A 133,218-nucleotide genomic window follows, 5' to 3' on the forward strand; every position below is an offset into this window, starting at 1 on the left:
CCCAATTCTATTTTAACTGGACTGGAAGAGGATCCCCTTGCTCGGATTTTTAGAACTCCCTCAGGTGATTCTATGTGCTGCCGGCATTGCTACCACAGTCTAGGGGGTTTACATCAGCTCTGGAACCAGGGGTACCTAGGTATGAATCCCAGCCCTGCCCCTGGCTAGCCGTGTAGCCTTGAGCCAGTCACCTGACCCTCCGAGTTTGCTGGCTCCAGCCCAAGAGGCTGGGCTGCAGAACCAGGGGAAGATTAGATTAAGCAACAGTGTGAGGAGGGTGCCTGAGCCACTCTAAGGCCCAGATCTGCTCCTCACCAACGCAGTCCTTAGCTCATTTAGTACCTGTGGGCCTCAGGTCCCCACTGTGACACAGGAAACGTGGGTCCCACACTAGCATCCTGGGGCTCTGGGACTCTCATCTCCCACAAATGAAGCGAGACTCAGCATCACAGTCGGCCTCACCTCTCACGGGCCACAGGAATGCAGGTGAGCAGGGGTCACAGATCGGTCCACCTCCAGCTGCCGTTGCTAAATACTTTTTAGAAGCTAGAACACGGTACAAAATGTTCTCTATAAATTTTTCTCATCCACTCCTCCTGATGATTCCATAACGTAAGTACCATAGGTCAGGGTTTTGGGGTACAGAACCCGTAGCTCCAAGAGGTTAAACTGCTTGCTCGGGAGCACACAGCCAGCAAGCGCTGGGGCGAAAATCCGGACCTGGGCCTACCTGGTTCCAACATCCACGTGCTTAAAAGCTAGTTACACTGCAGCACCGCCTCTGAACACAGCAGATGGCTGGCCTTCTAATCAAGGGCTGAGATGTTAAAACACGCAGCCTTGCTCCACTCGGCAGTTGTGGGAAAGACAGGGGACAACGTAAGGGGAGGTGGGAGCAGCTGGGGAGCAGGGAACCACCTTGGGATTAAATATTTGCGGTTGATCTCTCACTACAGGTGACTCCAGGTGTGCCGTGGCACTAGGGTCAGTGTAGCGTTTCCAACCTTCCCGGTTTGCCTGAGACTAGGACTTCCCTGGGACCCAGGACTTTCCGTGGGAAAGCCAGGACAGTTAGTCACCCTAGTGGTAAGTGATGGGGATCCTGAAATGACAGTGGCTCTCAACCAGAAAAGGAGTCCTCTCTTAGGTCAAAGTCCAGATAGGAGCCTAAGGGCTGCAGTGGCAGACAGTGGTGATCAGAGACCTGGCTCTTTCTGTTTTGTCCCTCTGCCACCTCGGTGTATGGCTGTCACCTCCTGGTCCAAGATGGCTGCTCCAGCTCCACATATCACGTCCACGTTGCAGCCAGGAGGGAGAAAAGGACCGGTACACACCGCCTCAATTTACATCCCACTGGCCAGAACCTGGCCACACGGCCTCGTCTAGCTGTGGGGGAGCTGGATTCACAGTCCTTATTCAGGCCAGCCACATGCCAGGGGACAGGAGGCATTCTCCTACTGTTGTTTTCAATCTGCACTTTCCCTGTGGGAGGAGGGCGGGAATGCTGACACCAGGGGCACCACCTCCCAGGGCTCTCCCGAGCCACGTCACTCTCCACCTCCCAGGGACAGGGGAGGTCTCAGAGCATTTGGAGGTGATCCAACCACAGGGCCTCAGGACTCCAGCTCAGCAGTTCCCAAAGCCAGCACTCCAAACTCTGGACAGTGCTTAACGACATCAAGTGAAACCCATTTCTTTACTGGAGGAAGTTTTTATCATGCCAATGCATGTTGCTTTGACCCCAGAATGCCTTGGGTTTTTTTCTGGAAATATCTTGTGTGCAACATACTTTGCTGTCCTGACTGGGCCTGAGGGTCCCCCATCCCGTGCTGTTGGATCTCCCTCTCCCCTCCAACCTCTAAAGCCCCTACGCTGATGATCAAGAGAGACCACGGCAGTCCCTCCTCCCTATCCCCTGTTCCTGCTGCCCCTAACCACCTTCCTGCAGGTTCTCAAATCCCGCGTGGACCTGAGGTCCTACTCTCCCTGCCCCCCTCCTAGATCCAGGGTCAGAGCCACATGGTCAAAGAGAAGACAGAGACCATCCCCCAGGGCACCATCTCGGCCTACAGGGAGCTTCAGCTAGTAATCAAAGAGAACTGCTGGGGTAAGTGGAGGCTGGAGGTCAGGAGCAGAGACACGAGTCTCCCTCTGGAAGAGCAGGCAGAGGGGCAGGAGGGAGAGGGAGACCATTTCCCAGGAGCCTGAGCACTCAGCCAGCCAGGTCCACATTCTGGCAGCTGCTGCAAGGATGCGACGTGCAGAGAGAGGCAGCCCTGAGGTCAGCTGTCAAGGAGGGCTTACTACCCAGTCCGTGTCCCACTCGGCCCCGGGGTTTGGGGACAAGGGGGGAGCTGCACTTGATGGGAGGAAGGTTTGTGTCATCTAATTAGCACAAAGAATCTTGCAGACTGGTGGTCCTGCCCATCCCTGGCCCAGGGGTGACTGGTGGGAGGAGGGAGTTTTGTTCTCCCATCAGTGCTGCAGCCCAGAGAGGGGCTGGGGACTGAGCCCAGGGCAGGACAGCTCGGGTGCTCAGATCTGGCCTGCTGAATCTGAGGGTTGGCTTTAGCTGGGGGAGGAAGATTTGCCCACCCGCACCCTCTTGAAAAAAGCATGAGCTTAAGAGTCCAGTGCACTGAGGTTTGAACGATGGCTTTGCTGTCTGCCATCTGCATGGCCCTGGAGACGTTACGAAACATCTCCAGCTTCAGCATCCTCGTCTACAAAGGGGCTCAGGCTGCTACCCACAGAGTACTGTGAGGCCACAGGAGGAAAGCTGTGCGGTCCCTGGCTCTATGGCCAGTACACCGTAGGACCCCATAACTGCTGTCTGTCTTCCTCTCGGGCACCTTCTCTTTTGCCCTACCTGTGCTCCCACACAGCTCTTCTGTACCTGCCTGAAGGAAAGCTCGGTCGGAGCTTTCCTGTGTGTGGAGGTGAGTAGCCCTGCCCGGGGCCTGGAACCCAAGCAGAAGTCATCCCTTCCCACAGACAATGTCCTGACACCGCTCTTGGGAGTCCCTTCCCCACCACCATGTACTCACCCCATGTCACTCGGGGCAGGGAGGGCCATCTTCTAGGGCCCATGAAGCATGGGCCCTGAGCAGGGGTGAGTGGGAGGGGAGTGAGGGGAAGAAGAGTGAGGTAGGGGAAATAGGGAAATAAGGACAGGACCCATGACTGCCACCCCATAGGTGGTGGGTACTCAGTAAATGCTGGAGGGGAGGGAAGAGGGGAGGAGAGGAAGAAATGAGAAGGAGGCAGATGAAAGAATGCTGTGCTCTGCATGAGGCAGAAGCTTCATCAGGACGGGACTGTGACACCAGGACCTCCTGGTTAGGCTGAAGGATCTAGTCCGGCTGGCCCTGGGCAGGGAGCCTGGGCACAGGAGCCAGTGCGGGCCTATAGTCTCTCTCCACAGGCCCTGGGTGAGGAGCCCAATTTCCAGGGCCCGCGAAGGCAGGTGGGTGCCCAGCTGCAGGACCCGGCCACGCTGCCTCCAGAGCTGCGGCACCTGCTGTGAGGTGCCCTCCAAGAGCTGTTCACAGCACCCCCAGGCCCTGCAGGAGCTCAAGGACATGGTAAGGGGCCCATAGGCCAGACCAGGGCCTGGGGACTGGGATCCAGGAAAGAGGGGAGGCACAGGGGAACGAGAGGCAGGAGTGGGACACGGTCTGGGTCTCAGCAGCACCTAACTATGGATGGCATGGTGAGGCTGGCCCTGTGGTGACCAGGCACAGCCCTGTGCCCGCTATTGTGTCAGACACTCCCTGAACATTTGCTCACTAAAACCCAAAGGAGGGACCTGGTTGAGCACTGCTGGCATCAGAACCCAGGCTCATTCCATCCTCACTGGCGTCAGAGGGGACACAGTGCCAGCAGAGGGGGAACAGGAGCCTGGGTGGTGGGAATGCGGGGTCAGGAGGCAGAGAGGGAGACGTGCAGCCTGTCTCTCCCTGCTCCCCCTTGCCCCTGCCCTACAGCTGGAACAGGCGCTGGACACTGGGGTGCTGGGACAGCTCGGTGGCCCTGGGGGCTTCATCCTAAGTACTCTCTGGAACCCCTCAGGCAGACTGTTGGCCTTGAAAGGCAGGGCCATCCTCTGCATTCTTGGAGCTCTCCTGGCTAAGAGGGATATACAAGGGGCTGGGGTGGGAGAAGAGTCCAGAGGGAAGGCCTCCCAAGGCCCCTGCCCAGCAGCCCTTGTGTTCCCTGTCCACACTCTCCAAGCGGGCCTTCTGCTGCTCACCCTTGCTCTAGACGGTCCCAGGCCATTCCCACTTGCGTCTGATTCTGTGTCCAAGCCCTGCCAAAAGTCAGCATGGAAAAGCACAGCCCCCATTTCCTGATTTTGCTTGTGCATTAAGTGAGGGTAAGTGGCACTCACCTCGCAGGACACTCCAGCCCTTCCTTCAGCGATGATTTACTGAGCACCCAGTGTGTGTCAACAAGGCACTAGGAAATCTCCACTCTCCTCTTTCAGTCTGTAACAGAGACAGACATCACACCAATACAGACAGGGAATTACCAACGGCATGAGAGTGTCTAGCAGAGGCCCTGCTCCAACCCAGAACGGAGGCAAGGCTCACGGGAGGAGCCAGGAACAGGATCCCCACGCTGGTGGCCAGTGGTGTTGGCAGAAGTACTGGGGCAGGCAGGACAAGGGGATTGAAGACTGGAACGGGCTATTCAATTGTCACCTTGGCAAGTTGGGATCTTCGCTTCCCAGAATTCCCTTCCCTGTATAGCTGTGGGTGAGAATCCTCCAAAAGAGGAACCAGCATGAGATTTGGGGGATGGTAGTGCAGCGGCAGCCATTCATCTCTGAAGGCTGCAAGATGGACAGGTGCCGAAGTGCCCAGCAGATTCCCAGTGCTTCCTCCCAACTGCCAGTGCTGCTGACCAGCAAGGCCTTGGCCCTGTCACCACACACAGAGAGGCCTCAGACCCCACAGGCCTCCATCAGCTCTCCCATGATAGTCCCCTTACCACTGGCCTTCACAGCTCTCCACCTTGCTTCCTCCACTCCAACCACAGAACTCTCTGTGCTGGTGTTACTTGAACAATTCAGACCAGCTTCTGCCTCAGGACCTTTGCACTGCACATTCCCTCTGCCTGGTATACTCCTCCCCCAAGATATTCATGAGGCTAATTGAGTTTATTGTTTATCATTGGTCTCCCCCTGCCAGAAATGTAAGTGCCACAAAAGCAAGAGTTATTGCCTGTATTGCCCATAGGCTTGGATTTACCCAACACATGTCTACACATCATAGGTGCCCAACATCCATTAGTTCCCCCCCCCCTGCATGGATGCCCCATGGGCCTAGAAGGATGCTGTTTCCCAAGATTAGGCTTCATGTTTGGAAAAGGCCAACCTGGGTTCTCGTCCTAGTTCCTTCCAGGACAGGATGAGGAACCACCATTATCCTGGCTAGTAACCACCTCACAAAGCCCTGTGTAAGGTGAAGCCCGCTGTATACCCTTCACGGATCGTGTTTTAGGGAAACTGAGGGGGTGGAAGGGGTGGCAACTTACTCAAGACCACTCAGCACTTCCAGGGAAGGCTCAGTTCCCACCTTCTTGAACCTTCTAGGGAAGGATGGCCCCGGAGCTACCTAGTGGGACTTCTCTCCACTTTAGGGTTCCAGCATCCCAGCCTTTCCTGGGCTTCCAGGGCCCACGAGGAGAGACACAGCATGACTCTGACGCTCGGTGGCCCTCAACTATCTCTCAACAGTGCTGAGTGACACCCAACATTGCCTGCTGGCCCAGTCCCTGGGCAGAGGGATGGCACCCCAGCAAATGAAGCTGGTGAGAGCCTCCAGGATGCTTTATCAGCCCTCACTCACAGAAGGAGCACTCCCTGGCTCTTACTTCTCAGCACCCAGGCCTGTGCAGCCTCTGCTGGGTGGGCCGCATTCAGTCATGCACGGGTTTATTCATGGATTATGCTGAGCCCACCCCTGTGCCACCAGGCCCAATGCTGGGGCTGAGAATACAAAGGTGAGAGGTTCGACCCCTTGCAGTTGGGTTAAGGGACTGTGCAAACCAGCAACAAGAGACAGTGCCTGCTTCCGCTCAAACAGGTGGCTATGGCAAAACCAACCACAGGGCTCGGGGGCATTTCTCAGGCAGTTCATGACTGCATGGATGAAAAGCCAGGGGAGCAGTATCCAGGCAGAACAGCACCAGCAGTGGCTGGGAGCCACCGGGCAGTGTTGGAAACTGATGACTCCAGCCAGGGCAGGAAAGGCGGTGTCGGGGGTACACTACCTGGGTCCCCAATTTTGCCAAACCTCAGCTACGGTGGGGGATGCGGGAGCACTGGCCCCAGGCTCCCACCCTCAGGGTGGGTTCCGCTGATGCGGGACCCGGGAGACCTGTCTGTCCGTTCCGGATGCTTCCTTGCAGGTGGTGTGCATCTTAGAGCCCAACTTTAATCCGATGGAGGAAACAACCTCCTCCCTCCCACCGGAAGTCCTCTCATCCGTGCAGAATGCAGCCCTCTCCCTGAGCCTGGTGGAGAGCTGTGGACTGGAGATGCAGGGGCCCAGCCACTAACTCATGTGGGAGCCTGACCTGGTGCCACACCGGTCTCTACGGCTCCCTCGCAGGGCTGCAGATGCCGGCCGACCCCGCCGTGTAGGCCAATGCCTGAGAAGGGTGCCACGGCCTCCCCCAGGACCCCTTTCACCCCTTTCAGGACTGGTCTACGGACATTAGTCACCCAGACCCGGGGGCGCAGGGACGCCGGTTAGTTTAGGGTCTCACCTTGGGCTGGGCCTGGGCCCTATCCACGAGCCCACCCTGAGAGGCAGTAGAAGCTGGATCCAGAACAGCCCGTCTCCATCCACGCCCCCACCTCGGACAGCTGTGTAGCTCTGGGCAAGTTACTCCCCTCCTTGTGCCTCCTCCTCCAACATCAGCCCCTCCGAAACGTGGAGAAGAATCCCCAGCTCTGGACCGTAGTGAAGACTTAAAAGTTGTACATAAGAGTGCTCACAACGGGGCTTGGCTGTCGGCTATTACTGTGTGAGGCGGCTATTGGTAACAATCGTCTCGCTGTTCTGGAGGAAGCTGCCGGACCCTTCCCCAGCTGAACGAAGGGCTCGGCAATCTCTCCCGAACGCGCGCGGCCCGCCGCTGTCCTCCCGCCTGCTTTCCCCTCCTGCAGGAGGGAGATGGGAGCACGTCCCACTCCGGGCCTGCGCGCTGCGGCGGAAGTCGGCCGTGGAACCGGACGCTGGGCCCCTTCCCGTAACCTTGCGTCTGGCTGTGGAAAGCTGCGGGGCCACTGCCAGCATCGCCGCAGAGCAGCAACCCGACCCGTTTCACAGCAGGAAGTATCTCTGGTAAAACTCTCATTAGCCAACATGGCGGAGGCGTGTGTGCGCTGTGAAGGAGGGCGCATGCGTGTGCGTGCACGTGTGTGGGTCCGTGCGTGTGCGTGCAGGGCGCGCGCAGGACGTGGGAAAGGCGCCGGGCAAGAACCTGAGCACGTGTGTCAGCTGCAGGTCTTCGAGCCCCGGCTCCGTTTTCTTTACCTTAGCGGAGCTTCCCAAGCCAGAAACAAACCCCGTGCCGGGTGCCCTGGTTTTGCCCAGTCCGGGCAGTCACTGTATATGTTCATTTCCACTGATAAAACTTACCTAACAATCAAAACAATGGCCCTTGTAAAAATAAAAGAAACAAAATCTCAGAAACGTAATGAAGAACCTTTCGACCTCCAGAACTCCACTCCCCAGAGATAAGCAGTATTGACCTTTTGGTATTTATCCCTTCAGTATTTTCCCCATGCATTCATACAAATTATCTTGCAGGCCAATGTGATAAATTATTTTTGTAAAGTTGCTTTTCAAAAAAAATGCCATTACAGGGGCTCCTGGGGGTCTCAGTCGGTTAAGGATCGGACTTTGGCACAGGTGATGATCTCGCTTGGTGGGTCCGAGTCCGGAGTCGGGCTCTCTACTGTCAGCGCAGAGCCCACTTCTGATCCCCGGTCTCCCTCTCTGCCTCTTCCCCACTTGATCGCTCTCTCTCTCAAAAATATATAAAGTGTTAAAAAATGCATTACATTGTGTGCATGTCATTAGACATTCTCTGTACAATAAGAAGGGAGGTTTTCAGCAAGGGGATCTTTGCAGACCTTGCACCAACCCCTGGAGTTCCGGAAGCAACCTTCTGCCAGTTTGTGTACCTTCTATCTTCTCAGACCTGAGAGCTGGTGTGGCTCCTCCTGTGGAGAGAGCAAGGAGGCCAGCACTGCCCCATTCTCTGCTGCCTGAGTCCACTGGTCCATCAAAACAGCCACGCCTCTCTTTTTGCATACTGCTTTTAGGGGCAGAGCCCCCCCAGTTTTAATCAAGGAGTTAAACAGTGGCAAGTACTTTAAAAGGGATTCATCGTCTGCTCACATGTCTTAAGGGACGTTAAATGAATCCATACACATGGTCTACATTATCTGCTCCCTTTCCCATGTCCTCACCTCCTGCAGCTGCCCCAGCACCTCTAACCACCCCTGCACTGACTTCTCCTTACTCCGGCCATCTGCCTTCCATCTCCCTCTTCCTCCTCATGCATCCTCCTCCTCTCGGAGCCTCATTATACAGATTGGCCTGTTTTCTCTCCTAGCAAGAATCCCTCCTTTTGCAGAGGAGGGAATGGACATCCAGTGGCAATTAACAGATTCTCTTTTGTGGGCTGGCCGACATAATATAAATGTTGTTCCATATGCATATTTTTAAAAATTTATTTTATTTTTTAAAATTTACATCCAAATTAGTTAGCATATATGCAATAGGAGTAGATTCCTTAGTGTCCCCTACCCATTTATCCCATTCCCCCCTCCCACAACCCCTCCTGTAACCCTCAGTTTGTTCTCCATATTTATGAGTCTCTTCTCTTTTGTCCCCCTCCCTGTGTTTATATTATTTTTGTTTCCCTTCCTTCATGTTCATCTGTTTTGTCTCTTAAAGTCCTCATATGAGTGAAGTCATATGATTTTTGTCTTTCTCTAATTTCACAGCATAATATCCTCCAGTTCCATCCACGTAGTTGCAAATGGCAAGATTTCATTCTTTTTGATTGCCGAGTAATACTCCATTGTATATATATACCACATCTTGTTTATCCATTCATCCATCGATGAACATTTGGACTCTTTCCATACTTTGGCTATTGTTGATAGTGCTGCTATAAACATGGGGGTGCATGTGCCCCTTTGAAACAGCACACCCATATCCCGTGGATAAATGCCTAGTAGTGCAATTGCTGGGTCATAGGGTAGTTCTATTTTTAGTTTTTTGAGGAAACTCCATACTGTTTTCCAGAGTGGCTGCACCAGCTTGCATTTCATAACGCATATATTTTTAAACACAATTTTCTTGAAAAGTAAATTTTGCCTGAATTTAGAAGTGATTGTAATTTGAATCAACAATGTACCAATTAAAATCAAACTAGTTCTAGAAAGTGAGGTTCTATCATCATCATCTAGATGGAGAAAAATAATGTAACACACAGCAAGGGCTCTGAAACCAATAGATTTGGACTGACGTTGGGTCTATCAGGAGCATGACCTTAGGCAAGTTTCTTACCCTCTCTGAACTTGTTTCCTCTCCTGTAAAGCAGGGGTAAAAATATCTCCATGTTGGAGAACATCATCAAAAAGATGTGACCAGGGGCGCCTGGGTGGCTCAGTTGGTTAGGCGGCCGACTTCGGCTCAGGTCATGATCTCACGGTTTGTGAGTTCAAGCCCCGTGTCGGGCTCTGTGCTGACAGCTCAGAGCCTGGAGCCTGTTTTGGATTCTGTGTCTCCCTCTCTCTGACCCTCCCCCGTTCATGCTCTGTCTCTCTCTGTCTCAAAAATAAACGTTAAAAAATTAAAAAAAAAAAAAAAAAAAAAAAGATGTGACCACCAATTGATCTGTGAGCAGTACCCAGGCACTCCAAGACTCCTCACCCCAAGCCCTGTCCTTGGAATGTGGGTTCTGCTTGACTTTCCTGCTCCCAGAGACTGCTCCAAGGACACACAGACTTCAGATGGCGATGTGATGTTGAAAACACCTACGTGCTGTGTATGTGAACGAGCACAGTTAGGGCCTCTTTATAAACTTTCAAGATTTGGAGGGCAGGTACAGGAATCCGTTTGACTTGCTGTTGCCAAAGACACACCTCGTATGTAAATTCCCTTGGCTGGTATTAAAACTTGTCACCTACTTGGGGTGCCCAGGTGGCTCGGTCGGTTAAGGATTCCACTCTTGGTTTCAGGTCAGGTCATGATCTCATGGTTCGTGGGATCCAGCCCTGCATCGGGCTGTGCACTGACAATGAGGAGCCTGCTTGGGATTCTCTGTCTCCCTCTCTCTCTGCCCCTCCCCCCACCTGTGCGCACATGCGTGCTCTCTCTCTCTCTCTCTCTCAAAATAAATAAACATTACAAAATAAAAATGAAAAAAAATAAAACTGCCACCTACCAGCCTGGAGTGGTCTGCCTCTTTCTCAGGTCTCTCCCTGCCCTCTGATTACAGGGGCCAGCTTCACATCACACCCAGGAAGCTCAAGCTCCCAGGAGGGTTGTGAACCATTACTCCATGTGCTTGAACCCCTTTAACAGCATGCCCACATACAGTGGCTCCAGATCATTTTCCTCCCTTTGTAGGACCCTCTAGAGATCCCATCCTAACAGTGCTCACAGGAGGGCCCTTGTCTGAAATCCTCTTTCAAGCAGCTAAATCAGGGTCTCTGGAGCTGTTAGCTTGTGGCCAGCAGAGGAGGTAGGAGGGGTGAGCTGCCTTGTAGCCATGGGGACTGAAAGAAAGGACTCTCTGGCAGGGTGCCTCATCTGCCTTTGGCCATCCCTGTGCAGCTCTCCCCTTTCTTGGGACTTCCCCAAAGCACATAGGACACAGTCTGGAAGCCAGTGTTGCCTTCGTAGCTTTTCTAGGTATGAGGTGGAACCTTAGAAATAGGGAAAATGGGTCATAAAGCCATTGACAGGCAGAAGAGGGACCAGAACCCATACATGGGTGTCTTTCCCCTACCCAAACCATTTTGATGTCCACCCCCCATGCTCCTCCCACCTCCCAGCCTCTCACTGACAAATGCTTCTGGAGAAATACTCCCCCACTGGGCCAATGGGGGCTGGAATCTCAGGGTAGAAGCCCTCAACTAGTGAAAGATACTAGTGTGCACTGAGCTAATCTCCCTGCTCCTGTAAAATATGTTCCACTCACTTCCTTCCCATTTCCTTCTCACACCATCCCTCCTTTCCAGGGGTTCAGGCCCCAAATGAGGATCATTCTTGACTCCAATCTGCTGGGGATGCCTGTAGCTCTCCCTCAAATTACCAAATCTGGTTCCTTCTCACCACATGGCTTTCCCTCCTGGCCTGTTTCACTCTGCCCAGCCCCTGGTTCTGGTCTCGCTGGGACCACCTCCCAAAATTAACTACTGATAGCACACAGCCCCTGCTCATGCTCTGCTTCCCATGGAAACCCCAGGCTACAACACCATGTTCAATGGTAAGTGCAGTGGAGACAAAAGTAGAGTAAGGGTAGCGAGGAGGGTCTGGGAGTTTGTCGTTTTGAACAGCAGGGGTCAAGGTAGGCCTCACTGGAGGGTTACATCTACACAGAGGGCATGGCCTACCCATAATCCCGATCGGGGGACCTGCCACCTCAAAGGACTTGGGACAGTGGAGTGACCCCTACTGTGTTCAAGGAACAGTAAGATTAGCATGGCCAGGGCTGATGCAGAGTGAAGGAGACACAATACTTGCACACGTGCATGATGTGTGTACAAGGCTTATCCTCACATCGTTGTTTACAACAGTTTGAAGACAGAGTCCATCAGACAAGGGCATGGTTAAGTAAATTATGGTCCATCACTACAATGGAATACTACCCAGCATTCAAAAAGAAGACACTTTTTATTTAATAATATGCAAATAAAGCCAAGTGTGGAATAGCGTATGTAAGAAGTGGGCATTTGGGGGCACCTGGGTGGCTCAGTCGGTTAAGTATCCAACTTCGGCTTGGGTCATGATCTCGTGATCGTAGGGCTCATGAGTTCATGAGCGTAGGGCTCTGTGCTGACAGCTCAGAGCCTGGAGCCTGCTTCGGACTATGTGTCTCCCTCTCTCTCTGCCCTTCCCCTGCTCACCCTCTCTCTCAAAATAAACAAACATTAAAAAAATTGAGAAAAAAAAAAGTTACATTTGAGTAAAGAGATGGCAGAATAAATATGAATGATATAAAATCTGAACCCAAGTCTATCTCACATACAAAAGCCATGCTATTTCTCCTACAACCACACATTGTTTAGGAATTTCTTCAAAAACATTCTTGAAAGCTTCCGGTGTTTTGTGTCAACACACTATTCAGACCACATAGTGGGGAATATACACCAACATTTGCTTTTGCTGTGGCTTCTTTTGGCTGAATGCCCTCTCTAAACACCTAGAACGTGCTGCCCTCCTCCACCAAAGACCCACCAGCATCCATTATTACAGGGCTAGGACACAGTCCAAGTGGGCTCGGGGGAGGTGGGGGGGGCGGGGTTCTTAGTATTTCCGGACATAAAGATGAGCTTGTGAACACACCGACTGGAACAATCTATCAGCACGCTACACCTCGATGTTTAAAATAATTGTGTTGCTAATTTTCATTTCACATAGGCAGTTCATTGCGTGTCCGTTTAGAAAACCAGCACCACCACTGGTAGTGTTCATTAGTTATAGGATCTTTAAAGCGTTCATTAAAATTGTGCAGCTTTGCGCAGCACCCTCATCCACTGAGGAAGGTACAGTTGGTACCATTGACTACTCTAGAATCAATGGGCAACAGGACACCCGGAATAGGCTGTGTTGCTGTTTCTAACACAGTTGAATGTCATGATAGTCATAATAAAATGGACAGTGAGCACTTCGGATATCTATAGGACACTGCAGGCATTATCTAATATAATCATCAGGGGTCACTGGAAAGGGTAGGTATCTCGCATATTACCCGTTTTGTAAATGGGGACATGGACTCACCCAAAGTCACACTGATTTAAACTCAAGTCTGCCAACTCCGAAGTCTGTGCTGTGACGGTTCACATTCCTATCGCCTTCTGCAGGCGGTATATACAGACACGTATATACGACGTGGCATCACACGTTAGAGATTTTGCCTCAATTCTCTCATTTTACTGAGGAGGCAGAGTTCCAAAGCGACGTGGCTCGGCTTTCCTCTTAATGCCCAGATCTTTCTAGTCCATCTTTTGTGATCACACTGTACTCTACGGACCTTAAAATATGCTCCGTAAGGGATTATAAGGATTTATGGAATGGAAGGTAGCGCACTCTCAAATGGAACCAGAATGGCAATTTAACTCAAAAGACCTAGATTTGAGCACAAATGCTAATTATCTTTATGACAAGTCTAAAATATTTGAAGCAACCATACAATAGTCCAGAGTGCTTTTTAACCCAAATCTGTAAGGAGGAAAATAGCCGACTGAAATATTCTGCTCATCCACATTGAGGGCTGCAGAAATGGGGCAGTGGATGTACCAGATACTTTACATCATGAAGGAAGAGGTACAGATACTGTTTTAGAGGTAACGGGGGGTGGGGGCGGTGGGCAGGTCAAAGGAAGCTGGCTTCGAGAGAGATTTAAGACTTACCTACTCAGAGCAGGGTCACTCCCCGCCTCCGGCACGCAGGGCAGACCCTAATTCATCCCGGCCGTCTTTCTCGAGGAGCGCATGGCCAGTCCCATAATCCTCCATTGTAGAACAGACATCACAAATTAAGAGATCAGACTTGGTAGGTGGGAAGTTGCCGGTTTGTTCCCTTTGACCATCTGAATGGCAAATATCAGACCTGGAATTAAATCCACGGCAGCAGAGATGCCTCCTTTCATCACACTGTAGCCCTCCACTTCTCTGACACCAGGTTCTCCAACAAACCTGCTCTTGTAACTAGTGCAGGGGTTGGCAAACTCCTTCTGTAAGGGGCCAGGTAGTAAATATTTCCGCCTCTGAGGGCCATATGGCTCTGTCACAAGAATTCCATTCTACTGTTGTGGTGCAAAAGGAGCCAAAAACAATACGTAAACAAATGAGTCAGGCTGTGTTCCAACACGATTTTATCTATGGACACTGGGGTTTGAATTTCATATATTTCACACGTGCTATGAAATATCCTTTTGGTTTTTCTCAACCTTTTAAAAATGTAAAAACTACTTTCAGTTCATAGGCTGTACAAAAATCGGTGGTGGGTGAATGGGCCCACAGACCAGTTTGCTGGTCTCTGTCTAGAGTTAGGGGTTTTCTACTTACTCTCCGGTACGCAGAGCGTGAAGAAGTGTGGGGGCTGGAAGAGCCACAGCAGTGTCACTTTGTCCACTCCAGGTGCGTCACGACTTATTTGTATGCATTCACTCCATTCGGGCGTTCACTGGGCCTCTACTCAAATCTGGGGCCTGTGCGAGATCCTGGGGACACTGAGGGAAAAATCAGACGTGGCTCTCCTCGTGGGTTCTCTGAGAGTCAGAAAAGGTACCCACAAGCGGTCAAGTATCGGAGGTGCTTGACGAGATGCCCGTGGTAGATTCCCAGGGCTGCCACAGCGAAGTGCTACCAACCAGGTGCTTTGAAACAACAGAAGTGTGTTCGTTCTCTCACAGTCCCGGAGACCGGGAGTCTGAAATGAGGGCTGGTTCCCTCTGGAGACGCCCGTCTTCTGGAGGGAGGATTGGTCCCAGGACTCCCAGCTTCTGGCAAATGCCAGCAATTCTTGGTTCCCTGGCTTGCAGATGTGCTGCTCCAATCTGCCTCCATTTTCACATGGCCTTATGCTGTGTCTGCTTCCCCTTCTTTTCTCTAACAAGGATTTGTCATTCGATTCAGGGCCTACTCGAATTCAGGATGGTCTCCTCTCCAGGTCCTTAAATTAATTCTATCTGCAAACACCCTTTTACCAAATAAGGTTGTATTTTCAGGTTCTGGGTTGACGTTATCTTTTAGGTGAGCCACTATTTAACCCATTTCAATAGTCGTAGAAGACTGAGATTAAGGTTATCCTGAAGGCTTCATGAAGAAGGTCCCACAAGCTGCTGCTCATCAAATGGAGGTGAGGGGAGGGAGGGAGCGGCAGGGTCGGGGACCAGCCAGAGTTAGGGAGGTGTGACACCACATACAACTTCTCTAAACTGCAAGCGGCTGAGCCTGGCCAAAGAGCCTGGCCGGGAGAGGGTGAGACGAAGGCCAGGAAGGTCAGCAGGGATGCCACCATGGCGCCGTGGGCATCATGATCTGGCACCATTAAGCCAGAAGGATTTGACGGAAGCCTCTGGCATTCTCTTCCACACTTAACCACTTCAGGTGCACCAGAGCTGGACTAGACAACCTTTAAACTGCTTCTCCCAATCAGCACATTTAGATTCCATGATTATGGTTTTATGATCTTAAAATAACAAAAGCCCTTGTTTTCTACCACCAGTGAGTCAAGTTCCTCTTACCACTCACTCCCTGTCCTCCCAGTGTTGAGGGCCGTTCTTCCTTCCGCCCTCTTTGCTTCCCGTGGCTTCCCTCTCACTGCTGGGAACTGTGAATCGAGCAAATGTAGTTTTCCTTCTATTACTACCACCCATACAAGAGTAAATCAAGAATAAAAGGCAAGCTAATGACCAGATCACTGATCTTCCTGCACTTAGCAAAATTTTAGAAGCAATGAAAACTACACACGTAGACAATAATGAAGAAGAAGACTATTAAAAACACCCAGCTCTCCCCTAAAAGAAGGGGAAATCACGTGTGTATGCATTCCATTAAAATACGCACGGGGAAGGCTTCGGAAGCCTAAAAACAAAATACCAGTAAACCAAGCCACACTTAGAAAAATGAAAGCTGATTTTTATTTTATCATCAACAGCCATTCTTTAAACATGAACATGCATACGTAATATTCTACGCACACATCACAGTTTTTAACGTTAGTTAATAAAGGTTAAACACACAACATACATCCTTACAAAAAAAGTCAAAATGCAAACTTAAAACTTTAAACAAAAGTCTTACTAATTTAAAAAAAGTTTGTGTTGGGTACCATTTGTACAACACAGTTAATTTAAACATTTTCATTTTGGCTGCACATGAAAAAAGCGGCAGTAGAAAATAAAGTCGTTGACGGTTTTTAAATAGCAGAATAGGCAGTTTTGCCATGCAGGAGAAGCAATATTAAATATTAGTTTTCAAAAAAAATCCACATTTAAAAATATTTAGTTCAAGTCACAGAATTTTTCTCAGTAGAGACCCCAATGCAATGCGGAATTAGCTGCCTTAGATGGCCCATTCGAAAGGACAGTGTCCCTTCAGAGTAGAACTTTACTGGTTTTGGCACAGAAAAGAAGTCTTGAGAACGAGAACATGATTAAAAAAGAGGGAAGAGGAACAGAGGAAAGAAATAAAAAGCAGGAGTACATGAGATAGTAATTGCAATCACTAAAAACTGTGCATTCTCAGCCACTGCAGAATACTGTCTTCTGTCCACAGCAGGCGCCCGCCCAGGGCTGCTATTGCAGCATGGATCTGATTTGCTTGGAGGTAGTCTCATCGTTCAAATGTTTTGTCGTGTACCTGGAAGTATAAGAACAGCTATTTTAGGGAATTTTGAAAACCATGATCTACCGCGGGTTCCATCATTATCACAAGCTGGGCAAGTAGGCGAAACTCTCCTCACAGCATCGCGCCTTTTCTCTCCAGCTCCGGCTGCGTTCAGGCTCTGCCCTGCTTACCCTAACCACCTACTGCACAACATATCCAATAGCTCCTTACTTAAGGTAGAACTACCTCACTGAAGCGATCCAGTTAACTTCTAAGGTAAACAATGAGCTGCGCCCTCTCACAGGGAAACAGCTGTCACTCCATCTCAGGGACTGGCAAGTACAACCTGCAGCCCAACCTAGCCCACCGCCTGTTTCTGTACGGCTTGTGAGCTAAGTACATTTTTACACTTTCATTTATTTTGTAAATGTTTGTTTATTTTTGAGATAGAGAGAGACAGAGCACAAGTGGGGATGGGGCAGACAGAGAGGGAGACACAGAATCCAAAGCAGGCTCCAGGCCCTGAGCTGCGAGCACAGAGCCCGATGCGGGGCTGGAACACACAAACTGTGAGATCATGACCTGAGCAAAAGTCAGAAGCTTACCCAACTGAGTCACCCAGGTGCCCCTGTTTTTACACTACAAATGAACGGGGAAAGAAATCAAAAGAATAATATTTCATGTTAACGTGGAAATTCTATGAAATTCAAATTTCAGTGTGTTTATAAAAAGTTTTAATGGAACACAGCCATATACAGATTCACTGAGGTATTCTCTATGGTCACCTTCTTGCCACAATGGCAGAGTTGAGTAGCTGCGACAAGAAACCACGTAACCCCAAATCCTAAAACATCTGTGTTTATTCTCTAGCCTTTTACAGAGAAAGGCCGGCCCCCACTCTAGTCTGTATCTAAGCTCAACTAACTACCACAGTTCCAACTGTCACATCCCATCCCAAAATGTCTCCATTCTTGACGTGCCTTATTTCCAGGTAGATGTGTTTTGCTATAAGCATGTAAACCACAAGGAAAGAATCATGAAGAGTGATTACTATTTTACGAGAAGAGTCCCCATAGGAGTCCTTTAATAGCCGAAATTCAGTAAGTGAGCCTACTATGTACCTGGCACTGTTCCAGGATCTCACAACCTGGCAGAGAAGACAGACCGTGACACACTCACACAAGGGGCAAAGGAGGAAAGTACTAGATGGAGCCTCAGATGCCGGGAAAGCCCAGCTCATGAGGACACTGCAGGCCACAGTGAGGAGTTGGCAAGTCACTATAAGTGCAGTGAAAGCCAGTGGAGGACATCAAACAGGGTAGAGATGTGGGCCTTTATTTATGTTCTGGAAGGACTGCTCTGGCCATTGAGCAGAGGAACCAACAGAGGGACAGCAGAGGGACCGACCAAGGGCTTGCTCCAGGGGACTCAGTGAGAGATGAGCAAGGCCTGGACCACATGAGCAGCAATGGAAACAGGTGCTCAAGGCTTGAATATGGGACATATTTTGGAGACAATTCGGACAGAACTTAATGCTGGACCAGTTAATCTGGCCGGTGAAAATTTCACATATCGTCTTTCAGGAATACATAACTTTAAGCAAAGTACACACAGATGGCCTTTGTGTGTTCAAGAAACTTAAACCCAATTCTTGCTGGTTCTCAAGTCAATTGAAAAACTAAAGAAAGCATATGAACTCAAATCCTTGCAGAGGTAAAGACACAAATACTTATTAAGTACCTGATACATCCTCTACAATTTTACCTTCCAAAAAGAAGGCACTTCCAAATTGTTCACATATTACTGAAGAGACACCCGAGCACCTGGCATGGGACAGGTGCTCAACTAGTATTTGTGGAAGGCAGGCGAGAAAGCAAGCAGCCAGGCTGGGGGAAAAAATCCATGAAGGATTACTTACATTAAGTGGCAAGTGATGCAGCCAAGACTAAAGCTTTCTGTTTTCATTTCCAAGTGCAGGTAAAGCGTATGTAGCTACACATATCCTCCTGATGTCAGGAAGTAAAAACGTTCATCACCCCTGTCTTCGTTTCCGTTTTTCCCTTTCCTTCACAGGGCAGAGGGCCCCCAACTGGCACACCACCATCTCTGCTCAGAGCAGCCGTACGTATCGCTACTCAGCAGCGTTGTGACACCGGGAGCGGGAGTGCTCTGGCTCCTTCTGCGGGATGAGACCGTGCACTTGTAACAGGTCTCACGTCCTTTCCGCCAAACGGGGCCAACTGGAGGGAGACCTGGCCCGTCACCACACTCTTACCAAGAAAAGGCCTTTACCACCTAACGTGTGCAAAAGTGTACGGACATATACGGGTTTATGTCACTTTGTGCATAACAACCAAGTTCCTTTCCAAGTGCGTATACTTTTCTACTGACGGGAAGCAACTATTATTGATCTTTACTCTGAAATTGAATAAAGACAGCAGTTATCTAGCATTAAACCTTAACTCCGAGCTCTGGCTCTCTCTCATGATCAAGGCACTTGGTTCCACTTCTCCACCGACTGAATGTAGACAGGACTTGCTGCTTTCTTGCAATCACATCCTGTAAGCTGGAGGCACTGTGTAATTTCTATAGAGAAGCACTCCAAATAAATAGCTTATTATATGGATGGGCAATTAAAACTTAAAAATTTTTGGTTATTAACTGCTGGCTGAGGAAAATGATGGAGTGAGCATTTCTAGTAAAGCAGCTACTCAGAAAGTAATTCCACAAAAGTGTTTTCCTTTTTCTAAAGGTTTAATTAACAATGCACATTTACATAGCACTTTGGGGATTATAAAATGCTTTTTACATAGTATCTCCTTTGCTGTGAGTGAAGCATATTAAGGGCGAGGGTGATTTAGTGTGAGCCACGTTTCTCAAAGCACCAGCATTGTATCAGCTAGGGTGTTTATTTATAGAATGAGGTGCGTGGGCCCCACACCAGACCTTAGAGTCTCTCTGGGTATGGTGGCCTGGGAACGTGCATTTTTGTTTCCCTCCCGGTTACTCCAAAAACACCCCAGGGTTCAATCACACAGGAACCTTAAGGCTCAATGGTACAGCACCAAGCACATGGGATTTGAAGAATGAAATCCTGAATGTGAAGACAGAGTCTGACATTGATTAATCGCCTATATAATCGGTAAGTCTCTCAAGAGCTCAAGGTAGCTGTACAATGGAGACATGCCCCACACCTCACATCCATCCCCTACTTCACAGAGCTGTGGTCAAGATCAAATACAGTCATAAAGACGAAACCACGCCGTAAACTTAAAGGTTACAAAAACGTTACTCACTGTAACCACTACTACTCAGTATCAAGTACACCGATGAACCTTAAGAAACTTCCCAGGTGGAAAAATGAGAACCAGCCACAAAACACATCCACTGGGAACGAAAACAGTTCGAGAGTTATCTCTGCAACAAAACCTTCATCTTCTACTTTCCGTTAGAGACGTGCAAAGAAGACTGAAAAGCCACAGGTGGCTCTTGCCTCAATGGTGCTTTTCTCCCCTCAAACACAGACTGGCGTGTGCAAGACTTTAACCCCACCTCTCACTTAGCCCCACAGCCCAGTGCTGCCCTAATTTGAGAGTGGAGAGACTGAACTACCTTTAACTACTGCAAACAAAAGTAAACTCTGAGTCTTCATGTGTGGACCACTGTCCCTTCCAAGTAAAGAAGTAACACCAGACCCTCCTGGCCTCCAATTCTCTCTTCCTTTTCAGAACAGGTCTCCTGTCACTGGGTGGCTTTGGAGAATCTAACCAATAAGAAAGGAGAGTCTTGGGAGAAAAAGTGAGCTGACTGGGACCCGGGGAGTCTTGAGAAAGAGATCGAGTAGTTATGGTTCACAATAGCACAATTACGGGTGAAACAAATGAGGTGCACACTGTAAAAACCTCCAGAGTAAAACCTCCCAATCATTGTGGTTTCTGACAGACGTATGGCTGAAATAGCTAGACATCATGAGGATTTTCATGGTCATACTATGTTCCGTAATCTTTCTGGTATTTGTTCAGAAGAGACCTCCTTTATTCAGGCACTCACTGCTTACAGAATACTTCTCATAATCTTAAGAAAATCCTTTGATGGTTCCATGCAACTGAAATGACACAGCACAGATTCTGCTTTATCATGTGCCAAGTGTGACTAAGCATTCGAGAGGAATAACCAACCTGTTTGGCTCACAAAACATGGGAGAAACTTAAGACTGAACTGGAAATCATTTTCATGTATCATGTGGACTGCAGTGAGAAACAAAGATGGCCTGTGACCTCAATAAGCTTCTATATAAATATTTCTGTGCTCATGTAATTTTTGTGTTTAAACACAAAATAAGCAATGAGCAAGTTATCTTTTATGTTAGGAAAATAAATTACACTATAAATTAAACCTCTGTAGTCAAGATGTTATAATATGCTGTGATTTGCATTTAAAAATAGTCCAGCATTCAAGAAATGCCTGGCTGCCTCAGTCAGTAGAGCGTGCAACTCCTAAACTTGGGGTCCTGAGTTCAAGTCCCACATTTGGCCTAGAGCTTACTTAAGAAAAATAAAAGAAAAAAGAATCCTGCCTTAAAAAACAATTCCACCATTATTAGGAGCTACAGTAGCTAAATCAAGTAGTGTAAGCAAGAGAAGACATCAAATAATAACAAGTTTATTTTCATTACAAGAAATACACAAAAGTAACAAAAATACTTGTAAAAACAGAAATATTAACACACTATATTAAGGGAAAAGAGGTTGTTTTTATAAAAGAGTTTGTATAGCATTACATTTGTAAAAAGGTAAGTATCAGAGAGCTTTGTCTACAAATATAAAGAACGAACTGTGGAAGACTATATACACCAAAACATTAACAGCAGTTTATTTCAAAATGGTGAGATTATGTGATTTCCTTCTTTTGCTTTCAATTTTCCTGGGTTGGCTGAATTTTATTTACAATTAGCATGGTCTACTTTCATTAAAAAATAAACATGCCAAGAGGAGCAAAAAATGAAAGCCAAAATCTATAGCGAAGAAATGAAGCTATTTTCATCTGTGCATGCACACCACACACACACACACACACACACTCACTCTTTATTGTAAAAATATTGTAACTGAAAATTTACACACAAGGTTACCAATAAGCAAAATGGTATCTGCACTTTTCTAACATGAACATATATATTCACATCCTTTGTATTATTCACGTTTTGAAGCATTTTCTTACATATATTTTTTCTGTACAGACGCACATGTACATATACACACCTGAGAGCATTTAGAAGACCTTCTACGCTATTGGGAGGTTGGTCCTTAAGAACTTTGATACAACCTTTCATCTAAGGAGAAGAAGAAATGGAAAAGGTAAAAAACTGTGTTTTCTCAAAGAACATTCACTATCGAAACAGTAGTACTTAAATTAGCACCACAACTATGGAACTCATGAGAAATTACATTCTGGAAATGTCAAAATTATTACTGTTAGAACAGGGGGAAAAAACTACGCAAATGCTATTTTCAGTTTCTCAAACAGAACTTTTTAAGAACCAAAGCAGAAGCAGCAGGCACACTCATGAGAAAACTACAGGGCGGCGAAGGGAAGACTTCCCGGAGAAGGTGTGGAGCAGTCTCTGAAAGGACGGACGGACGCAGTGCCAAGGAGCAGAGGAGCCTTTCCAGGCAGGCAAACACCTTGACAAAAATAGTAAAGTTTACCACATGTTGAGGACAGAATCTTGGGGAGTCACAGGGGAGTTTACAGAGGGCTTTGCAAGCCAGGACTTGCGAAGGAGGATTCATTTGGAACTTATGGGGCAGGGACTTGTTATGGGCCATTAGAAAGGGAGCAGCTCAGTGTAGACGGTGTGTAAAGATGGGCTGCAGACTGTGAAAATGTAGAACACGCTAGAAGAGCACAGCTTTGGAAACCATGGAGATGTGGATTCAAAATCCCACTCCATCATTCACTAGAAATTACACTATGTCATTTCCCTAAATTTTAGGTTATCTGTTAGTACGGGGGAGATAACATCTACATCCTAGAAGTATTTTCACAGGTAAGTGGGCAACAAGCATAAATTTCCTAGGACACAGTAATCATTCAATAAATGTTAACTCATTTATCTTTACAGAGGATGGACGTGAATAAAGAAAGGTAGGGAGACTGGCTGGCAATCAGTAATCTAGACACGAAATGCTGAGAGCCTGAACTACAAAAGGGAAAATGGAAGACAATTCTCACCAAACACTGGTTACAATTCTGATGGACCAGATGTGACTAGGAGAGAAATTAGAAAACAGAGGAACCAAGGGAGCTACTTTATTCCTAATATAAATTTGTGTAGAGACAAGCAAAGCTGACACCCAGATGAGAGCCACAAATTACTATGCCTGGGAGGGAGGAGAAAAATCTGTATTCTGTTACATAGTCTTTTTCCACTGGAGCACCTCTACTGACTTTGTCTATACATATGGAAATAAATCTTTCGTTTGAAATGGCCTTTGGTCAAAGAATGAAATTTCTGATGTCTGATCATTTATTTACACTGCCAAACAGGCAGAAGGACCGCTGGCGAGTACAAGGTCCAGCTGTCCTCCATTCTACTGCACTCGTATATGGCTGTAAACCATCCAGCACGATATGAGAGGCAACAGAAACCCACCATTATCAGAAACTATAAAACTGAGGTCTGTGACAGAGTGCAACCTGCAGCTCTTTAAACAAAAGCCTACGATCTCCACTTACGGAAATGGTTGAGAATTAAATAAAGCATTGTAACTTACATCAATTTTTGAAGTTTTGGCAAATGCTCCCACTGGATGTACGTGGTCATAGAGTATTATGACACCCACCATTACCCTCAAGCAGAATGACACTGTCTCTTCATTTGTAAATCTGCTTCTGTATTCCCTGGGGGGTAGAAAAGATATGGCTGGATGAGGCACATCACTACTTAAGGAGTTCATTCAACTTTCAGCTGATGCTGAAGGATACACTCTGTTGATATCTAAAAGGAATGCTAACATTATACCCTCCTTTCTCCATGGTGAGATTCCCAGGGAAATGAGGTTGATAGAGCGGTGATCACTTAGGTATTCTGATCTCTACATGCACCCTCTTGGTACATCACCCCTTTTGCTTGGCAGAGATGAGGCAAATTTAGAGAAATGAAAAGCCCCAAAGTAATAGCTTCAGGACAGGTGCTTTGTAAAGGCTGTTACCACCAATATGACGGAAAAAGCCACTTGCTTAATAGAGCAATATGTTTGCTATTTAGAAGATAACTTATTAATCGAAGTATTACATCATTATATTACTGCATTCTAGTTTTACTAAAATTCAATCATATTCCTTTCTCGGGAAAAAGGGAAATAGAATTTTGTCTCTGCAGAAGGCAACATGGCATGGCAGAAAGCGTCCAGAACCAGGATGGGACCATCCAGGCACATGGGTGGGGTTGGCCACCGTGCTTAAGTCCCTTCGCTTCCCAGGAGCTCACTCCCCTAAATGAAGATAATGATGAATGGTTGCCCTCCTACTTCATATGGCTTTCCAGAAAGATGATGTGCGTTAATAATGCTTTGGAAAATGAAAAGCTCCACAAAAACAAAAGTTATCTAATAGAACCATATGTTATTCAGGAATCCAGGAGGGATTCTTTCTGCCTGCTGATAAGAAAATCCAGCCAGAAAACACAGTGGTACATATGATAAATGGCTTGAAAGTGAAGGGAAACCCAGAAGAGAATTCAGATTAGTGTCGGATAAAAACCACAGACTGTGAACTAATACCGAGGGGCAGGGATAAGGAGAAGAGTTGGCAGCTCTTCCTTTTCCAAAGCGCTATTACACACATCATTTTGTTGGAAAGCCTTATGAAGTAGGAGGACAACCATTCATCTAGCAAAAGGGCAAGGTTCCTCACTGAAAAGGAGAGAATGCTTAATGAGAAGCATAACCAAAACACCAACGCTCTTCCCCCACCTCCAATAAGAGCACCACAAAACTCCCCACTCTGAAGAGTCTATGTTCTAAGTTAGCCTGACTGGTCTCAGGCACCTGAAAACCCACTGTACTTCCTACTCAAACCAGAAGTTACATGAAGCTTCCAAATTACTTTAATATTGTTCATATATTAACACTGAATACTTCAGATATACTTAATTCCCACCTTCCAAATAAGACATGTTCATATCTAGACACCAACTTCGGTAGGATTGTTAGAGTGAAAAAGATCAGCTAATACTCACGGTGTTTCGAGCATGACTCTGCATACGCTGGCCATGGTGCTTAGACAATCTGTGGTATTTTCTATTGGTAAATTTTTGTTCTGGAAAAGTATATAGAGAAAAAACAGTGAAAGTGATAGTTATTACTTAAGTATAATTTAAAATCCAGCACAATGTGGAAAACTGACAACTTTAGAATTTGGTTCCTACTCCTAATTTTTAAGAAAGCGTGCTAGATTCTAGGTACTGTTCTAAGCTCTAGGGATACGGCTAAAAGCTAGAGAACTAAGACCCTGTGCTCCTGAGAGTCACTTCCATTCTGGCTGAGTGGGAACAACCACTACATGCAGCCAGGGCCCCACAGGCCATGAGGTATGGGGAATTTATCCAAAGGACACTGGGAAGTCACTGGGAACACTTGAAGCAGAGGAAGAAAGGCATTGGGTTGTTTTTTTTTTTTTTTTTCAAGATTACTGGGGCACCTGGGTGGCTCAGTCGGTTGAGCGTCCGACTTCGGCTCAGGTCATGATCTCGCGGTTCGTGAGTTTGAGCCCCATGTCAGGCTCTGTGCTGACATCTCAGAGCCTAAAGCCTGCTTCAGATTCTGTGTCTCCCTCTCTCTGCCCCTCCCCCAATTGTACTCTTGTCTCTCTCAAAAATAAATAGACATTAAAAAAAAAAAATTAAAAAAAAAAAGATTACTTGGCTGTTCTTTGAAGAAAGGACCATCGTGGGGTCAGAGTGGAAAAAGTAAGGCCAGTAGGAACATGAATGCAGGTGACAGAGTGGTGGGCTGATGTGGAGAGGTAGAGGAGGACAGGGGCAAAGTTTTCAGATTCAGGATGTATTTTGGAGGAAGAGTCAACAAGACTATCTGATGGAAGAGACATAAGAGGTGAGATAAAGAAAGGAATTCAGGATGATAACCCCTAAGTCAGTTGCTTTTACAGTGCTACTATCAAGACAGAAAAGACTGCAGAAAGGGCCGGGTTTGGCCACAGTAACACTGAGGTGTCACCTAGACATCCAGAGGGAAGCTGCCAACAGGCAGGTAGATGTGTATGCGTGTGCCTCGGGAAGGGGCAGGACTCAGTGCACGTGCACAGAAGACGGCAACGTCGTGAGGCCTGGACAGCTCACTCTGGCTGCTGACAGGACGTGTAACAACATAGAGAGTAACTGTCCAGGCAACACTTACCTCTGATACAAATTTTGTCGTGGCGTCACTTAAGGTTTTCAGCATTGGGGTTGCCTCAGCATAAAACAAAGACATTCGATTTGCCAATTCATTATTTACTTCATTTTCTCCTTCTGCCTGTGTGGAAAATAAGCACTTGATATCAGTTCATAAATTATTAAATATGATAACATTTATAAAAGAACCGAGGCAGAGTGACTGTTTCGCTAATGCTTGTTAAATTACTCTAATAAATACTCTTATATTTTAGACCCTCATGTGCATGTATATTTAAAAACAGGTTAAAAATGGTATTAAGCAATTTTTCAAAAAGAGTAACCTCTCTTAAAATATTTTACATGACATCAAGCAACTAAATAAAACCTTGCTGGGCTGTCTCCTGTAACAAGGAATGGCTCTAAATGCTACGGGGGCAGGGAGATGGCGAGGGCACGGCCTGGCCTCCATCTCAGGAGCACACAAGTATCCACAACAATAAGCTGAGAGGCAATGACAAAAAAAGGAGGGGAGAGAAAGACTACGTCTGACCGGAAGAAACAAAAATGGATTCTGAAGAGGCAGCTCTTGCAGGTGAGGGCGGGCAGGTACGCGTGGTATTACAACCAGACAGGGGATGAGAGCATGTTTTCAAATGACGTGGAGTGTAAGCCGGTGCACTCAGGGCAAGAAGGGGAAACGACTAGCGAAGAGTAAGGGTGGAAAGCAGGGCTGGAGCCAGATTGCGGAGGACCTTAGCTGTTGGCCTAAGTTCCTAACTTTCTTCTGCACGTAACAGGGACCACTCAGTGCGCTAGAAGAAAGAACAACAATTAAGTCAATTTTCTAAAGCAAGTTGACAGATGATGGTGGGCAGAGTGTACCAAAAAAGAAAAAGACCACGGGTCAAAAAAAGGAGTTCTCCTGCTGGAGAATGACTGCCGGAGATGCGGAATGAGGCTCTCGACTGGGACAGAAGAACTACGAGATGAAAGGGGGGACGGGGGCGAGGAAGAGACTGGAAAGATATTTCACTCGATAACAACTGGATTTCCCTTTAATTACTGAGGGTGCAAGATGGCACCCTTGTATTTGGCCTCGAGTGGTAGCAGGATGGCTACAGCAGAGGGCTGGCTGGGTGTTACGTGATCTGATTGGATCTGATCTGACTTTACACGGTGGGTATGAAAAAAACAGACGATAAGCTCAGCCTCACAGCAAGAACTGGTCTATGCAAAACCACACTGATGTAAAATAACAGAAGCTTCATGGAAGAGAAATCCTTCTTCCAACCAAGGGCCTTACAGCAGCCACTTCATAAAATTGTGATTCAATGAAAAAAGAGGAAGAAGAAAAAAAAAAAAGAATGATCTCCCTTGTCATTTTCTTTAACCTCTTAAGCCACTTACTGCTCCTTACACACTCACATGATCTTTCCTTACTAAGCTATCTAGTTAAGGCTGTAAGGCTGATCCTAGAAATTTTTCACACCAATTAGCACAATGTAGGTCCCCAAAATACCTAAAGAAAAAGATATTTTCTTTCTATTTAAGGTTTTACTTCTGGTAGTTGACTCCCTGGAGGTAGAAAAGGGTAAAGACAAGGAGAAATCAAGGGAAATCAAGCCTTAATAAACCAGAAGAGATGTTATACTAGCCCAGGACCAGGCACAGAAGCGCTCATGGCCCACAACTCTGCTGACAACAGTACCCCTCCCATTCCAGGCCACCTTCTCTCCTGGATTCTTCCATGCTAAGACCATGGGGTCTCACAACCGCTAATCCACAAAGTTTTTGTGCATTTAAAATGAAAATACACATGGGGGCCTGGCTGGCCGGGTCGGTGGAGCATACGACTCTTGATCTAGGGGTTGAGTTCAAGCCCCACATTGGGTGCAGAGATTACTGAAGAATAAAATCTTTAAATGAACGAGTAAATAAATAAGTAACATGAGAATACACAGAGAAATTTTGTAAGTATTACTATATGGACAAGGAGCAGTTCTATTAAGTAGGCATAGGGATCTGAGGCGCTAGGTGAAGAGCAGGGAAGCACCACGCATGGGCTGCTACATCTTGCACTTTCCTCTCATACCTACAGTCACCCATAGCTGGTTATTGACTATGTCATTAGCTTTAACTTGATCTGAGTGAATGAGCAAATGAACAAGCAAATAAGCGAATGCACTGAACAAATAAATTAACGGCTCCCATTACCACCCCCCTGATTCAAAGCATTGACTTACTGGAACGTTATTAATCCTCATACGACTCAATGTTCTTCTGTAATAGCTGAAATCATTCTGTATGGCGGGATTTGTCATCTAGAGACATTTATGAAAGAAAAATGTATTATGTACGCTAAATGATAGTGTAAAAAATAAGTGAAAAAATCTACTAAATACAGCCTTAACTAGTTAAGTAACATTCCCTAATTTGTAAACAATTTAAGAACTAGAACTGGTATCATCCACGATAGCTTTTTGCACTTAAATTATGTAACACTGTACTTAAGTCCTTACAGAACATATAAACCCTGTAGATGGTTTTACAGTTGTGATCTGAATACTTCCCTTCTTTTCAATAATTTCAGGTAATACACTAAAAGGTTGTTTCCCAAAAACCAGTATTACCAAATAAACAAAAATAAGAAGAAATACTTAGGTACTTGTTTTGAATTATTACAATGAAAGTATGAATATATGGTCAACAGGGCAATCCTCAGACTAAAATCATATATATAAATCCTTTGTGCTCAAAGTATTAATAAAACAAAATCGTTTCCTATTATGCAATCATTAAAGACTGTAGTTCGGAATCCACCTGCTCTATTTATCAGACGAGGTCCCTGAGGTCCTGGAAAGTCAAAGGGCCTGTCTCACATGTGGTCACTGTAACAGAGCCCACAGTGGAACTCGGGTCTCCTGAGACAAAAGCTAGTTCTTGTTTCTCCACACTCCCTCCCTCCAACAACGTGGAGGTCGGGTGCACAGGGAAACAGAAAGATAGACAGACAGACAGATGAGGAAGAGAAATGAAGGAAGGTAGGAAGGTAGGAAGAAAGGATCTTAACATTTTTATGTAAAAGGATGTTGAAGATAAACCGGGAATGAACAGAAAAGAAAAAAAGAGTATTAGGAAAGGTCAACAGTATATGCTTCAGAGATATTTTTAAAAATGAAACTAAATGAAGACTGAGTATTGGATAATTTGCTATTTGCTATGCATACAATGTATCAAAGATCTGCTACAACTTTTAAATCCAGTTCTCCAGGTTTTTCCAGGGGCCAAAGGACATCACGTAAACACTCAAACTAGGTCCCCAGGAGTCTCCTCCTACGCCCACGATTTCCATGCTGGCAAGGCCAGCATGGAGTCCTACCTTGAGTTCATCAAACCGGAGCGTGAAGTGAAGAATCTCCGCAAACTGTTTGGCAAGAGCCTGCTCTCGCTCTAGATGCTGCGTGGGAGAGTACGGGGTACTGGTCAAGGCTCCCAGAAGGCCTCTTAGTGCTGCTTCTAAAGAAAGAAAGATTAAAACGTTAAGCTGTTCGTATCTCTGATTTTTATTTATTAAAAAGCAACTTATAAATGTTATGGCTTTAATTCCCCAAAAAATAAGGTCTCTTCAAAAGTCGTATTATCTAAGCATAATCACTCAAACTGAAGAGTGTTCAGTAGAACAAATTGGTCCCTTAAAGGGACCAATTCAGTTTTAGAATTCTGTAAACCCAAATGCAAAATAATGCAGAATGTGAATCTCAATTAAACATCAGGATCGAACAGCAAATTCTGAACTATCTTCACCATTCTATACAGTGTTGATTTGTATGAACTGGTAACGGTTCTGAGTAACTCCTTCAGTGGCATAGTGTCCACACAGTCAAATCTCTACATGGCTGTGAATGAATGAGCAACTTCTCATACTTTGAATATGCTCCTTATTTATAAACACAGACTGCTTTCTGTCGGATACTGAAGGACATAAAGTATTTGGTTTAATAGTTAGGTCTCAGTGTCTTAAGAGTTAGGCAACTTAGGAACACAATGAAAATATTCTAAATTCATCCCATAAGTAAAACGGTCCCTTCAAAGTAAGTGCTCCTTTTGGAATGCCAGACTAATAAATGTTGTGTTTAAAAATGGTAATACTGGAGTGTCTGGGTGGCTCAGTCAGTTGAGCATCTGACTCTTGCTTTCGTCTCAGGTCGTGATTTCACAGTTTGTGGGTTTGAGTCCCACAGTGGGTTCCGTGCTGACACTGTGGAACCGGCTTGAGATTCTCATTCTCATTCTCTCTCTCAAAATAAATAAATAAACTTAAAAAAAAAAAAAAAAGGCAAAGAAATCAAGCAATTCATTTAAAGATTTCAGAATCAGAAAACAAAGCCAGATTCCAGGGGCATGTGAATGGCTCAGTGGGTTAAGCATCCAACTTCGGCTCAGGTCACGATCTCACAGTCCGTGAGTTTGAGCCCGCGTCGGGCTCTGTGCTGACGGCTCAGAGACTGGAGCCTGCTTCGGATTCTGTGTCTCCTTCTCCCCTCCCCCCACTCATTCTCTCTCTCTCTCTCTCTCTCTCTCTCTCTCAAAAATAAATTAAAAGAACAGTAAAAACAATTCTTTTCAAAGAAAACAATGCCAGATTCTATTCTAAAAACACAGGAACTTATACTAGTAGATGGTGATCTGACATGAACAAATAAATATCAGATTAATAAGCAAATATTTATCAATAATAATAAATGTACATCAGATCATTAACCCTTAACTTAAAAATATACCAGCTGTACTACGTATGAAGACCCTACTAGGAACGAACATCCACACTGTGCACGTGACCCAGTCTCTCACTGACCTGTCACCATCAACTAGGACATGAGCATCACAGATGGGTACACTCAGTTTCAAAGCAGTTAGACCCCCAAGAGTTCGGATAGTTAATGCCAGATGTTTTGGACTCTACAGCCCTATTCTTTTCAGCATAATACATAATAAACGGTCTCTCAAATGAAGCAACATTGTATCTATCCTCTGTAACCTTATAAAATATGAATCTATGGATTACGACACAGGAGATACTTCTTATGTATTATGTGCTGGTACTGAGCTAGCCATTACACAGACATTATCTGTCATCTACACAGTAACTCCAAATGACAGCTCTTATCCTTTTTTTATAGCAGGTCAGAAAACGTATGGACTGTCTACTGTGTGTCAAGCCCTGAGGATACAGAGATGAAGGCAGACGTGTTCCCTACGCCCACATGGAGCGTGACTATACAGAGAAGACACATTATTACGGTTGTGACGTGTGTTATCAAGCACATGATACAAAAGAAAAATATAGAAACGGGACCTCACCTAGTTGAAGGTTCAGGAAAAGACCTCTCTGAGTAAGTGACATTTGGGCTGAGACTTAGGTGTGCACCAAGGATGAATGAGAGTTTGCTAATAGGGCAGTGAGCCAGATGCTAGGCTGAGAAGAGCAAGACATAGTAGAAGAAGTACAAGAGGACCAGTACAGGTAGAAAAGAGCACCGGGAGGAGAGTAACCCCGGACCAAAGTAAGATGCATATGATCTGTGTGCCAGATCAGGCATTCCGGTCTTGTCACCCTAATGTCCTGGAGAGACTACTTAAGCAGAGCAGTGACATCATCAGATTGACATTCATAAAAACGCCACTTCATCTGGGCTGTGTGCAGAACTGAACTGGAGGAGTATGGCTGGCTTACAGAAGTGCATGAGTGCGTGTGAAGGTCAATTAAGGAAAACATAGTTTAGCCATTTTGAAAAATGGGTTACTCATCTCCCAGAATTCATTCCATCTGTCAGTATTAATGTAAGTTAAGTGGAAAGCAAGGTTTGAAAGATATGAGAACAGTAAAAACTTAAAAAAAAAACCACACAAACACCAATACTGTTATAGGCTGTTAAATTGCATTTCCTAGATTTTATCAAGTCTCAGGGTTAATTTAGCATTCAAAGTGCTCTACACTATGGGGGATGGCAGACCTTTCCCCCAAGGAGTGGAGTCCAGTCACTTGGCTGGGTTGGGATGGCCAGGAACCATGCCGGAGGACTTCTGTCCTTAAATGGCTGGAGTCCTCAATGGCAAATCTATGAAACAAAAAGTCATCTCAAGATGATGGCACTGCTTATCTGCCTCTGAGGCACCTAGACCAGCCTCTCATCTTGGAGGGCCTCTGTGGACACAAAAGAGTCGTGCTAGCCCACACTGCTGTGTGTCAATAGAGGAATCAGAGACAGAAGATCCCAAAAGGTGGTTCAGGTTTCTGGCTGAGTTGTAAAGAAAGGGAGGTCAAGGAAGAAAGGATGTAGGGATCAGTCTCCCTGGTGCAGCTCCTAAAACAAAACCACGTGATTATGATCCTCAGAAAAGGTAGGTGACAAGATGAAGTTAATAGACTACTAAGCCCTAAATTCTGGAAGAAATTAACTGGTAGATCAGTGCACAAGTCCAAGCTATATAAGAAGGCTGCAAGCAAGAGATCAACTGGGAGAAATGATAAAGACAGAGTAGTCCACAAGGTAGAACAGTAAGGGGAAATAACTGGATGCCTTGGAGCGGGAGGCCTCTGTGGAAAGTTCCCCTTTAGAAACAAGCATTTATTCCCACTGCTGCCATCCACACCTCTAACAAAGATTTGTCTGAGAACTTAAAATTCTCAGAAGAGAACACCAAAGATGTGGACTGTGGGTGATTTAACATAGCCAAGAAACATGGCCACACTCACGGCGGGCAATCCAGCCCAGTGAAAACGAGCAACATATTGGAAAGAGCTACTCATTATGACCCCAGGAGATGGTCCCCATAACAAGCCCTTGGAACAGGAGGAAGACGAAAGAAAGACAAAGCAGTCTGTTCACTGTCTGATCATCATACAACCTTCCCTGAGGTGGCTGCCTCAACTGGGAAGGCCTTAGACTGAAACAAGCAAGTCCAGGCATTTCCCAGGCCAGAAGGTTAGCCTTGTCAACAAAAGTCAGTTATCTTCCAAATCAGGCAAGTGATCGCTTCCCTGTCTCCCTACAAACATGCCAGCTGGCAAGGGATCAGGGTCCCTCTTCTGGAGTACACACCACAGTGTATCTGTGGTGCTCAGGCCAAGCAACCTTCTCCTTGGGACTGCAAGATTCTGAAGGATCATGTGTATCATGACAGTTATGTGCTGCTTTGTGGGCTATCTGTAACATTTATCCTCAGCTGTGGCTCAAGTAGGAAGAGAAGAGACAAAAGGTTTAGTGAATATAAACCAGAGGGCTCACCAGACTCGAGGTCCAGCCAGGATCCTGAAGCCCAGAGAACTTAAGTCATGTGGTCAAGACCACACAACTGATATGTGGCAAACATCAGATTTCAAACAGGAAGCTATGCCTCCAAAGCCTAAAATCCATTATTATTGCTTCCCCTAAATACTCAACACATACTTGATATATCAGATGTGTCTATTCATTAATTAATCGTTCACTCACTCAACAAACACAGAGTTCCTATCATACGTAAATAAGGATATGCTTCGGTCAGCAAGGAAACTGGAAACATTACCAACCAGGTTACTGGCCAAGAGATGAGGAGTAAACCATCCCCTATTAAATGTGTACTTCGCTCATAACTTCACAGAAGCTGCTAGAGCAATAAAAGCTCCAGGCTCCCACACGACAGTACAAAAAATGACAGCCTCTTACTACTACGTATGTTGCAACATCCCTCTACCGAAATGGAACACACACTACTAGCCTGATTTAATTCCAACAGTTAAAACATAAGAGAACACGTAAGCCTCACTGGTTTGGCCTCTTTTACAATTATTCTTTTTTTAGTGGCAAATGCTGAGACCAAGATGAGCCTGAGTAGGCCTGAGCACCATCTACAGCAGTGAAACTACAAAGGCAGGGACGAACTACCAGCCCAAGAAAAACTCTAAATATGAAGGAGTCAAGATAATCCCGATTAAAAAGACAAGTTCTCAAAAAATAAAAACAAATCAAAGATTTAGGTTCTCTGGGGTTACAAAACTACGGACTGTTTGGTGTTTGGACAAAAGGTCAGGCAGCATGAAAGAACTATTGGTCACGCTTGAGAAAATAAGTTACATTCTTCTTTCCAATAAGAAAGAAAATTTATACCAACACTTCTATCTCAATTATTATTTCTGTGTACGTTAAACAGTCTGTACTTCATCTAAGGAAAAACAGCAATTCTCTTACTTTTTAAAACACTTAGCCATTTTTTAAAAAATTGAGCTTCAACTTTCAAGCAGTTGGCGGACACAGTGGCCGAGTAGCTAACACGAAGGTACAGAGAGCAAGATATAAATTACCAGGAAGTGCTAGGGACCTACTGCAAGCTGGAAAGCACAGCCCTAAACTAGCGAACACAGAGATCGCTCCAGCTGACTGAGATGCAGACTGACCGATTCTTGCCTCAGCTACTGGTTTTTCCTGAGGCAACTGGAGATTTAAAAACAACAACAAAACACAGAACCCAAATAATTACCATTTTTGCTCCTGGCAACTTATGTCTTTCAAATCATTCCAACAGCTAACTAAATCTTCCCTGCTCTGCCTCCTCTTTCTCCAAGAAACCGGGACTCCAATTTTGCTTACTTACTGAATGGAAGGCACAATTCTGACCTCTGAATAATTTTTCCCAAGCAAGGGAGAAAGCGAATGATTTCCAATGCTTTCCCCTAGGTAACTTTGGGCATCTCATCAGCTTCCTATTTCTTATGTTGTACACTTTTAGAAACATGAACTGATCATAAGCAGCAATGATTTTAAGAACACAAAAACCTAAATAACCCAAAGGGCCTGAGGATTAGTTCCCACTTATGGGAAAGGATTTGCTGTAGGGAGAAATTCTACCAAGTGGTTTCTCATACTAGGATGCTTTAGGCTACACAAAATTCAGACATTTTCCTTGTGGAAGTTATAATTTGTGGAGGGAAATGGCCTACATAAATTAAAGAGCTGAGTTGACAGGGATGAGATCATGCTGTAATCTTACAGTCTAACAAGAGTGCTGTACCTACGTAGCAAACAAATTCAGTGACGTGAACATAAAATACTACATAATTCCTTATTAATAAACGTCTTTTTCACTAGGGAAGTCATAATTACAAAACTTTCAACTTACCTAACCTCTGAGAAAATTCATAAAATTTCTTTAATTTGCCTACTAGTGGAACAACTGCGCCCCAAGCCTTCTCCTGCAACTTCTCATCTGCTGGATGCTGGATCGCCTTCAAAATCCAAAGAATAAAAATAGTTAGATCTTTAAAAATCACAACGATCTTATTTTCAAATGAAAATACAGGTTTCAGGAAACAGAGGAAGCCCTGGTACACGCGATAAAATAGGACCAGTCTTTCAAACCATTAGGCAATCTTTCTTGAATACAGAGGGTTACTCTCAAAGAAATGTATTTTCTTGCTTTCATCTTTCTTTTGCTTACAGGTGCTTTTCTTAATCCTCTATGGAACTTAATGCTTTTTTCAACAATCTGGCTTGCTCTCTCCAACGTCTTCAAACAAGCTAAACACACTATCTGAAAGTTGAAACTCATAATCAAGATGGCGGGTATGGCGGGGAGGCCCTTCTTATAAACACTATCAGGAGGTACTGACATGTTTAGATTTCCCCAAGGCACGAGTACTCTGACTCCATCCACACTAAACTGAAAAACAAGAAAGCAAAATAAAATGGAAACCAGAGAGATTTACGGAATGCTCTGAATAAGCTACAAACTAAATAAACAGGCCATGTATTATTTACACAGTGTACTTTATCTGCTTGCCACTATATTCAAATTTTCTTGATTTAAAAAAAAAAAATTTTTTTTAACATTTATTTTTGAAAGACAGAGCATGAGCAGGGGAGGGACAGAGAGAGAAGGAGACACAGAATCCGAAGCCGACTCCAGGCTCTAAGCTGTCAGCACAGAGCCCAATGCTGGGCTTGAACCCACAAACGGTAAGACCATGACCTGAGCCAAAGTCGGATGCTCAACCGACTGAGCGACCCAGGCGTCCCTTGATTTTTTAAATACAAAATGTTTTTAAATGATATTCAAACACGACAGGATTCTGAAGTGAATCCTATTTATGTGACTACCTAGAAATATTTGAAGGAAATCTGACATTACACGTTAACAATACTGATTTCACGTTAATAGGAATATTCCAAAAGGACTGTGATACTAGTCTCACATATATGAGGAAGTTCTATAAGCCTCGAGCCCCATCTTAGCAGTGTTTTGTATCAAGTGGTAGAACTTTATTGTTCAAGAAATAAGCAAACAGATAAAAATTAAAAGTTGTTTTTCTTCTGTTGAGAAGCCTATCTAACTTTTCTTGCAAGGATCTAAAAATTATTTTCAAAATATTAAACTCATTCTCATAATATCAAAACACACAGGCAAACGTCACCCACTTTCACAACTGAGGGAGTTAAATTAAAGACTTCCCCTGACCCTGTCCTGCCTGGATTTAGAAGTGGACACTGGCTGCTCTTTTAGGACAACATGTTATGGTTCTCGTAATTCTGATTCCTTCTCCTTTCACATGGTTTCACTGCTGTTAGGCAACATTTTTGGTACAGCACCCAGTACGGCCCAACACAGAGAAGGACACTTTGTCAATGGCAATGGTGAGACTGTCATGTAGCGGATATTATAACTCTCATTTTCAGAATTGTTAAAACTGGCATAGATATATCAAAACATTAGCGGAGAGCTCTTATTTCCCTCTCTAATAGTGGTTTACCCTGGAGAATGAGCTTTGTGTATTTAACAGAGTCTACATTAAATCAAATTTTATTCTGTTTCAGTCATGTTTAATAAAATACTATTTAAGCAAAGATATATCTAACTCCACATCCTCAGTATAGGTTTTTACATTTCACCTTCCACTTTAATACTCCTGCACCAGATACTCACGTTGCAGAAAATATTATCTGAAAGACTAAGTTATCTGGTGCAAGAGTACAAATAATTTTGATAGATCTTATTTTTACCCACTGCCAAACTGACCTCCAAAAAGGCATTTTATAATAGCACTTGCATTAAGACTCCTGTTCCTTCGTAAACCAACCAGTACTGAGCTTTTAACAACTTAGCATCATATACAATAAAACTGCTTGAGAGCAGTATGCATTATCAGTAAATGTGAACATTTTTCTATAGACTGTGCTCTTTTATAGGTAGAATAGTTGTTTATTTAAGTCTTCATATTGACAGTTACCTAGTTACATCTGTTCTTTGTATATTTGTATATTGGTACAATCAGCTTTTATTTGTACCTTCCTTTCTTAAATTGTTTTTCTATTATTCCGAAATACATTCTGCTTATAGACTTAAACCCAAACATCAATATGCATTCCTCAGTGAAAATTTCTTCAAATGCCTGAATGGTTAAACACTTAGCCTAAATCTACAGATTTAAATGCTGTTTTTAAGAGTTTTCTAGCTTACATATTTTATATCTATTTACTTATTTCTCTGTCCTTACTTCCTTTACCAAGGAATGAAATGAAGGTACCTTTGTACTAAGTCAAAAGGCCTGGTCAGGTGAATTTCTTACCATTACTGGTTATTCTCCCCTTTTCTTTTACTATTCTTCAAGTGTTATTTTTCTATATAAACTTTTTTCTTTTTTTTTTTTTTTAACTTTGCAACATTTATCTACTTTCCCACCTGACCAATCATGGGATGCCACAAGTGCACTGAACGTGGCTTCGGCACTGAACTGAGTGACTATAATGTCTTATGGAGAACCCCAACCTTTGGTCACAGCATTTAGGGCTCCTGGTTTCACATCCCCACAAGTTCTCTTTGAAATGGCTTATATAGAAGCTTTTCTATCATTTTACCCTCTTCCAAAAAATTACAACTGCATTCAGTTAAGTTGACATATACATTACAATAAGTCAATATAAAGACTCTGGGGGAAAAAAAACTTTCATTGTAGTGAGCCTTTCCACACAGAAGCAGAGTAACCCTTCACTTGGCAAGTTTAAAAAAAAAAAAAAAAAATCCTAAGGGTTTTAACCTTAAAAACAGGTAATGGTCTATATTAAATAGGTAATGGTCTGTATCTCTATAGCAAATGAGATGTTTTTTCTTTATTGTTCATAGGTGACAACTATAACCAGCTGATCAGAATTCAATCATAAAACAAACTTTTAAGAAATCTAATGATATAATACTGAACAATTAAAAATAATCTGTAGCACTAATAATCAACAAGGAGAAACATTTTTAGAGCAACTTGTGAACTGTTGTGACCTATAGGGAAGAAATTAATTTCTCATTAGTTAATTTAAGATCGTGTTTAATCATTTGAACATTTCATAAATGTTTGATTTTTCAAAATATGTTCAAATGTTTAGAACTTGAATTTCACAGAAATGGTTACATGCCTTCACTTATTGAAATCTTAAGGTTTCACTTAAGCTAATGATATTGGCGAGATTAGTCTAAGCTTTTGTATTTCTTTCTTCAACAGTTACTAACTGCTTACTAAGCACTGTGTTAGGTGCTGATGACACAAAAATTAGTAATAAACCAGGTTTATCCTCCTCAAGCTGGAGGTGGTAGTGGAGTCATAAACTTTACGTTTCAATGGTCTTTTCAAAAAGAAATGATTACCATGAAAGAAACGTGTGCACAGCACTAGGGCAACAGAGTAAGGGGGAAGTAACTGCTGGGATGTGAAGGAAGGAAAGTGTACATGTGCAAGACATTCAGGCAACAAACAGTCCAGTGCATGAGAGGTAAAAAACAGAATTCACGTTAATCTGTAATTTCCCTCAGCTAATGATATTACCAACAGCTAATCTAAACCAGAAACCCTGGAATCATTTGTAACCCCCCCTTTCTCCCTCATATTAACCATCCAAAAGCCAAAAACCTGTGGCCCCTTAGCCCGAAACATTTCTTGAATTGTTTCCTGGTGCCTGCATTTAATTCTGCCTTCACTAATACTCCAAGTATCATTAGACGAATGGAGTTGGATGTGGACCGTCAACCCAGCGTCAGACTGCTCCTTGACAACCTCTGTGCACTGTTGGTTATACCCAAGAATAACAGAAGCAGAAGGGTGGGAAAAAATGAAGAAACAGAGCTATGTCTTCAAGAAATACAGATAAGGGCCCAGAGGCCAGGGAGTTTCTTTGGGTGGTACAGGGCACCTGATTTTGTGTATACTCTGATGGGAAGAAGTCAAGCAGAAACCAGAAACACAAAAGATCTAATTAAGAGAAGGAATAATTAATAAAGTTCCAAGAGGAGGACGCAGAACAAAGGCAGAGAAATAAATCTTGGTAACAAGTAGAGACACAGCTTCTTCAGAGAAACAGAAGAAGTGGAGTAAGAGATAGATGGATAGACACCTAGATAAGTTCAGAGGCTCACGAGAAGCAAGCTGAGACCACACCAAATATTTGCTTCATGGTGTGAAGTCATCAGACAGAGCTGGGGGAGTCCAGACCACAAGGATGATAGCAGCTTTCTCCTAAGAAGCATGGGAGGAAGGAAAAAAACAGACCGGCAGGACAAAAGGCCACAGAAAGCTACATTCTCTCCTCTTCTCAAAAAGAAAAGTATAAATAGTCCCCATTGGATACTGTAAATTTCAGGTGGAAGAGCAACCAAAAAATAAACAAAATTTTAATATACAGAAATTATGTATTTATACAACATTGTTTTCCTTTTTACCCTTGTATCAATACAACCACTTTTGAAATAATGCAAGTGATCTTCCTTTAAATGTAACACTTAATATGCAATAGAGAATTTGAAAGTATATACAAAACAACAGAGATTAAGAAGAGGGACGTAGTGAATTTTAGTTTATCGGAAAATGTCTCAACATGCTTTACCTCTCGTATTTCATGGCCAGCTCCTCTGTATGACTGCAGATCTTCCAAGATACCTTCTGCATCTTTTAATACTACATTCACCTGATTATAAATTTCCTTCTCAGACTCTGTAGGCTGGGCATCTAAATAGCAGGAAAGCACAAAAAAATTTACAGTCACATGATTTTTTTTTTTTAAGTACATGTATAACTCTAAACAATGAAGAATCTCAATTTCTAAAGATGCCTAACATTTTATTCAATGTTAACTTCACACTTCTTAGAAAAAACTGGTAATTTTTTCATACTTCTACATTTGAATAATTAGCCTCAAGTTTGTAAATATCACAAAGGAGCAAGGAAACATCAAACATTATTATTTAAAGTTACAAATCATGGCTTGGTATATATCGTAATCATTACCGATGACTGTGAATGCATGAATAATGATTGACTTTACTCCAACAGAAATGCAAGGTCTACTAATATATCTTGTTCATCTCCAGCTTAAGACTCCCAGCTATTTTCCTACAAAGTTCATTTTAATGACTAAGTTTTGATATGAAAAATTAAAAACTATTTTAAAAGAATAGTAGTTAGATGCTCTCCTTTTCTACGGACCACTTTAAATTCTGTGCCAATGAACTTCTGTGCTGATGAGCACAAGGTCAAGAGTCCTGTGCAGAGGAGTTCAACTTATGACATTGCTCCAGAACGAGTAGGCTGCTGAAAACCAGACACTTTCAGCTGCAAAGCTGTTATTGAAATTTTGAAATACGAAATCAAAAGCTAACTCCCCCCATTCTTGGGGCTGAGTGAGAGAAAAATGAAGGGAGAATTACAGTCATAAAAAGCATAATCAGGAACACAAACATATGGGCATTTCCACCACCTGTGGTGTCAGCCACAGAACATATGCTAATAGATGACTAAATCTGGATTTCTCTCTGCTAAACTCGAGGTAACAGAAATCCTGTTTTTAATAACTTGGTCATTTGTTTCTCTAAGGAGGAATAAATCTTTTTTATTTAATACTTGGTGTGGTTTTTTTTTTGTTTGTTTTTGGTTTTTTTTGCTTGGAGAAAAATGGGCAATCTGTGAACTGAGTTTCTCATAAATCATTCCAATTAGACCATGTTCAATGCTACAGTTAAGGCATGAAGCACTGAAAATGATAAACACCGTGATTAACATGTTTTAGAGAGGCACTGTGCTGGCTGAATTCCTCCACACAAACATTTTTCTTCCGGGGAAAGGGGAGGCAGACCAAATCGATAGTATGAATGGAGAGCATTTCTGAGAACTCCCTTTTGTCTACCACTTGTGAAACTACTACTTAGACTTCTCTGCACCCACTTCACCTCCCCACAAATATACAATGTCTTTCTTTCTTTCCTTAGAAAAGTTAAAGAAACTTAGTTCACACTTAAAACTAGGGAGTCCACATGCCCAATAACTGTAACGTATTTATTTTGCACATGGGCAAGTCAGAATTCAATTCCACCTCTTAAAACCTGCCAACTAGTCAAAATACACCAGTTTTTTTTTTTTTAAATCAACAGAGTATCAAATTTTAACTTCAACATACTCAAAAAGTACAGCAACAATAATAGAGTATCATTCACGTGCAAAGCTAACTTAAGAATTTGTGTTCTCATATCTTGCCTTATTTTCCAAATCTCCTCTAAAAAATCATCTACTTTTTTAATAAAAATACTGTGACAAAATAGTTACACAAGAGGAGCCAAATTAAAAATACTCTGTGTACAAAGTCATAGAGGGATTACTAGGAGCAAATACTGATATTGCAGCTAAATGGTTTTTTTAAAAATCAGGGTTTGTCATTTAGCTGAAGTAATTTTCACATTTAGCCAGACCATAATCTCCAAAGTAACAGACACACACTAAAAAAAAAAAAAAAAAAGCACACCTCACAACTTTTATACTTACACCAGATGCAATAGGGAAAAATACTTTTCTTACATGCAAAACAGCAGTGTTATACTTTTTCATGGAATTGTGAAACCACAGACATAACATCAATAGTAGACACAGATCATCATTTTACTTCATGAAGTGGGAATTCATGACAAAGGACAATATTTTGACTGTTATATATCAAAAGAGATTTGTCAAGTTTGAAAATACTGAACTGTATTTTTGGTATGGTGACTAGAAGTTAACAGAAAAATGTAACACTGAGACTTACATACAAAAGAAACATTATCAAGTAGATTTAAGTAGACCTTGGAAGTGGTTAATAATTATTAAAAGTTTAGTAAGTACCAAGAAATTTAAAAATAAAGGAGAAGATTCCAGTTCCCCCTAAGGGTGGAAAAAATACCCAGCACCACACTGATTAAACACTGTTTAGACTATCACAGGAAAGTCACATTTATAATTTTGAAAGCTGCTGCAGACTGCTGTAGATATGAAGACAAACAAAATAGCAGACAGGTAATAAGCACCACGTTACTGATAGCAAGTCATGCAAAAAGGTGGGAGAAAGACTATAAAAATAAAGCTTTTTTTCAAAAAATGGTATCATATAATGCAACCAAGACTTGTCACTTTGATTTTTCATGGCAAAGAATGAAACACTGTATTACCTAGAGAAAAATCTACCACTTAACCAGCTAACAAAAGGACAAAATAAAGTATCAACTACTGGGAGTAGGAGTAGTGATCAGTCACCAGGCTAAGTTTTAAAAGGCTGTTCAAGGGAATGGAAAGCATATTTTAGTCGCTCTCATTGTTTGCAGGTAAAATTAAGTATTGCAACAATTTTGTACCACTTTCCTATTAAGGAGTCACTGAAAATAACTGCTGAAACTCGATCTGTTCTGGGACAAAGGGGGCAAAGAGGGCAAAGAGCAGCTATAGAAGAAAAGTAACAAAAAGCAAATCGCGTAAAAATTGCAACTGTGACACGGAGTCGTTCTGCTTTGGTCTTGCCCTCAGTCATGCGGTAATATTTACGATCTGTCTCCAGAAGTCTCATCGAGGCAGGGACCTCAGTGCACGGTGCATACACTGTATACAGCAGGTAAACTCAGCACCCAGCAGATTTTCTGTAACACGTATTTGGTGAAAGAATGAGAAGGTACAGAGATATAAATACACCTCCAGCGTAAGTTAAAGGAAGCTATAATGCATTTTTACCTCTGTACAAATATAATCCTACATCATTTTAGAAAAATAAATCTAAAAAAAATGCCAGAATAAAGATATCCCAAAATACAGGGCAAAAGCAACTGAAAATATGCAAGAGGTAAAATGGGAAAATAAAGTTAGACTACAAGAGCGGATATCAGTAGTTTTACAAGATTGCGGGGGACAAGTCACACAAAAGACACGAGAATTAGAGGAAATGTATGACTAAATGGAAAGGCACTTTAACAAAGAATCAGAGAAAGTAAGACTCTATTCCTCATTTATAAGCCACCACCTGTTTACTCTATTTTGGTCTACCTGGAGATAAGTAAATCGAGTTAAGTAACAAATACTAAACTTCTACCATTTATAAAGCATTATGTGAAGGGTGGAGAGGGACATAAAAATAAATAAAAGACCCTCTTCACCCGAGAACCACAATTTAATGAATATATACAGTGGTTATTCAGGCTAAAGATCTGTCATTAGAAACAGCTCTTAATGTCATGATGAAATAAGAAATTCCAAAAACCAGAAGAGGCTACACAGCCCCCAATTCAATGCTCTTTTATATACTGCCATTAGCATAACTGCTGCCAAAATTCATGAGGCAGTTCTGGGCTTGTATCTTAATTGAACCATTATTCTTAAAATAAAATCATACAGGTATAATTTCAGAAAAAGGCCCTCTTTCTAGTACACCTCAAGGGTAGATAACAATGTCTCACTGAACACAGAAATGTCACCTCATGCCTTAAGACCTTTGTAGATGCTGTTCCTTCTCACTACAGTGTCCTTCCACTACCTTGCCCTGAAACATTCTAACTCACCCTCCCACAACCCAACTCAAAGGTCACCATCAGAAAGTCTTCCATGATGTCCAAACTACTCGCTGCTAGGTACGGTTAATTCCTTGTGATCTACACCTTGAATGTAATTATGTAAATGAAGTTATCAGTTTGCATTTCTAACTTACTAGACTGAGAACTCCCCAAAGGCAGGGGTTGTATCTTAGTTATCTCTGCATCCCAACATCTACTGGCTGGCACACAGGGGGCAAGCCTTAAATGTGGAACTGAAGTGGAAACCCGTACATGTACCTGCATGCATGTAAATTAAAGGAGTAATGACTTACAGACATCTTCATTTTGTAAACTACAGGATTCCATCAGATGCTTTATATGCACAAGAATACTTAATGTGTACACAACTTGATACAAAATATCAGTATATCTATCTGTATGGAATTATTTCTGTAAGTTGCCCAACCATAGAAATGCAGTGAGCCAGATTTACTCACTGTAAATCTAGATTTATTACTCGCTGTAAATAGATTTATTATTATACTATTCCATCATTCTGAGTGATGGAATGATGGAACAGTATAATAATAAAGTCAAATCACTCTCGTAACCTGAACATTATCGTTCAACCTGGAACAATGTAACACCAAATATTCTACTTAATAAAAGAACGTGGCTTTATTCTCAGTAATCGCCAGGAACTGGCAAGTCAATTGTGTTGACAATTCTTAGTCTGGCCTACAACCGTTGAAGAGAGGACCCATGTGATGGGCTAAAAAGTCCCTAAAATAGTCTAATGATAAGATCAATTTTTACAAATGCATATTTCCAAAAAGAAGAAAATACGCAAATAGATGAAAGATAAAATTGACTAAGAGAACTCTAATGTTGGAATCAAAAGAAAACATATTTAAAAATCTAGATAAGAAGTAACAACAGGCAAACTCTGGCCTCAAATACAGAATACCAGTAAGTGTCAAACGAAAAGTTCTACACTGGCTGATAAAGGCAACAAATATCACCTTTTACTTTACATCTGCCTTTAACAAGTTAACACTTTACCCATAGTTCTTCGTTATTGCTTATTTTCCCCCTGGTGGTGTTAGCAATTTTAACGTTCTCCTGCTACTAAATTAGCTATTAAATTTTAAGGATAATGGTCCAAACCCCCAAAGACTAGAAAACCAAGACCAAATAATATTTACAATACTACTCATCTTTAAAATATTTAAAATTCATGCTTCTCACTTGACCAAAACATGATGCTAGGTTTATAAAAAGATCAAGTGCCAAGTCTTGAACAAGATCTTGACCATATCAAAGCCAAGATTCTGCAAATGTAAGGAATTCGAGACAGAATAAAAAGGAGACAGAATAGCAGAAAAATACACAAGACCAGTTTGAAACAGATGCAGATAAACTAAAATACAGCTCTAATGTAAGTCGCCTCGTCTGAAAGAAGAATCTTCAAGTCAGCAATCTGCTTAACATCCCCAAGCTGATTAAAATTCATGCTGAACATGCACTTAAATCGGCATTGTTAAATTGTTGAGAAGGGTCAAGAAAACTAACCTTCATTTAATAACATCTTCCCCTAAAAACCCAACAATTTAATATGGTCCTGATATTGACATTATTCTTTGCTAGCCTGTACGCAGGACCCAAACTGTAACAGAACATCTACAGGAATGTAATAAAAGTAAAAGAACATATCAGAGACCACAAATTATTCCATGAAATGGAGGTAAGCTGCAAACTGATGTGTTCCTACCAACTGTCCTGGTTTAAAGAAAAAATATTTAAATGATTCACAAAGTAGAATGAACTGTGTAGTAGCACATAAACTAAAGTGAAGTTGATGGAGAATGCAATGACTCTCTGGGGATAGATTTTAAGGGATTTGTTTTTAAAACCAGAAAAGGTCTTAAATTTTAAGTATTTAAAAATCTGTTCAAATGTTTTAATTTCAGATGAAAATGCCCGGGATCACACGACTTATAACCTTCTATCTCTTCACCCTTTCCTAACAATTTTCTAATAACGTAAGTTAAAACAGCAACATTCACACTGAAACAACCAATTTGATATCATTGTTCTCAATTAGACAACCAGATAAGCTAAAGCGATACAGACAGCCAAAAAGCAAAAGCTTTCCAACATGCACAGGGGTCAATGACACTTACCTGCCACTCTTAGACCATATTACAATAGGTCATGCAACATAAAACAAACAGAAGGCAAATTACTTAAAGGTCTGTGAACCCATTATTTTTCTTTTTATTTAGAGTTAGAACAAAAATGAATTCCTGAAATAAATACATATAATGAGTTTAACTTTTCAAATTATCTGTAAAGATTAAATAATTAAGGTTCACACTTACCTTTTAATATTATGCCCAAATTACTGAGCTTTGAATGGCCTTCATGAACAGATTTGTATTTAAAATACTTCAATAGATACATAGAATGATTAAAACCTAGTCAATTTTTCTCAGCTGCAACAAATTTTTCCCCAAATATGGCTTCTATTAACAAATCTCCAAGTAGCATTTGTCCTTTCCACCACAATTTTTTCATACAAATGTTTTCATCGGAGTATCTCAAATGTTTTCAGTAGAGATCTCCAATTATAAAATAATGTCCAACCAGGAGATAGGACTCTCTCACAAAACTTCAAGTGAAAACATTTTACTACAATGCAATCTATAAAATATGATTTCCAGTTCTAGAAGGCACCAGAAATTTTACTCAAACAATTCATAGCTCAGTCATGCAAAGCAGTTAAAAAGATGGCAAAGTGGAAACATTCGTTTAGTGCAGGACAGACGCAGTCTACGGCAGGCAAAGAGAAATAGATAGAAAATCATCTTCTCACTTTCAAAATCAAGGAAAAAATTTGGCCCCTGCTCAAGGTCTGTGCATGTCAAAACTTTAAGAAGATTCCCCATGTTAAGGTACCTGTCAAGACAAGAATGAGAAAAGAGAAAATATCCCTTTATAAAAAAGAACATCTGAAATTTATTTAAAAAAAAAAAAAAAAAAAAAAAGTAACAGGGAAAATGTTCATTAGGCCATGAATTCGTCCTTCAGGGTTGCCCAGACTGTGCTCTGGCAAACAGCAAACCGGGTTCTCAAGGTGTTGGTATGTAGGACCTAGAGGTGAAATGTGGTTTTCCTGCACACAATGGCACGACTGTTGCTCTACTTCTTCTCAAAATTCTCCCAAGACAAGTTTCATTAATGGCCTTATAATGAAAAATTCTTTAAGTATTCCAATAGTGCTAGTATTCTGAAAAAGAAATTTCTTATCAAGAATCATTCACACATAATCTTGTTTAATATTGCACTGAAACAACAATTTATTTCAAAGCCAAATATTAAGTGTTTTGGCCACAGCTCACCTTTGCATTTCATCTTAACACAGAATATTCAACTTACTTCCTGCATGCCATTAAATAATGCATATATTTCTAACCAAATTTGGATTATTTATAAATTTGTGGAAGTTGTTTAAAGTATTGATTCTGGATATGCAGCACGATTCTGGTTTTTTATAAAATTATCAGAGGATTCTGAGCAAACGTTGCTGGGCGTAGTCACCAAGGCATACTATTAGAATGTTCATCATAAGGCTGCTTGCTTCATGGACTAATGAAAGGACAGCACTGGCTACAGACTCAACATGATTTTAGCAAATGAAAAACTAAAGAATTATACATATGATGGTGATGTTTGCCTACGACTGAGAAAAAAATCATGCAAACTTTGTTTGATCCCCATATCTTATTAACAAATATTTGGGCCAGCCTTCACTGCGGTGTGAATATAGTTCATCTTTCACCTTTACCATTATGCACCAGCTGTGAAGGGCTAAAGAGACTTACTTTCAAAGTCCAAGAAAAAATGTGCTGCATTGTGGTCTATGTCCCTGGTTAGCACCTTAATGAGATTACCCATGCCAGCAAACCTAAAAATAAAAATGGCAACATCATTTAGTTCCAGTAAAAAAAATTTTAAGCAGAGGCCTGGGATTCGGCAAAGGCTGGCTTGCTCATAATTACCAACAGGTGCAGGTTTATATACTTCTGGCATTGAAAATTTGGAACAACAAAAGCACATTTGGCTCTGAGTTTGTAACTCTTGTCCCCCTTCTCCACATATCAAAAAAGTGACATAAAGCAAGATTGGAAAAAAGATTAGATTTTTTTACATATTACTTGCAATATTTACATTTGATTAATATCTATGCTAGTGTTACTCCTTTAAAATGTTTGAGGCATACATTCTCAATTTAAATTAACATCAAAAATAGATCTCTCAAATAAGTAAAGACTGAGACCATTATTTTTAAATAATAAGGATAGTTTCCTTCTTGCAAAATTAAACCCTAATGAGAATACTAGGAAGATGGCATTCAAACCACATTTAACCATTAAAGACTAAAGGAAGTTATCAATTGATGACCCATTTAAAAATTTTTACCACACATAAACCAGTATTTCTTACATCTTCTATACTCCTAAGGTTAATCAGACTTTTCACTGTTTCACTCACAGGCTGATAATTCAACAGTATCAACTATATACAACCATATGAAGTATGTCACTTGGAAGTTAACACAGCAAACAAGCAAAATGGAGCCAGCAAACATCATCACAACTTAGTAAGTTTGCAGAGGATGAACAGTAAAAATAAGGCATTGGCATAAATCTTGTACCAAAATTTGCCATGACTCAGGGAGGATGAAGGTGGAAGGAGGTGTCAGGAACATCCAGGAAACCAAGTTGAAACCTTGAAGTTGCAGTAACTCTAGGGAAGGCAGACTATGAGATCACAGGCACCCCACATCCTCCCCTCTCCAAGTTTCAATATGTTTTCTCCAAATATTAACTGTTGGCAAGTATGAATGAAATGAAAACATAAAAGTAACAATTAATCAATGAATCAACATTGATTGTAATTAATCAACATTTAATCAATGAAAGAAGACATCTTATTATTCACCCCCATTATAAAAAAATTTGAAAAGAGTTAGGACTTTCAGCCACCTGTGTGGTCCATTCCCCTCTTCCTCCACCTACTACTCCCTGGGCAATGGCAGGGGTACCTAACTTTAAGCTTCCCAAAGAGGAAGCAACAGCATATGCATAACAGTTACTTGCTTTAAAGGTCAAAGTGTGGCACAGGGACACACACACTTCTTAGAAAATGTTAAAATGTATTCACAAGTGTTAAATTCACAAATGTTAAAATGTATTCATAAATATGATAAATACTGAAAAGTCCTCTCTCTTTTAAAACAATATTCCTCCAATGGGAGAGGTCAGAATCTATCTTATTTTTGATATTAAAATCCTTATTACACAGAATTTCATTGGAAAGATTTTGTACAATGTCTTACACAGATGGATAAACTGAGGTTAAAGCTAAGAGGAAACAGTTCATCTTAAATACCTTATACACTGTAAAAAAGTTTAATTCTAAGCTTTTATACACGGAAAGTACAAGCATTTTTCCAAAATCATCACATCTAAATAAGATCTCACACTGGTTACCAAATTTACTCAAGAGTTACTTTTTTCCTTTGAAACCATTTGGAAATAGTATATCTCACAGCTTAAATTTATGGAATATTTGTTTCCAAACATATATAAATTCCCTACCAAGAACTAAGAGCAGATATACAAAGAATTACCTAATGGTATCAAAACTTCAACTACAGATGGGAAATAAGCATAAGAAAGAAGTGTAATGTCTCTAAGAGGAAAAAGGCATCACGCCGTCTGGTGGTTAAGAGTGTACTCTATGGAATGAAACCAGAATTCCAACTCCAGCTGACAAGCTGCCTGACCTTGAGGATGCTAATTAATCTTTCTGGGACTCATTTTCTTCAACAGTAAAATATACAAATCAGAGTAACTATTTTAAAGGGTTATGAGAACTCAGTGAGATTAACCACTGACTTGTTAGCACAGTGTCTGGCACACAAAATGCCCAATAAATGCTGGCTGTTGTTGTCACTGTAACCTGAAAATCACAAACTAACTCTCAAAAAATAAGAGCTCTACTTCTTTAATACAAACCAGAGTCAAGTTATTAATGAATTTCAACGTAATAAATCAGAGTAAATAACAAAGCCCAAGTTTAGTCCATTTTTGCCAAGAAATATCCTATGAGATCATCATCAGGTACAGGGAGGAAGGGAGATTAGGTTTCCTTACCTTTTTACTTGTATGCATAGTCGATCCTCAAGGAAAATAATCAAAATTGGCCAAGTTTGTCTGCTCCGTTTTCCCACATCTCCCTCTGTAAACTTCTTCCACTATTTGGTCCTTCTTTCAAGGCACCCTAGCCTAATGTGACCCTAAACTGCTCAAAGTGCATCGTACTTGGCCCTGACCTATTCATTCTCCACAAGTACTCAAAAATCTAGAATTTCTTACCTTTTCATCCCAAACACAGACACTTAGTTTGAAAATGGCCCAGCGTATCTGGTACAGGTTTCTCAACCCCAGCACTATTAACATTTGGGGATGAATAATTCTTTTGCGGAGAAGGGTCTGTCTCATACTACAGGACGTTTAGCAACATCCTGGGCCTATTTGTACTAGAGGCCACCAGTAACCCAACACACTAGTTGTGACAACCAAAAATGACTCAAGAGATTGCCAAATGTCCCCAAGAAGAATCATCCCTGGTTGAGAACCACTGATGTGGTACAACTGTGGTCCAAGGCAGAAAGTCTCCTTACCATACAACACTCAGGGTAGATCTGGTACCCAAAGCACATTGTATGTGTCTCTTTGAACAAAAACTCATGGAATTTGGGGAGCCGGCCTGGCTCAACTGGAGGAGCATGCGACTCTTGATCCTGGGGTGATGAGTTCAAGCCCTGTGTTGGGTGTACAGAGTACTTAAATAAATAATTTTTAAAAGAAAAAATTTTTAACGTTTATTTAAACGTTAAATAAGGGAGACAGAGCATGAGTAGATGAGGGGCGGAGAGGGAGACAGAGAATCCGAACCAGGCTCCAGTCTCTGCTGAGCTGTCAGCACAGAGCCTGATGCAGGGCTCAAACTCACGAACTGTGAGATCATGACCTGAGCTGAAGTCAGACACTCAACCAGCTGAGCCACCCAAACATCCCAAAATAAATAACTTCTTTTAAAACTCACAGAATTTTTCAAAGATCTGAAAACAGTTCACCATAACACTATCAGTTGTCATATCTTTTTAATAATGATAAACAAATTAAAACCATATCCCTGTCTGGCATAGTTTAACTCTTTAGGCAAAAACACAACAAAAAGTCCCCATCATCCTCTGACTGCAGCAAATATGAGAAGGTAGCTAACTGTCAACCTGTCAGCTCTGGTAGGCACCAGATGGCGTGGGTCCAAACTCCAGCTCTGCCACTGCCTTCCAAGCTTTGCAACTGTAGTCAAGTTTCCTAATTTCTCCATGCCTCATCTGCAAACTGTGCATAGTATGAATGTCCACTGCAGAAGGTTCCTAAAATCATTAAATGGGTTAACAGAAGCAATAACATTCAGTGACTATGCTTGGCAATCTCTCTGCTGCAGAACCCATGGAACGTGTGTGGCAGCCCTATTTCCTGCCACACAGGAAGCCAGTCTGTCACAAAAGGATAAAGCCAGCATGCACTAGAGAAAAGTGTCCCAAGGTCCTCAAGTCATTGATTTCTATCTCTACTTGTCCCTGAATTCTAGCTGCCATTTCCCTCAGTTTAGCTGCTGGATTTTCCTCTGGTTTTACGATATCCTAAATTCTTTCAATCAATTTCCTTTTTTACCTGTTTAGTTGAGGTGGGTTTCCATCATTTACATCTAAAAAAGTTCTAATAACATTTCTAAGTTTCAGATTAACAAATGAATGTGACAAAGAGATACTAAAAGATATAAAAGATTTTTCAGATTATATAAAACTTGGGCCAAAACATTTGATATACTTCAGAAGCACAATTTCAAAGTAAATAATGAATATTATAACTTAAAATAATAAACTGTAAATCTTACAACATCTGAATTTAGAAGGAAAAATCTAAAGATTCTCTCTCAAATTACTTGTATCGTAATCCCTGGATTAAACTAAATATTATAAGCATTTAATAAAAAGCTAACAAGAAATTTAACACACAGACACCAGATCCAGCCAGATCCAGGTTACTTCAAGTGTTCACAGTATTTCTGGTAAAATTCTGCGACTAGGAGCCTTTATGTTACAGGTCTGCTTCAAAGTTCGTGAATTATCTGGAAAGGAACTTGCTCTTCTGGGCCTAAAGTCTGTGTAATGTATTTTTGAGCTCATGAAAGGCACTTAATAAATACATTAGATCATTTTCCCGTAAAACATTTGAAAAGAAGTTTCTTTAATTAGAGAAGCCAACAGAAACACAACTGTATGTTAATACACTATCGCCTCCCTTTCTACAAAATTCCTAAGAGATGTTGTTGCTTCATTTACCCTTTTGAGCTCAGGGGGGCTTTAAAATGCTCTCTTCTGCCTAGAATGCTAGTTGCAAAGATTTTCCCATGGCTGGCTTTTTTTTTTTTTTTTTTTTTTTTTTTTTTTCCATTCTTCAGGCCCCTCAAATTCCCCTCTTCGGACTAGTTTTTGTCTGCCATCTTTTTGCATAGAAGTTTACCACTACATCTCATTACCTTCTATCACATCACCTAACTTCTTCCTTCTGCATACTGAACACAATCTGAATTACTCTATTCGCTTAGTGTCAGTCTCCTTCACGTCCACTTTATAAACTTCGTATACCTGGGTGAGGGATGAGAAAAAAGAAAAGCTCACAAATGTACTGCTTAGCATGCCTATAAATGAGGATTTCTTCAATTTGGCATTGTTAACATTTAAACCACAGAATTCTTTGCCGTGGGGCTGTCCTGGGCACTGTAGGATGTGGAGCAGCATTGAAGGCCTCTACGCACTAGATAACTGGTATCACCCCAGCACCCGGTTGTAATAACCAACAATACCTCCAGATGTTGCCAAATACCTCCTGGGGGCAGAATTGCCCCAGTGAAGAACCTCTACTTTAAACGTATGGCCACTAACATGAAGCACAGCCTCAGTTCCGCCCCATAATCCTACTATGCATCTCCAATCAACCTACTCTCCCACTTGACCAGGTGACCGTTCCACAAGGCTTTATTTTTCATCTCAAACCTCTAACAATCTATCCTCTGTCCTCACATGCAAGACATGACCTCACTACATTGTTTACAGAAAAAAGAAAGAAAATCATCTACTGTTCTTTCTACCACTCTTTCTTCATCAATAACCAGTCTACCCTCCGCACCTGTTCCTGAGACACAACCTGGTTTTACAAGGCTTCATGTCTCCTCTACATCATCTTGCCTGTCCTCCTTTTTTTATTCATTTATTTTTAAGTTTGCTTATTTATTTTTTGAGTGAGAGCAAGCAGGGGAGGGGCTGGGAGACAGGGAGAGAGAGATTCATTCCCACACAGGCTCCGCACCGTCAGTGTAGAGCCCGATGGGGCTTGAACTCATGAACTATGAGATCATGACCTGAGCCGAAATCAAGAGTTGGATGCTTTCCTGACTGAGCCACCCAGGTGCACCCTTGCCTGTCGTTACAGCAAGAACTTGCCATGTAAGCTACCTATAGTTATTGCCTTCTACTTTTTACCTCCCACTCTTTCAGCTCATTCCAATCTGGCTTTTATTCCCACCAATACAAAGAAGCTGGTCCCTGTCAAGGTCACAGAAACCTGCATCCGGCTAAATCCAAAGGGCAATTCTCACACTTCAACTTACTAGATCTCTTAATAGCCTTTGACCCAGTCTGTCACACGTCTTCCTGAAATACTTTCTTCGTCTAACATTTAGAACAACCCATTTTTCCTGAGTTTCTTTCGTACTTTATGGCTTTTCTTTTTCCATCCCTCTCCCTTTGGCATCGGTAGTTACTTCTATCTTAAACAAAACAAAAACTTACCTTGACTGTGCTTCCCTCACCAGTTCCCACCCTACCCCTTGCTTCTTTTTGCAACAGAATTCCTCAAGAGAGTGGCTTGCACTCATCATCTTGTATCTCTCTCCATCTCTGTTAAGCCCCCTCTCTCCAACCTGGCTTCTGCCCAACCATACACCAACAAAACTGTTCTGGCAAGGCCATCAAATGAACCGCATGTTACTCATCCCAATAGTCAATTCTCAAGACCTCACCTTACTTCCTCTGTCAGCACCGCCTAACATAACTGACTCTCCCTCCTCCTCCTCCTCAGTACACTTTTCTCATCAGTTTAAAAGACACCCCATCTTACCTCGTTCGCTGCTATTCTAGCCTTCTTCTTGCCACCATCACCTCTTGTCAGGATTACTTCAAAAGCCTGCTTCTACTTTTGCGTCCTATTACGATCTGTTTTTGTTACAAGAGGCAAAGCAATCTCTTAAAAATATAAATCAACCACATACCTTCTCTGCTCAAAAACATGCAATGGCTTACTGACACACTCAGAATAAAATCCAAACTTCTTACGAGGCCCTACAAAACCCTACATGATCTGTCCGACGTCCTCTGGCCTCACCTCCCATTGTTCTTCACAACAGCCTGTTGCCGTTTCTCTAATGCAAGAAGATTTCTCTCCTTTGGAGGCTCTGTACCTTTTTCCCTAGCTGGAACGTTCTGTCCACGGACCTTCAAGCGACAAACTACCATACTTCACTGAGGTCACTGCTTAATTAGACCACCTCAGAGAGGCCTTCCTTGACTAGCCCATCTGTAATATGGCTTCCTCTTCCCAAACCCGTGTTTATCACCAACCATACGTCTATCACGTATTTCTACCTTTATCTACTTGCTGCCTGCACTGCAAGGTGCACTTTTAAGAAGGCAGGGGATCTGCTGTATACACCACTCTACCCCCAGCACCTGGAACAACGCTCGGGGATGTTGTAGGTAGTACAGACATTTGATGAATGAATGAATGACTGCAAAAACACAGAAAACTAAAAATCTGTGAAGTTTCAGAAGTGTTCCAAGAAGGGGAGAGGAAAAAGCAAAATAAATACAACTGAAAACTGACAAGAAAAGAAAAGGCCTAGGAATTTAGAAAGAGCACATGTTTTCCTAGTCAGATCAATGAAGTCTGTCTCTCACTCTCTCAGTAAAAGCCAGTAGGCTTCTGTGCAACTAATAAGAATTTTTGAAACGTTAAATATCAGAGAAATAAAGTGGTAGGAGTATACAGGAGTATCCAGAAAGTCTACAGTATGCCCAAATAACAAAGCAAAAACATAATATCCTTCCAGAACCATAAATATGGCTCCAAAGTAAAAATGGAGACCAGCCTATATCATAGTTCTCATCTTTGGAAAATTGAGGAGCATTCGTAACATTAAAGGAAAAGGAAAAAAAAAAAAAAGCTTGGAAAATGTGGGTTTAAGTATTTAGTTTCCTTTTTAAACCATTAAGTCTTCCCCCAAAAGTCCTACTTGGGAATTCTTCAAATCTGAGAAAGAATTAAAAACAAGAGTGTCAATCCTGCTCTGTCAAAATTTTACAAGGAGGACAAACTCCAATATCAGCCCAACATCCATTTTCATCGTCAACACAGATAAGTGAATAAAGAACACAAAGAAATATGATAAAGTAGAGAAAAAGGAGATACTGAAAAACATACTTTGTTCTCTCTAAAAAAAACTGCACAACAGATTTTATAAGAATGCTTTAAAAGAATTCCATATCTTCCAATTTACAGTGACTAAAAGTGTGTGAATGGGGAAAAACTTATCAAACAGTAACTATAAACTGCCAACCACTTCTAGTGTTGAAGACGAAGAACTTCTTGTATTTACCCAAGCTCTGAATCCTAGGCAAAAAGGTCTTCGAGAAAATACAGTACTATAAAATGGTGCTGAATTATATTCTGTTGTGCATAAAAACATTATTTAATATTACATATGCTATTTCTCTGTATCATCAAGACATTTAGATCTGTAGAAACAACGGGAAGCCTTTAAAATTGACAAGATAGTGGGTTAATGTGGAATTCAGCCACACTTCGGCTTTGTCTGCCAAGAAATTTCTGGTTCTCATAAAACATGTACCACGAATTTAAAGAAATATTAACAGAATGGAAAATCAGTAATGAAAAATATGGTCAAATTTTCACTGACAATGGCACACATATGATGAATGGAGGCCAAGAGTAGCTAAGGAATCCCAAACTTGAGCTTTGTTCACACTCTTCAGCTGTGTGTTCAGAAACTAATTATAACACCATATAACAAAATATATTTTGCATAAGCAAAAATATAGTAAATCATTTTCATAATTCTCCAAAAACAAACCACCAGATATACAGGAGACTGGGGAGTTGTTTTGTCATACACTCAATCAAGCACCTAAGTTTATGTTAAAAAAAAATCTAACATAAGAAAAAAATTAATATTGCACTCTGAATAACACTGCCAACAGAAACAAAATTACTAATAAGCAATGGTTCTTTCAGATAAAGTAATTCACCTGCTGGAACCCGTTTAAACAATAACTAAATTGTCAGGCTCTTACAGAGTAATTACAAAATAGGAGAGTAATTACTAACTACTAATTACAAAAATATAGGACATATGCTGGAATGATCCTTCTAATCAATCCACTACATAGAAAACGTTACAATTAGGTGAATGCAAAGTTGAAAGGCAGGTAGAAATTCACAGTTTTGCTATCCTGCAAGTCAGTTACCAAACTCCGATGCCAGATTTCTGGATCTAAGGTTTAATGACAAACATTTCTCAAGTGATTGCATAAAGCAGCAAGTACAAGCTAAAATAGCAGACTTCAAAAAATTTCAAATGGTATCAACAATCTCACTTTGCACATCTGCTTCTAAAAATATGCAGGCACCATCCCCTTCAAATACTGCACCAAGTCTTGCTTGCACAACTCCTTCTATGAAACGACATCACCATTTGAAAGCAAATGTTGATTTAATATTGCAAACGAACAGTAGTGACTCCAGGAGTAATCTAGCAGTTGACAACAGTAGAAGAACAAAATATTTTCAGTATGTCAAACTTTAAAACTCTGTTAAAATTAGTTAACATCGTAATAATTAACATTTTGATAAATTTTTGATTAATATATGCCAGATGTGTGTTTTATGATGATTTTTGGCTTTGGCTTTCGCTGAACCTTATTGGCCAAACATGTATTTAGTGCATCTACAATAAAAGCATACAAAGTAAATCTTCAACACAGCACAGAGTAAATATCCAATAAACACCTACTGAATTAATTTAAGAACTGTAAACAGGTGAGATCCAGTGGCATTTCTTTATTTGAAGGATCAGTTAGGTACACAATAATTTAAAGGAGAGTTATAATCACAATTCCTTCTTAGCTTCTAACACGGCTGCAACTCACATTAGGAACACAGCGGTTGATTGTACTGGTGGGAAACCAATGGTTAGCTGAGTGCCATCAAAATGGAGAGAAAAAACAACTCAAACGAACCTAACGATAAAGCATCTATAATAATTATCCTGACATTATACTATCTGCTCTACTGACTGCACTACAAATGCACATCACACCGGAACCGTCTCGGACCTTTGTCTCCCGATTTCTTTCTTTCCCCCCTTCTCTCCAACAAGAGAAGCTGCTAAACAGGTTCGTTCATTGTTCTAGCACAATGATGATGTCTGAGCAACAGATATTTGTTCGATAAATGGCAAAGCCAAGACTTCCCTTTTTCTCTTGTCCCTGTTGTGTTCTGATCTTTACGTGGTAAACATGTTTAAGCAGAACCTAAGCTCCCAGGACTTCAGCCCTCTCCCACTCCTGGTTCTACCACACTTGATAAAATATGTAGACTGAGCAGTCCCTCTGGGACTCTGTATTCACAGGGTTTTTCCCTATCACTTGTATTCCTAAGACCATCTGAGCATGAGCAATCCAAGAACTCAAATTGTGAAAGCATGAAAACGGTGGCCCTGTACTTAAATCAGCAAAGACATATAAATACTGTGTAGTCAAAAAGGTTGACTGTGACAGTTAATTTACTCTCACCCCCAAGCCCATCCTTCTATAATCTGCTTTTAATGTTACGACTAAGAAGCTGAAGACTGTATTTCTTAGACTACTTTGTTACCTGGCTTCTCACTGGGCCCCATCAGCTATAAGGAAATTGGAAGGTGGGAAGAAAGAAGGTCCTTCTTTTGGGGCACCTGGCTAGCTCAATCAGAAGAGCATGCGACTCTTGATCTCAGGGTCCTGTGTTCAAGCCCCACGTTGGGTAGATTACTTAAATAAAACTAAAAAAAGAAGGTTTCTCTTTTGTTTCTCAAGTTCTGTCAGCATTTCCTGTCATCAAAAGCTCCGTATGGCTCTAGGCTCTAGCTTCCTGGGGAATGCCTTACAGTGCCTGGCCCCCTCCAAGAGGTCTGAGCTTCCAGCCTTATGGAGTTCCTCCTTCAAGCTCCAAAATTCTGCCTAACCTACCTTGTCCCTTCTTTTCCCCCAGCTCCAGAACCGACAGTTGCTTCCTGTGGGTACCATTAATATCTTAGTTACCTCATGTAACTTAATACATATTTGGTCTTTACCGCCCCCTCCCCCATGCCTAACCTAGAGCTCCTAAATCCCTTGGAACTTCGGGAGTGACAGAAGCATCTCTTATTTTAATGAGTCCCCCAGACAGCTTTAAGACTAGGGCTGGATGCCAGAAAGACAAGGTATACTCAGGTTTCAGCCTTATCTCCTGACCTCTGGTGAGGGGAGAGGGACTGGAGATTGGATTGATCACCAATGGCCAATGATTTATAATCAGTCATGCCTACATAATGGGACCTCCATTAAAACCCCTAAATCATGGAGTCTGAGGAAGTTCCAAGCTAGTAAACGCATCCACACAGGAAGGAAACATACTCCAACTGCACGGGGACAGAAGCCCCCATGTTCAGGGCACTTCCAGACCTCATCCTATGTACCTCTTCGCCTGGCTGTTCATTTGTTCCCTTTATAAAGTCCTTTATAATAAACTGGTACTAGTATAAGTAAAGTGTTTTTCTGCGTTCTGTGCGCCATTATAGCAAATTCTCAAACTGAGGAAGGAGTCATGGGAACCCCTACCACCTTTCACAGCTGGACGGTCAGAAGTAAAGGAGACTGAAGACTTGTGAATGGCATCTGGAGTGGAACGGAGTCTTGTAGGATGAAGCCCTTACCCTGAGAAGTCTGTACACCAACTCTACATCGAGTCAGAATCAAAATGAACTGTAGGACACCCAGTTGGTGTCTGGGGAGTTGGGAGAATTGGCTGGCATGGGGGGAAAAAGCCCCGCACATTTGGTATCAGAAGTGGTTTTGGAAGACAGTTCAGAATTAATGTCAGCAGTGTTGTGAGTAAAAACACGCACACCTCAGCATCCTCTTTTTGCTCAGGCTTCCAACATTTGTGTAAATAAGTCCTTACGTTAAATCCCTTTTAAAAATACCTAGCACGGGTTCTGCTATCCTGCTTGAAATCTGACTGGTACAGAGGAAGTTGTAGAGAGGAGCTTAGTCCTTACCTTTACCAACAATATCTAATCTATCATCATCAGGTACTAGTGTGTAGCTATTAATAAAGTGATCCTTTGACTCTCCTTCCTTCGTAAAATGTAAAGGAGGAGAAGCAGGATTCAGGTATTACTAGGTGCCCAGCCATAATACCACCAGAGAAGTACTAAAATCTCACCATAAATCCCTAGCACACGTCAAGAGCAATACATTAGTCTAGTAATTACATGGAGAGAAGTTACTTGCCTTAAAGAAACGTAGCATAAATGTACAACTGAACTGAAATTGGGACAACTGATTTCTAGTCTTGACGCTTTCACAAAATACATGACTTCACACAGTACTTGTTAGACTGAAATCTCTCCCATTGCTCTGGCTAGGACTCTACATATGTTACACTGCATCTTTCCTAATGCTGACATCTAGTGGATACACTTAGATTTAGTATTATTTTAAAACGAAAACTCTCATTTACACTATTTTAAATAAAAGACTCACTAGTATGACTGGCTATACGCAATAAACACAATAAATCAGGAGACCAACACTGCTCCCTAAATGGAAGTGAACCATGATAAATTAATATTACACCAGATTGTCACGGCATCTTTGAGCTTGATTCAGAGATTACTAGTAATAGTACTCTTCCATGCTTCCAGCCATTAATAATTAAACCACCAATGCAAATTACTGCCTGAGGTGTAGATTGAAAAGAAATGCTTCCTGCTACAATGTCTTGCCTCAGGTACAGACAGGGTATGAGAGGACTGATACAAAGTTCCAAGTAGTTTAAGAAATTTACAGAATGGTGATGGGAATACGAAAAAACAAAAAACAAAAACACTGAAACTCAAAATTACCAACAAGGATTTATTATGAAGGTTTTTCTTGAAAAAATATGGTCCTCAGACAAAAAACAGTATCGTCAACTCACTTTCTTAAAGTGTACCACTATTTTGAAATCCACGAAACATTATATACACATGTAAGGTAAAATATATATTTAAAATTCGAGAGAATGATAAACATGAAATTTTAAATACTTGTTATCTCTGGGGAGAAACAAGCCCATAGGACCAGGCAACTTCAAAGGTGTGGGTAACATTTCAGTTCTTCAATTACTGGTGGATTCAGGGGAGTCTGTTAGGCTTCCACATTTACAAATAAAGGTATTCTTTTGTATGGATCAATAATTTAAAAAATGTTTTAATGTAAAGTCACTAATGCTCAAAGAACATACATGACTCATTCAAAGGTGCTCCCAGGGGCGCCTGGGTGGCTCAGTCAGTTGAGCGTCCGACTTCGGCTCAGGTCATGATCTCACAGCTCGTGAGTTCGAGCCCTGCGTCGGGCTCTGTGCTGACAGCTCAGAGCCTGGAGCCTGCTTTGGATTCTATGTCTCCCTCTCTCTCTCTGCCCCTAACCCACTCGCATTCTATCTCTGTCTCTCTCAAAAATAAATAAACATTAAAAAAAATTAAAAACAAAACAACAACAAAAAAAACAAAGGTGCTCCCAAAAAACGAATGGATTGGAATTCAGGTGCCTGAAATCTTTCCAATACACATGGAACAATGCATGGATGAGCCATTTTTTTTTTAATGTTTTATTTATTTTTGAGAGGCAAAGAGAGACAGGTCGCATGTCGGGGAGGGGCAGAGAGAGAGAGAGGGAGACACAGAATCCCAAGCAGGCTCCAGACTCCGAGCTGTCAGCACAGAGCCCGACGCGGGGCTCAGACTCACGAACCGTGAGATCACGACCTGAGCTGAAGTCGGACGCTTAACCGACTGAGCCACCCAGGGGCCCCTGGATGAGCCATTAAATAAAAACTGTAGCACCTTGCACATTTCAACAGGTAGTCAGTGTTTACAGCGCCTGCTGGTGGCTGCTGCTGTTTTAAATCAAACAACCTTTCCTTAGCTCCTGTCTGCCAATTACTGGGACAGATACTGAAGATTTGGCACCGAGGAACTCACAGACAAGTGTACGAAACCAGACAAGATGGTCTGACATACTTTCATACAGAAGCAGGCAAACACCACAATGAACACACAGAAAAAGGAACACCTAACCAAAGACTTCCCAGGAGGACTGGTTCTTAAGTCCTTCTTGTTTTCTATTTCTTTAAATTAGAAAATAATTTAAACATAAAAAAATGTATCCACATACTGTACCACCCAGATTGCGTGTGTGTGTGTGTGTGTGTGTGTCGTCTGTATGCTACATTGATGACTGAACAGCTTTTTTTTCTTTTCAAATTGTTATTTAAATTCTAGTTAGCTAACATACAGTGTAATACTGTTTTCAGAGGAATTTAGTGATCCATCACATACAGGTAACGCCCAATGCTCATCACAACAAGTGCTTCTTTAATGCCCATCACCCATGTAGCCCATCCCCACCCGCCTCCCTCTACCACTCAGATTAAAGCAATGACATTTTGCCAGATTTGCTTCAGAGACCTCCCTACATTTTTGGGCACTTAACCTCCCAACCTTCCCCAACCAACTTTCCTCTCCTCCATCTCCTAAAGGTAATCTTAAAAGTATGCTTCCTTTCCAAACGTATTTTAAATTTTTTACTGTAAGGTACATATTCATAAACAAACAGCACTGTTCTGCTTTTCAATGTTCGTAAATGCTATACTGTACATATTCCTTTAAAATCCACCTCTCACACTCAATGGTGTTATCCACGTTCACTTACTGACATGTTATACACTATTCCACAGGTCAATGAAGCCTTTTTGAGGAACAGTGACTTCTCAGTTTTTCTCTAATAACAAAGAATGCTTTACACACATATCCTTTCACACGCTACATACACTTGTATATACCTGGGCCTGTGTACAAGAGTTTCCACTGGACGGCAGTCTGGAAATTAAAATGCAACCGTAACTTGACTAGATTGTGCCAAACTGCTCTCCAAAGTACTTCTATCAATTCACTGCTCCACTAGTAAAGATTTTCTTCTCTCCCATCCTCCAAAACCTCAAGCTTCAAATTTTAAATTGTGAAATATCTCACTGATGTTTTAATTTATATTTTCTTGATTACCAGTAAAAATGTGCCCATATCTCTGTTTACAGGCCATCTGCAAAATGTATATTCACATTCTTTGCAACTTGTAGCATTTATTTTTCCAGTATCTCTCCCACACCTACCTTTCTATACACCGGACTCTGTACTGCTGGGCTTAGCATCTGTAAATAACATCCTTGCCAGCTGTGAGGTTACGTCAGTAAGAGGCACTAGAGGGTGAGAAAGCAGGACCGAGAAAGAAGCTTCCCTGTCTCTGGCTGGGACAGACCAGCAGCTGCTCTAAGAACAGTCAGATGAGGTGGGGCCAGTATGCACTGCCCCGATCAGAGGCAGAAGCAAGTGCAGTCTGTGGGTTCCAGTGGAGCAGTGGTAGCGGCTAATCTCTGGCGGCAGTACCACCACCCATCTTTTCTTTGTCCCCGTCTCCTCTTCCCCTCTGCTCCTCTAGTCTAATACCTTCGTAACCAATCCTCTGTATTAAATTCCCTGTTTAGGGGCGCCTGGCTGGCACCTGGGTGGCTCAGTCAGTTATACAACAGACTCTCGATTTTGGCTGAGGTCATGATCTCACAGTTGTGAGATCGAGCCCCACTCAGCATAGAGCCTGCTTGGGATTCTTTCTCTCCTTTCCCACTTGCATGTTCTCTCTCTCTCTCTCTCTCAAAACAGATAAATAAACTTTAACATTAATTCATTCCCTGTTTGAAATTCCCAGGGTGGTATGTTTTCTGAACTCACACCCTTCCTTCCCCTCCAGGTGGGCTTTAGGAATTCTAGATAGGAACTCTGGATACTAATCTTTTGATGCCTAAACACACCGCAAATATCTTCTTCTAGTCTGCAATGTCGCAGTGTCCCAGTCTTAACTTTGTTTATGATACCATTTTGTCCCATGTAATCCACTTTTCCTTGAGGTCTATGTTGATCATTTAACTAGTGATTCCTGCAAAACTGCCTTAGCTATTCTTGGCCTTTTATTCACCCATGTAACTGTCAAGTTCTACAAAAATCTTAATGGGATTTTGACTTGATTTTGCATTAAATATACACACACCATTCCAAGGCAGAACTTCCATCTTTATAATACTATGTTTTTCATTTAATCTATGAATATGAGATTATAAAACATAAGATGACATGAATGCATTTTTTTAATATTTATTTGAGAGAGAGAGAGAGAGAGAGAGAGAGAGAAAGTAAGTGTGAGCAGAGAGCTAGGGGGACAGAGGATCCAAAGTGGGCTCCACGTTGATAGCTGTGAGTCCGATGCAGGGCTCCAACTCACGAACCGTGAAATCATTACCTGAGCCAAAGTTGCACACTCAACTGACTTAGCCACCCAGGTTCCCCCAAATGAATACATTTTTCCATGCTAAACCATCCTTGCTTTCCTGGGACCAAATCTATACAGTCATTAAAAAATAAATGTATTTTGGGGTGCCTAGGTAGCTCCGTCGGTTAAGCATCTGACTTCAGCTCAGGTCATGTTCTCGCAGTTCATGAGTTTGAGCCCCACGTCAGGCTCTGTGCTGACGGCTCGGAGCCTGGAGCCTGCTTCAGATTCTGTGTCTCCCTCTCTCTCTCTGCCCCTCCCCCACTCGCACAGTCTCTCTCTCTCTCTCTCTCTCTCTCTCTCTCTCTCTTTCTCTCTCTCTCTCTCTCTCGCAATCTCTCTCTCAAAAATAAACATTAAATAGAGTTTTTTTAATTAAAAAAATGTATTTCTAGATTTGGTTTAATATTTCAGTTTGGATTATTTCATAAATAAGACTGACCTATAATTTTTTTCTCTTCTTGTCTGGTTTTGCTATCGAGCCTATTTTATATATCAGCTCTTTCTGTTCTACAGAAAAGTATAAAAGAACATAAATGTTTGTGTCTCCTTAAAATTTGTATGTTGAAATCCTAACGCCCAATGTGATTAAACCCGTTGAGAGGTGATTAGGTCATCAGTGTGAAAGCCTCATGAATGGAATTAATGTCCTCATAAAACAGACCCCCAAAAGCTCCCTTGCTTTCTTTCTACCATGTGAGGACACAGGAAGAAGACAGCTATGTATGAACCGGGAAGCACGCCTCACTAGGACCCAACTATGCTGGAAGTGGGACCTTGGGACTTCCAGCCTCCAGAACTGTGGGAAATAAATTTGTTATTTGTAAGCCATCTAGTTTACTGTATTTTGTTATAGCGGCCCAAACTAAATGCGACAGGTGCTAAAATGGAAACTCAAACTCAAGCACTTACACTTGGTATGAACGTATTCTACAACATCTGTGCCAAGCAGCCAAGCAGCCCCTGCTTCAATATTTCACTCTACGTGACCACACCCAGAGTCACTCATTCGATTTTCAAATGACTCAAGTTTTAGATTTCAATTTTTAGGAACTTTTTTAGAAACTTCGGCTGATGATTAAATAATACACAATTAATCCAACGTGAATCCTACAAAGAATCACACAAAACTTGTCTTAAAGCTGATATTCGCCCATTTGTTAATCTCTCCTCATCAGTCCTGGTTCTCACTGGCCTCTGAGAACTAAACAGTCAGTCCATGTGCCACGTGACAACCCAGTAACTATCTGAAATATCTGAAAACATGTTAAACTGAGGTCAAAAGAAAGTTACCCATTAGACAATATACATACACTCACACAGGCAAAAAGTTACTAACAAGGTATTCTCCTGTCTAGCAATTGTAAGGATTGAGCTTCTGAAAGAGAATAAAGTTTAAATGGAGATATTTAGGAATACTCATCACAAAGGACCTTCTTAAACATTACAGACTGAAGGAACAAAGGGCAACAAAACCATTTTGCCCCACCCGGCACCTTGCTATCAGGACCAAATGACAGTAAAAACCAGCGACAGACCTTTCTGTGTGCCACACACGATGCCAAGTAATACATACACAGTAGTATCTTACAAAATCCTCAACCACTTTTGAGGTTGCCTAGCACTTCGATCCTCATTTTACTTCTGAGCAACCTGAAGGTCAAAGGATTAAATAACTTTCTCAAGGTCAACAAATCAGTAAACAATGAAGCTGGAATTCTTACTCAGGCAAATCTGTCTTCTAGCAGTTCTCTTAACCATTTGGCCATATTGCTTAGTCACAAATGAAAATACACACAATTCATCCAAAAAGAGTGAAGGAAAATATTAAGTGTTCCAGAAAGAAATTAATTCAATACTAGTACTAACATTTCTAAGTCAGGAATAAAATTCTCACAGAAAAAGAAATTTAAGAAAAAACTATGATGACTAGAGAAAGATGACAGATGCTAAGAAATGTCCTTACATATTTCCCTACCATTTGTCAGCTCTTTCTGTTTGAGCCTGGCATGCTAAAGGAATTTAGTACAGTGAAATTACAGGAGGGCACAAATGTTTCCCTTGTTCCTGAACTTCAATTAAAATGATTTGCTTAAATATAACTCCTCCAGGCTCATCATAATCAAACAGAATACAAAAACAAAATACAAATTTTCTTTTTGGTAATCGTATCATCTTAAAGATACGTACTTGAATAATCTTTCTACATTTATATCTCCTACAATACGTATCTCCTATAATACGAAAAAGAATCCAGCAGACCAAAATGCAGAATGTATACATCATAAAAATGTTTTTGAGGAGCACCTGGGTGGCTCAGTCGGTTAAGCGTCCGACTTCGGCTCAGGTCATGATCTCACGGCCCGTGAGTTCGAGCCCCGACTCGGGCTCTGTGCTGACAGCTCAGAGCCTGGAGCCTGCTTCGGATTCTGTGTCCCCCTCTCTCTCTGCCCCTCCCCTGCTCATGCTCTGTCTCTCTCTGTCTCAAAAATAAATAAAACATTAAAAAAAATTTTTAAAAATGTTTTTGAACTAAGTATGTTACCTAATAATTACAGATTTAAGGTTTCGCACAGTTTTTAGTAAGGCAATATTTATTTAAATCAAAGCTCAAATCACTTAACAATTCTGAGTATTTTTACCATATTTCGAACATCGCTGGTAGGGAAAAAGAGGAAGGAAGTGAGCGGTATGAGAAAAGGTAGAAAATCAGCCCCGAATATAGGGCTCGTGACAGGACTTGAAATCATGTAGCTCAGTTCTCTAATTTTATAGAAAGAAACTGAGGACTATAGAAACTTGGTGACTTGGCAAAAGTGGCAAATCAGTTTTTAAAAAGTGGGGCTTAATCCAATGACCTGGACAGCGCAGGCTTTAGGAACGTATTTAAAATACGGCATCAGCAGATCACACTGACAGAACAAATCTACCAAAAAATACCCCACGGTCAGATGCCCCAACATGTCGCCTTCGAGACAAGTAATGGTGCCATTTCTGCTCTCAGCCAAGCTTCAAAAGATCTGCCATTCCCTTCATCTGTAGTCAGCTGCAAGGTGCTGAACAACCATTTGTCAAATTCAGTGACACCATTCTGGGCTCTTCTAGCTCAGGCTGGCACCTGAACACTGTCCAGTTCATACTGCTGAGATAACTGTAAAACACTTGGTGACTTTTCACAAGTCTTGACCTTTTTTTGTGATTCCGCAACACAAGCATCAGACCTCACTATTTGCATCCTTCCTGTGGAATTTAATTATGGACGTTTCTCTCGTTAAACTTTCGACATCTCAAACTCGATTATTTTATTTTCTACATGTTAATTTCATGTTCCTTGAATCAGAATGTGAATTCTCTGAAGGTGGGCACTCTCCAAGGCTTACCACTTATCTTCAACTATCTTTTCCACAGAACATGCTGTTTCTGTGATTATTTACCAGCAAACAGAAGTTTCTTCAAAACTATTTCAGGAACTTCTAGGCTACACCATTAGGATATTTCGCAAGACGGTGTAACTCTACTTCTTAAAGATTATTTAGAGGGGCGCCTGGGTGGCTCAGTCAGTTAAGCGTCCGACTTCGGCTCAGGTCACGATCTCACAGTTCGTGGGTTCGAGCCCCACGTTGGGCTCTGTGCTGACAGTTCAGAGCCTGGAGCCTGCTTCGGATTCTGTGTCTCCCTCTCTCTCTGCCCCTCCCCTGCTCACACTCTGTCTCTGTCTCTCAAAAATAAATGTAAAATAATAATAATAATAATAATAATAAATAAATAAAAGATTATTTAGATAGAACATAAAAAACTACACGTATTCAAATATGATGGACAAAGAAAGGTCTAACCGACTTTTCGTTAACAAGAGCTCTTAATCTGGGATCCAGAGAAAGAATTCAGTGACCTGTGAGTTTGGATGGGAACCTTTTCACTAGCCTCTATATGAAGTTCTGCAAGTCCTTCAATCAAGATTATAGGCAACAAAGTATAGTAGTGTTAGAAATACCTATGAACTTGTCATCAACAGAAATCACAGGTACTTTCATATTATACTATAATTATTGCAAACTCATCACTGTAACTACAGTATTTCACAGAATTATTGCTAAAGCTCACTCTCTAATGTGAGAAGCATATATATCACTCTATCAAAAATTTGCATTTTTAGTACTTGTTAGCTGTACTTCAATATAACTAATTTCTTTTTTCATCATATATATTTTGCTTCATAAAATCATGAATCATTTGTAGAATCATTGTTCTGGGAAGGGATTCACAAGCTTCACCAGATTACCAGAGGTCCATGGCACAAAAAATGGTTGAGAACTCCTGCACTGTAACATACAGAGTAGGTGAGGTAATTACAATTCCAAAAGATCATCACGATAACTGTCTTATCAGTTCTAGTAAAATGACAGGCAAGTTTTGAAATGTAAATATCTCTGTTTATGACTAGGAAGAGCACAGAGATTTTAAGCTGATCATTTTCACTTGATAACACAAAGTATGTCTACAGAAAATGACATTTTCAAATACCTATTAACTTGTAATAATTAAAACAATTACAGGATTAAAAATGTTTAAGTACTCAGAACCCTGCATCAGTAACTTTTTGTTGTTACTGATGTGTTCTTTACTTCAAAGACTTTTTCAAAAGGACCAAAACCAATAATAGGGAGAATTCTTATTTAAGAAAGTGCGTAAAAACTTCTTCTTCCTTTCTAACATATACATAAACCACCAGAATTATGTTAGACCTTTCCTGATTAACAATACTGGTGATAGCTAAAATGGCTTAAAAGGGAATTCAAAGAAAAACACATACCTCTTCTACTGAAAGAAAGCTGTAAAAAAAAAAAAAAAAAAAAAAAAAAAAAAAAAGTTCTAATTACTTTTCCCTACTTCCTGTTCCAAGAAACTAAACAATATAGGGTATTTCCTAAAGATATTTTTAGCAGTTCAATATTATATAGAACATCTTCCTTAAATTATGTTTAGCCAAAGGAATTTTCTATATAGATCATAACCTTTCATTTGTATCTGAATTTATCATTTCCCCCAAAGACATATTTACCTTCAGCCAGTGCTGGTGATTCTGTTCTTGTCCTTCTATCTGTTTAAAGAAAGAAAAAAGAAAGAAAGTCTAAAACATTATTATAGTTTAAAACATGTTTAATTTTAAAAAACTAACTTTAATAAGGTTTATGAATGCCATCACATATCACATGAATATGCTATACACATATGTGTGTGTATGTATATGTATGTACAGGCATCTCCTTGAATTAAATCAACAACTGTTTACAGAGAACCTACTAAGAGTGAGGCATTATGTGAAGCCCTGGGAAACACCAACAGGTTTGGATGAGACACCCTAACTGCCACCCTCAAGACACTCAAGGACTAAAAATCTGTATCAAGAGAAGTACACAGTGCTCATCATAGCTTATGAAGCAGGAGGCAGCAAGGGAAGAAAATTAGTAATTTGTCTTTATTCTTACAACAGGGGCCTAAAATTATCAAAGAGATCTACTTCTACACTATTATCATAATTTAAGTTCACTTCCTTTCAATGTATTAAAAAAATTAGTTTTACCAAAGGTACTAAGATCCTTATAATTCCATGACCATAACCTATTACTTGCCAGAAGCACATCAGGCAAAACTCAAGTGAACCATGAAGTCCTCCGTAGGAATGACTTTACGATTTCAACTCCTAAAACATTTTTAGGTAAAATCAAATCTTCAGAATGATCTTATTCTAACTTTACAACTGAGAGCAACTATAACCACTACAGCAAACTAGCTTAGTTCGTACAGAGTAGGGGGACACATTTGACTAATGTAACTACTCACCTTTATGTAAACACTTATTTCCCCAATTGTTTATTCTATGACCAGAGTTCTGGACTTAACAAACATACAATTTCTATGTGCTTAGTAAAATTTAGAGGGGTTGGGGCACTGCCTTCCAAGATGGTAAATGATCTGACACACTGTCTACTAAAGGCTGAAATGTGGTACTGTATCTGTGACAGATTTAAAAAAAAAAAAAAAAAAAAAAGTCCTGGAACCAGCAGATGGAAGTACAATTGGCAACCTTCAGCTCCATTGGATTAAGAAATTCCGATAGTAGGAGACTTGAAAAGAAGTTTCTGCCAGAAGACACAGGAAGAATTCTCAGGCAACTATCACCTGATTATCTTAGATTCCTTACTGGACCAGCATGCTAAGGAAAGAGTTACCATATTGGGAAGTCCTGTAAAGTGACCCTAACAACATGAGAACTTATGGCTGCTGTCACACAATGGGGACAGGAGGGAATCTATCCAGAACCTAGGGGGTTCGACTGGGGCTGCCGTGCTCAGTAATAACTGTAAATGAGCAGCTGCAACAATTATAGCCCAACAAGGTTAAGGCAACTACAGGCATTGATCCCTTGGAGAAGAAGGTCTGAGTCACTGGACCAGGACGATGCCTCCACCTGTTGAAGTACTGGCTGAAGATAAGGCAAATCTAGATTGAGTGGTAGAGAACTGCAAAAATGAACATTATTCACTAACCCTCCTGTTGTAAGTCTAATGTAGAAGTTGTGGCCAGCTACCATCTTGAAAACTCTGCAGGAGACTGGACTAAATGCCAAGTGCTTAATGGAGGATACATGGCTGTATGGGACACCTCTTGTGTGCTACCTCACATATTCACTCCGAGGCACCACCCCTTAACTGTACTACTGGGCTCACTTTCTGCTCACAGGCTCTGCTATAAGAGAGACTTACAGCAATTTTTCAGCCATCCTGAGACATGCAAACGAAGTGTGAAGATGTTAACACCAACACACTATGGGCAACCCCTGACCACTGGGGAATGGGATCTGGTAGTAAACACCCCCCTCCTTGGCACGCAGAGGCATATTCTTCATGTCTTCTCAAAGGACTTCCTCAGGCTCAAGTCCCAGTGGCTCACAGATGTGACCAGTTAATAATGTGCCCTTGCACGGACCTTCCTTCCCCTCTGTTTCACTTGCCCCCGTTCTCCAACTTGTTTCCTGTTAACAGGTCCCCAAATAGATTATCTGCTTAAAAAGTCCCTGTCTCAGGTTCTGCTTTTAGGATGAAACCAGGACGCTTGTCTTTTGGGACACCATACTCCTTTCCTTTTCATTCTACCTCAATGGATGCTTTCTTAATCTCTGTTGCTGAACTTCTCTCAAACCCCCCAATGCTGACATGCCCAGGACTCAGTTCTGGGTCCTCCACTCCCTTTGTGATTTCATTCCTTCATGGCTTTACGTATCAACTACATATATCAAATTTACTTATCCAGTATAGACATTTCTCTCCAACTCCACACTCTCATAGCCACTGATGCCTACTCAAATCTCACTAGGATGTTTTAACAGATACCTCCAACTTTAACATATCAACACTAAACTACTCAGCTTCCCTCCCCAGACCTCGTACACTTTGTCTCCCTCAACTCAGTTGATGGCTTCTCTATCCTTCCAGTTGCTCAGGCAAAAACCCTGGCTTCCTCTGCAACTTCTTTCTCTCACACGTCCCACATTCCACTAACCCTCTCGTTACTTAAAATCTTCACACCTACTATTCCAGCTCCTATTAACTCAAAGTTGAGGGTTCTGCTGCATGAGCAGCCTTAAGTCTACTTGCTATTACTTCTTAAACCAAGAGCCTCCAGAACAAGGGCTGCAAAGTTAAATGAGTTTGGAGTTGGCTACAGGAACATCAGAAGCAAACAAATGTCCATACTTAATCTCAGGGGTGCCATGGCTATTAACATGCCATGCTAAAAATGCAGGTGATCTGGTGCTGGATATTCACATAAAACAAGTCTTAGATGTTATCAGCTAATTAAGCTTTAGAAATCATCAGTAGGCCTGAAGAAACAGTCTGAGGGCTCCATCTGGTTGATGAACCATCAGTTTGCAACTTGTGCTCTAGGACTTGTCTGTAATTTATACATTATTAATCCTAATCTTTTATTTTTTCCTATCAGTTAAGAGATGAATGGGAGCTATTTATGTTCAAAGCCGAACCATTCTGGTTTTCCTCAAAAGCTCCTCTTGGATCAATGTTACTACAAATGGAATGAATAAACACATTTTTGCTTTTTCTGCCAAAAACAAACTTACTTCTCTAAGGCAGACCGAAGCCACCCAGAAATAAACAAAACAAGTGGCTTGGCTGGCCATTTCATAAACCAGAGCAGAAAAACCAGTGCCACTTGCATAAAACCACTAGGAAAAAATCTATTCATCCTGTCTCTTAATAAATCAAGAAATAAGAAAACACTTGTAATTGTTTTTACCCTTAGAAATCAAATGTCACCTCATAAATAATGAATATTAGATGCTATGTAAATGAGATAATCCAGGCATCTAAAATCCGCAAACCTAGACGTTCTTCAACTAAGTGTTAAAATTCCTTTGCCTCCAGCAAAACATAAAAGCTATGACTTCAGAGCATTCTGTCAACCACATTTACAGCTTTGCAGCATTTCAAATGATGATACCTAAGTCTAACTGGTTATGCAACCTGCACTGTTCCTCCTTCATTTGGGTATATGATAAAACTGAATTCAATTTAATTTGTTTAAGCTCCCCTTGACATAACGCAAAGCGATCTTAAAGCCATCTTAGAAAAAAAAAAAAAAATAGAAACTGATTTAAAGGGCCTATCGACCACATTTCCAGATCAGACAATATTATGAAAATGCATTAGTAGAGAATTCCGGCAAATACCTAAGTTTTAAGAAACTGAAAAGGTTATCCCAAATCCATTTAAGAAAAAAAGAAACATGCAAGCTTATAAATTTTTTTTTTAAAAAAACAAGAAAAAAACCAGTCTTACATATTAATAATTAAAATTGTGTGGAACTCACACAGATATATAGTCAGAGGAAGAGAACAGAGAAATCACAACGGTCCAATTGTATATAAATGTAAAAAACCACTCCAAATATTTACTGGAAAATCTATTTGTATATAGTCCCAAAATAAATACCCAAGGAAATGCTATGATGAAAAAGATGTACTGCACTCTCTAGAAGTGTCTGTCCACTCTTACTGTAGCAATTAAAACTTTCCAGGTAAAAATGAGGTTTCATGAAAAATATCTACATACAGAGCTGTGGCAACTAAAAAGATATTTCAGCTAAGGGTAAAGCATGGCAATCAGGTATTAGGAAAGGTTTTATGAAGCCCTAGTAGCTAAGACAGATTTTTAAAAATGAACAGGATTTGGACAAGCAGGAAAAGAAGGTAGAAGGTTCAAAGAGAATATTCCATATGAGGAATGTATAAAGTAACCATCATAGGGCAATGAAAAAAACTTTATTTAATAAATGGTACTGAAACAATCCCATGAAAAACTGAGATACAACCTTCTAAGTCTATTCATTCTAGATGGGTTAGAGTTTAATTTCTCAAAACTAAATCTCAAAAAAAAAATCCTCAAAAATAATGCCTTGCTTATCTTTGGATGAGAATTTGGAAAGACAGAGTCAAATCATATAAAAATTATAAATTAAGGAAATCCAAAATATTTTAATGTTTAATGTTCATATAAATGTATTAAAAATCACATCAAAAGAGGAAATGATTAACATGATAATTCATAAGAGCGAGAAAACAGTAAACACGTATATAAAAAACTTTATATTCCCCAATAATAAAAAGGAAATATAACAAAATGGTTTAGAGCACTGGTTCCAAAATAAGATAAACCTGGGTTGAGTTTTCACTTAATTATTAGGTTCTCTGAGCATCTGTTTTGTTATTTGTAGATTCAGATTTCCATTTATTTCCATTAAGTCATCTAAGCGTCAGTTTCCCTTATTTGCAAAAAGGAAAAGTAATGTCAAAGACCGTGCAAAGATGAACAGAAATGCCAGTTTTACTGAACATGGTCACTACTTCTCTTATTCAACATCAAATTACAAGAACATACAGCCATCCATTTTGACGTTCTATCTCAAGGGCAGTACACTTGAGAGCATCCCTGTCTGAGACACGCCAGAGCTCAAATACCTGAATACAAATCTCAGTCTTCTATGTCTTCTTACGCCATGATTACTACTGTATGTTTAGCACTTAAAACATGCCGTTGTAATTATCATCATCATCATCATACAAACCATACCCATATGCTATTTTTTTTTTAATTTTTTTTTTTTTTTTTAACGTTTATTTATTTTTGAGACAGAGAGAGACAGAGCATGAACGGGGGAGGGTCAGAGAGAGGGAGACACAGAATCTGAAACAGGCTCCGGGCTCTGTGCTGACAGCTGACAGCACAGAGCCCGACGCGGGGCTCGAACTCACGGACTGCGAGATCATGACCTGAGCTGAAGTCGGCCGCTCAACCCACCGAGCCACCCAGGCGCCCCTATTTTTAAAAATATCTACTCTCTAGGGACGCCTGGGTGGCTCAGTCGGTTGGGCGTCAGACTTTGGCTCAGGTCACGGCCTCGCAGTCCATGAGTTCGAGTCCCGCATCCGGCTCTGTGCTGACAGCCGAGAGCCTGGAGCCTGTTTCAGATTCTGTGTCTCCCCTTCTCTCTGACCCTCCCCCGTTCATGCTCTCTGTCTCAAAAATAAACGTTAAGAAAAAATTTTTTTTAAATATCTACTCTCTTTAAAATGTAATGGAAAATGAAGATCCTATAAATACAGAATGCTTTATAGTTTTATCCTTTTCTCCCATCTTTTACATCATTATTAGTGACCAACCACATCATTTCTTACAAATACCAGAGACTGTTCACTGAACATCTATTACTCAGATCATGCACAGACTGCAACACTTGTAGCGGTGTTGCCTCCTTGTCTCCCGCTGACAAATCCACGTCGCATTTTACAAAATGAATAATCAAATGAGGGAATTTGCCAACAAAGATAAAAGGGCAGCAAAAACACAGAAGTGGTAACACTGAAGTCCAACTCTAAGGGAACATAAATGAAGCTGCCAAAGAGCGAGCTGGTTGCAAGAAAGCGGACAGTGCTGCCATCAGAGAAACTAGACATGCCAGTAAGAGGAACTCTGTGAAGGTGAACTTACCAACATGAATGAAGAAAGTGGTTATGATGAAAAGGAAGCAGATGCCCCAGAAGAAGTAACATCAGAGAAGAAAATTATATTAAAGGAATTTGGGGGGGGGGGGGGGGGGAGCACCTGGCTGGCTCAGTCAGAAGAGCATGCAACTCTTGATCTTGGGGTTGTGATTTCGAGCCCCATGTTGGGCGTAGAGATTACTTTAAAAAAAAAAAAAAAAAAAAAAAACAGGAATTCTTGGATACATTTCAAGACATGGAGAATACAATGGATAAATGTTGGAAGCAAATCCAAACTCAGAAGTATGACAATGTGGTCAAGACATAAAACGAATGTTCGCTCCCTATTATCCAGCTATACAACAAAAAAGAAGTAGCCAATTGCTCCCTTTTAATTACATGCAACATAAAATACACACACACACACACACACACACACACACACACACACGGGAGCAAAGCATACAATGTGCATCCAGTCATGTGCTTTTCTACAGTCATGGCACTTCGCAGAATACCTCTGAACTACAAACCTGATAGCAACAGAAACACAGACAAGTTCAAAGTTGGGAGATCCAAAGTCCCAAAGCTAAGTTCATACCTTAAATTGTCATTTTTTCCTACTGGGGAAATATGTAACATAAGCTAGTGTGTAACGGCAATAACTTAAAGTGCCAAAACAGAGATAACGCTCTCGCAGCATGTTGTAAGTGCAACATGTCCTCATGCTGCATCTAAACTGCATACCACACGTTTCAAAATACAGATACTGTAGTTGTATTTTGAATCACCTATGTAATACTTGTAAAAAGCCTATTCCAACCAACATATACACAAGAAAACTAGAAACCACTAATAAAATCAAATACTCCCATCCCACTCTTAAAATTTCTTAATTATTAATACATCATTAAACATTACAGAAGTAATTTGCAAAATCTAGCTGGTTTAAAGACAATTTTTGTTGTGCACAACTAATATAAGCCAGGGCACTTTGTAGTTCAGGCTACTGCAGCATGACATCAAGCAGGCCAGCATTACAGACCTGATCCACATCTGGCCTCTAAGCTTCAGGGAGAAAAACTCTGTGCCTGGCTGTCATACACTGCTCTCCTAATTCCAGAGAGTTGGATAACCAAAACAAATATTTAAGCATCTTCCAAGTAAAAATATGCATCCATATATAATGTACTTTGACAGAAAGAGTCCATAAGGAACAAGAATCTTAAGTCTCTCAAAGCTTGAATGTCTTCATCTGCAGAAAGGAAGCAAATACCCACCCCTAAACGAGTGCCTGGCTGGTTCACACAACTCTTGACCTCGGGGTCGTGAGTTTGAGCCCCATGTTGGGTGTAGAGATTAAATAAAAAACTTTTTAAAAAATCAAACAAACTTACCCCTAAGACTGAGAGACACAGAGAATGAGGGGCACCTCTTAACACTGTCTGCCTCTTTTGCCAGGTCTTACCTGGTCACATCAGGCCAAGCGTACTCCTTCTGCATAGGTGCTGTTACTACAAACCTTGCAGTTCTTTTTAATTTTTTAATTTTTTAATTTTTAAAAGTAGGCTCCACACCCAGCGTGGAGCTTTCCCTCACGACCCTGAGATAAAGACCCGAACTGTGATCGAGAGTCAGACACTTAACCAACTGAGCCATCCAGGTGCCCCACCATCCCTGTAGTTCTAAGGGCCCAGTTTAAGAACACCAGAGTATGAGTTCCTGTGTTAATCCCACATTATTAAAATTTTTATTGTATTTCCAGCAGTGCTTATGATACAAAGTAATAAGACAATCTTTATCCTGAAAAAGGTTAATGACTTCCCATGGAAACAATACTTGCATGTATAAAAAGTACCAAGACCATACTAGTTCCGTCCACATTATATTATCATTACAGTCTACAATTATAATAGAAATTTAGAGAAGAGGACAGTGTGAGTTGAGAGAAGAGTATATCCCAAGTGTGGGTTAAGTTCAAATGGGACCCATAACACATCGCTGTATTCATCAAAACGGCTCTTTCCCAGGACTGAAAGCAGTTATCACAGCCTACTCGTTGCTATCATATACCCTGCACTAAGCACAATGTTGGAAACACTGGAATCTCCTGTGCGTATATGCTGAATGAATGGATGAGTGATTTAGCAAACAACGTGATAAGAGATGTAAGGAGCCTGGTGTAAACACGACTAGTTTAGAGTTATAGTCCCACAAGATTGGCCACTCTGCTAAAAGGATTTGTTTGGGAAAGTGAGTGATAAAGAATGGTTTATATACAGGTGCTATGCAACTGACAAAAATTTAGAAAAATGTGCAACTTGTCCTATTAAAATTAAAGCAATAATGAGACTTTAAATAAAATAGACTAATGTGTCCACCATGGTTTTATAGATAATGGTTTTTCCAAGCTGACAAAGTAACTGCAGCAAACAGATAACTGGTATCTAGAGATCTAGTATCTCCGGGGGAGATACTGTGCATCTGATATGTGATATTACTGCACAGCTATCTGTCTTGGTAACAATCAAATAATAGATTTTTAAAAGACTATTAAAAATGCTTTGCCACAATCTTATGTGAATTGCTTCCTAATGGCGATTCAATAAAGATTAGTAGAAGACCACCAAAAGGTCAGATACGGTATGCAGTGCAGAGTATAAAATGCCGAATAAACCACGACCTACCCCCCAGAAGCTCACTGTCTGTGAGAAGACATACAAAAAACTTACTACAATACAGTGTAACTAAGTAAAATGCTAGAGAACTGAAGTTCTATGGATAAACTGCAATGGGAAAATGGGGGAGTAATGGACTTATCCCTAGGGCACAGTCTCAGAGAAAACATGATGTTTGAGTTGGCCTGGTATGTTTAAGAACAAAATAAAACAACAACAACAACAACAACAAACACCACCGCTAACAACTTTCAAAGACTTTCCTTAAATTCAGTAAGCTTTAAATTAAGTAAACAAATTTTTTAAGTATGAGCATATCCACTAATCTAGAAAAGGGAATATTCTCTCCTCCTGAAAGAGACCTTTTAAGCACTATCTACCTGATTGTTAACAAGGGGCTCCTAATAGATGAACACTAAAATCTTTAAGAAAGAGGCTTTGCTAAACCAAGACTGATGCAATGTCAAGACTTCTACAGAACAATGGGTAAGACCTTCCAGTGTGACTAAACACACACACAGCAATTTTTTCAACAAGTACCATTCCGTATGCTGTGTATGTCTGAACCTTGACCTGTTTGCTCTTCTTTTATCTCTTTATTGAAGTTTAGATAATTCCAGATTTTCACTACTCGAGCCTAAATTTACAAACCAGATGACAGGAAAACATTTTCAAAAAAGAACACGTACTAACTCTTTACTGATCGAAAATTATAGATGTATGTGTTAAAGCCGTATCTTAAAAAGACACAGTCCAACATGCTACACCCTACACTTCCTGGGATGAAATGGTGGGGGGAGTTATCTCCGCTTTTTTAAAATGTTTATCTATTTATTTTTAAGACAGAGTGAGTGAGAACAGGGGAGGGGCAGAGAGAGGGGGAGTGAGAGCATCCCAAGCAGGCTCTGCACTGTCAGCACAAAGCCTGACACAGGGCTCAAACTCACCAACCGTGAGATCATAACCTGAGCCAAAAACAAGAGCTGGACGCTTAACCAAATGAGCCACCCAGGCATCCCTCTTCACTTTTTGAAAACAGCCTTCCATACCTTACAGGCTTTCCTCCTAAGAATGAAATGGCCACGAATGGCCACAGGTTATCTAATGGGTTCAACAGATAAAACAACAGGACACACAACTACAAAAGCATCACATCACACAGGTTAACCTTATCTATTTCTCTCAAAAGAGCTGGTAATCCTTTAATGGAACTGGCTTTCCTAACCTTTAGAGGTTTTGCAGAGATAATCAAGTGGAAAACATTCAGTATTTCCAAATTTTGGCATACGGATGTATGTATATTGCCTCATGTTGTCTTCTATGTAATAAGAAGGGACTCATTTCCTGAAATCACTGTGTACATGCACACATAGTATTTGGTGCTAACATGTTTAAAACAGTGTATCTGAGTGTATTATTCTCAAAACACTACAAACACAAGAAGAGAAAGCAAATCAACAAGTTAAAATGTCTCCAAACTAGGCATTCAGTTTGGGCCATGTTAAATTTGCCAAGCAAAGAGCCTCCAAATGAAAATATGATGAGAGGGTCAATGGAGCACAAGTGTGGAGGTCAGGGAAGGTCAGCCCACAAATACTGCCCCTCCCTGTACCCCCACCACTTCCCATCTGGAGAGCGCAATCCAAAGACCAGGGATACTTGAGAAATCATTCAGAGGAACAGCAACAAGAGACCAGGGCCACAGTGTCCTAACCAGACTGTGACTGCAACATAATCTGGGCTCTATGTTCCTGCTGCTTGCCCTGCTGTGGTTACTGCTCACTTTCTGAACCTCTAATCTAATTTCTAATCTCTCCACCACCACCAATTCTGTGAGCTACCTGCCATCATGCAATAAACTCCTCTTCCATCCAAATTAACTTGTAAGTGTCTCAAACTTTTAACCAAAGATTCTTGAATGAATTCTAAAGAATATTCTGGACTCCTATAGAAAGCTAACCATAATTTCTTTCCTAATTTAAAGTCATTCCTACAAATAAGCAAAACTTAACTATGTTACAAATGTAACTTAGGACTCTGAATATAAACAATAAAGACACTCTGAAATTAAAGATTACAGAAATCATTTTTGAGACTTTTAAGAGGCACCTTAAAATTTATTAAAAGTTTAAGTTTCACAGTATAAAATTTGAACATTAAAAAGGTAGAACATTCAGAAAGAAGAGAAAATAGTAAGATCACATTAAAATGTTATCAGTCTAATAAAGAACTTTTAAAAAAACTTCCCAGAAAAAGAACAATGAAACACATTTTGAGAAAGAAAAAAAAAAAAACACTAAAGTGATAACTGATTCTTACAAAGTGTTCTTTCTGCAATAAAACACCTTTTTTCGTGTTATACATTCTAAAGTGCCCCAAGAACAGTACTGCATAGATTCTCTACCTGGGCCTACCTTTTCTTTAGATCCCTAATTCATATGCTTTCCTTACTGAAAAACAAGTAAAATTACTTTTCATTCTTTATGAAAATATTTCATGTTCCAAATCAAAAGTGGAATTTTCAGTTATACTAAAAATCAACATTTCTTACATCCTGGATAGTAGCCTGTCGTCATACTAAATCCCTTAATCCATTTGATATTTTGAAGGAATACATTTAGAAGAAGCAAAGCAGATATTAAGGAGAGTAAGAATGTATTTAGAACTTCAGAAAGCAGCACTATAATAAGGAGGGAAAGGGGTTATCAATATTTGCGAAACCTACTCTGTACCAGGCATTTTGCTAGAGACCATAATTTTTTCATAAAACAATGAAAAACAGACGATGTTACCCTTTCCACAAAAAGTAAATGAGGGGCGTGCCTAGGTGGCTCAGTCCATGATCTCAGAGTTGTGGAATCGAGCCCCGCACTGGGCTCCGTGCTGATGAGAGGAGGCTGCTTGAGATGCTCTCTCCTTATCGCCCCCCACTCAAAGTAAATAATCTTAAAAAAAAAAAAAAAAAAAAAAAGGAAAGGAGGAAAACGAACCTCAAAAGCTGATTTACTTACCTCATGTCAGTGCTAATAAGGGCTGACGTGACTCAAGCACAGATCTGCCTGGTCCCAAAGATAATGACATTTTATCCACAATAAAATGCCTCAATGGGAACATTCTTCCTGTAAAAATTTGTTTTCATTGATAGTTTTCTTTATTACAAAAAACAACTGTAGCCATCACCCTGAACAAGCAGAACCTGTGGAATGTAACCATAAAGCAACTTTTTATCTACCTCTGTCCTTTATTCTGTGGTGACAGTTCAATGTCCCTGAGCTTTTATTTAGGCAAGCCTATGATTCTGGTCATTTTTGAGTTATAAAAACTGTCAGAATTTAGAAATTGATAGACCCAGTTTAGTGTAATTATCAACATTTTTCTTCCAGTGCTACAGCTTCTGCCCCGTCCCAGCTGGGCCTGCAGCTGGCTACCCCCAGGCATTACAGCCCCTCCCTTCCACTCTCCTAACCCTGGGGTAGCAGTTAAGTGTCACTAGAAGGCATGGGCACACTCAGCTCAAAAAGTATTTAAAACTGATCTACTGAGAGAATGCTTTCAGGAGTCCCACGGAAGCTCTCCCCCACTCCGGCACTGGGAACCCCTCACTGTAATACCCTGATGCGGGATAATGCATCTCCTGCGGGAATCCAGCCACTTCTTCCCCCCTCTCTGCCTCACACCGCCCCAATCCTATGAGCTTCCCCTCCCTAGTAGCCCTCATCCGGTCTGTAGGAAACACGCACCTTCCCCCAAAGAACTCTGGGAGGATGGGCCGAACACCCATACAGTAACCTCGCTTTGCTGTGCCACCAGCACTGATAGCTTATCTTTCATTAGGGCACAGTGAAACAAACATATATCCGCTGTCTCCCCTGAAATGCAGAGTTACATATTAAGCCATCCAAATAGTTACCAGAAAGCTTCTGTACTTGAGGGGGAGCACACCAAGAAGGGAGGGGGGAAGTTAGAAGAAACTCCTAGCACAGGGCCAGCTGGGTGGCTCAGCTGGCTAAGCGTCTGCCTCTTGATTTCAGCTCAGGTCATAATCTCTTGGTTTGTGGGATGGAGCCCCACATCAGGCACTGCACTGACAGCTCGGGTAAGATTCTCTCTCTCCCTCTCCCCCACACTCACTCTCTCAAAATAAACATTTAAAAAATATTTTTTAAAAAAATCCTAGCACACTAACAACTTGGTTTACAAACACTTTTCCAATTTCCAACAACCTTGTTCAAAAACTATTCTAATTTCCAACTTCTTGAATCTTTACACTAACAGATGGGGTAGGTACCAGAGCATTTTCCTGCTCTTTATTTGGCAAGACCTGCATGGTATCCTTACAACTCTCTTTAAAAATGTGTACCTACTGGGGCGCCTGGGTGGCGCAGTCGGTTAAGCGTCCGACTTCAGCCAGGTCATGATCTCGCGGTCCGTGAGTTCGAGCCCCGCGTCAGGCTCTGGGCTGATGGCTCGGAGCCTGGAGCCTGTTTCTGATTCTGTGTCTCCCTCTCTCTCTGCCCCTCCCCCGTTCATGCTCTGTCTCTCTCTGTCCCAAAAATAAATAAAAAACGTTGAAAAAAAAAATTTTTTAAAAAATTAAAAAAAAAAAAAATAAATAAAAATAAAAATGTGTACCTACTGACCGAGGGCCAAACTCAGAAAAAAAGAGCTCCATTTCAACATATTACCTGACATATTTAGCACTTTACTAAATTTTCCACAAAAAGGAAGAAGAAAAATCCATAAATCCCACCACATAGTTATTAGCCACAGTTAACCCTCAAGTGCGCTGCTTTCCTTTCTGTAAAGAGTCCATTTGTCAATTGAAAATTTCTTCTTTCCAGTTTTCTTTTCAAAATCCTGTCCTCAAACCCCTCATTTATATAATTTCATCGAACAATCCAGTTTCCCACACAATTTCGGTGTGCCCTTTTCAAACACCAAATTTCCACTAAGCCAATGTAAAGGTAGCTTTCTGAAACTTGTGACATTGTCACTCCCCAAACTCAAAACCTATAATGGCCCCCCACTGCCAGAGATTAAACTTCAATCTTTTAAAATTATGTATGGGCACCTGGGTGGCTCAGTAGGTTGAGTGTCCGACTTCAGCTACGGTAATGATCTCACGATCCTGGGTTCGAGCTCTGCGTCGGGCTCTGTGCTGACAGCTCAGAGCCTGAAGCCTGCTTTGGATTCTGTGTCTCCCTCTCTCTCGCTGCCCCTCCCCTGCTCGTGCTCTGTCTCTGTCTCTCAAAAAATTAAATAAAACGCTAAAAAATTTTTTTTTATGCATAATCTGTACAGTCTCCTATACACGTTACATCTCTAAACGTGACTTTAAATATATAAAGCATACTGCAAGAAACGTGTGAATGCCAGGGGAGTTTCTGACCATTGGATCCAACATACACTCAAGATGGGAAAGTGTCTCAGGATTTGGCCACAGTTCCACAACGACCACTGAATGTATCTCAAGATCTCAAGATCTCAAGATCTCAAGGACTACAGATTGAATCCGCAAAGTGCAAAACCGCAAAGAGAGTTCTTCCTTTATTAACGTGGTAAAAACAAACTTGCAGCAGGGAGTAGTCCTCATATGACTGCAAATAAAACTCTATCACCACACATATAATATTTACTGGCTCCACACTCATAACTACAACTGCCAAAAAGTTAATCTAATGTTCAAGAGCAGATTTATGGAAACTTTAAATGTTTAAAACCGGATTTGGGGATTAATTTTATTAACGTTTCACACATAATCTGCCATCCATTCACAGAGCACACATTAAAAAACTTGTTTTAAAGTCATCTTTCAACAGATGAAGTGACAAATAAATTCCAATTAACATGCTACCAAGTAAAAAAAAGCACTTATAGTTCTTAGCCCAAAGAATCTTTGCTCTTCTCAGAAGTCTATGTCAGTAAAAACTCACAGAATTACAGAAGTGCCTAAAAGAAAGAAAAATAATCAGTTCTCTCTTAAAGCTGACAATAAATGTATTCACTCAAAAAGTACACGAGAACAATGAGTGTGGGCAAATACTGATGTGCCTTTATGTATAATTGTGGAGGATGTGTGTGCACTCATACAACACGCATACATGTGCGAGATATCTGGAGAGATGTTCACCATAACAGTGACTGCTTAGTGACTTTTGCTTTGTTCTTCTACTTTCCCATTTTGTTTCCATTTTTTTTTATAAATGAACATATACTTTTACAAGAAAAGAATGCTATTTCTGTTATTAAAACACGGCACGAAAAGCTACAGTAATCAAGACATGAGGTACTGGCAGAAGGATAGACATGTAGACCAATAAAACACAAAAGTGAGTCCAGAAATAAACCCATATGTCTAGGGTCAAATGAATATCAACAAAGATACCAAAGCAATTCAATGAAGGAAAGGATAGTCTTTTCAACAAATGGCGTTGAGACAAGTGGGTATCTATATACAAAAAGATGAACTTAAGAAATTTACCTCATACTACATACAAAAGTTAATTAAAAATGGATCACAGACCCAAACATTGGAGCTAAAACTATAAAATACAAAACATTTAGAAGAAAACAAAGGCGTAAATCTCATGTCCTTGGGTTGGGCAAAGACTTCCCAGAGAGAGCACCAAAAGCATGATCCTTAAAAGAAAAAGATAAACTAGGCTCATGAAAGTTCAAAACCCTTGCACCTCAAAAGATACCGCTAGGAAAATAACAAGACAAGGCACAGACTGGGAGAGAAATATTTGCACATCACGTGACTTGTAACTGCTTGGGATAAACTGTCTACCAGCACCTGTTTAGCCCTACTTTACGACTCGAAGACGGTTTCCTGTAACACTGTAAAGCAGTTATGCTTCTAAAAACTGCTCACTCATCTCTTCCTGTGAGACCCAAACAAGGTCCTAGTGAAAGAACTTCACTCAAAGTTCTGCTTGTATACCTCAAGCAGGAAGAATTCTGAAGTGTTTAAATACTGTTTTCAATTATTTAAAAGCATAAGCTATCAACCTACCCAAACCAGGCAAACTCGGAATGGTTTAAAAGAAATAAATTTGATTTTAATAAAACATATACAATTTTTTAAAGTTGCTGATAAGGAACACCGAAGATCAGCTAAAACAAAGTTCTTAAATGAACTTTTAATATGCTAATGGACTAGTAAGAAGGGGCCAGTGACACATACCAAAGAGAGAACACTGGCCAGTTGTCACCATGGCACAGACTATGATGGAACTTTTGGCACACCCAATTCAAAGGGTTGCCAACCCCAGGCTACATATTTTGACTACTGCTTCAACGTGCTGTTCTATAAATAAAAAGGAAAAGCTTTGGTTTAACTATATTCACATTGTAATGGAGGAAGTCCCACTTACTGAAGAGTATTTCCAAAATGCTTCAGCCCTAGATTCCCAGACATCAACCTTTTACTCACTAGTAACTCAGAAGTGGTGCCACAATAGCTAGAAGATTACCTCACACGTCCAGCTCTGTACATTCAAGTACACTCTAACCCGAAAGAATAGAATAAATGAAGCTGACTTTTCTGTATTTTAGAAAACTTGGTAAATTTACATAATATCAGAACATATTAAATATTTAAGTCAAAACCAATTCAAATGTAACAATATTCAACATGTTAGCTTTTAAAAAACTTTTTTAATGTTTTTATTTATTTCTGAGACAGAGAGAGACAGAGCATGAGCAGGCAGGGCAGAGAGAGCTGTCAGCACAGAGCCCGATGCGGGGCTTGAACTCACGGACTGTGAGATCATGACCTGAGCTGAAGTCCGACGCTTAACCGACTGAGCCACCCAGGCGCCCCCAACATGTTAGCTTTTAAAAGAATACTGTTTAAATGTTTGTTTATAGAAAATAAACTGGAAAGGAGTTAGAAAATGCCAATTGATAAAATGAAGCTCAACCTCCTTTTAAAAAGATGACAAATTCAAAGTTTAAACTTCCCTCCAACTATGCTAGCTTCTCTTAACTCCCCTAAATCTATATTGTCCCAAGATCTAAAGGAAAAGACACATCGTGGGGCGCCTAGGTGGCTCAGTTGGTTAAGCATCCAACTTTGGCTCAGGTCATGATTGTACAGCTTATGAGTTCAAGTCCCGCGTCGGGCTCTGTGCTGACAGCTCAGAGCCTGGAGCCCGCTTCGGATTCTGTGTGTGTCTCTCTCTGCCCCTCCCTCACTTGTGCTCTGTCTCTCTGTTTCTCTCCCAGAAATAAACATTAAAAAATAATAATAAAAATAAAAAAGCCTTGTTAAAAATGTGTTTAACACTTCTGTTACAATTTTCCAGAATTTTAAGGCAAGAACTGCAGTATGATATAAACAAAAGCAAAGTAATCTCATACCTTGCAACACAAGATGGTTTTCTCACCTTTCACTTTAATTTAATGTCCCTGAAATTCTTAAAGAAAAAACACTTATGGGGGCTCCTGGGTGGCACAGTTGGTTAAGCGTCCAACTCTTGATCACGGCTCAGGTCATCATCTCACATGAGACAAGAGCCCCGCATCAGGCTTTGCACTGATAGTGCAGAGCCTGCTTGGAACTCACTCTCTCTCTCTCTCTCTCTGCCCCTCCCCTGTTTTGCTCTTGCTCCCTCTCTCTCAAAATAAATAAATAAAATGCTTAAAAAAAAAACACACACATCTGATTTTTTTCAAATCAAAAGATGTCTGGACACGTCAGTCATTCCTTTTTGAGTAAATGCTATTAGTTATCAACTTACCTTGGAGAACATGCACCTCAAAATTCCACCAAAGTCATCATATATACGTTTGCCTCAAAATGCAGATCAAGAATACCAATAACAACACGTACTGTGTTCCTACCACATGCCAGGTACTTTCTTAAGTCAGATTTATTGAGGTATAATTTACATATGTTGAAAAACAGTTCTCCAGACAATTTTTTTAATGTTCTGTAAGCAGAGCAACACTGACCCACTGCCCTTTGCTCTGGACTATATTTCCAAACAGCCTTGAAAGATAAAGATAAATGTTAACCTCTGGAGCAAAAGACAGGCATGCTTACTGTCCAGTATAATAAATACAATGTATCCCTCTAGAGCAAAGGGCAGGCATGACTGCTGCTCATTACAATACCCTTGGGTTCCCTAAACTCAGGGCTTCTCTCTGATTATGTAACCCACTACGTGTGCAAGTATTACCTGAGCATCAGGGAACCAGCACAAATGCTGAGCCTCCGGCTACCGCTACTGCTATTCATGGGTAACAAACTGCCCTTCATCTCTCCCCCAGGAGTCTGTTTTCGGTATACCAGCATCGATCAAAATGTGGCAGGGTAACTTACTAGCTTGCAAGAAGGTAAGATTTCAGACCATTATGGTTCTGGACGGTTTTGGGAATAAGGACAGGGTGCTGACAGAACCATCCATGACTTTCCAGAAGAGAGAGGATAAAGGCCACCAAGGGCAGAGTTCTAGGAAATGGGAAGACACCCAGGGATCTGAACGTGGTCCTAGTGGGAGATGGGGAGAAGGTGAGAATACAGATCCCTACTACTCTACCGATTAATGAATAGGAGTTGGACTAATGTTTAGAAACTGAGCAGTGAGAAGTGGAATTGAAATCACCCACCCAAATGGTGTTTGTTCATTCTCCTCCGGGCTGGCAGAGGAAAGGATGTGGCAAGACAATGTGGCAACAAGCCCTGTCTCCAGGTGAAAGGCAAGGTGGCTGTGACTGCTGAGCCAAGGAATCCCCAAAACTAAAATAGATTATGTAAGTAACGATCGCCTTGCTGCCAATATGGAGTTTTAGTTGCACCAAAAATATGAGAAGTTCCTTTGAACTACAAGGGAATGACCAAAAGTGAACACAAAGCTTTGATTTGTGGTACAGACAGCTTCTCTCTCCCTCCACGCTCCCATCTCTATCCCACTCTACCTCCACCCCCAAACTCTTCTGCTTTACAGAAAAAAATGATAAAGGATGGAGTTGAGGTCTCTCTGACACCCAAAAAGAACTGAAGGCCATAAATACCCCTATTGGGCTGCCTATACCCCTATGAGGAACTACAGAGACGGACTCAAAGTTTTAAGGTTCTTTTACATGTAGCAACCCATGTCATCACCAACCTACCTCGTCCCATGAGAGGAGGGAACATCCAGATTCAATTAATAGGGTCTGGGCAGGATTTACACACAGATGGGAAGAAAAATCAGTATCATGTAAGAGTAGGGCTCTTTGGGCGAGTTCAATGTCCTATTGTTGCTGCCTCTACAATCCAACACATAATAAGAATTGGTGTGTTATATGCTTGTACTTGCCCACCCTGTAAGTGCCAGAGGGGATTCTCCCAATCAGGAAGGGCTGCATGTAGAAAAATGCTAGTGCCTTTGGGACCCTACAACCCTAATGGCCGTTTCTATGTACAAGTCTCTGTAACTTATGATTTTACTGCTTAGACCCTCTGACAAAGGGAGGCAGACAGTCTCCCCCTGGAAGTCCCCCTGTGGGTTCTGAACTCTTCGCCTCCCTGACACAACTCTCTGGCATATACTCCTTCTCTAAGGTAATTGTTAGCATGCTACTGGCCTCTTGTGGAAACTGAATGCCTGAGTCATTCATGGAGACCTCACGATCCCCAGCCTGATGTTCCTGCTTTGGTTTTCTAATCTACTACTCCCCCTTGATTTACTCTAAATGGTAGTTTTAAAAATGGGTCACATGTGCCCAAGCTTTCAAACCTCCAGACTTCTCTTACAAAAACAGCACTGATCATTCACTTTACCAACTCTGTCTGCCAAATAAAGGACCCAAAAGCATGAAGTATCAACTGTCAATGTTAGGTGAGGCTCCTCTTCTCTCCCCAAATCAAATTATTTGGAATCCTGAGCAATCACTGCAAAACAAGATAGGTAAGAGTTTAATCCAGTACAACAGCAGCTGATAAAAGCAGATTTTTCTTTTACTTCCAATCAACCTAGATCCCGACAGGGGGTGCTTTTGAAAGCGGTTTCCTGCATGGTTTGTCCCCTCAGTCATCGTCCACAGAACTCTGAGAAGCTGCAGGAATATGCAGGTGCGGACTCAAGGCCTGGCTTCATTTCCAGCATCGCGGAAAGGGACTCTATGTCATGGGGCAAAGCCCTGTGCTTGGCTATGCCACCTGGACAGAGCCCAGGGAGAGTGACCTCCTGGGAGTACCCACGTGGGTCCTATATTCCTACTTGGGGACAGATCAACTCCATGACTAACCATGTGGAGAGAGTCAACTCAAAATGCGTCTTTGAGAAGGCATCTGGCTTTGTCTTAGCCCCAGGAGCATCTCAATTTTACATGAAACAGTAACAAGACCTCTGGGGAAAATTTATCACCTACTCTACCACCAGAAGCAAAGTTACAGCCTCTACAGAGCCTACATCCAGTAAATCATCAAATCTTATGGAGTTAACACCACTGCTCCACTGTCAACACTCAAATACTGAGCACTATCAATTCTTTCCTGGACTTTGGCAACAGCCTCTTAACTTGCCTACCTGTACTCAATCTTACTTCACCTTCAATCCATTCTCCAGAAGCTGTCAGAACAGGCTGAGTATTTCACTCTCTCCCCCTTAAAATCCTGTAATGGTTTCCCCATAGCCTTCAGTCCAAACTGACCTAAACTTGTTAACATGACTCACGCAGCCAGCCTTACAGTTTACCTATTATGTACCTCTTACCCACCCCTCCTTTACATCATACAAAACCAGATCCATTTCTAAAATGTACCTGACCTCTCTTATCTCCAAGCTTCTGCTTCTCCTTCATCTTATGCCCATGCGTTCTTCCTTTAGCCTGACTGACTACTGGTCCACTTTGCAGGTTTTAATTCAGATAGCATTACAACATGGGCTTTTAAGACTCATAAGACGAGGTACCTATGGAACAAATAGCAGTGAATTCACATTGTCTATTTTTCTCTATCTTCTACTCTAAGGAGGGACCACTAATATTTATCCACTGTTAATATAACCCTGCTTAGGTGCTCATTAAGTATTCAGGTGATTAGGGACTCCTGGGTGGCTCAAGTCAGTTAAGCGTCCAACTTCAGCTCAGGTCATGATCTCACGGTCCATGGGTTCGAGCCCCGTGTCAGGTTCTGTGCTAACAACTCAGAGCCTGGAGACTGCTTCAGATTCTGTGTCTCCCTCTCTCTGCCCCTCCCGTGCTGGCACGTGAGTGCATGCGCATGCTCTCTCTCAAAAATAAATAATAAACATTAAAAATTTTTAAAAATGGGGGTGCCTGGGTGGCTCAGTCGGTTGAGCGTCCGACTTCGGCTCAGGTCATGATCTCACGGGTCGTGAGTTCGAGCCCCGCGTTGGGCTCTGTGCTGACGGCTCAGAGCCTGGAGCCTGTTTAGGATTCTGTGTCTCCCTCTCTCTCTGCCCCTCCCCTGCTCATGCTCTGTCTCTCTCTGTCTCAAAATAAATAAAACATTAAAAAAAAAAAATTTTTTTTTAATGTATTCGGGTGATTAATAACAATCCTATACCAAGTACTGTGCTAGCGGTCAAAAAAAATACATTATCAAAAACAGGTTTTTAAATCACCATTCAGCTTAAAAATACATTATTTTAATAAAATTATATTCTGCCCTCCCTATCACATTGCACTGAAATTAAATTAAGAATGTCATATGAGGGGCGCCTGGGTGGCTCAGTTGGTTGAGCGTCTAACTCTTGGTTTCGGATCAGATCATGATCTCAGGGATCCAGTCCCACGTTGGGCTCTGTGCTGAGAATGGAGTCTGCTTAAGATTCACTTTCTCTCCCCCTGCCCCTCCTCTTCCCCACTCACATTCTCTCTTAAAAAAAAAAAAAAAAAAAAAAAAAATCACTTCAAGACCTGTTAAATCACAGATTTCATCTAAATTAGTGCCTTCAAATTCTCTATTCCTCTCACACACAGAGAAATGACATAAATAATTGCCAAATAATTATATCTAGGAATATATAACTCTTTTCATAGCAAGTGTGTCCTAAAATTGACCTAAATAAGCATTCAATGTGAAGTGAATTATCTAAGAACATGCCAATTTTTGATTGGAAGAAGTATTATTCTAAGCACAGTGAAGAGTATCTTTATCAGTCTAAACTTAACACAATACCAGACAAAATGTACCAACTAGAATATATCTAGTAGAGATTACTTGCATGGCAGAAAATAACTGCACAGGATTAAAAACTTCAGTGTTGCATACAACAGTACACTGAACAGCATCTCTTCAAAATAAATAGCTACAAAAATGTATCTTTGCATTAGGTCTTCACTTAAACAAAATCACGCAACATCTTTGAAAAAAGCCATTCTCACCCATGGTACCACAATCAGGACGTGGGATGTGTCACAAGAAATGTGTATATTTAAAGAACCAACGTTCTAAGAATGACTTCCTTGTTGAAAAGTTTTACAAATGTCACTCATTTGCATTCCAATATATTTACATGAGTGGGAAACGAGTGAACCTACAGCTAGTTAACAGGAAATCATAATCCTGTACATGCTCACAAGACAGCAGAGAAGAAGTGAACATTTTCCATCCTGTGTGTCAGCTGAAAAAGCCTTTAGATTGGCTGTTTTAAGTATGCCTTCTAAGTATGTAATATAAAATACAGGACCTCAAATTAGTACTTCGAAACCAAATTTTAGTAAAGACTATAAATCATAGAGGCCTGGGTTTATGCCAGCCTTCCTCACCCTACTTGGGAGCATACTTGGACAAGATACCTAAGCTCTCTGAGCCTGACATTCCTAGTGTTAATTAGGAATTAACTAGGAATTAACGTATACCATGCAGTTGTCATAAAACTACCTTAACGTATATAAAAAACTTGGCATACAATAAGCGTTCACTATTACAGCATAATAATTAAAGAGCCAAGACCAACTTCTATCAGTAAGTAGCTGTGTCACTTTAGTGTAACCTCAGCTTCCTAGTCTGTGACATGGGAATATGAATAACCCTAACAGGGTTGTTGTAAAGACTGAATGTCTTAGAACTCAACCTGGCAAGTAGTAAACGCTAGGTGTTAGTTACTACTAACATTATCATTATCACTGAAACATTACATAACCACTGTCACAGTACTTAAGATACCTTCCATTTCTGCCACCTGAAAAAATAGCTCTTGAAAAATTAACTTAATTTTAGGAAACTGATCATAATATAAGATAAGCTTACACACCCAAGAGTTTTTATGCTGATTTTAAGTGCACAAAATGTTATCTGAATTCATTGCTCATGAATACTGACAAGACACATGAGTCAAATAACCATTCTAAATGAACAATCCACTCAATGGACTAAAGCATAACACAAAATATATGTGTACTGTACTTTTTTCCCAAAGATCCCAAAGCAGTTTAAGTAATCAAATATAGCAATCCTCGAAATACTTGAGAAAAGTGCAGCTGAGACCAATCAACATTTTCCCCAAACCTTTTGCCACATAATTACAAAATGATGTTATAATCAAAAACTCTTTGACCTTGCCGTTCTTTCAATTATTCAAAACATTGGAATATCTACTGAGCATCAGTCTAAATTCTGACACAGTAATAGAAAAGGAGAGATGAAAAATAGTGGGAATGCCACTAACAACATAACTAAATATTTCCAAATATTGTAATTTTGTTTTCCTTAAATAGTGAAAGAGCAAATTATAGGCTCTATAAGTTGAGTGCGTCAATACTTAATAATTTAAGTAACCTCATTCAAGTGACAGTCCAGTCAGTATTTTACTAAGGAAACCAGGAGTAAGACGATAGAAGCTTCCCTCTGTACTCCCCAACTACTTACTATGGTAAATGACCATTCCAAATATGAGTTAAATAATCCCAAGAGTGACACTATGTAACATATTTTTAACCCATATTTGGGGAAAGCTCAGAAAAATGGGACACCGTAAGTTTGATTTTGTTACATATCACCTGTAATCTATATAAACTATATTTGCTTAATCTTAGAATCTGCAATTATATTTTTGCCAGGGCAACTAGAACGAATTTACTAATCATGTCTCCCTTGGCTGAACCAGTTTCTTAGGAGAGAAAAATCTAGCCTCTCCTCAATTATCAAACGATCTAGAATTCATACTATAAAGCCAACATCTTATGAAGCAAGAGTTTCCTCTGGAGCAGCTACATAACTGTTAAAAGTTTTACGGAATTGGAAAAAAAAAAAAAAAAGTTATCTAACAAAATTGCTGTGCCAAAAGAAATGCAATCCTAACTATGAGTTAAGAAATCTTACTGCTAGGGGCGCCTGGGTGGCTCAGTCGGTTAGGCATCCAACTTCAGGTCAGGTCATGATCTCGCAGTCCTGGAGTTCGAGCCCCGTGTCGGGGCTCTGTGCTGACAGCTCAGCTCGGAGCCTGGAGCCTGCTTCGGATTCTGTGTCTCCCTTGCTCTCTGCCCCTCCCCCACTCATGCTGTGTCTCTATCAAAACTGAATAAACATTAAAAAAAAAATTAAAAAAAAAAAAAGAAATCTTACTGCTGGAGTGGTTACCCAAAACCTAAAAGAGAACAAACAGCCAAGTGCCTTTTTAATACCTAGCTCCCCAGAAAGGCTGTTAGAAAATGGTGATGTCAACATTGATAGCAACTGTATCATACTGATATGCAGACAGGTATACCTCAGACCTAAAAACCTTCCTTTGACTTCATTATTATGGACTATGACGGTCCCATGAAAAAATGGCCGGGGGGGAGGGGAGGGGCTCTCATTTCATTTTATGAATGCTGATCAAGCAGTGTTACCCAACTACAACACTTCACAAAGGGGCTATCAAATAAGTCCCAATTATCAAGGTGTTCTAGACAGGAAACTTCGGTTTCTATCATTAAATACAATTAAAGAATTAAAAGGATCAGTGTGTTTTTCTTGAGGTACATTTGTCTAAAGTGATTTGCATGAAGTCCCCAAAGACCCAAGTGATTGAAATTCCTTTAGCTATATAAAACACTCCTCTGGAATGTCTGTCAGCCAAATTGCAAGACTGTAAGAACACAAAATTGACTGATACACATTTTCCACATAAAGATTAAGTTGGAAAGGGATGGCAAACTCAATAAATTTGCAGGAAGGGGGTTAAAAAGCGTAAACAAATTCCAAAAATCTTTGTCTTATCCAGAACAGCACTTTGTGGTACTGCAAGAATTCAGACATTTCATCAGTATTCCGCACACCAGGGGACACTCGATAACTACTGCTGACAAATTAGACGAGAAAAAGTCTCACCAACAAACGGTATTAACAGGTAAGGCTGCAAATCAGGCAAGAAACGGATCGAGGAGGAACGTGGAGGTGTAGAAAGAGTAACAATCTTCTGCCAAATTTTACATTCAGGGAAAATTAATGCATCATAGATACCCCTCCAAGGGAAAAAAAAAAAAAAAAGATATTTGGTACGGCCAAGAATAGCCAGGAGTTATACACACACACACACACACACACACACACACACACAGCAACTGCCACTTCCACTACAGTTTGACAGTCACAGATTTGGGTAATTATAGCAGAAATTGTGTGTTTTGGAAACACACTAAGACCACACCCTAGGACCGAGAATTTGGACTTTAAATGCTGGGAATTTAAGAGGTCAACGCGGTGTACAAGTTGGACGGTCTGGCCGCACAGGTGGAAGGGTGGAAAGGGGCAATAAAGACACCAACTTCCACGCGGGTGACCAGGACCGCTGGCTGTCGCGGCGAGGCGTGGCGGAATCCGAGGGAAAAGGGGGTGTGGATCTGTGGGCGAGTCCGGGGAGAAAGGGAGGGAGGTAAGGTGGCCTCGCGGACGACAGGGAGCTGGGAGCCGGGGGTGGGGGGCGAGCGCCGACGCGGGAGGGGAAGAGCCAGGGAGCCGAGAATCACGCACGGCGGCCGGCTCCAGCGGGGTGGGAGGGCGCGCCGAGCACGCGCGTGGAGGTGCGGGTGGGAGGAAGGGGCGGAAGAAAGGAGGTCCGAATGAATGAGCGCCGGCGGGGCCCGGGCCGCGGGGGAAGTGGCCGGGGCGCCGCGGGCCGGCGGGCGGGGGGCGCCCGCAGAGGTGCAGCCGCAGCGCCGGGGGTGGGCGCCGGGGCGGGCCCACGGCGCCGGGGGCCGAGGAAGCCCCGCGCCGGCGCGGCCCCCACCGCGCCCGCCTCTCCGCCAAAATGGGGTCGAGGGGCAGGCAAGCGAGGGGCGTGAGGGAAGACGGAAAACGGCAAAAATAAATCACTCACACTCCGCTCGAGCCTCCGGGCTCTCTCAGCCCCGCTCCTCCGCCCTCCTTGAGCCGCGGCGGCGGCCCCTCAGCGGCGCTAGAGGGAGCCCCGGGCCCGGAGCGGGGCAGCGGCGGCGGCCGGACCGGGAGCCCCTCCGCACCTGCCCCTGTGGCGGAGCCGCGACGAGCCAGGCGGCGGCGACGGCGGCGGCAGCGGCAACAGCAGCAGCAGCAGCGGCGGCTCCGAACGGGGAGGGCAAGTGACCCGGATGTACAGGGTAACGGCGAGGAGGGGGAGGGGGGAATGCCAGGAAGTGAGGGCGCCGCGGACCTGTCCGGCCGTGCGCATGCGTCGCGCGCCCGCCCCGCAAGGTAAATCCTCGGCCTTCCTTCCCCGCCCCTCTTCCCCCCGCCCCTCCTGAAGGGGGCGTGGCGAGGCCGGAGACAGGTGGTCCTGCGCCGGAGGAAGGAGAGGAAGGGGGCGCGGCCACCGCCTCCGCGCCCCCCGCCCTCCTTAAAGGAGCAGCTTCGTCGCGCCGAGATGGCATCTGGGTGGGTCAGAGTCTTGCAATCTTCTCATCTTACACTGGGAAAACTGAGGTTCAGAAGTGGGGGTAAGCTGCTTCAGGTCAGCTAACTCGGAAACACCAGGAACTGGAACTCGGAACTCGCCGATCAGGACTCTTTGTGCTGAACTCAGCGAAGCTGCCACATCCCACCAACCCCCCACGCCTCAAATGGCTGGGCTGGCGAGCAAGCCTTTCCCCCGCTCCAGGTACTGAACCTCACTCCCGCTCCCCGGCAAAGCAGAAGCGCGGGCCGACTCCCCAGAGCCTAGAGGTGCACCGTTATCGCCTACGATGGTATCGTGGAGACGCCCTGGGGAGATGTTAAATGATCAGTCTGAGGACAGAAATCAGGCGCCACTTGAGACTTGTACCTTGCCACGCATGGCTCTAAGAGATAAATGAGATGTTACAGAGTTACGCTCTGGGCAAAAATGTCCAGGGCGGGGGGCAGAGAATTTGGATGTGGCCCAGGGCACAGCATCTTATTTCCAGAATCTCTCTTCACCCTGGAACATAAATGCTCCCTCTTTACATATAAAAACAGAACATTCCATCCAGCTAGTTCATCCTAATCCTGCTATGACACAGATTTTTTTCATTAACACTAAAGTGTAAATGATTACAATGTTACCTTTACCTGGAATATTTTCAGTTTGATCAGATAATTACCATGGAAGTAAATGGTTCGAAATATTTGGGGGTCAAGGCCCCTACTGAAAATCCCACAAAAGTAGGGGCTTTTCTCCCCCAGAAAAATGCACATATGCACACAAATTTGCATACAATTTCAGGACATTTATGGACCCAGGAAGCCTACCTATGAAAACCTGACTATGAACTCTTGTTCTGGTCAAATAGGTAAAATCCCAGGAACTATACAGGCCTTACCAGATGTGGTAGCCAAGAAAGCACTCCTTGCCCCAAATACAGAAGGGAAGCCCTTCCCTTATTTAGTCTTTTGTCTTCCTCTTGAATTACCTGGAGACTCCATGGTGTTAGCCATACTATATAGAAATGTGTTAAGAGTCATGGAGAGATTAGATGGCTTTTAAAAAAAAAAAATTTTTTTTTTTTAGTGTTTATTTTTGAGACAGAGACAGAGAAAGAGCACGAGCAGGGGAGGGGCAGAGAGAGAGGGAGACACAGAATCTGAAGCAGGTTACAGGCTCTGAGCTGTCAGCACAGAGCCCGTCGTGGGGCTCAAACTCGTGAACCCCAAGATCATGACCTGAGCGAAGCTGGACGATTAACCGACTGAGCCACCCAGGCACCCCGAGAGATGGCTTTTTGAAGGCATACACTAAAGGCAAGGGTCATAGGCCTCAGACTTTTACCCTAATTTTCATACTTTAGAAAAATTTAGGAGTTCTATATTATATTATAATCTCTATCAATCTCAGTTAAACTAAGGGAGCCAATATTTTGCAAACATTGATGCTGACAGAACCGTCTTCACAACCCAAGAACTTTGGTGCATTTTTCTTACACGCTGATACACAGTCTTAAATAATTCTGGTCCACAGAAATCCACTGTCCTCAATTTGTGCCAGAGGAAGAAAGTTCATGTACCTGCCCAGTCCCTTAAATATGAGCTCTGAGTAACCATACATCTCTACCTCAATATCCCAACAAAAGCAGAAATCTCTTCCATAGTATCAACCCCATCCAGTTTAGCTCAAATATCTCCCATTATGGGGACCTCCTTATTGCAACAGTCAGCCTCTTCTCATTGTGAGGAACCTCTCCTTTTACACTGAGCAGAAATCTGATACCCGACAATTTTCATCCATTGGTCCTAATTTTATCCCTGGAGAGCAACACAGACATGAGACCAGCCTGGGGGAGCTTACAGTCCAGCAAAGAAACGTCCGTTGTTGAATGATAACCATAAAATAAGATGAATCCTGTGAGGAGGGTAGAGCACGCCCTTCAGAGATACCCTTCTCATTGTCTGCCCTAGATCCCTGGCCTGTGACAGAACTCACAAGTAAGCTCTACCACTATACTACCCCATGTGGGATATCCTGAAAGAGGAACAGAAGACAAGACCTTCAGAGAAGTGCTGAACTTATCCTTCCTCAATCCTTTCTTTGTCACCCTGCGTGAATGTAATCCCATTTCAGCTGAGGTCAAAGCTTTCAAAGTTTTATGTTGAAAAAAACAAGCAGAAGGATGCAAAAAAAAAAAAGAGGTTTACATAAGAACCCCAGGCTCTTGATGATTTAATCACTGTGGCTTGTTAGCATTTTTTTTTTTTTTTTTAGTCCTTCCAATGTGCCAGGCACTGTACTAAGCACTTTGCTTGCTTTTCCTCTTTTGCTTTTTACAACCACCCTATATGGTACTATTTTGACATCCACCTTATAAATGAGGAAACCAAGACTCAGTAGGAGATCCAGGATTCAAACCCAATCTGTCAACTCCACCGTGTGTTTCTACATTTCTATAAACTTGACTCTGCTTTTGTAAATTTCAGAAGTTCCTGATCTCTTCTTTAAATGTTGTTTCCTTTGAAAACTTTATTACTAAATCAACTTTAAAACATTAAGGGGTACCTGGGTGGCTCAGTCGGTTAATCGTCCGACTTCAGCTCAGGTCATGATCTCACGGTTTGTGAGTTCGAGCCCCGCATCAGGCTCTGTGCAGCAGAGCCTCCCCCACTCACACTCTGTCTCTTTCAAAAATAAATAAATAAACATTAAAAAAATTTTTAAACACTATAAACAAATTGTTTCACTTAATCATTGATTCATTCCATCAATACACAATTTTGCCACCCTACTGCATCCTAGGCACCATGCTGAGGGTCTAGATTGGAGGTCAACAGATGTGTGGTACCTGCCCTGGCAGGGCTCACAATTTCATGAAAGAGAGAGCTGTAACCTCAGAATTACAACACAGCATCATTCGTTGTCATCTAGGAGAGTGGAAGAACCAACAATCCCTGGGACAGTTGTGAAGGCTTCAGACAGGATGCACTTGGTCTTGAAGAGACTGGGGGAGGGGACGAGCGAAAAGGCACATGGGCAGAGAGGAAGGGGAGTTTATGACATGCTGGAGGTAAGGTTGGGCGAGTGTGACTGTGCAGGACCTCCTCAAACACCATGCTAAGAAGTCTGAACTTGCCTCCTGAAGGCAATAACAAGTAAACAGAAACTTCTCAGCAAGGGGAGACATGATCAGATGCGTTTTATATCAAGGTCACTCTGACGACAGTGTCCAAAGCGGACTATGGTGGGAAGGAGAACTGAGGTCCGCAGACCACTGAAGCTTTTGTACAGTCCAGCTGACAGATAATTAGCGCCTGGTTTAGGAAGCTAGCAATGGAGAGGGAGAAGGGGCACCAGAATTAGGATACTCCTGTCGAATCTCCAGGAGTTTGTGACTAGCTGAATCTGGGCAAAGTAGCAGCAGGAGCTGTGGAACCTGACCCTGAGGTTCCTAGCTTAGCAGACCCATCAGAAGGTGACACCATCCAATCCCGATACCTTTACACAGTTTTCATTCCTGTCCTCTCCCAACCTTTATTCACGTCAATGCACACTGCTTCCATTACTATCTTCAAATACGTGCAACTATTTCCCAATGCCATTTCATATTTCTACAGTCACATTTATCATTTTAATGGCAGCAGAATATTGCATCACGTTGAAATAGCTCAATTTCCTTCGGTTGCTAAAGGTTCACACCCTGCATGCCTGGTTTACCCTGGACTCATTCGGTTCTGAGCATTTCGCAAGAGATGAGTTGAGTGAGGAAAGAGAGCCTTTAGGTGAAGGGTGTCGGAGAAGTGTGCCCTCAAGAGTCAGCCAAGCTGCAACTCTCATGGGAGAGTACTGAGAGAACGTACTGCATTGGAGAAGATGCAGAGCTGTGGCATCAGCCTACCACGTATTCACTCACCCAACAATGCTTTCTTGTGAAGCAGAGGACAATACAACAGAACTGAAGCCACCTGGCCGAGCCAGGGTCTGAATCCTGTTCTACAGCTTATACAAGTTCTCCAACCTCTCAGAGCTTCAGTCTCCCCTCAAGTTTGTGGTGATGATTAACCTGGATAAAATTTACAAAATGCTTGGGACACAACTAAGCATACATTAAGTTCGATAATAATTTTCAGTCTTGGTTCCCTCCATATGCTTTCTTGACTTCCATCATTTTCAGAGTTTCTGAACAAACCCACCGGGCAACAATGCATGTATTAGAGTTCAGAGCCTGAATCTGCCAGGGTGAACCAGGACCACTCACATGACCTCTCTAACCTTTCATTTCCCATCTGTGAAATGGGGATAAGAACACCCATCACAGGAATGTTGCAAAGCTCTCGTAAGTACTGTCAGTATAGGAATATATGTTCAAAGCCCCAAAGCACAATGTCATTAATGCCTATTACTGCTGTTATAGACATTGCTGTATCCTTGGTTTCTTCCCATTAAAAAAAATGACTTCCACCTAAGTTCCTTGTACTGCAGTTCTGGGTTAAAGGATCTGAATATCGCTATGGTTCTTGATTTGCGTTGCTTGGATTGCCCTTAGGACTCTTGATGGTGCTACCATAGTTAATTCAAATATGACATATTAGTCCTCAACCTAACATTCAGGGACTTCTATCAACGGCTTCCCTCCTCCTCTTGGTGGAAACAATGAACACTGAATCCTTGAGGAAAGAGGCACCCTCCCAGACATTTCCAGGACGGCCAGAGGTTCGAAGGCTAAGGACTAGGACTCCAGTGTCCGGCCTGATGGCTGAGCATGCAGTGGGCGAGTTTCCTGAATGCAGAAGAGGACACAGGAATGAGGCCTGGGCATCCCCAGACAGCACTCGAAGCCTCTCCGCCATGAAAGATGGCATCAGAGCTGCTACTCAAAAGAAACAAAGTACAAAGCCAACAGCTCAAACCTAACACATTCCTGTTGTTTAGCAAAACATTAGCCAATCTCTCAGGAGCCATAAAGTTGTCCTTAAGGCCGTATTTCCTCAGAGTTCCAAGGCTCTATGAACCTCCATCACATTCCCAAATGTAACATTTCTCACAGGTGGGCAGTTCCACGGGGTGACCTACAGGAAGGCGGTAGGCTCTCGCAGCCTTTCATCGCTGGTCCTTCCCTGCGCCTCAGATGTGCCTTCTAGCCTCTTCAAGTGCCTGTTTCTTGGCCTTCAGGTTCAAGGGTCACCTCCTCAAAGGGGTCCTCCCGGTCACACCTCCCTCACCTCCCTTCAGTCATTCCTATATGCCACCGGCATTTTTTTTTTCCTTCACGGTAATTTGTATAACCTGTAATTATTTTTATTTTTTTAGCTTAAAAGTGTTTTTAAAAAGCCTCCCATAGGGCGCCTGGGTGGCTCAGTCGGTTAAGCATCCGACTCTTGATGTCGGCTCAGATCACCCATCTCACGATTTATGGGTTCGAGCCCCACATCGGGCCCTGAGCTGATGGCGTGGATCCTGCTTGGGATTCTATCTCACCCTCTCTCTACCCTTCCCCCACTTGCTCTCTGTCTCTCTCTAAATAAATAAAGTTCAAACAAAAAAAAAAAAAGAAAAGAAAAAGAAAAGCCTCCCACTAAACATCAGCTCTGTGAAGGCAGAGGTCGGAGCTATTCCGCTCCAACACCTATCACTGTGCCCACCCAGCTCCTAGGAGACCTTCAATAAATGTGTGGAATGATTGGGTAAAAAAGGGCAGTTCCCAGCCCCGGACATCCTTCTTTCACCCTAAACTCTATGAAGAACAATGTTGACTGCAGACAAAAAATTGAAAACACAGATGAGCAAAAGGAAGAAAATATAAACACTCATGATCCAACCTCCCACCAAGTGGATCCCCTTCCAAATGTTTTTTCCTGTATCTATATAAAGATAATGCATATATTTTTATAGAAATGGCTCCTAGACTGTAATCTGCTGTGTTTCATTTCACAGTATATCTTAATCACCTTTCCTTAATAAAGATACTTCTGCTGCCTTGCTGTTAAAGGTTCTGGAACACTCAGCCGTGTCACTGCACCACAGAGTATTTAACACATCTCCCAGTGTTAAACTAAAGGGGAGGTTTCTTCAATGTCAGTAAAGGTAAAATGTTTTAATACAGCACTTCCCTCTTGACAAGCTTCCCGTTTTTTCCTCTGTGTTTGTATTGCTTTAGTTAGAGCTTGTATTTGTACAGAACCACACTCCCTACCGCCCATTCACCACCTGGAGTTATTAGAGTCCCCATCAGCTGGAGAAGCAAGATTGTTTGCAGCCGGCAAAGGTGACGTGTGACGAAGCCAGGGCGATGTCTCGGAGTTCAGTTTGGGAATCTGCTGCTGATACAGGCGACAGAAAGAAAGAGCGCCTTTTCTTGCCAAGATTTTAATGTAAAAAGAGGAAGGGACTTTCGGCAAGCCTTCACTTCCCCCTCCCAAGCCCTGCCCAGGGGCAAAGTTGTTCCCTGGAGGGATGGGCTGGTTCCCAGGGTTTACCAAGGTCCTAAGCAGTCTGTGGCCCAAAGCCCACTGCACCACTTAGAGACAAAGAACTGGCTGCAGAAAAACCCAAGAGGGCACGCTCGGGATGCACTGTCCTTTTCCACAAGCAGCAAGTCCAGCCCATGGCGTGGTTGAGAAGCCACTCGGCATTTTCCAAAAAAAAAGTGTTAATGTTTGTTTATTTTTGAGAGAAAAAGAGAGAGAGAGAGACAGAGCATGAGTGGGGGGAGGGGCAGAGAGAGAGGGAGACACAGAATCCAAAGCAGGCTCCAGGCTCTGAGCTGTCAGCACAGAAGCCGATGCGGGGCTCCGGCTCACCAACCGTGAGATCATGACCTGAGCCAAAGCTGGGCGCTTAACTGAGCCACCCAGGCCCCCTGCCACTTGGCATTTTTGGCTCTGACGGTGGTCAGGTCACTGCCCTCCGGAAGTAAGGACCTTGCCACACAGACACAACAGACCCCATTCCAGCAGGACTAGTTAGTGCTCAAGGGCACTGGCTGCCTTGCCCCCCTGCCACCCCCCACCATGGCTGGGCCACCTTACCAAGCTGTGCAGGCACAGGAGGGGGTCACCTGAACAAGGGGGCAAGATGTCATCAAATCAGAAATGGCACCGGAAGACAGGAGGGAGAGAAACAGCTGGTGGGGGCATCTGTTCCTGGACCTCAAGTCGTTGTGACCCAGAAACCCAAACAGAGGTCCATCTCTGCTGCCCCACCCATCTTAATACAGCTCTCCATCCATCCAAGTTAGAGGAAAAACTTTCCCTGTAAAGAACGAGAATCCCCTAATTGTGTCAGGGGTCATGAAGTTAATCCATGCCATTTTAAAAAGCTTCTTCATGGTGTGCCTGGGTGGCTCAGTCGGTTAAGCACCCAACTCTTGGTTTTGGCTCAGGTCATGATCTCGCAGTTTGTGGGTTCGAGCCCCATGTCGGGCTATGCGCTGACAGTGCAGAGCCTGCTTGGGATTCTCTCTCTCTCCCTCTCTCTGCACCTCCCCTGTTTGCGCTCTATCTCTCTTTCAAAATAAATGAGAATAAACTTTAAAAAAATAATAATAATAAAAAATAAAAAGCTTCTTTGTGTGTTTTACAGAAACACCATGGTTGGAGAAAAGAGACGGGTTTTTCTTGAAATTTAATGGCAGGATGGAACTACCACCACTCGATACCTTGGCTCGACTGCTTAGTTTCTGCCGGTTTTGAACAAAATGATTTCCACCCATCTTTATAATGACAGTTTTCAGTTGAGAGAATTAGGCACCAGGAATGTATTTCACTGGAGGTCACAAAGCTACTAAGACAGGGAGTCAGGATTTGACGCAGGTATGAGCAGCTGGTTACGTGGCCCAAGTCATACTGCCTTTCTTGCCTCCCGTTCGTTTTTCTCTCTACAAACATTAATTAACTCATCCAGTGTCCAAGCTCCATCTAAAATATTAGGCTACTCATTTACAATACCACCTAATTCACCATTATTGGGATTTTTTAAATTAATTAATTTATTTTTTAATTTAAGTAATCTCTATACCCAACACGGGGCTCGAACTCCTGACGCTGAGATCGAGGCCCATGCTCCACTGACTGAGCCACCCAGGTGCCCCTAATTCACCATTATGATGAGGATTAACTAAAGCAACAGATGGAATGTATGAAATTGCTAACATTCAACCACTTTTCACCCTAAAAACATTGATGACATACAGTTAAACCTAATATGTCAACGTTCTTGGACAACTCTGAAGTGTTTAAATGAAACTGCATGGCTGACTATCTTGCTTTTTGAAATTTGCAGCTTTAGTATTCAAACCCATAAGGCAGTACATCATGGTGACTAAGAACACAGACTCTAGACAGACAGACCTGAGTCTGAATCCCTTCATTTAGTCATCTGTAAAAAATAGGAAAGTCACGGTACTCACTGTCAGAATTAAGTTATTTCACGTAAAGCACTTAGCACAGTGCTTTGCAAATGTTAAGTGCTCGATAAACATTAGCCTTTTCTATTATTATTATTGCTGTTATTATTAACTTGGTTTCATTCAGATGGTTTTGGTATAAAGCTGCCCATTGTAGCATTATTTATAATAAAAACCAGAAACAAATTCAATTTCCCACAACAGGGAAACAGCATACCAGGGTTCTGAAAGAACTGTCTTTAAAATTAAAGAAAATCAATTCAATTAAGATTTAACAGCCCCTGCTTTGCCACTCAGGGGCTGTATAATTTTGAGCCAGTCTTGTCTCTTCTCTGGACCTGTTTTCCTCACCTCAAAAATGAATGGTTTACTCTCAATGATTCATAAGTTCTCTCCAGATTTAAAGTGTACAGTCCTAAGGCTCTAAATGCTCTAAATAAAATATAATCCATCAATATCAAGGATAATATACAACCCCCAAGTACACACAAAGATAGTAGCAACATGAGAAAATATTTTATAAATACTGCCAACCTTCTTCAACCCTCCTGTTTTTTTCTGTAACAGCAGTCACCTCCTAAGAGAATTTGTACTATGTTTATTGTCTCTCTCCACGAAACAGGTGGAAACTTCCAGGAAAGCAGGGAATTATGTCTGGTTTGTTCACTGATGTATCTACCCCCAGCCATTACAGCAATGCCTGGCACAGAGTAGAAGCTCAATTAACATTTGCTGATTGAAAATTTGTGAACATTCTGGGGCACCTGGGTGGCTCAGTCGATTGGGCGTCTGACTATGGCTCAGGCCATGCTCTCACGGTCCGTGGGTTCAAGCCCCGCGTTGGGCTCTGTGCTGACAGCTCAGAGCCTGGAGCCTGCTTCAGATTCTGTGTCTCCCCTCACTTTGCTCCTCCCCCACTCATTTTCTCTTTCTCTCTCTCTCTCTCTCTCTCTCTCTCTATCTCAAACATGAATAAACATTAAAAATTTTTTTTAAATAAAGAAAATTTGTGGACATCCTAAAAGAGCAAAGTACAAAACTGTATATATAACAGAATGCCATGAATATACAATACGCACCCCCATGGGAAACTGGCAGATAGGATCAGAGAGGTTAAAACAGGATGAGGGAGTAGGGATGAAATTTTTTTAAGTTTCCCTCAATGTTTTGAACAATTTTGTTTTAAAAGACAGCATTCAACAAAGCATGTAGACAGAAGAAAGATGAAGAGAAATAGATGAAGTGACCAAGGACAAGTGACCTCTGACAGAGAGCAGTAAGGAAGGGCAGGAATATGGAAACAGAATCACAGGGGCAGAAAGAAAACTAGGTAAGAAGATGCAGAAAAGAAAAGCCCATTTATCTTGGACTTTTAGTTACAAGCTAGCATCTCTTATTTTTAATTTTTTAATGTTTATTTATTTTTGAGAGAGAGAGAGAGAGAGCATGCAAGCAGGGGGACAGAGAGAGAGGGAGTCACAGAATCCGAAGCAGGCTCCAGTCTGCGAGCTGTCAGCACAGAGCCCGACATGGGGCTCGAACGCACCAACCATGAGATCATGACCTGAGCCGAAGTCCGATGCCCAGTTGACTGAGCCACCCAAGTGCTCCTACAAGCTAGTATCTCTTAAACTTTCCCCAAGTTGATAGAATTTCCCCATCAATTCCCTCAATTGATGGAAGCTTTGGTGAATTTGAGCACAAAGGTGCACTTGGGGCTGTTACCTGTTAATGTTTTGTTTGTTTTGAGAAACAGAACAGAGCATGATCAGGAGAGCAAGCAACATACAACTGCCAAAGAAATGATATAGACATATGGCCTGGAGAATTTAAGGGAAAGAATACTTCCTTTGGCTTTGGGGAGTTAGAGGAGAAGAGTCAAGAAGTTGTTCTCGGAAGGCCTGGTGTCCTGAATTGTACCAACTCACAGGAACCTTAGTGCTGTTTGCGGCCTCAATCTTGAACCTTTCACCCTTGCATTTGATCACACATTACAGAGGAAGAGGGATGGAGTCTGAGAATCTGAAGCAGGCTCTGCACTGTACAGCAAAGAGCCAGATATGGGGCTTGAACTCATGAATCGTGAGATCATGACCTGAGCTGACGTCGGATGTTTAACCGACTGACCCGCCGAGGCGCCCCCATCACAGATTACTCTTAATGCCTCCAGCCTCCCCAACTGCTTTCCTGAGCTCCTCATCATGTCCATACATTTGAACTTTGAGCAAACTGGGTCAGATGCCCCACTATGAATGATCAGGACCCTGTGCTTCTCCTTTATAGCACATACATAATTGCAATCGCATGGTGATTTGTGTACTTCCTTAAACACTGGGAGCCCCACAAGGGCAGAGACCAGGTTGTGCTGTCACCACTGTAACTCCAGTGCTAGCACAGAGCTCGTGCAAACAGGTGCAGCTCGTCACAGAGATGGCATTGGTCCAGCGTTAACCTAGTCCCAGGGCCTTACCCCAACTCCAAAATCCCAACATGGACACAACCCTAAGATCAGTAAATCAGATAAGCAACCCAGGGAGGTGAGATGTAAACTCTCCCCAACGTAGCCACAATGATTAGGTCACTAGCTGTGGAACCAATCGGTTGCAATATAGACCTTTAGAAAGAACAAATGGGGATGTCAAACACGAGCTAACAGTGTGAAAAAAGGTTTGAGTTTTGGGGCTACAGAAGAAAAGACATTGCATAAGATTCAAAAAAAACAAACAAACACAACACCTTTGGAAAAGGGAACCAGTATGGTCCAAGTTATGAAGCAGCTTAACTGGCTCGGCTAGCTTCTTCTCTAAAATCATGGTGCTGGGGCGCCTGGGTGGTTAAGTGTCCAACTTCAGCTCAGGTCATGATCCCACGGTTCGTGGGTTTGAGCCCCGCATCAGGCTCTGTGCAGACAGCTCAGAGTCTGGAGCCAGCCTGCTTTGGATTCTGTGTCTCCCCCTCTCTCTGTCCCTCCCCTGCTCACACTCTGTCTCTCTAAAAAATAAACATTTACAAAATACAAAAAATAAAACCCTGGTGCTGATTTCATTGTAGAATACACGTTTAATGAGAAAGCATCTCTCTTTCAGCTTTGATGCACAAAGGTAGAGAGGAGAATGGTTGTTCTTGTCCAGGCCCTGGTCTTATCTAAACCCACAGCCCCAGAGAAAATGTCTGCCGTATCCATTTCAGCATGTACTTAGCATTTTTATTTAATAGGCCACTTGCATTAATGAGTACCTGATGAATCACCTAATTTTAAACATGTAGGGAACCTTGAAATTCACCTTCAATCCAACATTTACACTTAAGAAAAACCAACAGCCCAAGAGAGGCTCAGAGGCGTCTCACAGGTACACAATCCCAAGGCCTGGACTCAGGGAGAGTCAGAGAACTGCTGAGTTCACGTCCAAGGGTTGGATCACTGAGGCGTCAACAGAGCCCTGTAAAAAAATCTCTACTTAATCAGCAGTGTATATTTGGTGCGGTGTCTGGTGTGATCTTTCGGGGGAAAGGAGGTCAATTAAAGCATTATGCTTTCTTGGCCCCTCACTACACACAAATCTCTTCCAAAGTCAAAAACAAAAGTTAATAGACATGTACCAAATGATAAAGAAACAAGTGGAAATGCAGGCTGTCTGGGACTTCTCAATCACCCATAGGAGTGGAGAATGGCTTCTTTCTTGGTAGTAATACTAAGCTAGTTATAGAGTTCCTATAATTACTATTTCCTGCTGTTGTGCCTTTGTCTGTGCTGTTCTCTGTGCTATGAACACCGTTCCAGACACTACCATACCTCCCAGACAAACTCCTATCTCCCACCAAGACTGCAGTCAGGCATCTCTGGATGCTGGATAAGCATCTCACCATCACTAAGTTCCTGTTATTACCTTACAGTAACACACGGCCCTACTGATGCCTGACAATCCTTCGAGGAAGTGTCAAGACTAGCAAATGGTATGAGGTTTGTAGAGTACCGTGTATCCCATTGAGGAAAGCACTACAAACACACAAGGTAATGTTTTATTAATCTACTTAACCTGATTTCCTTGAAACACAGAGAGTGATTTTGATGGATGAATCAACCAACCCAAGATTAATAGCTTGGTTTACTACGCTCATTTCTCTTTCCAAGCCACAAGCCAAAATAAACTCACTCTCAATTTATAACTTTGCAAAACGTGCTCTCGCGTATCGACTCCTGAATCCACTGTGGTTATTAAAAGCGTGGTTGCATCCAGCAGGACGGGCCAGGTTACGCTGTGGTAACAAACAGCCCCGGGGTCTCGGCCCCAATGATGACCACAGTGGTCATTCTGGGATCGACAGGATGAGACCAGCAATTCCATCTTTCTGGACTATACCTGACAATCTGGATTGAGCAGCTCTGTGGCTGACATCAGTTTAACGGATACGATCTCCTCTCTTCCTTCTCCAACCACCTACAGAGCTGTCTTGCAGGGCTGCAGTGTGGATTAGATGTGACAGTGTTTGTTATATACCCAGGATACTGCCCAGCAGACAAGCAGCAGTCAGTTAACGATAATGATAGCTAGTATCAATATCATTGCCATTATCCCTATTCCTCTCCAAATAATAATCATGATGTTATTATTAAAATTCTCATATGGTTCTTGAAACTGTCTGCACACTGGAATCACCCAGAGAGTTTAAAATCTATTAATGCTGTGTCCCACCCCCAGAGTTGGTAAATTAATTCATTTAGACTATGTCCTGAGGGCTTTGGAATTTTATCTTATCTTATCTATCTCATCTTATCTTATGTCAATGAGAGAAAGAGAGAGCATGCAACTGGGAGAGGGGCAGAGAGAGAGGGAGACAGACAGAATCCCAAGCAGACTCCATGCTGTCAGTGCAGAGCCTGTTGTGGGGCTCAAACTCACAAACCATGAGATCATGACCTGAGCCAAAGTTGGACACTTAACCGACTGAGACACTCAGCCACCCCTGGGCTTTGGAATTTTAAAAGATCCCCAGGTGATTCTAATGTACAGACAAGTTTGAGAACCACTGTCCCACAGGCACCCATGTTCATATCTATTCTTACATATATTTCCATGTGCGTGCATTCACACAGGTGCATATACAAGCTGGCCAGGTTCCACGAATCCTATGTGGTGGTCACATCAGTCAGGATGAGTTAGGTTATGCTGTGTAACAAAGAGCCCCTAAATACCAGTCCTAGTGACAACCACAGTAGTCACCCTCTACAGTCAACAAGGTGAGCCCAGCAATCCCACCTGACAGCTAAGCCTATGCATCTACCCTCATGTCTTTCCTGCTTCCTCTTTTTACTTCACACTTTTTCTAAGGTCCAGTTTAACAAGTTTGCCAGGCCCAGCATAAATCAGAAGCAAAAAAATATACTGGCATGGACAGACTGTTCAGAGGAGGACCACTGAAGACTATGTAATGGAGACTATGCTTCATTCATCTATCCCCAGGCCCTGAAACATGGTAGGCAACCTAATATAAATCCATTATTATCCATAGTAGCCTGAAAAAAAAAATGGAAAGCAGACACAAGAACTCAAAAAGCACAGCTGCTAAGCTGAAAGTCTTATATGTCAACTTGGCACTGACCACCATTTTGATTTCCCCATTTTTGTTAATTTCCCTCAGGATGAAACTATATCCAGTGGGATGGAAGTGAGGTCAGGAGATCTGTGAACAGACCAGTGTTCTTTCAGTGGGCAGCAAAGTGCACGACACGCATGGTAGGTTAGGGAGCAGTAAGAACAGGTCATTTTGGGGCACCTGGGTGGCTCAGTCAGTTGAGCAGCCGGATGACTTTGGCTCAGGTCATGATCCCACGGTTCGTGAATTCGAGCCCCACATCGAGCACCCTGCTGTCAGCACAGAGCCCGCCTCAGATTATCTGTCCCCCTTTTTCTCTCTGCCCCGCCCCTACTCGCTCGCGAGCGTGCTCTCTCTCTCTCTCTCTCTCAAAAGTAAATTGAAAAAAAAAAAAGGAACACAGACATTTTGCCAGCAGCACACACATGAGTTATGGTAAACCATCTCCTGCTCTGCTGGATGTTCTATCTCTGCAGAGTCTGGAGAAAACCAAAAAACCCAGTTCATATGCCCTTGTTTTGGGGACAGTTTAAGAATCACACTGGCTTTACATAAACTCTTCATCAAAACAAATATATTCTGTATTTTGAATACATGAGTTCTCTCGAGCCCAGGGGAAAGAAGCATTGTATACAATTACATAATAGTTACCCTACTACTTTAAAACCAAGTGGAAGCCTTAGGCAGCCAAGTCAGAAGGGGACAGAAGTCATTTTTGTAAAATTATCTGAATGCAACCATCTCTTCTGATGCATTGGAGTTGACAATGGTTCTGCTCTTCTCAGAAGCTCATTCAATTATAGGTTGCTTATCTGGACCTGGGAGAGTTTTCCTCCCATCTAGAGTTAGTTAAGGAAAAGAAAAAAAAAAAAAAAAAGCAGGCAGAATTCCGTTAATAAAAGCCTGAAATGAAAAGTGGTAACTACTCCCAAGGCCCTGCTTATTGTAGAGGAGTCATTAGACAAACCTTTGTAGGGTCCCTGTTAACGATCTATTTGCTCTGCAACCGTCACAAGAAGGAGAAGTAGGGAATGTGGGATGCACAGCCTCAAAACACCTCACTCTCTTAGACGTGTGGCTGTTGGCAAGCAACTCAACCTCTCTGAACTTGTTTGCTCATCTGTGAAATGGAAATACCTACTCGACAGGGACAGTATAAGAACTAACTGAGGAAAACGTATAAAGTGCCTAGCGTTCAAAAAATGTAGTAAATGCCTTTCCTCTGATCGCTGCCAAAGTCTCAGAGTGCTCACTACAATGTGGAGCTTTTTAAGAGAAAGGCCTTTTCTTTTTTTTTTTTTTTTTTTTTTTTTTTTTTAAGAGAAGGGACCTTGCTGTTCCTCCTACGCGCCCACATCCTACACACTGCCCCCCTTAAGAGACTGTAGTTGCCTCTTCAACATCATTTCTTCCCACCAAGCAGCATCCTTCCGTCATTCGGTCCTCATTCCCAGTTCCAGGGATGGGGCCTGACTGATCTAAGGCAATCAATGTTATCCTATTTCCTCTGCCGCCATGATGGTTTGAGATGGATCATCCTCAGACGATGACCCAACCAGAAGGGAGCTCAGAAATTTTGTGCTATGGCCCTGGGGAGAGATGGCAGCTCTCCCCCCGTGGATGTGATCAAACAAACACGTGGGCTGAGAAGTACCAGCAGCCAGACCACCACGTTAGACAGCTCTGCTCTGCACTTCCTGGATTTTCACCTAATTTTCCTGAGGTCTGCTGGCGTTGGAACAATACAGAAGCCCTGCTGGCAACCCTGTCACTACTATGAAGGGAGTCAACCTGAGAACAAAGCCAACAGACACAAGGGCAGAGCCCAGAGGATCACAAAGAAATGAAGCCAGAGCCCTGATCAAAGCGTACCCGGAACCTATCCCACTTCTTCACCTTTTGGTTATGTGAACCACTCAACTGCTCCCATCAATTATCCAGTTTGAACTAGGCTTTCTGTCGCTTACAACTCAAAGCACCCTAACTGACACATCCTCATGCATGGCTGAATGAATCACCGAGCAAGAGATTGTGCAGAAACATCATCACTCTTCCGAAGATTTAACTCAGATTTCAAGTTTCCTGGGAGCAAGAGCCCTCACTGATCTTGGTCAGCCAGCATCCCAGGCTTAAGAGAGTTTCTGGACACAGGCCCTCAATAAATACTTCTTTAAATAGGTGAATGGAATGAAACTAACAATATCACCCGGAATTTCAGAACCTTTTAAAACCCTACACTCCAGACGTATCTGGATCAGAGGAACGTGATGAGGGGGCTGAGAGCCATCAGTAAGGCCTGAGCTCAAATCACAGATCCAGCTGGACGTCGGCGTCCTCCCCTGCCAAATGAGCATATTAATACCTACCTTCCTGGGCAAGGAGAGCCATGCAAACACACCCAAGGTTGCATTCCAGAAATAGGTATGTGCCTCTTTCTTTTGGCTAACACTGTTTCATATCGTGAGTTCTAGTCTGAGGTTCAGGAAACGGGATCATCACGTGGACACAATGTGGGCCAAACTGCAGATCACCCAGCAGAGCCAGGCCTGGGAGAGCGAGGACAGGTAATGTGGACCCCGAGCCTCCCACCCCTCAACATACTGCCATTCCCTTCAGGAAAGGGAGCTTGGGCAGAGGGCATATATCAACAAGGCCTTCCGGCCGCGACGCTTCCTCTTTGCTTTGCTGGTAGCTTCCTGACAGAAGCTGGGGACGGGGACCGGAGCAATCGGCAGTCCCCGCGCATCCCTAGCTGCTGCTGACCTAACCATTTACTGGTGAGGTGGAGCTCAGCTACACGGTCGGCTGCAGGAGGGTAGGGGCCTTGCCTCGTTCACCGGTACAGCCCCAGCACCCAGAATGCACTCAGTGAAAGATCACCTGAGCACATGGGTGAAGGAGTGAGTGGATGCACAAAGTGACGAAATCAGGATTCTCAGAAGAGAACAGTAGTAAAGCCCTATTAGTGCTCAGACTGCTGATTATGAAGCTGGCAAACCCAACGCCCAGAAATGAGAGGCTGGCACCTGGGGACTCAATTCTGGCCCTAGGACTCCCGTGCCCAGGTCTGAGCCACAGATCCCTTCTCTGACAAATAACCATTATCAAGATTAAATAAGAATTTTTTTAATGTTTATTATTTTTGAGACAGAGACAGAGCGTGAGCAGGGGAGGGCCGGGGGGGTTGGGCACAGAATTGGAAGCAGGCTTCAAGCTCTGAGCTGTCAGCACAGAGCCCCAGGCGAGGCTCGAACTCAAGAACCACGAGATCATGACCTGAGCTGAAGTCAGACGCTTAACCGACTGAACCACCCAGTGGCTCACAATTTTTTTTTAACGCAGCTACACAGAGGGAGAAAAGGTTGACAGAATATATAGCAAGATATTAATAACAATTAGCTTTTGATGATAAGATTATGGGAGGATATTTATTTTTCGCTTTTGTGTAAATTTTCAGATTTTCTATAGTGAACATAAATAAACTGTCCAGTAACAATAAAGTGAACACAAAAGAGGGGAGACACCAATCCAAGCAACTAGCCCCAGTGCCTTAGACATAAAGCAAGGACCCAGCAAAGGTTCCATTTCTAGGAATGCCCTTCACACATCTGGAAACAGCTCTCATATGTCTCCCATTTCTTAAGTATTTCAGCTAATTTACTGTCACCCTTACAGGACTTGATTTCCAGGCTCTCTTTTATCCTCCCTTCTCTGCAAAGGCTCCATCTGTTAAAACCCCACTCTGGGTATTGTATAAACCAGCTCACAGAATCAGCAGCACTCTCCCGTTTGCTCATTCATCTGTTAATTCATTCACTGAGTAAACACCCCTTAAAAACCTACTCTATTGGACATCCTTGCTCTTACTTACCCACCCCGCCCCCATTCACACACGGTTCCCAGATTTTCCTGGGGAACACCCACCTCCCCTCACCTCAGTCCCTGTGCTCTGGGGGGTGCAGACCCTACCCTCAGCTCCTTCAGGGGGCGGGCACTCGATCCAGGATGGCCAATCAGAGCATCGCATTCTCTTAAGCCACAGGGATTGGTTCCCGAGGGGCATGTTGCCCAGATAAGACCAATCAGAAACAGAGACTCAATTCGGGGACTTTTCTTTAACCGTTGAAAACGTGACCTTTTTATTCCCTTCTGCCAGAACTGCTGAGAGCCGTCTTGCCACCACAATCGAGAAAGAAACGGTAGGTGATGCTGAGGGTTGCAGAAAAACTGTGTAAGCCTTAGCAACACCCTTGAAACCTCCATGCGTTAATTTCCATCCCTAGACTTTTCAAGGACATAAATCCCCTTTCTGGGGAAGCCGGTTCAAGTCAGGGTCCTGCTTTGAGGTCAAAAGAGTCCTGACTGATGAAATCCGAAGGGCTGTGACATAGGCTGCACGCTGGCTATGCACAGAGGAAGCGAGATGATCCATGCCACCTTTCCTGGCACTCAGTGCGATGTGGAGACAGCTACAAACAGCTACAATTATTTAAAGCCGGTAAGATAATTGCTTTAATTAAGTACGACATGGAACAAGAGGAACATGGGGGGGGGGGGGGGCGGGGGGAGAGCCAGGAAAGGCCTCCAACAAGAAAGAGCATTTAAACGTACCCTGCATCTGCATTCAGGCAGCAGAGACAGAATTACTATTTGGGGAGTCAAGAGAACACGGCTGATACACATCCAGCTCCCAGTAAACCAAACCCACTACAACCCACATGACACACGGGCGGTGATACTTAAAGCACTTACGGGCACTCTCTGAACAAGCCCACAACACAGCATCTCGAGAGACGGCAAAGTGCCAATGTCCAACAGCCCTCACTGGCAAGAATTTCATCTGAATGTTACAGACGATGTCACCCTCTTAAATAACTCTCAGGTCAGTTTTTGTGATTTGGATGCTACACAGCGTTCAGTTTTCACTCCAGCCCTCTTGCCTGTTTGGATTACTGTTGATCAAATCGCACAACATTGTAACAACAGCCCTCTCCAGATGAATAACCTGTTTACCACATTTGTTACCAAATGATAAGGGAGAGGGAAGAGAGCACGTGTCTGGTTCCCTAAAACACTGCATGATGGGTTGGGTTAGAAATATGGCCGCAGGGAACAACACTGGCAACAATAAAAGAACCTCTGGGAACATCTATTCTGCTAAGAAAGGCCTTGAAGGCCAGTCTTCGTAAGGGAGCAAAGCCAGTGTCCCTCAGACCTCTGACAATGCGTACATAACAGAAGTTGGGAAGATACTTAATGAATCAGAAAAGGATACCGCAAACAAATTCTCCTGGGTCTTTGCTGCTTCTAAACACATCAGCGATTCATTTGGTCCACAAATACAGCTCCAAGTTTCCAGGGCAAAGAATACTACAGATGGAAAAATTAACACTGACAAAAACTTCCGTGTGGTCTCAAGAGAAGTGCTAGGGTCGAGTGGCAGGAGGGCGAAAGGCTTGAGAACCCTTCCAGGTAGTCTGGATTTCTCGGAAGCAGCTGGGTCACCTCTGCTCTAAAAACACTTGAAAGAGTGCTGTTGACTGCACAAAGACTTCACTTCCCTTCTCCTGAAAATGCGACTATGACTATGATCACAAGTTCAAGTTCACTGGGCAACTGCTAGGATCCAGGCAGAGCCTACAAACAGGGAGACCCAGGCGTACCGGCTCGAGAGGACTGAGCCTGAAACCACAAGTACCTGTCGTTCAGCATATGCTCAGTAAACACTGGGAATTAGCGACCCCGAGAAGACTGCTAATCTCTTCTAAAAATGAGAGGGGCTTTTATGTTGAAAGCTCCCAAAGAGAAGTTTTTGTTAACTAGTTTGTTTTTTAACACAAAAAATAATATATGCTCATGTTTAAATATTCAAAAAAAAAAAAAAAAAAGAGGCACCTGGGTGGCTCTGTTGGTTGAGTGTCTGACTCTTGATTTTGGCTCAGGTCATAATCTCAGAGTTGTGAGATCGAGTCCTGAGTCAGGCTCTACACTGAGTGTGGAGCCTGTTTAGGATTAGGATTCTCCTTCTCTCTCTCTCTCTCTCTCTCTCTCTCTCTCTGCCCCCCCCTCTAAAAAATTTTTAAAACGTTTTAAAAATTTAAAAAAAAAAGAATTCAGAAAATAGAAAAGATACACAACAAGGCATCTTCCATCTGCCCTAGAGCACAATCCGGTAGCCTTTTCCCCCAAGAGGTGAACAGTATTCCCCACAACCACCTCCTTCTTGGTATCTGCCAGTAATAATCGATGCGTAATCAAGCACATGAGGTGTGTGGACTTACTTGTATCTCCTACTTTTTACCCCCCACACATGGTGGGAACATATCACATACACTTTTCTGCATTTGTCTTTTTTTTTTTTTAACTTAAGATTGTATCCTGGAGGGGCGCCTGGGTGGTTTAGTCGGTTAAGCCTCCGACTCTTGACTGTAGCCCACGTTATGATCTCACGGTTTGTGGGATCAAGTCCCACATTGGGCTCTGCACTGCCTGCTTAGTATTCTATCTCTCCCTCTGTCTGCCCCTCCCACTCATATTCTCTCTCTCTCTCTCTCTCAAAATAAGTAAATAAACTTAAAAAAAAAAAAAAAGAGAGAATGTATCCTGGAGATCACAGCTTCTTAGCACACATGACCTTCTATTTTAAACAGTGGCCAAGTATCCCACTGTAAGAACATACCGTAACTGATTGAATCAATCCCCTGCCAACATACATTTCAGCTGCTTCCTCGATCTTGCTTTTATTATAAACGACGCTGCAAGGCACGTACATGACATATATCTTCACATACCCCATGGATGACTATAGGAAAGATACGACAGGATAAAATCTTTGAAGTAAAATCGCAGGGCCAAGCACTCAGAAAACGCAGATAGTGCCATATTGCCCTTACTGTCACTGTCCCCAATTGTGTGACAAGTATGCCCATTTCTCCACCCATACTCACAAAACGTTGTTTCGTGTTTTTAAATACAAGGGAAGAAAGAGCACCAGAGCTCTAGTCTTGTCCCCCTGGCTCTCCCTGCCCCTGTGATATCACACATGACATTACTACTTCCTGTAAGACCCACCCATGATGCACAACCCAGAAATCCCAGTGTAAAGACAGAATGCACATCAGAGCCACTGGGGTGCTGAAGCCAGCTCACACCAGCTCAGGTGAGCTGAGTGGACACCTTTCTTCCCGATTCTGGGTTCAGGGACATCACGCTTGTAGCTCGAAACTGGACATGGGAAGCATCTGTACCATAGAAATCAGCAAATGCTACAAAGCAAGGCTTCTTTTTTAGAAGCCCCCCCAGAGGGACCCTGGTCACACATATCACACATCAATGCACACCTACAGTGGAAACCGAGCCTCAGCCATCTCTCTCTGAATACTGCCACCAGCAAGAGGGCCACAGATTCTTGTGACTTGGTCACAAATTCTTGGAACCTAAGGACTGGAGAAGATCTGAAGGGATATCTAATAGTCGTGTCTCTTTTGTCATTATGTCTTTGAATACTGCCTTTCCCCAGCCCATCTGTCTAGGCATAAGCAATATCCTCCTAGTTCCTCTTCTATGCCTCCTTACCATTCTTGTGTATTCGCATCTCATTATTGTTTAGTGCTTATTTTTGAGGACAGTCTACAGTGTAACAATTACACACATAAATTAATTAATCAATTAATACTTTTTAAAAAGGCTCTCAAGTGCTCAGTTTCACAATGGACCCAAGTCTCATTTCTAGACCTACTGTGACATTTCAACCTTAACACCCAGATTCCATGGCCTGTTCCTGGGCACAAAACCCCACAAGTTGTCATGACTTCAGCCCACGTATCCAATTGACTTAATTTTCTCTCTTCATCTCTGACACTAAAGGACTTCCCTTTCTGATGAGCTCCCCTAGGTACAAGTCTTACATTTTAGTCCACTCTGTGTTCATATCACGAAAGACACAAATCAGCATAGTCCCCCATGCTGGCAGAGTGTTCTAGGTCTGCAAGTGTAACATAACCACCTACCCGTGCTTGAGTTCTGTGCACATTACAGTGGCGGCTTACTCAAGGGTAAGCTTCCAAAGTCAGCATGGATATGAACACCGGAAGCAGTCAAAATTCTCCTTGAAAAGCCCGTAATAAAGCTTCACAATGGACACTGACAAACCGTCTCCCAACACAGGTCCAACACAGGCTGTGTCCCTTCAGCACTGGATTTGGTGTCTTGGGTTGAGCACCAGAAAGAAATAGCTAGCTTGGATTTCAGAGCTGCGTTGTAGGATAATTAAAATCTATAAATACAAGACACACCCTTGATGGCATAGATGCTCATACTCCAAAAAGCCACAGGAACAAAGAGTGACAGAAGGAACAGCAGATCTGTGTCTCATTCACACTCACTCCAAGAAAGAGACGCCTGTTGGGTGGAATGACAGGATCACCCACGCTATTTAAAGTGTTATTTTTATCTGTACTTTGTTTTTGTTGAGCAAGTATATTTGGATCTGGAGAAGTGTGAAGCAATAATCTATGACAGGATGGATCCAGGACTTTTGTAAGTCAGAACAGTGGTTAGCCCTGGGGCAGGACTCACTGTGAAGGGGCATGAGAGAATGTCCTGGAGAGAGAAAAATCTTGAATGCCCTGTCTAGGTGGTGACAAGATGGGGTGACATATTAAGAATTCATAAAGGGGCATCTGGCTGGCTCAGTGGGTAGAGCATATGACTCTTTATCTTGGGTTTTTAAGTTCGAGCCCCACACTGGGTGTAGAGATTATTTAAAAATAAAATCTCTGGGGAGGGGGCTCCTGGGTAGCTCAGTTGGTTAAGCCTCTGACTCTTGATTTTGGCTCAGGTCATTATCTCACACTTTGTGGGTTCGAGTCCCGTGTCAGGCTCTGCAGGGCTCTCTCCCCCATCTCTCTCGGTACCTCGCCCACTCGCTCACTCTCTCTCTCTCTAAAATAAAATAAATAAGCTTTAAAAAAATAAAATAAAACCTTGGGGCACTTGGCTGGCTCAGTCAGTTGAGTATGCTACTCTTGATCTTGGGGTTGGGAATTTGAGCCCCCACGTTGGAAGTAGAGATTACTTAAAGATAAAATCTTTTTTAAAAATCCTAAAAATCTTAAAGTGCCTGGGTGGCTCAGTCGGTTAAGCGTCCAACTCTTGATTTCAGCTCAGGTTATGATCTCACGATTCCCGAAACCAAGCCCTACATCAGGCTCTGTGCTGACAGCATGGAGCCTCCTTGGGATTCTCTCTCTCCCTCTCTCTCTGCCCCTCCCCTGCTGGCACACGCACACGTGCCCTGTCTCCCTCAAAACAAATAAACATTTTTTTTTAAATCTTTAAAAAAAATAGATTTGTACATTTTACAGTGTGTAAGTTATACCTCAATTAAAATAAAAGTTACAGGCGTACATGAGAGACTACTCCACGACAGCTTGCCACCTGATCTCTATTTGACAGCTAAAGCTCTCTAGGGGCCAGCCAGCCGAACACAGGGTAGTAAGGACACCAGGAAGACAAGGGACAGAAGAGGCAGAAAAAGGAGTACCTGGCGGGGATAGCGGGTACCCAGGCTCATTTCTTTCTTTTCTTCTTTCTTTCCTTTTTTTTTTTTAAGTTTATTTTCTTTATTTTGAGAGAGACAGAGAGAGTGCAAGCGGGGTAGGGGCAGAGAAAGAGGGAGAATCTTAAGCAGGCTCTGCGCTACCAGCTCAGAGCCCACGAGGGGCTTGAACTCATGAAAGTGTGAGATTATGACCTGAGCTGAAATCAAGAGCCGGACATTTAACCAACTGAGCCACCCAGGCGCCCCAAGCTGGTTTTCCATGAGGGGCCTCCCAGCAGTTAAGTGCATTGGCTCTCCAGCCAGACTACTGGGATGCGATTACTGGCTCCACCCCTGCCATGGGCTGTCTGTGTCCCCACCAAATGTATGTGTCGGAACCTAATGCCCAAAAGGACAGCGTTAGGGGGCAGGGCCTTCAGGAGTGATTAGGTCCTGCGGAGGGAGCCCTCATGAATGGGATCAGCGCCCTGATAAAAGAGACCCCAGAGAGCTCCCTCACCATTTCTGCCATGTGAGTTTACAGCAAAAGAATGGCCATCTGTGAATGAAAGTGGGCCTTCACCAGACACCAAATCTGCCGGCACCTTGATCTTGGACTTGTCAGCCTCCAGAAGTGGGAGAATTAAATTTCTGTTGTTTAATGCCCCCCAGTCTGTGGTATTCTGCTACAGGAGCCCAAATGGACTAAGATGACCCTTGCTACTGGAGTGAACTTGGGCAAGTTACTTCTCTTCTTTGATCCTCAAGTTTCTTTTGAAATTTAAACAAGATAATTCAAAGCTCTTGGCACAGCCTCTGCCATTCAACAGCATTCAATAACTGTCAACTTGTATTCCTGTTACTGACGACAAGAGGCTGAGAGCATCTTCTTTCCTCCAAAGTTCTTTTTTAAATTATCTTTTTAAGCTTTATTTATCTATTTTGAGAGAGAGAGCAAGGGAGGGGCAGAGAGAGAGAGAATCCCAAGCAGGCTCTACACCATCAGCACAGAACCTGACGCGGGGCTCGGTCCCACAAACCGTGAGATCGTGACCTGAGCCGAAACCAAGAGCAGGACGCTTCACCCACTGAGCCACCCAGGTGCCCCCTGTCTCCAAAATTCTTACTTAAATTAAAATTTTAAATAAATAAATAAAAATAAATTAATAATTTCACCTGATAACCTTGTAGGGTCTCAATAAATATTCGTGGAGTGAACGAAAGAAAGCACATGGATTCTAACTTCAACAGAGCGGCAGGTTCTTATTTCTACTAAACTGAAATCCATGTCCTGGCCTAATATTTCCATCCACTTTAATTTTTCTTCACAGCAAAGTGGTCAAGAGCACACGCTTGGAAGCAGATGGCCACGGTCACATCCAGCTGTTACTTACCAACTTGGTAACCTTGAACGTGTTGCTCAAATTCCAGGCCTCGGTGTCGTCTCCTGTAAAACAGAGTGACAGCAAGAATTAAGCACGCGACAAGAGACCTGAGCACAAGGTGAGCCCCCAGTAAATCCTAGACACTATTATTCTTTCCCATACTACAGACACTGTGAGAGAATAACTCCTCTCAATTCCATTTCTTCAGACCATCAGGGTTTACAGAGCATGTCTCACAAATATTTTTCTCATTTAATGTTCAAAATAGTGGTATGTATTACAAATAAAGAAATGGAGGTTCAGAGAAGTTAAGTAACTTGCTGACGGTTACACAGCAAAGAGCAAAGACCCAAACCAAAATCCTATGACCAAGGGATAGTTTGGCTAGACTGTGTGGTCCTGGGGACAGAGGGTGGGGCCAGGCTGTCCTTTTCAAATTCAGAATTCCAAGTTAAAGGATGCTGGAAGTCTGAGTTACAACAGGAGTATTTGGGCCCCAGCAAAATGCTCAGCTCAACTTGAGATCGAACTGGTCTGGATCATTCTATCCCTGAATCACTTTCTGTTTTAGGTTTCTTCACGGCTGAGGAAAGAAAACAAACTTATATAGAACACCAATCCCATCACCCTCAGCATCTCTTATAGCAGCAAAAACTTATGAATCAAAGGGAGTTTTCATAAAACCAAAGTCAAACAATATCCCATGGAACACAGTCGCCAGCGTTTAGCGTGCGGGTCAGAGCACGGTCTGCCGCGTCTAGACATTCTCATTATTGCATGGAAGAGATACAAACTGCCTTTCTCTGGCCTTTATTTTGATTAAATCTTTAGCTGCCTTAGTGTTTTCTCTTTGCTTTTCGGCGGGTGATGAATTACAGGAAGCTGATCCACTGGCCTCACTTTACTCACAAAAGGTCTGGAGGCTGAGCCCAATTGTGGTAGGAGAACACTACCGGCTGATCATGTCAGCCACCTGTGCTCTCCTGCCATCTCTCCTCTTGTCCCCCCCACCTCCCTCCCCCCCCCCCCCCACACACACAGGTTTCTTGTCCCTGTGGCATGAGTATGGTTTAAAATCCCTTTTATTTATTTTTTAGTTTTATTTTTGTATGTAACCTCTACACCCAATGCAGGGCTCAAACTCATGACCCCTGAGATCAAGAGTAGCCTGCTCCACTGACTGAGCCAGCAAGGTACCCTTAAAATCCCCCTTGTTTTAAATTTATTTTTGAGAGACAGAGCACAAACATTGGAGGGGCAGAAAGAGAGGGAGACACAGAATCCGAAGCAGGCTCCAGGCACTGAGCTGTCAGCACAGAGCCCAATGCGGGGCTCAGACCCACGAACTGTGAGATCATGACCTGAACCGAAGTCAGACACCCAACCAACTGAGCTACCCAGGCGCCCCTAAAATCCCCTTTTAAATCATGATCACAGAATTGCTTGGTGGCCAAAGAAAGAGATTTAATTTAAGAACCACATAAGCATACTCACAAGCTCTGTCCTTGAGTATGTACAACATGCCCCATGCCCTTCAGGGGCTCACATGCACACACACACTCACACCCCTCATCTACAGTTCTCCTGACTCCTCTCGCTATGTCTTCCAGTTACATAAAGGACTTTTTTCTCTTTCTTTCAAGTTTTTTTGACCAGATTTACAAAATAGAAAATGGAAATAAGTTGTTCACTTGGGAAAATTTTTAGGGCCTTGGGAAAATCCCAGAAATCAGAAAAAAAGGGGCACTAACTCACTCTCACAAAACCCGTTTTTTAAGAACACAAAGAGTAAGTTGACCATTACATCACCTAGGGACAAAATCCAGGAGACAGCATAAAGGTCCCCAGAAGGAAAGTGGTCGTCTCCAAACAAGGGTGACTTTTTTTCACTTCCATGATTCAGAGCAGAGAGAACGTGGACTATGGCTCTAGAAACCAGATCTGGCCTTGTCTCCTCTTTAGACTCACACTATGGGGCTCCAGTCCCTTCTCAGTCTCTCAAAGCTGTGTGACTTTCGGCAAGGCAATGAACGTCCCTGAGCTCCTGTAGCCTCTGCTGTAAAGTGAGAATACTCATTCTCTCAAGAACTAGCTACTGAGCACCTATGATGGGCCAAGCATGTGACCATGTGGCAAGGAGTTAATTCCAGGAATTAAATCTTCCCAGCCAGCCAGGAGCTTTCATGGATTAGTGGGGCAATTATAGGCAGACAAGCAATTACAATGGAGTATGAAAAACTGTTACAACTGTGGTGGGTACAGTGTTGGGCAATCATAGAAAAGGGTATTTAACTCAGCAGGGGATGGGAAGTGTTGGGTATAAGAAAGGCTTCCCCAAGGAGGTGATATCTAAGCTGAAAACAAAAAGACAAGTTAGACTTTGCCCAGCCCAGATAGGAGGGGATCCAAGCAGAATTGACCACACATGCAGGTGCCTGGGTGGCTCAGTAGGTTAAGCGCCCTACTTCGACTCAGGTCACGACCTCGCAGTCTGTGAGTTTGAGCCCAGCGACGGGCTCTGTACTGACAGCTGAGAGCCTGGGGCCTGCTTCGGATTCTGTGTCTCTCCCTCTCTCTGCCCCTTCCCCGTTCACACTGTGTGTGTGTCTCTGTCAAAAAAAAAAAAAAAAAAAAAAAAAAAAAAAAAAATCACAGCATATGCAAAGGCCCGCAGGCTAACTTGCTGGTTCCTTACTGGTTCACATGGTCAAGGACAAGAGACAGGAAGAGAAGATGTAGGATATACAGACCTGGATATGCAGGCAGGTAGGCTTGCCAAGGTAACTTCCCTGGACTAGGTAACCTCCTGAGGTCCCTCTGTCCCCTAAGGGCTGGTTCTGTGGTTTTCTGAGACCTCAGGTCCTCCTGCCCTGAGAGCCCTTTCATCAGCATGCAGGAGCCCCTGGGTCCACTCCAGGGCACGAAGGAAGTCCCAACCACCCAACGTGGGCCCTTCTCCTTCCTCTTTCTTTTCCCCTCAGGAGTGGCTGGACAGAGTGATTCAAAGAGGAAACTGTCTTTTATTTGTCATTTGTTTCTAAAAATAAAAAATAAAAAAAAAACAAAACAAACACCCAGACCTCACACATACAGTCTGTCTTCCCACCGACCCCTTTTTCCCACCCAGCCCCTGAGCTAGCTGAAGAAATGCTGGAATTACCTGTGTCTCTGCCTCCTTCAGGTCATTTTAAGCTACCTGAGGGCTAACACTGAGTTTGGTCACCCTGTTAGTCCCAGCACCTGGGATTCTGCCTGATGCATAGTAGGTCCTCAAAAATGCATACAGGACTGAACTGATTTTCTCTTTCTGCAAATGAACACACATCGAGATGCCCCCTCTCCCCCAGCAGCTCTGGGGCCAGGCTAGAAGACCTACAGACCCCAAGGGGCCACCTCGACACTTTCCCCCACTGCTCTACAGACGAATCTGGGGGCTGAGTGAAGCCCCACCTGGACACTGACGATCCCCTCGTTATACCAGTGAAGAATCCCAGGTCCAAAAGAGTGACTGACTTGCCCAAGTCTTAGCAAATGCAACATAATATTTTTAAAAGGCCACAAGATTATTTTTAAAAAAATTTTTCTGATGTTTATTTATTTTTGAGACAGAGACAGAATGTGGGTGGGTTAGGGGGCAGAGAGAGAAGGAGGCACAGAATCTGAAGGAGGTTCCAGGTTCACGCAGGGCTCAAACTCATGAGTGGTGAGATCATGACCTGAGCCGAAGTCAGACGCTCAACCGACTGAGCCACCCAGGTGCCCTGTAAGGCCACAACGTTCTTAAGGGAAAGGCTCTACCAGAAATGTTAATTTATTTTCAGAGAAAATGTTTAACGTTGACAGAACTAATGGAAGCTTTTTTTTTCCCCCCCTCCACCAATTACACCGTAAGATCCCTGGGTTTTTCTAGGCAGGACTAAAATTTCCCATTGAAGCAAATCTATTTGTGAAGATGACCATGGATATTTTAGGGACTGGGTATGTTTTCGATTATGGATCATTTTTTTAGGATAACTCTCCATTATGTGATCTCAGGCTATAACAATGTTTAAAGAAAAGTTGAGCTCCCCAAACCACTTGATTCCTTCGTTGTTGGTTTTTTTTAATGTTTTGATGTTAAACCATTTTACATCAAAGACATCAGAGACGATCTTGAAAGACGCCATTTCAACCTATAATCCCTCCACAAAAGAATTCCTCATAATTCTCCGTGTCTTTAATTTTTTTTTATTCACAGATCTGTTCTCTGTATATATGTATGTATTTCATTAAAAGGAATTAACCTCTAGTGTAGAAGTTCCCTAAATAGTCTTTTTTATTTTTTCCCTAAAAAAAAAAAAAAAAAAAAACCCAAACCTTAAGCAAGTCACTGGCATGATAAATGCCGCAGAGCACAACCCGGGGAAACGTTAAGTGCACCGGGACATTCTGGGTCGGAGACATTTAGGGCAACACTTTCAAGCCTGCTTCATTCAGCAGTTGTTCTGACACTTCCCACGTCCCAGCTCATAGGAAACAGAAAAAGGAAAACAGGTGTTTTACTTATTCCACCTGGCCTAGCAAACTCATTGCTCAAGAGTTTAAGTCAATATTTTTCTGCAGTTGAAATAACATCTCGAATAGTGTAACACAGTGGTTCTCACCCCGGCTGATGTAACCAGAGCTCATGGGAGAGGGCGGAAAGTTTTTTTTTAAACCCTGCTGCTGGGTCCCAACCCTGTACAATCAAACACTCTCTAAGGATGAAACCCCAGCACCGTGGTTTTCTGGCTCCCCAGGTGACTTAATGTGCAAGCAGGACCGGCTTAGAATAACTCATTAGTCAAAGGAAGCCCATGGGAAATCTTATCTGGAAGTGAAGAACTCCTCGTAATTAAATAAAATAGCAGATGTAAAAGTACCTAACAGTGCCTGTGACCCAGAGGACACTTAATAAATGTTAATTAAGCACAAAAAAATAACTGAAATAATTACTCTTTCTCCGCAGTGAATTCATCTTGTAATTTTATTGGCTTGTTTATCACTTGCTGTTTTTTTCTTAGCCATGATTCATTCTATCTCTGGTAATAAAATTGTTAACGTATACCCATAATCCTGTTCAATTACAAGAGCTCTGTAATATTTCCAACAACCCTTAATCACTTATTTAATAAAACTTTCCCCCCAGAACAGTGGCTAATATATACCAAATACTCAATGAAGAGGAGCTATTTATAATAATTATTATTATTCAGAATTCATGATAATTCTTCTCAAGTAGGCTGAAACCCATTTGACAGTATTTGGAGAGCTTAACAAGAATGTAAAAAAAAAAATTAGGGCAATATTTTACACAATTATTAAAACAGACTTTTAAGCAAACCAATTCTTTTTATAATTTTGTGGGGGAAAAATTAAATATGATCATTGCACAGGTAGCTGGCTTATCTACCTATTCAAGGGGCCCAGAAAAAGCTACCTATTAATGCTTAGCAGTTTCCATAGTTACTTGGAAACGCTAACACGGCAATTAGTTACAAATGGTCTCTGATCCAACTGGCCTACCACTGCCTCCCTGAACCTGAGTTAGGAAGGTGATTTTTTTTTTTTTAATGTTTATTTATTCTTGAGAGAGAGAAAGCACGCATGACAGCTGGGGGGAGAGAAAGAGGGAGACAGAGGATCTGAAGCGAGCTCTGTGCTGACAGCAGAGAGCCCGATGCGGGGCTCAAACTCACAAACCATAAGATCATGACCTGAGCCCAAGTCCGAAGCTTCACCACCAACTGAGCCACCCAGGTGCCCCTTGGTGGGGTTTTTTTTTTTTTTCCTCAAGTTACTTAACATACAATGTAGGATTGGTTTCAGGAGTAGAACCCAGTGATTCATCACTTACATATATATAACACCCAGGGCTCATCCCAACAAGTGCCCTCCTTAATGCCCATCACCCATCTGGAAAATACTGTGGAAGCTCCTCAAAAAATTAAAAATAGAACTAAGCTAGATGATTTTTTAAAGTTTATTTATCTTGAGAGAGAGAGAGAGAACACACAAGTGGGGCTGAGGGAGAGGGAGAGAGAGAGAATCCCAAGCAGGCCCTGCACCGTCAGCGAAGAGCTCAACGTCGGGCTCAACCTCCTGAACCGTGAGAGCATCACTGGAGGAGCTGAAACCAAGAGTCGGATGCTTCACCGACAGAGCCACCCAGGCGCCCCAGGAAGGTGACCGTTCCACGTGTTCACATCACCCCTCAGTTCTGGGAAACCACAAATCTGTTTTAAAAAACAAAATGTAATTTCTTAACCCAAACAAGGAGCTCTTCTCTATGAAAATGTCCGAACCTCTGGCTCTGTCCTGCTCAGATGAAACTGGTCTGTCCTCATCCTCTCCTCACGCTGTGCCACGACAGGAGACCAGCAGCTGTGCTGGAGGATTTGCTGTCCCCAGTTCAGGATTCACACTGGTCAGAATAACCCTTCTGTTGCTTGTACCTGAGCAAGCTACACCCTGCATCCCTATGCCTTCCGTGTCCAAACATCTACTCTGTCAGGTTTTAAATCAGCTGGACTCAAAACGTATGTAATTTTGTAATGACGTACAAAAATAATAAAGACACGTACATAAAAAACAAAAAGAAACATATACAGGGGCACCTGGGTGGCTCAGTCATGATCTGACCCACATCGGGCTCTGTGCTGACAGCTCTGAGCCTGGAGCCTGCTTCGGATTCTGTGTCTCCCTCTCTCTCTCTGTCCTCACCTGCTTATGCTTTGTTTCTCTCTGTCTCTCAAAAACAAATAAACATTAAAAAAAAATTAACAAAAAACCACGTACAAAAATAATCATGATGTGCACTTCTTTATGTGTATATTATATTTCACTAACAAGTGCTATGGTCTAAAAGATTGTGTTCCCCTAAAATTCACACACTGGAATCCCAACACCCAATGTGGCAGTATTAGGAGGTGGCGCCTTTGGGAAGAGCTCAGGTCATGAGAAGGGAGCCCTCACGGATGGGGCTAGTAGCCTTGTAAAAGGGGACCTTGCGAGCTCCTTCACCACTACCACCGTATGAGGACACAGGGAGAAATCTTGTGACCCAGAAGAGGGCACTCAGCTGACCATGGTGGTGCCCTAATCACCAGCTTCCAGCCTCCAGCCGATGAGAAAAACCCGTAGTCTATAAGCCACCCAGTGTGTGGTATTTTGTTACTGCAGCCCTAAGACAAGGTCAAACGTGATCACACAAGGGCCTTTGGCTAGTAACAGCTTGGTTGCTCAGTAAGAATATAGTGCCGACTGGCGGCGCCTGGGGGGCTCAGTCGGTTAAGCGTCCGACTTTGGCTCAGGTCATGATCCCACGGTTCGGGAGTTCAAGCCCCGCATCGGGCTCCACCCTGACGGTGCAGAGCCTACTTGTGATTCTCTCTTTCTCTCCCTCTCTCTCTGCTCCCTCAGCCCTCTCTCTCTCAAAATAAATAAACTTAAAAAAAAACAGAAAACAAAAAAAGAACCTAAGGATGACTGTCACCAGCCAGGAAGAGTCAAAGGGGCAAGAGAGATGGAGAAGATGACAGAGAGGCCCTCTCGAAAGACCTCATGCTCAGGGGAGCACGCGGACTGGCTCCTGCAACACCAGGGCTCTGACAGAGCAGCCACGGGGTGACGAAGAAACACAAAGGACAGGGTCACAGAGGCAGCCCCAGACACCCAGCCTGAACGAGAAGCAGAAATGGGGAGGTGATAGTTGGGGACAACAACGTTAAGGGAAGAACTGCAGTTCACGTCCATCGTTCCCTCAACTCTATCTCCTGAACTTGACATTTCCTTCTCCGCCATTTGCATTAGCTCCCAACATCTGGCTCTTTCAATGAGATCATAAGCACCTTGACGGTCGGCACCTTGTGTCACTAGTAGAAGAACTAATTTTAGTTTCTGTATGATCAAGTGTATACAGTACTTTAGATAGCTAGACACGGATAGTACCTGAATATTAAAACTGGTGTAACTCACGTTTTCATTTAACCCTCTGGTTGGCCAAGCACTGAATTACTAGTGTGAGAGGGTCCTGTGAAGGCCTCACGCAAGTGATTCCAATTTGTCCTGGCTGATTCATTTTTGTTGTTGGAAAAACTGCCATGTCTGGAACCCCCACTGTAATGGAGCTACAGAGGATCCCTAGAGGACACACTCCCAGACTCACGCTATGGCGGGTGCCATCTCCCCAGGACCATTCCAGAGCCCTCCCCTATGCTGGAGTTTCTAAAGTGTTCCTGGATCTATTCAGAATACAATCTTTTCTATTAACCAGGTTCTCCATGACTCTGTCACTACATATTATCATTATCATTATCATTATTATTATTATTATTATTATTATTATTAATTTGCCAAGTACGCAGTCCAGAAAAGCAGCTAATATATGGGCAGAGATGTCCCTTGAAACATAGTCTCAGGTGTTTTTAATTTCCTAATCACAACTATCGCTAACTAGCTATGGCAATCTTACCCGACAACAGGACCCACGATCTTCAGCAGCATTGCTTTTATTTGCAAAACCAGACATATGCCTAATCCCCAAGAATGTGCTTCAAATATTAAGGATTATACACGAAGGTTCTGCATGCATCCACATGCACGTAAGCATAGTTAAGTATATATCAACTTTCTACGGTCCTAACACAGGGAACATACAAAATCCTCCTGACTTGCAGTGCGTGCCCAGAGATACGAATCCCACGCATATTTGGGGTTCTTTTGAGATAACATAACTGATTCTAGGGTCCACCCCAAGTTTACAAAAACTCCCCCCCCAAAAGTAGCCAAGCTTAACTTCAAATATGTTGCCATACTAACATTTGGAGGAATAAAGCACACTGTTTTCACGGAGGTTGTAACTCTCCTTCTTGAAGGACTATGAGATGCCACATGGGCACACCTTCCTCCCGGCTCCAGGCCTGGGACAGTCAGCAACGGTGTCTCCTAATTACCGTCTCCCTTTCCTCCCTTCTCTCCTAGAGAGAGAAGGCTCTGTCAGCACAGAGCCTGATGCAGGGCTCGAACCCACGAACCGTGAGATCATGACCTGAGCCGAAGTCAGATGCTTGCTTAACCGACTGAGCCACCCAGGAGCCCTGAGGTGCAGAATATTACTTCTGGTCTAACTCCCTGATTCTATAGAGTCACAACTGGCTCCCAAGTATTCCCACTACTCCCTACCCAGGGACGATCACTTAGCTTCCTCCCATTTCCAGACTCCTTCACCTGGTGACCTGCTTCCCAGATGTCCACTCTCAGTCCCCATTCAGAGAGCCTTCAGTGTAGACAGGGGCCCCTGCTGGGCACACCTTACCCCGATGCTCCCTTTCCCAGAGCACTGTTCTCACTATACCTGAATGATGCCATCACTTACTCAGCTAGCTCACTTCGGAGCTCTGAGTGACTCTTTGTTAAATTCTTTATGTCCTGGACCCGGGCACAGCAGTGACACGTACATGCAAACTGGGTCGTGAAGAGAGTGACCAAGGCATCCCCGTTTATCAGGGAAATTCCCAGCTTTAGCAAGGAAAGTCCCAAGTCCCAGGAAACCCCTCAGTTCCAAGCAAAGCAGGATGGCTGGTCACTCTAGCAGGAGATACCAGTGAGGTCAGACAGCCTGCTCACTGCTCCTTCCGCTAACTGTGCTCAGACATCCAGGCTGGGCCCGGAGCCCTATCTGTGCCAACTGGTCCCGGTAGCCCACCACTGTCCAACAGAACTTTCGGCAACATCCGCGACGTCCAATAAGGCAGCACCAGCCACACGTCGTTACTTGGCACCTGCCTTCTGGCTCGGTGAACTGAGAAGCGGAGTTTTTACATTTTAATTAATTTTAATTACTTTAAACTTAAATCACCCCATGTGGCTAGTGGCTACTGCACTGGGCAGCTCAGCTCCAGTGTTACATACACAGAACCAGGGTCCACTGCTGTGCAGACGAATGAGCTTTGAAGTCAGACAGACCTTGGTCCAAATCCTGGACCAACTCCCTCATTTACAAATGTGTCACACCTTCTTGGGGAAACACATTTCTTCATCTGTAATCCTTCCAAATTTACTAGGGGACAATGTTCAGGAAGTGGCTGGCCCGCTGAACTTCAAGAAATAGGATTTCTTTAGAAGCAAGTAAACCAAATCTATGTCAAAATGCTAAAAAAAAATTTTTTTGACTCTGAACCCCAAAAGCACATGAATGGGAATCATTTCAACCAGATCTTCAAAACACGCATCAGGTTTAAATTCAGATTCTAAACTGCCACAGCTGTCCCACTGGGCTCGCCAGGACTTGATTTCTGTCCCAGGCCTGTCGAGGGCTGTCACTAAGCCCCATCAGAAGGCGCCCTGGGGCAGCGGGCACTGGGTATCTAGGAGACACTGAGCCAGCTCACCTGAGCGTGGCCCTACACAGAGCCAGGAGCAGGGATCCAGGCTGGTCACAGAGAAGGGAGGAGGCAGTGCAGAGGAACCAGGGACATGGGGCAGGTGGAGCAGAGCGTGCTGGGGGGGACCACCCTGGAGCACATCCTTCACAGCACACAGCCCCCTACGCACCTGCTCCCTCCCGTAGGCTGCCAGCAAGGAGCCCCCCACCCCCACCCCAGGGCAGCAGGTGCTCTCTGGAGCCTGCCCCCCTCCCCAGGCCCTAAGGAATCCATCCCCAAGCGGCAGGAATGGGCGGTATGTACCCCCCCAGGGGCAAGCTGCAAATCAGCATCACCCTGAAAGCTTTTCAAAAACCAAGTGTTCCCCAGGACTGGGAACTGGTGTTTGCAAAAAGCTCTCAGGTGATTGCTGCGCAGCTGGGGACTCAGTATTCTTCATCTGAATGCTTGGGAAGGGGATTCTTTTTCTAAAGTTTTGTTGTTGTTGTTGTTGTTGTTGTTGTTGTTGTTGTTGTTGTTGTTGTTTTTGAGGGGGGTGGGACAGAGAGAGGAAGGGAGAGTGAGAATCCCAAGTAGGCTCTGCACTGTTGAGAACCGCGAGATCTCCATGACCTGGGCCAAAGTCAAGAGTCGGATGCCCAACTGAGTCACCCAGGTGCCCCTGAGAAGGAGATTCTTATATGCAGCCAAGATGAGAAGGATCACCCACAGAAAGAAATACTACCTAAGGCTGCAGGAAAAAGTCCTCCCCACCTTTTTTAACACCCAGTGTGGGGCTCAAACTCACGACCCCAAGATCTAGAGTTACAAGCTTCTCCGACTGAGCCAGCCAGGCGCTCCAAGAAGTCCCTTTCTTAATGGTTCCTTCCCCTTGCTGCGGGGGCAGCACTGAGAAGGCTGCAGGGCCCTTCAAGCTGCCCCCCTCCTCACATCCCAACTTGAAGAGCACCTTCTGGTTCCCCAGGACCCACCGGCCCAAGGACGAACCTGTCTAATGTCTCATGTGCAGCACTGGTGGGGTGGAGGGTGTGCTTCTTGCCCACTAACCCCTGAGCACCCCAGGGCAGATGCTGAGGTCCACGCTGGTCCTGTGTCTCAGGGCTGGTCCTGGCACTGAGGAAGCCCACAATAAATGCTATTATTGTGGTTCTTACCCTCATTTCACTGAAAAGGAAACCAGCTCTTAGAGATGGTATGACTCACCCAAGGCCCCATGACACTGGGGGCAGGGCTGGGACAGGAACTCTGGGCTCCTGGGTTCTTCCTCTTCCTGATACCCCAGGCTGCTGCCCCACTGCTTCCCCCACCCTCACTCCACACACACACACAACACATACGCTTTTTTCTTTTCTCCCTTTCTTGGTCAATATGCAGGCTGCCAGTCCGGATAAATTCTCAGTATTCTAGGGCTTTCAGTTCTAGGACCCCACCTATCCTCAAAACAGTCTGGGGGCTCTTCTAAGAACACCCTTTGGGCACTATATGGTGGAGGGGCAGTTTGGGCACAGCTTTGAAGTCTTGACTCACCTGGGTTGCCACTTGGCAGCTGGGTGATCTTAGATGGATTTCTTAACCTCTCTGGGCTCAGGTTCCTCAACTATAAAATGGGAATGATAATTTTATCACTCAAGATTGTGGTGAGGATTATTAGCTGAGATCAATCAAAGACACCAGATGGGCACCTTGGGTCAGCCAGCAGGAAGCGCTAACACTGTTCATCACCTGCTCTGTGCTCCAGATTCTGGCCCACAAGAGCTTTCAGAGTGTGCACCCTCCTGCCCTATTTACCCCCATCTCTTCCCCTGGGGCCACCCTGGGCCAGCTGGCCCACCTCACGGCTCCTCTCCTGATCCCTCCTCTTGGGTGCCTGGACCCCCCTGGAGGACCAGATGGCTGTTGAGGTGTCTGAAGGCACCAGACCCATCCCCACCCCGCCCTGCCAGAGCCCCCAGAAATAAGTGAGAAGTAGCTTTTTTCTATTCCTCATTCCAGACTTCCTTAATTAAAATCAAATATTTGCACTCTCCAAGGCCTATAAACCTGAACTGTCTACAGGAAGAAAAAAAAAAAAAAAGATGCAAAGAGAGTAGTGTGGGCAGAGGTGGCCTGGGAGAACCTCAGAGAAAGGGCAGTCGATCTTGAGCAACCGCACAGCACCAGCCAAGAGCCCGGGGTGAGTGGGGGAAAGCTGCCATCTCCAATGCAATCACCCCTGCTTTTCTCAATCGACCTCCACAAGAATCAATGGCATATTCGCTCCGAGAAAGGCTCACTGAAATTCACCTGAGGGTATGAACGTGGGCAGGGGTTGGGGGAGGGGATGGAAGCAAGGACCACACTACTCCAGCCCCTCCCCAGAAGCTGTCAGACAAGCAGGAAGTGCGCCCCTGCTCCACCCCGGCATGGCTGTATCAGCCCATAAAATAAGAAATATCTGGAACGGGGTGGGGACTGGTTGCTGCCCAGAGCCCTACCCTCAGTGCCTCTATGCCCCCCCAGCGCTCCCAGACACCCCCCCCCCCCACCCCGGATCCAGCAAGGTAAGGATTAAAAACAAGCTTCCAGAAATTACCCTGGTGGGTTAAACATTCTG

At 42.9% G+C, this 133,218-nt stretch overlaps 1 protein-coding gene, 1 long non-coding RNA gene and 1 other non-coding gene across 11 annotated transcripts; 1 reads left to right on the forward strand and 2 right to left on the reverse strand.

Moving 5' to 3' along the window:
* Positions 1 to 15,880: 15,880 nt before the first annotated feature.
* Positions 15,881 to 120,300, reverse strand: CYRIB (CYFIP related Rac1 interactor B). 8 transcript variants are annotated; one of them, XM_019459845.2, is made up of 13 exons: positions 120,232 to 120,280; positions 68,825 to 68,863; positions 68,576 to 68,594; positions 46,699 to 46,781; positions 39,890 to 40,011; positions 35,148 to 35,253; positions 29,368 to 29,504; positions 28,232 to 28,309; positions 26,011 to 26,127; positions 24,834 to 24,913; positions 23,368 to 23,494; positions 21,853 to 21,923; positions 15,881 to 16,624 (listed from the first exon to the last, which is right to left on the reverse strand). In XM_019459845.2, exons 4-13 carry the CDS (start codon positions 46,769 to 46,771, stop codon positions 16,561 to 16,563), a joined length of 975 nt encoding a protein of 324 aa, XP_019315390.1. In that variant the 5' UTR covers positions 46,772 to 46,781; positions 68,576 to 68,594; positions 68,825 to 68,863; positions 120,232 to 120,280; the 3' UTR covers positions 15,881 to 16,560. The 8 variants fall into 8 exon arrangements, with proteins under 8 accessions (XP_019315390.1, XP_019315395.1, XP_019315391.1 ...); XM_019459850.2 differs by lacking the exon at positions 46,699 to 46,781 and adding an exon at positions 47,708 to 47,790 and having other exon boundaries at positions 120,232 to 120,270; XM_019459846.2 differs by lacking the exon at positions 120,232 to 120,280 and adding an exon at positions 94,758 to 94,991.
* Positions 88,491 to 88,695, reverse strand: LOC128775418 (small nucleolar RNA SNORA73 family). The gene has a single exon (XR_008420137.1). It is a non-coding gene; the product is annotated as a small nucleolar RNA SNORA73 family (small nucleolar RNA).
* On the forward strand, positions 113,420 to 121,058 carry LOC109273123 (uncharacterized). Of its 2 annotated transcripts, XR_002082779.2 has the most exons (4): positions 113,420 to 113,495; positions 113,580 to 113,794; positions 120,169 to 120,340; positions 120,794 to 121,058. It is a non-coding gene; the product is annotated as an uncharacterized LOC109273123 (long non-coding RNA). The 2 variants fall into 2 exon arrangements; XR_002082780.2 differs by lacking the exon at positions 113,580 to 113,794 and having other exon boundaries at positions 113,474 to 113,495.
* The last annotated feature ends 12,160 nt before the right edge of the window (positions 121,059 to 133,218 follow it).

The sequence above is a fragment of the Panthera pardus genome, unplaced genomic scaffold (assembly GCF_024362965.1).
Source record: "Panthera pardus isolate Hobbes unplaced genomic scaffold, ASM2436296v1 HiC_scaffold_7, whole genome shotgun sequence".
Taxonomy (NCBI): Eukaryota; Metazoa; Chordata; class Mammalia; order Carnivora; family Felidae; genus Panthera; species Panthera pardus.

Coding starts and splice junctions, on each gene's coding strand:
- CYRIB (XM_019459842.2), bottom strand. CDS start 46,771: ATGGGGAATCTTCTTAAAGTTTTGACATGCACAGACCTTGAGCAGGGG. Junction 24,914..26,010: donor CGACAAAATTTGTATCAGAG/GTAAGTGTTGCC, acceptor ATACTTTTCCAG/AACAAAAATTTACCAATAGA. Junction 21,924..23,367: donor CCAAAACTTCAAAAATTGAT/GTAAGTTACAAT, acceptor TCTTCTCCTTAG/ATGAAAGGTTGTATCAAAGT.